This window comes from Lygodium microphyllum, chromosome 20 (genome assembly GCF_053477565.2).
Source record: "Lygodium microphyllum isolate KBCC chromosome 20, Lygodium_microphyllum_v1.1.10, whole genome shotgun sequence".
Taxonomy (NCBI): domain Eukaryota; kingdom Viridiplantae; phylum Streptophyta; class Polypodiopsida; order Schizaeales; family Lygodiaceae; genus Lygodium; species Lygodium microphyllum.
This window is the reverse complement of record NC_141154.1, coordinates 136,265,297-136,409,475: the sequence shown is the minus strand read 5'-3', so window position 1 is coordinate 136,409,475 and position 144,179 is coordinate 136,265,297. Positions and strand designations below refer to the sequence as shown.

General features: G+C 41.1%; 2 protein-coding genes and 2 pseudogenes across 2 annotated transcripts; 1 reads left to right on the top strand and 3 right to left on the bottom strand.

Annotated features, from left to right (window-relative positions):
- Positions 1 to 25,955: 25,955 nt before the first annotated feature.
- Positions 25,956 to 26,438, bottom strand: LOC148019449 (phosphoenolpyruvate carboxylase pseudogene; annotated as a pseudogene).
- A 19,670-nt stretch (positions 26,439 to 46,108) lies between these two features.
- On the bottom strand, positions 46,109 to 103,768 carry DET1 (light-mediated development protein 1 / deetiolated1 (DET1)). The gene is made up of 11 exons (XM_087661081.1): positions 102,759 to 103,768; positions 77,375 to 77,805; positions 76,954 to 77,182; positions 75,319 to 76,560; positions 74,681 to 74,746; positions 74,512 to 74,568; positions 74,279 to 74,365; positions 73,992 to 74,171; positions 72,649 to 72,744; positions 72,026 to 72,125; positions 46,109 to 46,462 (listed from the first exon to the last, which is right to left on the bottom strand). The coding sequence occupies exons 1-11, from the start codon at positions 102,831 to 102,833 to the stop codon at positions 46,326 to 46,328; spliced, it is 2,700 nt and encodes an 899-aa protein (XP_087517207.1). The 5' UTR covers positions 102,834 to 103,768; the 3' UTR covers positions 46,109 to 46,325.
- On the bottom strand, positions 84,650 to 85,842 carry LOC148019448 (polyubiquitin pseudogene; annotated as a pseudogene).
- A 36,882-nt stretch (positions 103,769 to 140,650) lies between the features above and the next one.
- Positions 140,651 to 143,921, top strand: LOC148019446 (probably inactive receptor-like protein kinase At5g41680). Its single transcript, XM_087660626.1, has 3 exons — positions 140,651 to 141,106; positions 141,251 to 141,610; positions 143,010 to 143,921. The coding sequence occupies exons 1-3, from the start codon at positions 140,686 to 140,688 to the stop codon at positions 143,720 to 143,722; spliced, it is 1,494 nt and encodes a 497-aa protein (XP_087516752.1). The 5' UTR covers positions 140,651 to 140,685; the 3' UTR covers positions 143,723 to 143,921.
- The last annotated feature ends 258 nt before the right edge of the window (positions 143,922 to 144,179 follow it).

The window sequence follows — 144,179 nt, the reverse complement described above, 5'->3', positions numbered from 1 at the left end:
TGTCGATGCTGCAATTATTAGAAGAAAAAGGAAAGATGAAAATGGGTGTAGCCCCATTCCCCAGCCGACTGGAGAAGCCTGTGGATCCTATCAAAGATTATGACTCGGTCAAAGACCTAGACACCTTTAAACCAAACTTAACATTGCAACAGTTACTGATGCTGTCTCCCAGCTACCGAAAGAAGTTCAAAAGCATCTTGACAAGAAGACGTGGACTAAGGATTGTTTCTTCAACAGTGACCAAGACCAATAAGGCCCCGGAGCCTGTAAAGAAAGTAGATGTGGCTAACGCCTTCCTAGATCTTGGAACCCTAGAGATTAGTGTATCGATTGAAGGATGCTTTATTTCACATGCATTGATTGATGGAGGTTCATCAGTAAACATAATGATGGATGTGACAATGAAGGACTTAGGATTGCAAGGAATTCAACCTACACAGTGGCTTATCAGATTGGCAGATCAAAGCAAAATTAAACCGTTGGGCATCCTCCCATATGTAAAAACAACCCTTGCAAGAAGAGACTATTAGTTGACATATTTGTTGGTCAAACCAAATTCTTATGGGACCTCATACCCTCTGCTGTTGGGAAGACCTTGGCTTTTTGAAGTGAGAGCCAGGACAAATTGGTTCAAAGGAACCCTAACCCTAGGTAGAGGACCCAACAAAGTGGTATTGAAATTGTATGGATCGCAAAAAGGAAATGGATCCACATCCATTGAAGTCATAACTGACTCCTCCAACGAGGTAACAAATGGTACATCAAGAAATGAAGAGGCTGTTAAACAGATCTTTCCCAAGAAAACAGAGGCACAATCCCTAACAGTGGGCACTATAAGCCAACTACCAAGGGAAGCAAAGTCCTTATCCATGGGAGAATATCTCCTGCCTCAACTAGAATTAACTTCTGAAATCACCTCTGACAGTGAAATAGAAGCATGGATGTATTGTTCTCCCTATTACATGACAGTCACAGAGAGGACAGATACAGATACAAAGACAGTCTCACAGAAGCAGTAATAGAGACAGTCACAAATATAGTCCCAGATACAGAGACAACGCATATGCAGAACAGAGATAGAGCAGAAACAGAGACAGAAGCAAAAGTAGAAGCAGATGTAGAGGCATAAGATTTATTCTTCTCTTACAGAGCCTCTACAATAGCAGAGACATAGCCTCCAGAGGAAGAGGATGAAAATGATGAGGAACAAAATGAAGCAAGTTATGAAAGTGCAGATGAAGAATTTTCTCTGATAACGGATGATCTTGTTGATGTCCCTACAGAGACCTCAGAGGTCGAAGATCTCAGGGTGTTGGATGAAATGACCATGGTTCCATTTGGGTTGACCAATGGACCACAAAGTATGCAGAATCTGTATAAGCAATGGATTAAAAGCATAAAAATTAAGTTCACCACTGGCTCCTATCGCCCTAATCGTTCAGTCCAGAGAAAAGACGATGATGATGTCCCTTGCCAACAGAAGCCAGAGCTATCAAAGCCTCGGCTTCTAGAAGGTCCGTGCTATATGACATTCCTGGACGCATCCTCTGAAGATGAATACCTAATTCTAGAAGAAATTACCACTCACACAGAAGCAAACCAAGCTCTAATACTCTTCCAACAACCTCAACACACAAATGAGTCATCTATTCAGAAGGAGGACACTGGTTCTGGTGGAACATCAGATGAGGACACTGCTCTCTTGAAAGAGTCAAACCTTTATCCAGAAGCCATCCGTGGGACATTTATTCGCGAAGTGGAAGGTGAAAGACAAGTAACATTCTTGGATATTGACGGTACTGAATGTCACCTGAAAGTGGGTCTCAATCTTCCAGAAGGAGAACTAGTGGTCCTGTGAGACTTATTAAAGGAGAAATTAGACGTGTTTGCTTGATCATATAAAGACCTAAAGGGGATTGATCCCATAGTATGCCAACATCACATTGACCTAGAGTCCGATGCCAAACCTGTAAGGCAAAGACAAAGGTGTATGAATCCTAATTATTCTACTCTGGTGAATGCTGAATTATTGAAACTTCTTGAAGCCGAGTTCATTTATCCTGTGGCTAACAGTGAATGGGTTTTGCCCATTGTGGTAGTACCCAAGAAGAATGGGAAACTTTGAATATGTGTAGACTTTCGAAAGCTCAATTAGCTCAATTCGAAGATGAAGAAGGATCATTTCCCTATCCTTTTTATGGATCAACTGTTGGACGCAGTGGTAGGCCATGAGTTGTATTCTCTCTTGGATGGATTCAGCGGATATAACCAAGTCCAAATCGCAAAAGCTGACCAATCCAAAACAACCTTCACCACAGAATGGCGAACCTATGTGATACCCTTTGGGCTTTGTAATACTCCTGCCACCTTCCAACGGGTAATGATGGATGCCTTCCAGAATCATTTGCATGATTTCATTGAGGTGTATCTTGATGACTTTTGCGTCTATAGTTTGATCCGAGAGCAATGGGGACACCTAGAGCAATGTTTTGATAGATGCCGAGAGTATGGGATTTCTCTCAACCCTGACAAATGTGTCTTTGGCATCTCGTCAGGGGTTCTTCTAGGCCATATTGTCTCTGCACAAGGGATTGCAACAGACTCGGCAAAGATTGAGAAGATTGCCGCCTTAACAGCACCAACAAACCTCAAGCAATTGAGAGGATTTCTTGGCCATGTGGACTACTACAGAAGATTTATTGCACATTTTGCAACCAAGGCAGCCCCTCTGCACAAGCTCCTAAGAAAAGATTCGGATTTCCTTTGGACTGATGACTGTGATGAAGCCTTTAGTTCCCTAAAATAGTGCCTTATCCAAGCACCTATCTTGCAGCCTCCTGACTGGACAAAGGAGTTCCATGTGCACACAGATGCATCAGTTGAAGGGCTAGGTGTTGTCCTATGTCAAAAGGGCCCCTATAAATTAGATCAACGAATTTATTATGCAAGCTGGAAGGTCATTGATAGAGAATGGAACTATATAGTGACAGAGCTTGAGTGCTTTGCAATGGTGTTTGCACTGGAGAAGTTTCAACACTATTTATTGTCAACACATTTCAAGTTCTACATGGATCATGAAGCCCTGTCCTTCCTGATGAACGAAGCAGATGTTAAAGGACGATTGATGAGATGGTTGCTCCTATTCCAGGAGTTCGACTTCGAAGTGGTCACTAAGCTTGGCCTTTCCCATGTCCTAGCCAATCATCTATCACGGATCCCTAAAATAGAAGAAGAGGAACAGGATGATCCAGACCTTGCTGATGCTTCCTTGTTTCTAGTTGAAATAGTTACTCCCTAGTATGCAGACATAGCCAACCTCCTGGCATCTCAAGCCGTGAGAAGAAGAAGCTTATGTTAGAATCAGCCCCCTACACTTTGCTAGGCGGTGCATTGTACAAGAGAGGCAAAGATGAAGTATTGCGAAGATGTGTTGCAGGAATGAAATCGATATAGTATTAAAAGCATGCCATGACGAACCATGTGGTGAAAACTTCGCAGGAGAAGTGACATCCAGGAAGGCTCTATTAGCAGGATACTGGTGGCTGACCCTCCACAAGGATGCATATGACTACTATAAGAGATGTGATGCTTGTTAGCGAATGGGGAAACCCACCAAAACAAGTGCCATGCCACTGCAACCTATTCTTCCCCCAAAGCCATTCAAGAAGTGGGGGATTGATTTTGTGGGTCCCATTGATCCACCTACCAGATGGAAGCAAAACAGATACATCTTAGTATGTACTGATTATGTCACAAAGTGGTGTGAAGCTAAAGCCCTAAAGTGGGACGATGGTAACAGCATAGCCCTGTTCATGTACGAGAATATTATCACCCGTTTTGGCAATCCCCTCGAGCTGGTAAGTGATAGAGATACTCATTTTCTTAACAAAATCATGGAGGAGCTGACAGAGCTATATAAGATCCACCATCGTAAGTCCACTCCTTATTACCCCAAAGCCAACGGCCAAGTTGAAGTCACCAATCGCATCCTTTTCTCGATCCTGACAAGAACGATTGTCGCACATCATCGCGACTGGGATGATCAACTTACAGAGGCCCTCTGGGCATACAGAACCTCCCATAAGGTAGCTACATGATAGACCCCTTTCCAACTAGTGTATGGTACAGAAACCGTCTTCCCTGTTGAACTGGAATTGCCCTCTTTGTGAGTGGTAGTTAAAGAATGCTTGGGAGATGATGAGTCAATGCAATGATGTCTCTTGCACTTGGAATGCTTGGATGAGATACGGCGGATGGCCCTACAGTGCATGGAGACCACTCAAGCGCGACGCAAGGCCTATCATGACAGTTTCATCAAGCACAAGGAGTTCAAAGAAGGTGATCTTGTCCTAGCCTATGATTTGAGATTTGGCAAGTTTCCTGGCAAGCTTCAACAATGGTGGATAGGCCTATACAAGGTACTTGCTATCAATCCTAATGGCTCTGTTCAGGTGCAGACCATTGATGCCTTTGATGATCCCTTCTTGATTAATGGCTATCGTCTGCTGGAGACGTACTTCCCTCCCTGGGGATCTTGACAATCACAGTCAACCTACCCTTCCCCTTTTGGGTGTCACACTGTCCTTCTCATCATGCTTCTGATAGCCCATATGATTCTCCTCATGAGGCGGTCTTGTTTTGCTAGCCCCTCACAGATACCTTTTAACCCGACCTTGTTCTCTTCTCGTTTGATCCAACAACGATGGCGAGGTTGGTCCTGACACATGGTATTTCTACCATTCTCTTTCTTAATGGAAAAAAAAAAAGAAAAGAAAAGAAAAAAAAAAGAAATAGCAAAAAAAAACAAACAAAACTGTTATGGGAGAAAAGGAAGGAATTCCCTATCATAACAGGCCTCGTTCCAAGAAAAGGAGGAAACACCCTTGGGCGGGAAGGTGACTGTGGAAAAGGTGGTAACACCCTGCAGTTCAGGAAAGTTGACTCACCAGCAGAACCTTTTCAGCATGTCATTTGAAGCCACCTCCCTTGGTGCGATGTCTTTGCAATATCAGTCTGTCTGTCCTTCTTAATAGACGTCCCTTCTTACAAATCATTGAAGTATAAGATTTGTAGGCTGCCTCCCTAGGTACGCCTCATCTTCAAGATCCTGATGACAACAATAGCCGACATGATATTCATCACCAACCCCTTGAGTGATGTGAGCTTTCATCCTAACAGGATGGGGACGTGAGCATGGGCTACCCTCTGTATCTATCAGTGAGCATGCGATAGAGAGTGGGGTGAGTGACCAGTCTTTCCCTTCAAATCAAATGAGAGGTGAGATGTGATGGTCATTCTCTCTGTTTCTGCACTCTAGTTTATTCCCAAACAATTTTCCACCAAGATGCAAGTTTCTGCTGCTTCAACAGGAAGAGGAAATAGTCCACCACATAGAGCATGTGTCATGATGGCAATATGTTTCTGCCATTATGGAATGGAATTCTTGTGGAAAGTGTCTTTGATAATAAGAATCTCCAATTCTTCAGTGGAAGAAGGAACTTTGCAAGCATCCATTGAATTCTTCTTTTCTTGGCAATGTCATTTCCTTTATTTTCAACCTCTTCTAATGCTTGTTGATGGCAAGTTTCCCCGGTTATACACAAAAAACATGGAGTCCCAAGAGAGACACCAAGGAAAAGGGTTTCTACTGCAAGAAAATCTATCTTGTAACATCAAGAAGCTTTTGTTACATTCTTTAGAGAACCACAAGGAAAAGAACACCACTAGCAATAAATCTTCACACATAGTATCATAGAAACAATTCTCCCACTGTTTTAACTTTAACAAAATTCATTATTTTCTTCATATTCTTCATAGATTTCTTTGACCAACAAAGAGAACACAAGATAAACACCACTTTAAATGGAAAAATAAGATCACATAGTATTCATCTTCATTATCTTCTTAGTTTTCTCTCATGGTCTCTCATAGATAGATACATTGTTTGCATAGAATTGGCTATCTTTGACTCTCTCTTCCTCTCTCAATCAATAGTACATCATATCCTCACTACAATACTCAATAATCACTCATAATACTCCTTTTTTGGTTGTGAAAACCCCTTTCAAAAGGTGTGTTTGATATGAAAGGTCACCAGAGACACTAGTGACTCTTCATAGCTCATCACTGTCACTTCACTCCAATCTTCTCTTGAATTTTCAGTAGCTATTTCTTCCACTTTCTTGAGCTCTTTTGAACTTATATTCACATCTTTCCAAGGCTATAAAACTTTTCTAAAGTCTCACATACATTCCACAAAACACTTACATAAGCATATAGAAGGTTTATAGAAGCTCACAGAAGATCAACAAAAGATTTCACAGAAGGTTAATAGAAAGCATCAAAACCACATAACTCATACCAAACCCATTCCAAACCATCAAAAACTATTCAATGAGCTTTCAAAAGACCTCAACTTCCATCAATCATTAATCCATGCTTCATATAGAAGAAAAACATAACAAAACAGAAGCTAAACAGAACACAACAGAACCTATCAGAACATCACAGAACCTCATATTTCTACTAGGAATCATCATGAGCTTCCAAAACATAATCAATATCATCCAAAACACTTTCAAAACAACCATTCGTCATTCAAAATCCATTAAAAATCAACCATTCAGCCTCCAAAAGCAACAAAAATCAACCAAAAAATCTAGTCAATTCAGCATTCAACAAGGACAGCCATGTCCTCTTGCTTCTTGTGATGCCTACTCTCTACTGGTGACTTTTTCCTTCAAAAGGTAGCTCCTAGGGATCCTTGACTACTCCCCCAACCTTGCCTTGACCTTGCCCAGCCCTTCCACAAGCCCTAGATCAATTTGGGCTAGCTTGAAGACCTGCAAAAAAATTCGTTTTTTACTTCAGCCCTCCCTTGGCACTCATTGAAAACACTTCATTTGGCACTTGGGAACACCCCCTTGATGCTCGACATTGGTGGTTATCATTGGCATTGATTTGTGGATAGATTTATCTCAATCCAGGAATGTTATACACAGTTTACAGGCAACCCACAGCAGTGCTACATTAGCATTTTATGTCTGGACCACTTTGGCATTGACATTGGTTGCCTGGTTTGGTCCAGAATGCGCCTCGAATGCTAGGGGAATGTATACCTATTACGTGAGATGCTTTTGGGGCTGAATTCACTCAGTCATTAACTATTTTGCATAGTCCACAGGCAGCCCAAAATAGGGCAGCCCTCTATCATTACACTTTATGCTCATGCGACATAGTCATTTGATGCCCGATTAGGCCCGATTGGTGCCTATACATATGGGAAAGTATGCCTATGGTTTGTCTATGTTTTTGTGCTTGGATTGAGCCACTATTTTCTCAATGTTGAACGTTTATTTGTTGATGGGATATTCAAGGCTGAAGCTCTTTTGCTTATGTTTGGATATGCCTATTGGATTCGGACTACTCTTAGATGTGTACATTGATGTAGTGACTCTCGAGGATCGACATAGAGCTTGGATTTTCTCTCGAATCATTGGTTGAGATTGAGCTCTCTTTTCATAGCATTGGGATCTTCATCTCCAATATACTTATGGCATGTACTTTGCTTATGTCTGACCGGTCTTGACATGCTTGGCCTATGCTACTACTACATGCCAGTTACATTGTTTGGAGTTGGATGCTACTAAGCCTTGCTTTGGCTTGACATTTGATTTCCCGGAGCTTACTTTGGATATTTTTTGGCTTGCCAGAGTTAGAGTTTGGATGTACTTAATGGATGCTATGTATGAATGCTACATGGCCTATATGCTCATGAGGTCTTATTGATGCTTGATCTTGGATCTTCTAGCACTGGTGCTATCATATGCCCTTGTTGAGCTTCTTTGCTTGATATTTATGTCTTTTGTGCTAGTGGAAGCATCTTGATACACTTGACAGATATTGAGCGGGCGGTTTATGCTACTTGAGCATTCGGATACTTGAGACTGGGATCTTCACTTGGATGTTGCATGGTTGATATGCGGTGGTCCTCACAGATGTACTTGGGCTGATTTGGGCTTTGCACTCCCTGAGCATACACCTCTTTGTGTCAGGTCTTGCCAATGTTGTGTATACTTTGCCCTATTACACAGGGGGTGTGTCGGCTTACTGATGGATCCATTTGATATTCTTGGGTGTTTGCTCAATGTCCGTATGATGTCACATGCTGATTTGTGCCTGCTTGATGTTGGTTATGCTTTGACAGTCAGTGGTTGACTTGGTACATTCATTTTGCCTACAGTTTACTCTCATTGTACCTAGCTGTAATTTATTATAGCAAGCAATTATGCATGGGCTGACATGGAATTTTCATGATGAATCTTCCAGATTTTATGTACTTTTGATGGTACTTGGTGGGTGGCATCATTAACTATTAGTTTGTGGTCATTTTGCTTTGGTTTTTTGTGGTATCTTGGCTATTTACAGCAGAAAACAACAAGCAGTTTTGAATTGTTGTCTGCACCATTTTGGATTGCATTATGGGTTCTTCTTCCAATGAAGGTGCTATCTTCAACATCACTAAGCTTGATGGTATGAATTACACCTATTAGAAAAGTCAAGCTTGGCATGTATTGGTGCAAAAATCACAAATAAAGTCACTAAGGATGCATGGCAAGCAGCCTGAAACTATGACTGGTGATGAATGGGATGAGCTTGATAAGTTATGCAAGTCCACCCTGTTGAGATTCAGGAATCACACTCACTAAGAGCCTCTTTGTATGGAGCTTCAAGGCCAAGGACATGTAGGCTTACCTATCCCATATGCACAGTGGTGCCTACTACAGTTTCCTACTTTCCTATAAAGCATTGTACTTGCTTCCTTTTCTTAATGCAATGATAGTACTCTTTTCTTATCAGTAAAGTGTCATGTCATTGTCCACATACATAAGATTGTGTTTATGAGTCCAAGTCTCAATCTTGGAACCTAATTCACTTGTGTAACAAACGGTGTCTTTGTCTCCTCCATCATGAGTTTACTCTTCTCCTTCCATCCACCATAACTCATTGCCATGTCCTAGATCCCGCTCACACTAACATGATATTAGAGTGCAGTCGGGCATGGCCTAGCTCATTTCACTACTCTCTCAGCTCATCTCCACCTCACTCTAGCTCAATGTCAGCTCATGACTCCATTTTCAACTGGACCTTCATCTTGAACTGTTGTCTGCCATAGCCAAACCTGCACCCTACCTCCCTGGAGCTTCTTGATCTCCCTCCATAGTCAATATTTCAACACGCTTTCTTCTGGAGATATCTTGCCTAGGTCAGGGTGCAACCTCCTATTACATCACAGTTCAACATTGCGCACATCAGAAGGCAGCATTGCAAAAATTTGAGCTTGTTGTAATCTCTGCGCCCGTTTCCAGTCCGTACATCGATTCTCTCTCCATGCTGTGTGATTTACTCTGCGACCATAGGGCTTTGTAAGACCATGTCCTAAGCTACCTCCAGCTCGAGTTTGATGCCGGATGATTGTGTTTGCAGGCTGCTGTAGAGCAGAAAACTTAGTCAGGCTGAAAACCCTAACTGTGGGACACCATAGCCACAAGTTCAAAAGCTTCATCTTTTACTTCATTTTCACACTCATGACACTCAACCCAAGACTTTGCCACTCTGATCCAGTGTGTTACTGAAATTCCCAGCAAGATTCACCACTCAAATAATCAAGGAGGGGAAGCATAAAAGAATCATCATCAGCATCAACATCTAGTATCAATTATTCAAGATAGTATCTCTTGAGTGTTGATTAACACTACCTTCACTTGTGTCTTTTGACACATTAAGATTTCAACTCTGTGCTGGAAAGTTTCAGAAATTTTAAGCTGATTCCATCATGGAAATTCCAAGCATGAAGTCTCTTGGGTGGTTACCTGTCATAAAGAGTAACATTACTCTTGTTGCCCATTTACATTGCATATAAGACTTGTCTATCTTACTTGCAAAAAGACATGGAGCTGTCTACATCAAAGATTCAATCAATGAATCCATTGAAGATTTGAAGACTCAAGGAAGAAGATACAAACATAGCATCAATTGACACTCATCTAATGCTCTTAGCACTTGTATCTTGTGACACAACTGCAAACTGAGAATTTTGGAGCTAATTTGCTGCTGATCTTGCAACCTCAACATGGGAAAAGACTCTCCAAATGCTCGATTCAAAGGAGTCGGGTTTCACACATGGCAAACCCGCATCAAGCTCATCTTGATGAAAAAGGGTATCTGGGCCATCACAAATGGCAAAGAGAAGAAACCTCGGGATGCGGACCTTGCAACTACTTGGCAAAAGAATGATGACAGAGCCCAGGCCATTATCAAACTGGAGCTAGACGACAGCTATATCCACCATGTGGATAACTGTGAGACCTCACAGGATACATGGAAGACACTTGACACCTTGTTTGGTGCACAATCTAAATCATCAAAGTATGGTCTCCTGATTGAGTTCTTCAGGCTTGAAATGAAGTCCAGCACACCACTTGCCACATCTAAATTACATGGAAGGACTCCTAACCCAACTTGCAGGAATTAACATTAAAATGGACGAAGATGTTTGCATCAGTGTTCTACTTAAGAGTTTGCCTCTTGAATACAATAATGTATCAACAACTTTAATCAACATGCCAAATCCTGAACTTGTTGATATCCAGGCATCACTGTTAGAAGAGGAAAAGAAGCTAAAAACTAAGGAAGAACCAAGTACCTCTAGAGATGAGCATGCATTATATGTTGGCAACAGGTACAAAGGCAAGAAGGATCAGCTCTTCTGTGACTTTTGCAAAAGGACCGGACACACAGAGAAGTTCTGCCATACAAGAAAGAGGTCCCAAAAGGCCCATCTTGCTGTGAAAGAAGAAAAAGACCATGGACCAACAGATGAAGATGAAAATGAAGATGAAGACCACCAGGATCGGAAGGACAAGTCTCATCAGTCCTTCTACTCTCATTACTCTGATAGACTGTTTTAAAAGCCTTGTATTTCCTTGCCCTAATGCTTCCTGCCATAAGCTTTGTAAACTTCTCGTGTAACTTGGCATTATAGTCCCTATACACTTTGTGAGGCCCCTGTTACAGCCTCTGGATGTCCATCATGTTTTGATGCCCACACTTAGCCTTTTTCTGCGACAACCTCTGGTGTCTACCATGTTTGTGGTGTGCCCACACTTTGCAAGTGGTTCTCATTACAGCCTCTACACACTTTGTGCATTTCTAGTTGTGATTGAGGAGGGGTGTTGAGATTCAGCAATCACACTCACTAAAAGCCTCTTTGTATGGATCTTCAAGGCCAAGGACATGCAGGCTTACCTATCCCATATGCACAGTGGTGCCCATGGGATGTATTCCGCACTACCTTATGTGCTCTTACCACTATTTTGAACTTGCCTGATGTAAAGAGTGCTCTTTTGCAAGAAAATATCAACCATAAGAACTTGGATGCCTCTCGTGTGTTGCATGCTTTGACTGTCAGAGGCAGATATGGTAAATGATATATATATGACATCAAGAAAATGTAGCACCAAATCTACATTAAATATTTATCAAAGCCAATCAATCCATACATTATTAGAGACATTATTATAATCATAGGTATTAAAGCATTCTTAGAATAAATTAAAGTTATCTTAATAATATAGACACAAAACAAAAATTGCATAGTAGACAGTTTGAGATGGCAAACCAAACACAAAAAGGAAGGTCGTGTCCCTGGAACTTAGTAGTCCATCACAACAGTTGTCCCTTTTGCATGTAGTTTAACATCTTTGTTCTCCACTCTCATGAAATGACATGTATTAAGGCTCTTTAATATTAAGCCTAGAGGACACAGATTGCAAGTTTAGGCACAAGTGATATATACGTGAGGTCAAGTAAAAGTAGCACCGAATTTACAATCACTCAGATGAGTGTACAAAATGATCATTTTGGCACATCCAATCCACCTAGGGTAGGCAAAGGCTAATCCCAAGCTAGTCAAAACCCTAGTAGACCTCCAGACGTGTAGAACGGCTCATAGAGTTGATTGATTGAAGAATCGCAACCTAACGGTCCAGAAAAATGACTACAATCACAACAGCCCCGTGTCTCGATAGAGATCCGAACTAACTGACCAAACCTATTACCTCTCAAATCACACATCTCGAATGCCATAGAGACTAGAACAGACTAGCTGCTAGAGTGGCTATCACCCACATGAAAGGATCAGGACAAGAGTATGTTTCAATGTATTATTCCTGATGAATTTTCACAATGCATCAATTAAACATTTGATGCACACTAGAAAAGCTAAAAGCCTAATTTTTCATAGTGCACTTTGACGAGCACACCACTAGCATCTAAAGTACTTGTAACATTGAGGATTGTTTTTAAATAACAAGGAATTCACACAAGATAAGATAAGCTGAACAAACCCACTTGTAGAGGAGGTCTTGGACATCAATCAATCGTCAAGGACACCAATCACCGAGTATTGAGAGACTTGAATCATCGAGTTACTTTGGGAGCAACAGCAACAAGCACGATTAGGGACACATCTCTACCCGACTTAATCAATGTGATCAACACCCTAGTTGCTCAAGAAATTGACAACATGTTGTAGAGGCGAGCTCAAGCTCACCCGCCAAGGCCCAGGGACCGCTTATTCTTTCAAGTGTTTCAAGCTGATCACTAATGGCTACCTCTCACATAGCTGATGTGCTATCTCTCTCTACAAGTGTCTTGAGCTTACCTCCATGTCGGATCAAGTTGCCTCCTCTCCCAACGAGCACTCTGATAGCTCCCTGATCCAAGTGCAAGCTTCAAGCAAGCTCCATCCTCAAGCTCCACACTCCAAGCTCCATTGCCATGAGCAAGACAAAACAAGAGAAGAGAAGAAGAGAGGAGAGCTTCTTCTTCTTGATCCCTCATCCTCACACACTATCCCTCATATTCTCAGACTCTCACTCCCTCTCTCAAGCACAAGCTCAAGCAAGCAAGAAGAAGAAGAAGAAGAAGAAGAAGAAGAAGAAGAAGAAGAAGAAGAAGAAGAAGAAGAAGAAGAGAGCTACTTTTGGCCACATGCAAGAATGAGCTCTTCATTCACTTTTCAACAAATGGATCACTTGCCACAATAGAGGGTTGTCTTTTCCTTGGGTATTCGGCAAACATGTGAGTGATTCCATACTCTGGGCATCCAAGGCCTTTTCCCAATTAGCGGGCAGTGTGAGAAGATATGTCCTACATGTCTACAAGCCCAACGTGGGATTGGTTCTTGGGTCTGCCCTCCCAAGCATTTGTGTCTACCTCTACCTAACACCATCACCAGTATAGGTCAGTAATCCATAAGGATTTCATTGCTCCCTTCGTAATACAACATGTAGGGGGTGCACATAAGGCTCTTCGTCATTTGGCTCCTCCACATAGTGGTCTGGAGCATCACTCGGTGGGTGGGTCATATAGAGTAGTCTAAGTATGCCTGTGGGGTTTATCTCCATCCTTGGAATGGTTGGTTTGGCGTCATTAGGTGTTGGGAGAGCCAATGAAGCTCCCCTTCCAAAGAAGTTTTGCAGTCTATTCACTAGGTAAGGCTGTCTGTATGGTTGCAAGTGTGGGAGTCTCCTTGATATTTGGCAATGCATGAGATCGTGACTAAACCTACTGCAATTTGTGCAAGGTTGAGACCTCGGCTCCTATACTCAGTTAGCAAGTGCTTTCCACTAATACAAGCATTGGATGTGAGGGCATGTTGGTCATCTCATCATTTCTTGTAATTTGGCTAGCTCCATCTTCATCTCCACTAGCTCGTCCGTGCCCTTCCCTTTATCTTCAGTACTTGGGATCCTGATCTTTCACTTGACATTGAAACTCTCTTAGAGTTTCTAGCATTTTTCTCTGAGCTCTTGGAGCTTCTCTCTTTGAGCTAGTCGCTCACTCTAATTGCCTCATCAAAGACCCTAGCTAGCATGTCTCACTGCAAGCTTGAATTGCCTGCCAAGGCCTTGTAAAGTTCCTCACTGTGTATCCCATTGATGAAGACTATGGATACCGCTCTTTCAGTGGGTCGCTCACCAATTGGGACTCTCTTGAAAAGACTCCACACATGGGTGGCATAGTCTCTTATGTCCTCCTTGTCCTTCTATTTGGCATTCATCAGCTGCACTAGAAGGTTATCGAAGTACCCAGGCTTGAAGAATCTCTTAATGAAGAGACTCTTGAGGTTGTTGAAGTCAGAGTCTGATCAGCAACTTCTAGACTCATGTACCAAGTCCTACCCTTATCTCCTAAGGATAGACCAAAAGCTTGAGAGCGTTGAGTCATATCGGTGAGGCCATTGGCCTCGCAAACATGCTCGAAATGCTCTATGAAACTATATGGGTCATCATTTAGCTGGTATTTGTCTAACTACTTAGCCATGACAGGGATTCTTGATTGGCTCTCAGATCCTTAATTAACTCCTAAACCTGCAAGCAACAAGGTTTCCATTGTAGCAGCACTTTGCTCTGCTGACAAGTTGTCTAGCAATCACTTCATAATAAGCTCGCTCAACATAAGATCTGCTTCTAGTGCTCTCTCCCTCCTTGCATCAAGGCATGTCCTATTTCTGCTTGCTAGGGATAGCACTCACTGAATCTCGTACATTTTTATGCTTTGTTGTAAGCTTTTGGCTTGTTGTTTCTGATTGTATGTCACTATGCCCTACAAAGCTTCCCACGCTAGTCTCCTCTCCTCTTCGAGGTCTACTATGATATCCTCGAATGTCCTACCATGGTGGTCTGTCCGAGTCTCTAGATTGTAATTGGTGACTACCCACTAGATTTCTGTCGAAAAATCACCTAGGTCAAGCTCTTTGCTATGTCTGTGGTTAGTGCTTGACTCTGCCATATTCGCGGTCTCCTGCTCCACTAGGTTGTCGATGAAATTGATCAAGTCAGGTAGATCTACTCCTCCAATGGTGTCAATCCTTGCACCATTTGACTCCTGGGTCACATCTGTGCTTGGTCCAATACCTAGGGTTCTGGATCACCCGACTATGTTTTAAGGTCTTCTCCTACTAATGGGTTTGTTCTGATTGTTAGGTCTAAGTGAGTTCCTTATTGTTTACAAACAATCCTCAATTAAACTCACTCGGTGTGTTATGCATGCTCACTTCTGTGTACTGTGTGAAATCATGCTTTCAGCTTTCTTTAGTGTGCTTCAAGTGTTCATGTCAGAGTAGTGTGTGAATGCAAAGAAACAGTTATCGCATTCACTCCCCTCTCTTCGTCCTGACCTAGTTTGGCTCTAAGTACAATTACTGGCCACACTTGGGTCTGCTAGGATTTATGTTGTGTCATCCTACTCAGTTGGGCTATGGTCTATGCGTTGATTGGCACGTTTTTTTTTTTTGGGATATAGCCTTAACCAATTCTTAGTCGTCTGATTCTCGGAATTGGGTGGGCCGATTATCAACTTTGGCCTCGTCCTGATTCTGGCTTTGTTTGATTCTCAGAATCAGACTGACCGGTTCTCTTAGGCTGAAGGCCAATTTTTGGTGGGCCGATTATGGGTTGGTCTAATTTTTGTGTATCTGATTATGGGATGTCCGATTTTTGAAATCAAATAGGGTATGTTCGATCAGACAGGATGGGTTGTGGTCTAAGTCTTAAAATTGGACTATCCGATTCTGGGGAATCGGTCCGATTTGGACTCTCGTAATAATATCTGATTCTTGCAAATGAGTTTCCAGGGATGACGAAAATCAACTCAATTCTAATGATTTTGGTTATGAGGGGTCACACAAACTTCTAGAATGTAAGAATAGACCCTAATGAATAATTGTATATACCTGGAATAGCAAATAAACTCCAAAATACAAATCGATAAGCAAATCAAACCCTTTTGCCTTGTTATGATAGCAGAAACCCTAATACATGTTTTTCTTTTTCTTTTTTTTCCTACCCTAATGCATCCAAATCACAAAGCAAAAACCTACACTACTCCAACCTACTTTTCCAAATCCAAAAAACCAAAAGTTACTTGTTAGGAAAATCAAATACCTCTTCAAAGTCCCTCGCTTCCTATCTATCTAGCTCAAGCACCTATTTGGGAAAAACCCTACTTCAATGCTCAATTCGGAGTGTGCAAGCACTCAAGGCTTGAATCCATTGGTCTCGACAACAAAACCAAAATGTAGAGGCAAGCTCAAGCTTAATCGCTAAGACCCATGGACCCCTTATTCTTTCAAGCACTTCAAGCCGAGCACTAATGGCTACCTCTCACATAGCCGACATGCTATATCTCTCTACAAGTGTAGTGAGATTACCTCCATGCCCAATCAAGTTGCCTTCTCTCCTGAGCACTCCGCTAGCTCCACAATCCAAGTGCAAGCTTCAAGAAATCTCAATCCTCAAGCTCCATGTTTCAAGCTCCATTTCCGCAAGCAAGACAAGATAAGAGAAGAGAAGAGAATAAGAGAGGAGAAGTTGGAGAGCTTATTCTCCTTGATCCCTTACCCTCACACGCTCACTCCCTCACACTCTCATACTCCCCCTCTCAAGCACAAGCTCAAGCAAGCAAGCAAGAAGAAGAAGAAGAAGAAGAAGAAGAAGAAGAGAAGGAGGAGGAGGAGGAGGAGGAGAGCTACTTTTGGCTATACACAAGAATGAGCTCTTCATTTACTTTTCAACTTTATATACAAAACCCTAGATCCCTTTTGGGTGGTCATCTCCTTATTCCCTTTTTTACATGGCCAATCGTGGCCTCTAGGCCCTCTTTCCCATTGTCCTCCTATCTTCCTAGCTTTCTTTCTACCGCCCATCTACCTTTACAAATTGCATAGCAGGGAGTGTAGCACTCTTTTACAAAGAGTCTTAGGGGTGTCTTGCATTTAAAAATGCACTTTTTCCTTTGACTTAGCTTTTGAGACCGCCCTTGCGCTTTCGGCTGTTTCCCTTCCTACTTTTTCCGTTGTGTCTGATTTCCTTCTGAACTACCTCTTTTAACTCTCGACTTGCACTTTTTCACTTTTTTCACTTTTTCTTGTGCTGAGGTTTACCACATGTCAAGGGCCAGCACTAACCCTGAAAATAATAAGCTTGACTTGGGAGAATTCCATGTTGACATCCAACAAATGATAATTCGATATGACCTGCAAACCAAAATAGAGCATCAGGGTATACAAACTGAGGACATCATAGCTAATCTCGAGGAAGAGCGGAAGTTGGCAAGGAAAGCACTACAAGGCATGGATGCCTACAACCAAGAGCAACAAGCTCAAAAGCTGAGGCAAGACATAGAAATGTGCAAAGTCAAATGTGTCTTAGCACTCACCAACAGAAATAGGACAAGGCCAAAACACTAAGAGAGAGAGAGAGAAAGAGAATACTAGAGACCGAGCTTACACTGAGTGAGATGCTCACAAAGCAACTCTTAGACAACATAGTTGCAGAACAAAGTGGAGAAGCCCTAGCAACTTTGTTGCTATCAAGACTAAGAATCACCTTGAATTCTAAGAGCCAGATCAAGATACATGTAGTTACTAAGCAACATGACAAGTATCAACTTGACAATGACCCGTATAGCTTTATGGAGCAGTTTGAGCAAGTATGCAAGGCAAATGACCTCGTGGACCTCACTCAATATACACAAGCTTTCAACATTTGCCTAGAAGACAATGGACGAATGTGGTACACTAGTCTGCACAATGTCGAATGCAATAACTTCAATGACCTCAAGAGTCTCTGCATTAAGAAATTCTCTTAGCTAGGATACACTGACAACCTCATTGTCAGACTAATGAATGTCAGTCAAAAGGACAAGGAGGATATTCAAGACTACGTTGCCCATGTTTAGAGTCTCTTTAAGATAATCCCAACTATAGAGTGACCTAGCAAACAAGCAATCTCCACTGTGTTCATAAGGCCTTGGTGAGCAACTCAACCCTGCAAAGGGACGTGCTAGCTAAGTTCTTCAAAGAAGCCATACGAGTAGATGACCTACTCAAGGAGAGGATCTCAAGACCCACAAATTAAGACAACATTGCCTCTAGAACCTTAGAAAGATCCACGATCGTTAGTGAAAGATCTAGACAAAGCACCCAAGACAAGGGAAAGAGTATCGACTAGAGCTAGCAAGAGTTGGAAAACGTGAACCTATAGTTGGTCAAAGAACCTCACTTGAAATTGGTGTGTTTCATAGGAAACCACCTTTCAAACGAGTGCATGGATCCTAGATCTAGACCCTATGCCAATTGTGGTAGGTTTTACTATGATGCACTGCATTGCCAACTACACAGAGGCGATTGCCATACAATCAACCTTACTACCTAGGCAATAGACCACAACCTTTCAAAAGGGGGGCTCCACTAGCTCTCCCATCACCAACAATTCAAAACTAGCCATCGTGAGGATGGACATCAACCCCACAGGGATACCTAGACCACTTGGACCCATCGTGATCCATCCACCAAGCGAAGCTCCAATAAAGTACATAGAGGAGCCAAAGGAGAACAAATCATACATAAACCCTTACATCTTGTATGAGAAGAGAGAAATCCCATCTTGATAGACTTCAAACCAATGTTGATGATAGCATTGGGCAGGGGAAGAGGCAGAGGACTAGGATGACAGAACCAGGAACCCATCACATGATGCCCAGGACATATCTCATCTCAATGCCCCAAAAGAGAGCAAGCAAATCAAGACAAGGCCAACCAAAGATACCCTGAGTGTGGAATCACACACTAACATCGAGTGCCCTAGGCAAAAACCTTTTGCTGGTTCAACTATCATGCCATCCGTACCATTGGGGCCGTTTGGAGTTGAAACGCTTGATGGAAAAGCCACACCAATTTTGTTGAATGTCACAACCCAAGCATAGGAAAAGTAGGCCTATATTTCACTACCCAGACCTAGCAAACTCAACCCACCTTCAATAGGAAAGAAATGCCATAAAAGAAGAAAAAAGAGAGCTGAGACAAAGATTACGCTTAAGACGTATAGTGCCACCATGTTAACAAAGGGGAAGAAAGTCATGGATGTAGAAGAAAATACATCTGCTTCTAAGATAGCAGAAAAGGAAAGTACCAAGATTGGAGAATATCCCAATGTGAGGCACAAATTAGAAGTGGTTGATAAGGTCAAGGAGTGGGTGAGAGAATCCCAAGGGCACCTATAGGAATCAGAACCCATAATCAAAGATGAGATCGATGAGCTCTCTAGTGTGAGCACACTAGTCTTACCCACTCAATTCAAATTAAGAGACGCATCTCTAATCCACACATAGCACCACATAGACAGAGCCTAGATGCCACAAGTAGGTAGTTTGGCAAAAGAGAGAGCCCAATGAAAAGTAGGTGGTCTGCAACTTGCTCACGATGTTGGCATTGGTCCCCCCTGTGACTCTGCCTTTGGGGGAACTTCTCAGTGCTTAGGAAAAATCCAACCTTATGGCAAGTGCTAAAGCAGTGAGTGGAAAGACCAAATGAGCTTGGAGTGACTGACCTTCCTAACCATGATGCTGCCATAGAAATACATAGCTTAACCCTAAACTCAGTGTCTAAGTCCTTACATGTGAATGCTTTCTGGGAAGGCATGGAAATGCACACAGTCCTACCTATCATAGCATTAGGGGACATTACACGAAAGGGGATTATAGACACAAGAGCAGGAGTCAGTGTACTCAATCATGCACTCATGCAAGCTTAGGGTAACCCACCTATGGAGAATGCAAGGTTTAACATCACGCTGGCCAATAGAATGAAAGTTAGGCCATCTGGATTGCTAAAAGATTGGCCCTTGAAGATAATGGGAGTCTTAGTGAGCTTCATAGTCATGAAGGGAGTGGACTATGATATCAACGTAGGCTATCCCTGGGATGCAAAACACACCAGTGAGATAGAAGAATGGGGAAACGGTCTAATGTTCTTAGGCAATAGATCAAAAGCCCTTAGAGTCGAGATAGATGCTTGGAAGACCACTCTAATCAGTCTAGATCCATCTCTGTTATATTTAAAGGAGACTCATAAGTTATAAATTCCTATGGGGCACTAATAAAATGTATCCCTTGCCCCGAGGATGAGCGGGATTGGATGCATGTGCTAGCCACCATCAATCTATCATTCTCAAATGAAGAGAATGATTATAAGCATACTACTAGGGGGTATCCTATAAGTCCCACAAAGTCACACCATCTTAGCTACTACCAAAGAGTAGGGTCTCACCATCAGTACCATGCTGTATGATGGCCAAGAGCTCTAGCAATTGTGCAACACCAGTGCACCCACCACACAAGCCTCCAATGTTGATTCTACCTATAAACGTAAAAGTAGCCACCATCACTGAGATTGAGGATGAGGATGAGGAAGAAGTGGCACCTACATACCTACGCATATCGATCACTGGTCAAATGACATGTGCCTTTGATGCACTCATTGACAAGGAAGTTGACTGCAATATCCTTATGCACTATCATTGGAACCTCATTGGTCAACCCCAATTGCAACCTACTACTGATTGCTACTGGGAAAGTGTAAAATGGCAATCTCTATTGAGACTGAAAGCCCTCCCATGATCTTTTATGTGATACCTAACACCAAGGCCACTGGTAAGGAATCACTACTAGGGATGTGCATTCAAGAAACAAGCACACCACAATGTCAACTATGGCTCGTGGCACATTCACCTCACCATTGGCAATGTTTGTATAGTGACCACTTTCAACAAGGGTAGTGCAACTCCATCTAAGACTGCAGTGACACTGGTAGAGGAACCTAGTGCAAGGTCTAAGGAGGGGATCATGACTTGCCCCACCTTGCCAAGTCAAACTGCCCGCAACAAAGAAAACACATCCAAGACCACTGAGAAGCAGCCCAAATGGGTGCGCAAATGGCAATCGTAGCTGCCTAGAAGCCAAACCGCACGAACCCATAACCAAGATCCTCACATCATAGGGTAGGAGGCAAAGATGGCGCTATCAAAGCAGAAAAATGGTCATGCTATGATGGATGTCCAAACATCTATTGGATACTAAAGGTTGCTACAAAGGTAATAATTGGATTTTGTTGCCCAAGACTACAAGCGGCACCATGTGTGCCCCTCAATCTAGGTCCTCTAGCCCATCACCACAAAATGATAAGCCAGCCAGGAATGGAAAACCAATTGACTCAAAAAGCACCAAATCTATAGAATTTCAACGAGTCTATCAACCAAAACCAAAACTAGCTGCCCCTAGACCAACTCAACCTGACACTTCCAATGTTCCAACTACTCCATGAGTAGAAGGCAATGCATCATCTGAGCCCCAAGACCAACCCATCGCACAAGTGGCCACTAAATACCCTATTGACCAACTCATGATGCAGGAATCAATTCCTAAGTTATCCAGTCCAACCTCCCACCACAAGCCTCAAACCCTCCCATTAGCGTAGATCTATCCTTGCCTTGGTCTCAAACCTCACTATGAACATGGGGGACAACCTAGCCACCTGCATCAAATGCTTGGATGCCACCTTCACCATTCTAGCTAGGAGCTATATATGAATGGTTGGATTCAAGCTTCTTTGACGAGACGTTAGCAACAAAAGTGCACTCATTGCTATGCACTTGGGAGAAATATAAGTTCATGTTCATCAAGATTCTCTAGGTGGCCAAAGCCTTGATTTAAAGCAATATTTCTCTAGAGCAAGCTCTCAAATAGAGGTTGCTCACATCCTATAGTAGGAGCAAAGTCTCTACAACAAGCCAGGAGCTAGAATAGCTGGAGTGGTTAGCCGACTCTAACTCTTTCTTTCTGTGAAAATGGCATGCTCTGCATCTCCAATGGGAAAATAGGGCTACCAAATTATAACCAATGCTGACAAGCAGATATGTGCACTAAAAACCGTTGAGTACGACCATACCTATGTGGCCCCTACCTTATTTAGAGTCTTGGCCATCACATGCAAACGACCTTTAGAGGAACATATCATGGCCCATCCCTATTTGGATTGACTCCTAACTGAGGAAGAACTATACGTTGCCAACAACAAAATAAAGTTTGGAGACTTCCTAACTGATGTCCTAACCTACATTATGCAAATAGATATTAGGCCTCAAAACATGGACAATCACATCCACTTACAGTATAACCCACAGTTCTATGCTTGGCTCATGAAAAAATAAAGCACCACAAGCACGTGCTTCATGCCTTTAACCCTTCATCCTCCAATCCTAGAAAGGATTTTCATCATTCTTGAGGGGGAAAAAAAGAAAACATGACTTGAACTTTAGAACTTCAAACCAAATTTCAAAAGCAAAAAAGGACGAATAAAGGGAACTTGCACTTGAAGAAAATCTTTTATGGAATTTGTACTTGGAATGTGTAGATTGCTTGAAGTATAAAAAGTTTCCATTCCCTACTAGAATGATTGTAATTGAGATGGCAGGCCAACTCCCATTCTCAAAGGAAGAGCACAACAAGTACCAATGGGCCACAAAAATGCAAGTCTACAACCAGCTGAAGTATCACATCGTCAGTAATTTGGAAGAGCTTATGAACAAGGAAGGCATGGTGAGGCAAATAGTCAACCAATGCAATCTCCACAAATACATAAAGAAGGTTGGCCAGAAGACCATGGCAGGTGCATAGATTTCTTGAGGACTTTCAACATCTAAAGGACTAGTGGCATGGTGACCATCAAGCAAGGCAAAACCTCTAGAAAGGTGAAAGTTTCCCTTAATCTAGAAATTATGGAGAAAGCACTAGGATTAGTAGAGAAGTTGGAGAAGAGGCCAAAGAGGGATGTGTATGGGATGCTAGGGATGGACCAAAAGAAGGTTTACACTAATGATGGAATCATCCTAGTTGATATTCTAGACCCCATCATTTGCCTACATGCTAAAATAGTCCACACCCTTTTCTAAAGCCACGGATGTAATGCTCTCATGAACAAAATAGCCATACCATTGCTAGAGAGACTTGGAGCCAACACCTTGGATGAGGTAAATTGGAATGCCTACATCCAAAAGACAATATAAGCATCAGCAAAGGTACTAGCCATAGCAGCAAGGGTGGCAGAAGGGGATTTTGTGACTACCACAGCGGGGTCCAAGAGGAAACAACTTGCCTCTAAGGCTTCGACTGTAGGCTTTGGAGGAATGTTAACTGCCATCATTCAGGAACCTCTAAGGGAGGCAAAAATAGTAGTAGAGGAGACCTCTGAGATGTCACCGATATAAAAGGAGCATCGCTTTCCTACCCCAACAAGCCCAACCATCTCACTTTTAACAGGAGAATAGGTGGAATACAAAGTCCACAAGGAACAACATGACAATACAGAGAGAGTTACTAATGAAAAGGAGAATGATCAACCATCTCAATAGCAAGAATCTTCAAGCGAGAGGATAGTCAGTGAGCAGCAAGGCTTAGAATTGTGGAGCCAAGGGGAGAGGAAAAATATCACTCTCAAAATCCCCATAAGAAGAACTCAATCCACCTCGAAGGAAAAAAGAGAGCTGCAAAGGGTGGAGGAGAAATCGAAGAGACTAGAAGAAGAGCAAAGGAAAAGGCAAGAAGAGGAGGAAGAATGACTAAGGCAACAAGAGGAGGAGGAGGAGATCGCCTTGACCATTCAGAGATCTGTGGAACAGCCCTCCTGGTCTCAAGAATTAGCAATGATGAGCCTAGCATAGAAGGATGTGCCAGGAACGAGCACAATAGTTGAAGAAGTGGGACCAAGACTAGTATGGAAAGGCAAGGGTAAAGCCTCGCTCCACCTAATCCCACCTGTCATGGCTGCACCAACAATCACCCCAACACATGGAACTATAGAAGGGGTGGTCAATGAAAGCATGGCCTGGGTGCAATATTTAGTTAGGAAAGCCCAAGAGATTGCATCTACACCCAGTGAAGGAGCCCCCATGTAGGAGGCCAAAGTTGATGCACAATCCTGCCAAAATCCAAAGATACCCCCCTTAAGTGTCAACCACTTTGGTACGTTCGGCCATGCACAACAATGAAGATCAATATGAATTAGTAAAGAAGCTGCAAAGCCAACTCAACAAGGCAACAAAGGAGAAAAAATCCACACTTGCAGAGCTCGAGGAAGAAAAGATTGCATTCATAGCCTATAGAGTGGTGCAAGCAAGAGTGATGACCATCATAAATAGGGAAGTAATCACACTAAAAGAGACCTTAAAGGCCAGAGAGGGAGAAGAGGGTCTAAAGGAGTTGTATGATAAAGAAAGAGAGAAGTACACCTCCTTAGAAAATATGTGTACCTTCAACTCTCGAAAAAACAGGCATCTAGAGCTAGAAATAAAGGAGTTGAAAAGGCAAAGAGAAGAGGCAAGGACAGAGCTACAAATAATAAGGATATGAAGAGATGAGGAGGCCACAAAGAAGCTAATGGAACTACACAACCAGTTATAATCAGCCCTCCATGAGCAGCCATATTAAAAGAGCAACTGGAACATAAAAACCAAGAGTAAGAACAAATGCACACACTGTAGCGAGAGCAGAAGAGTAAGTAATTGCCACACTAGCCCGATACCAAAATCAAGGGCTAGAGCAGATGAAGAAGAAAGTAGGAGAGTAAGTGATTTCCACACTAGCCCAATACCAAAATCAAGGGCTAGAGAAGATGAAGGAGAAAGTAGAGAAATGGGAAGCCAAGAACAAAAACAGAATCAATGACTTAGACTACAAGCTGGCCCATTCTAAGAGTGAACGCCTCTTGACAAAAACTAAAGCCGAAGTTGTTGAGACAGGAATGCTAGAGCAACAATGTGCATTCTTGAGCACAGTATTGAATGTCTTGTAGCAGCAGGGAAAAGAATAGACATTGGAACAACTCAAAAGAAAGCTAGAGCTAACAAGGAGGGTGTTGCAACATGGACTCCATGCCAAGGCACCCAAGCCTAACACCAGCTTGGGAGTAGAGGAGCAACGCTCACCTAATCTCAACTGGCTTAACCACACAGGAACTCTGCTAGGGCTTAGATATCTAGAACAGCAAATGCAGCCACCTAAACAGGAGCCATCGGAACCGGTCTAGGAAGAAGGGCCTGATTTTGAATCAAATCAACAAGAGAAAGGACAAGTATAGGAACCAAGCCCCCCTCTATAGCCACAAGTACACTCAAAAGAGCAAAGGGCTATATGCAGCCATGCATTCATTAGCAAATCTGTTAGGCCCCCTCGAAATGTAACTACTGAAGAGTATGAAGATGATGTCTAGCATGCTAGAAAAAAAAGGAAAAGAGAATACAAAGAAAAGGCCCACACGAAGCAAAAGGAAAGGAACAAAGAGCTTTCCCATGTAATATTAGCGTGCCACAAACACTGCACCTAGGGGTTCTCAAGTTGGGTGCATCCGATGGCCTCGGTTCCCAGTCCTAACCCCCTAGCCCTCCCTATCCCCCCACTTCACACTTAGGGCACATGAAGGGCATGACATACCTAGGGGGATTTTGCGCTCGACTATGGTTAGCCTACAGTTAGAGGTGTCTCCCTAAGTCATGCCCAACACCTCCCCTGTACACAAAATGGGTAGTCAAGTGCGGGACAACACCACATGCTTCCCTAAGGTTCAACCCAACTCCTAGTTTCACTGACATGGCCAACCCACATTGCACAGTGAGGTAGGTATACCATCCAAGTAGTGCACTTTCTTTTCCTTTTTAGGTACATTCAACAATCCACGATCGACAACCTACTTTGAAGGCCCCCATCACCCACTTAATCTACCCTTAGCTTCCACATGTTGATAAATATGACATATCCTAAGTCATATCCTATGGTTGTATGTATCTAAAGTAGAAGCATATGTAAAGTGTCCTTAAGTTTAGGGTATCTATCACTTTGAGGATACCACTTGTAGTAGACTGTGAGAATGGAAGAATGAAGAAAAATAAGGAGATGAACATGAAAAATGGTTGAGCCTCCATATCCCATGCCATCCACTCTCCGTTGCACATCTCTCCCCCCCTCTTTTCAGTTGGTATCAGAGTGTCTTCAAGAATCTACTATTGTTGCTCGTCTTCTTCAGCATCCTTACCTAAATTTGAATAGCCAATCATTACTTCTTGCTTGCCATCTATGCAATTTCTGTACCAATGGATGGAAAACAGGCGTGACAATGCAGCAAGTGCTGACTGCAGGTCATCAAGCTTCTCAAATAAGGGAACAACTCTTAATGGGTGAGCAAATTTGCATTCTCGCTGAAGTAGCTCTACTGCTAAAACATCAGACAGAGTCATAGCCATGGAAATAATGTATACACCAAAGGAGTCTGGTGGCAACTTTGATATAACGTGAAATGTCTCCAAAACATCACACACCTCATCATTTTTTGGCAGATCAGTGCCAAATAGAGGGCGTTTCCCCCTCAATTCTTTATATGAACCCATGTGTAGGTATGTGGTGATGGCATCAATCACATCTGTGTGCTTGTCAAACTCTTGAAAAATATCTAGCTTCATCAAACCAAAGCGTGAAACCTGACGCATGAAATCAAGAAGAATACCATCTACAATTGACTTATCACTGGTTGAACAAAGTGACCCATAGCATAGCTCCAAAGGCTCAAGAATTTAGCCAACTAACGTAAAAGTATCTTCCTTTGCTATCTCCGACTTTCCAGATGACAGTAATTCACGCATGCATTCCCTTGTATTGTATAGTTTATCCAATACATTCCCTAAGACAACTCGAAAATGTTCGTTGGGTGGAATGGGCTTCCAAAATTCCATGTAGTGCTTTGCATCTTCCTACATAAAAATTGCATGAAAAATGGTATATTTTAGACCCATTTTTTAAGCATTTTGGGTCATACGGACATCGTTTGGAATCCGATTAGGATGTTTCTTGTTGGGAACTAAATGTATGACATGTTGGCATCATGGATGGATGCATATGATAGTTTTTGGATACATGTATGACAATCATATTGTTGGAAGCTATTTTTACATGCATTTTGGGGCTATTTTTTATGCTTTTTGTTCTCGGATTGGACCATTGATGTTCTGGATTGGGAAATGATGCTAAATACCATTTGTGGACAGTTTGTATTGCTAGTTTTTTTGAATTTGCAGCATCCATAATATCTAACACATCACAAATCACTCAAATTGTGGGAGACAAATTGACCAAAGACAATTATAGTGTTTGGTCTTATAGGATGGAGAATTTTTTGATGGGTAGAGATCTATGGGACCTCATAATAGGTGATGATCAATGTCCAAAAGTTCCTGAACATACAATTGAAGAGCAAAAGAAAGCGTACAAGGATTGGACAGGGAAGAACATGAAGGTTTTACATTAGATCTCCATATGTATTTCAAAAACATTGATTCCTCATATAAAAAAGGAAAGTACTTGTAAGGAGGCATGGGAAATCATAGAAAAAATGTATGGAACATGTATAGAGGCTCATAAGATACAACTCAAGTAGAGATTACATGGTGCATGGAGAGGCAATCGCACTATCAGTGACTATGTGGCAGAAATCAATCAAATTGCATAAGACCTTGCATCCATTAATGCATATGTTGATGATGATGATTTAGTGTCAATGACACTAAATGGACTTGGACCAGCTTTCAAATCTTTGGATACCTCTATTTCAATTAGAGGAGACTCTATGCCTGACTTTGAGGAGCTTATTGGATTGCTACTTACAGAAGAAATCAAGTTCGGATTGAATGCATCTAGCAGTGGCAAAAATGCAAATGGAGACAATGTTTTCTATCACCAGAGAGGTCATGGCAGCTCATCTAGAGCAAGAGGCTCTTCACTTGGTTGTGGTAATGATGGTTTTTCTCGTGGAAGAGGTAACTTTGGTTGTGGTGACTTCATGCGTGGAGGCAGGGGGAGATCTTTTCCTAGAGGTAGAGGACGGTCTAGTCCTTCACAGAGAGATGGCACTTGTCATTATTGTGGGGAGTTTGGTCATTTTGAGAGGGATTGTTATCACAAACAGAATGCCATGTCTAGGGTCATGGAAGGACCCAATATGGCCCCTATGCAGGCACTTATGGTGGTACAAGTTATGAACCTAGAGGTGGATCGCCTAGAGATCACCTATTTGTTAGAAAACAGAGTTGCAGCATTGGAATGTGTGCACAAGAGGGAGAAAGAGGCTCAAGTACAAGAACAAGTTCTTGTTTAATAAGTTGCTCAAGGTACAACTTGGGTACACTCTATCTCTCACTTGATAGTGACCCATAGGCTATTTATATAGCCTCTGCCAGGCAAGGGTTAGGGTTTCCCTTGCCCTACGGCTATTCACACCCATCTACCCTCATACTCCCTTGCTTATAGTGAGTTCATATGCCTATCTTCTAACACCCCCCCTCAATGCCAAGGTGGCATTGGATTACAAGGCATGTAAGATGTCCCCCCCCTTTCTTGGGATGCCTTTATAAATCAAGCTTACAAGAGTGTTTTAGGTAGATGATTTAAAGAGTCATAGCAGTCGATCTTCAGATGGATTGGAGGCATAGTTGGCCACCAATTCTTTGTGTACATCAGGAGTCTTGGGACATTTACTAGTGATATGCCATGTCTTCTTGCATTTGTTACATTTCATTTTCTCAGGATACTTCTTCCAACAGTTGTTTACAAGATGTCATTTTTTCTTACAGAAAGAACATTTAGTGAGAGCTGTATGTACCGATACTTGATCACGGGAAGTTGAAGATGCCTAACGGTTGCTGCTTCTTTGTGGTTCCTCTTTTCTTCATCCAAACAGGATTGAATGGTACTTTCCAATGTAGGATCTAGAATGTTGGTGAGAGTGGTTACAAGAGTAGGAAACACCTGTTTTATAGCTTTTAGGAGAATAGCAATAGCATCTTCTTCATGTATTGGAGCTTGTACAGAGACAAGCTGTGCCATAAGTCCCTTCATGTGAGAGATGAATTTTCCCAAATCTTCTCCTAATTTATATTCTAAGCTAAAGAATTCAATTTTAAGGAAGATTTTAGTATTTTTACCAGTGGCTCCATAGAGCTTTTCAAGCCCATCCCATTTTTCTTTAGCAGTATTTAGTTGATCAACATGATGAATCAAGGACTCATCTAAGTGTAACATTATGATTGCTTGAGCACCTTGGTCATCCTCTATATCAACCAGATTTGTAGAGTTTACAACTCTACTGCTTTGAATGAGAGGCCAATACCCTCTGTCCATCATTTTGTATTTTATAAGTACCTGCCATGGGTGGAAATATTTGCCATCAAACTTTCAAATTTGAGGACGGACATCAACATATGTTGTGGCCATTGGGAAGGTCTTACCACTTGTTAGGACAAGGGCAGTGTTTAGTCCCTTCACAAGAGGGAGAAAGAGGCTCAAGTACAAGAATAAGTTCTTGTTTAATAAGTTGCTCAAGGTACAACTTGGGTACACTTTATCTCTCACTTGAAAGTGACCCATAGGCTGTTTATATAGCCTCTGCCAGGCAAGGGTTAGGGTTTCCCTTGCCCCTAGGGCTATTCACACCCATCTGCCCTCATACTCCCTTGCTTATAGTGAGTTCCTATCCCTATCTTCTAACGCTATTTGCTATGGAGCATGTGCTTGGGAGCATGACTCACCCTCCTCGTGGCAATTGACATGCAAGTACACACCTCAGCAAAATGGTGTGGCTGAAAGGAATAATTGGATCATTGCAGAGGTTGCAAGAGCAATGATGAACCAAATGAACATGCCATTGTCATATTGGGTAGAAGCAGTGCATACTACAGTTCACATTATGAATAGAACACCTACATCCTTGACTCATAATATGTCACCATATGAGAAAATGTATGGCAAGACACCCATTATTGCATACTTTAGAGTTTTTAGAAGTGTTTTTTATGTTCATGTTCCCGATGATTTAAGAAAGAAGATGGAACCAAAGGCTGTAAAATGCATTTTCCTTGGATATCCTGATGAGAAGAAGGGATACAAATGCTATGATCCAGTGAGTAAGGAAGTATACATAAGCAGGGATGTCAGATTCAGTGAATATGAATCATGGCACAAGCCCAAAATTGTAGTGGATGTTGATTCCTATGAAAGCAGTGATGATGATGGCTAGATCGGTTGTTGAGACACATGGTAGTGCACCTCAATTGAGAACACAGAAAGGATAAGGTATCCAGTTGATAGATTGACTTATAATGGGTTCATGAAGATGCATTATGCATACATGGTTTCTTATGTACAACATATGGAGCCTACTTGCTTTGAAGAAGCAGTAGAGAGCAAAGAGTGGAGACAAGCAATGGATGAAGAGATGGATGCACTAAGGAAAAACAAGACTTAGGATTTGGTGAAATTACCTCATGGCAAGAAATCCATTGGATGTAAATGGGTTTATAAGGTCAAATGTAAGTTGGATGGTTCTCTTGAGAGGTATAAAGCAAGGTTGGTTGCAAAAGGATATGCATAAACTTATGGTTTGGACTATGAAGAAACATTCAGCCCAGTAGTTAAAATGATGACAGTGAGATTGGTGATTGCCTTGGCTTCTATCTATGGTTGTAAGCTTTATCAAATGGATGTGAAAAATGCATTTTTGAAAGGAAACTTAGACGAGGAAGTGTACATGGATTAGCCAAATGGCTATATAGATCCAAAATACCCACATTATGTATGCAGGTTGAAGAAGGCTTTATATGGACTGAAGCAAGCACCAAAAGCATGGTGTGATAGAATCAGTAAATTCTTATGTAGTATGGGATTTCAGTAGAGCAAAGCTGATTATTCGCTTTATGTGAGGCATACAGAAGATGGTATGGTTGTTGTTTTCATCTATGTTGATGATCTCATTATTATAGGTACATTTGAGAAGGAGATTGCTGAAGTCAAGCATGGGTTACATAAAAAGTTTGACATAAAGGACCTTGGTTTGTTGAGATACTTCTTGGGTATTGAGGTTATTGACACACCTCATGGTATATGGCTGATATAAAGGTAGTATTCATTGGAGATGTTGGAAAAATATGGCATGATAGGATGCAAACCAATTGATACACCATTGGATCAAAATATTAAGTTGATGGATGATGGACCTTATGTTGAGGATGTCACTATGTTCAGAAATATGGTTGGTAGTCTTATCTACTTGATCATTACAAGACCAAACTTCAGTTATCTACTTGACCATTATAAGACCAGACTTGAGTTATGATGTTGGATTGATAAGTCAGTTTATGCAAAAACCATGAAAATCACATTTGGATGTAGTAAGAAGAGTTATTAGGTATGTGAAGAAGATAGTTGGCTATGGCTTGTTTTATGAAAAAAGAATTAAGCCTACATTGCTTGGATACTCAGATGCAGACTGGGTAGGTAGCTCTATGGATAGAAGATCTACTAGTGGCTATGCATTCTCATTTGGTTCAGCCATGGTAAGTTGGAGTGGTAAGAAGCAACCTACAGTTGCTCTATCAAGCACTGAAGCAGAGTATAGAGGCATTGCATTGGCAGCATGTGAGCAGACATGGCTGAGATTGATCTTATATGACATGGGGATAGAGATTGATGGTGGAGTCATTATGTATTGTGACAATGTTAGTAGCATTATGTTGGCAAAGAACCTAGTCTACCATGCAAGGACAAAACACATAGAAGTGCACTATCACTTCATTAGAGAAAAAGTCATTGATGGAGAGATTGACTTCGTCCATGTGAAAACAAATGACCAAGTTGCTCATATCTTTACTAAAGCATTAGGTAAAGATAAGTTTGAGTACTTCAGGAGTGCACTTGGATTCTTATGTGTGCAAGATCATTCCGAGCTTGAGGGGGAGTACTGATAAATATGACATATCCTAAGTCATATCCTATGGTTGTATGTATCTAAAGTAGAAACATATGTAAAGTGTCCTTAAGTTGAGGGTGTCTATCACTTTGAGGAAACCACTTGTAGTAGACTATGAGAATGGAAGAATGAAGAAAAAGAAGAAGATGAACATGAAAAATGGTTGAGCCTCCATATCCCATGCCGTCCACTCTCCGTTGCGCATCTCTCCCCCTCTCTTTTCACCACAATCTCATATCCATTTTTTGATGCTTCTTCACCACGGCCAATCTCTACGAAGCCCCATCATTGACCCACATGGCAACCCTTCAATTACCCAAGCCCTCATCAACAAGTGCTAGCAAGTGCTATCAGACTAGCACTCGGCTAGGAGAGGGATAATATTAACCCCAGTGCAAAGAAAGCAAAAATAAAATTAAAAAGATGTAGGGTAAAGCAGAAAAAGGCAACCTGAGTAAAGAAATAGGAGGAAAAAATGTCAAAAGTGCAAGGGTGACCTTAAAAGTTCAAGACAAGTGCAAAAGAGAAAAGGTGCATTTTAAATATAAAAGAACACTCTAAGTCTTTATAAAAGAGTGCCAAGCTCCCTCTTATGCAATTTGTAACTATAGATGAGCATGGGTGAAGGAACAATGTAAATAGGAAGGGAATAAAGAAAGAGAACCTAGGCTAAAATGGCTGGTAATGTAAAAAGGGGATGGGCACCCAAGGGGATTAGGGTATGTATAAAAAGGAAAAAGTGAATGAAGAAGCTCATTCTTATGTGTGGTCAAAACTCTCTCTCCTCTTCTTCTCCTTCTTCTTATTCTTGCTTGCTTGAGCTTGTGCTTGAGAGAGTGTGAGGGAGTGAGGGTGTAAGTGTATGAGCGTGAGGGACCATGGTGGAGAAGCTCTTCATCTTCTCCTCTCTTCTTCTTCTCTTCTCTTCTCTTGGTTTGGGTGCGGCAATGGAGCATGGAGCTTGGAGCTTGAGGATCAAGCTCACACCTTAGATCATGTAGCTACCGAAGTGCTCGAGCGAGGAGGCAACTTGATTGAGCATGGAGGTAAGCTCACTACACTCGTAGGTGTGAGAGGTAGCCATTGTACTTGGCTTGAAATGCATGAAGCAATAAGAAGTTTGCGGGTCTTGGCAGTTAAGCGAGAGCTCCCACATGATAAAATCAATAAAGCATACTAGAGAATATTCATATAGTGAATTGAGTGTGTTGAGGGAAAGTGCAAAGCTAGAAAAAATTTCCATGGATTATTGAGCAAGGTCACTAAATTGTTTGGAAGCAAGGAATTCTTTTTTATCTATTGAGATAGTCTCTACCAAACAAACAAAGTACTGGTTGCAGCTTCTCATTTGATAATACTAGTAATCCTCTGACTTATATTTGATCTATTGAGAGATTCGCTAACAAAAAAAAAGATTGGCTATAGCTTCTCATCTGATAGTTCTAGAAATCCCCTAACTTATATGTGTCACACACCTATTCCCAATCTAGATTTTTCCTTATTAAATCCAAAAATAATGCCATTATTGCATTTTTTAGTACCGATTTGTCTTCAACTACCAAGCCATCTCCTCCATATCCATTCTTTGAAGAGTGTGCTTTTCCTTCTTAAAGCAAGATTTCCTTGTTGAGGAGTGCTACTTGCAATTCTAAAACTTCACTCTTGTCAAGGCTTGAAATGAATCTAAACAATGTGGCCCCTAACATTACTATTCCCAGTGCTTGTTGAATCCACCCACCCTGTTTGGATTCTTGAACTTCCATTGGGACTTTTTAGTTGAGTTTCTCATTTTGTATTTGGAAGTTAGCCTCATTCATATAGCCTCATGATGTTTACCAAATTTTTCCATACGTCATTCTCACATGAAAGCAAATGCAAATCGTCTCTAGCAAATCTCTTTTTGCAATGTGTGCTCTATAGTCTTCACAAAGGCGTGTTGATTTGAAAAGTACAAAATCACTTACAAATATAGATTGGTTTAAGAGTAGCTAGCATTCGTCACTGTAGGGTCTCAAATTGGAGATCTCATGTTACTCAATATGAAGTGGTATGATAAACGTGTGTCTATGGTTTTTATGATCAATTGTTAGTACTGCACTAGGATATGGAAGTGAGGCTCAAACTTAAGTTTGAGCTTCACTAGCTAATATTGTAACATCATATAGGAATGAGCGTTGATGCTTTGGAAGGTGCATGCATCATCCCGAATGTTGGAGTAATTCAACATGAAGCATTGGAGCATTGAAGCCAATATGCAAACAACCAACTTCAACAACCATGCTAAATCTAATCACATGCATAATAATCCCACCAATGCTATGTTCATGCCATCGTTTTAGCCATACTACGATGGAGGCATACCTTCAAAGAAAATGGAGACATATCTATTAGCCAACGATTAGTTGTCGTGTAATTAGCTAGGCTTGGATTAGTTGTCCATGAAGTACCCATAATAATGTGAAAAACATGGAACTAGTGCGATAAGAGCAACTAGCCATGATAGAAATAGGGGAATTATGTAAAACCATCATGAAGGTGCATTCAACACAATTTGAGTGGCATATGACTAGGAAATAGCACTACAGTTGTATTGGATCATTTAGTTTATTATGTTGAACTTAATTCTCTTGCTTCCTATTCCATGCATACTTATGTTATGTAGGAGCAAAACAATGGAATTTTAGGGACTAGAAACTCATGAATGTTGTGGAATACTATCTGTGGATAATTGCATTACGAATACCTTGATTTTGATACAAACGTGAGCATTACGAGAGAAGGTAGTGTAAGACATAGGACGCCCTAGCATGTAAAAAAGGTGTAGCCCCATCAAGGCATTTAGTAGGACATTATGGCACAACGTAACTAGTGTCTATATGTGGGTGTGGGTGTGTGCAACCTCCATTCTCCTTACAAAATTATTTTTGAAAAAGAAAAAAAAATAAGATTGTGATACAATCTTATTATAAGTTTTTTTATAAATATATATTTTCATCATCTTGTAATTGTGATTATGAAATCTTCTACATTAATGATATAGTGTCTCAGTCACTTTATATCAATGATATATTTGAGATTATATGATAATGACAATTGAATCTGAATTCAAATTACCAAAAAGTTTAGTATTCATCTTTTTTTCCTCCCTTGTTTTGTTCTTCTCGTCTCTTTTCTTTCTTGCTGGGTGATAACTTGTTTCTCTCTCTTCTCTCTAATTGCAACCATGGATAGAGAAATTTGACCTTCAATAAGGCCTCTTAGCTCTAAAATCACATCCATATATGTGTTTAATTCATTCTAAATAGACAAAAAATAGATTCCTATCATTATTAGCATAGATAATTGGATTACCAGGAAAAGATGAATATATGAGAGCTCTTTTATCTCTACTTGGAAGGGTAGGATCAAATGTTTTGGACTTGGAGCAAACAAAAATAGCATATAAGAGTTTTTAGTAGTATGTTATGTATTTATGCATAGAAAGTTACATTTTGAACTTGGAGCTTCAAATCTTCTATTTTGAGATCGAATTGTAAATATTCTATTCTCAATGCTATTTTAATTAAACTTGGTATTAAGTTTTATTCTAAAATTTTTATTTTTATTTGTGAATATCTATCCTTCTAATCTTGATGAATAACGAGTCAAGTCTATTATTGATGTTATACATGGTTTGATTGGAAAAGAAATGTATGAAGGTAGGTGAAAAATATAGCTCGTAGAGAATGGAACTTTTTTTAATAACCATTCTTATATTATCCCTATGCAGTGTGGCCAATGGGGAGCAATATCCCTTCTTCCCTTATTTATTTTTACAAGCCTTAAGTGGCCTTTCCCAATAGCCATTAGTGAGAGGTACATATGTAAAATGTCTTTTTGAGATACTGAGAGTACTAAAACCTTCATGTATTTTAATGTATTTGTCTAATACTTTTCCAATGTTGAGATAAGAAGATCAAAGACCATGCTGTTAGAGGATGGCATATGATCATGTCTTACTAGGATAGAAGACAAGGCCCGACTAAAGAGATGTTCAATATATTCCCAAGAGAAAGGGAAAGGACTCAATTGCATTTTAGAATTTTCATTGCTTTTGTTTTGTTTGTTTGTTTTTTTTTGGTTGGATCTCTAGCATAACATTGGTTTGAGAGGGCAACCTACCCTTTTCAGTCATGATCTACTTCTCCCTTCACTTCACACAAGATGTGGCCACCAAATTTGACCTCCCCAGAATCACCTTCTAGACCCCTTCTGCAAGCACCCTCACCTCCATGATGGTTGTCAAGGAATGCTTCCACCCCCCTCACGGCCTTTTGGACGCCCCTCTACGAGCACCCTTGCCTCCATGATGGCCGTCAAGCAAGGCTTTCACCCCCCTCGCGGTAAAGTAACTAGAGTGTAATTCGATTTCCTTTTTTAAAAAGCTTTTCCTTTTAAAAACAAGAGTGAAGCTTTTCCTCTTAAAAAAAGAGTAGTTGAAGGAAAAAAGGAGAAAATAGATGAAGAAAATATTATCTTAAGTTGAACATGTAATACATTTATATTTGCTTTCTTCATGATCTACATACATGAGGTCTTACAAGACAATATACAAAAACAATTTTTTTTGTGAGAAACATCACTTTTAGGAGTTCTTTCACCTTTCTTTAATGCTTTGGTTGTCTTAAGTGTTGAGGGTATCTATTTCTCCTTCTACTTCTGTACTCTCCATTGCATCCTTGTCTACTCTCTTTGTCTCAATTTTTTTTCTTGTATGCAATTGACAATTATGTACTTGAAAAGCTTTACTCATACATACCAAACATGCCTACTATTGTATCGATCCTTTGAAAATTATCACCCATTTGAAAGAAAATAGTTATTTTGCAATGGACTATCATTTGAGTGAAACACTATCTTAAAGTCAAACATCTTCAGTGTTACCTTTATAAGTTTGTCATCATTAAGATAAATATACTTAACCATCTCAACATTTACAATTATCCTTCAACCACATGAATGACTATCGTCTTGATGAGGACTCTACAAGCAATGACACAAAGCAAAATTATGCAACTTATTTATGATGATTTATAAAATTAACTATCCTGATGATAAAGTTTGATTAAAAACTTACCACGACTTGTTTATACTTCATTTGTGCAAGTAGATCGAAAGATATATGAGACTTTTTTTAATAGCACTTTAATCAATCTTTTTACATTTGTGTATCAAAAATAATAAATTTTGAGTACTTACAACAAATAAAAGTTCAAAATGATCAAGGAGTCTTAGACTTATAATCTTAGCATTTCCATAGATTCCTTTCAAAGAATTGATTTAAAAGCATTGCTTATCAATGCAGTCTATGGCAATGAGGCTTCAATGAGATCTAGAAATAATCATAGATCAATAACTTAATATAATAAACTCTTTTGAGAATAAACAAAATACCAAGCTACTTATTTTTCATGGTATGGAATCAAAATAAGCTCTAAACTATCAAAATCAATTCAATTGAGCCAATGGTCAATTCTGTTTGCTTCAAACTTACTTAGACACATGTAAGGGGAGATTAAAGGATCAAGAATCTCAATTTTTGGTTGTATATTGAAAGGGAGCTCATGTATCATACACCTAGTAAAATTAATAAGGTGGTGAACATATAGGAAGAATTTACTACTAGAAAAATATCATTCTTAAGCATAAACAAAGTCAGATATATTATACCTTAATCCAGCAAGAAAAATAGAGTAATTTACTTCTCTCCTTTTATTCTTGAGGATTTGAACACATTTTGAGTCCAAAGTACTAACATCATTTCTCTTGTTTATGTCACCGAGTAAGAAGCAATACAAATTGAAACCTACTTGATTAACCTCCTCAAGAATGTCAAAAAACTCATCCTCTAGTCCTCCTAGTTGCTCTGCTTCTTTTCCTTCTACTTTCTTCCTCTTGTCCTCCCTCCATTTCTCTACTTGTTCCTTTATAGCCTTTTCCTCCTCATGCAAACTTGTATCTCTCTCATGTGTGGTATTCTCCACTTCAAGATCTTTGTCCTCCTTGTTCTTCTTGTATGGTGGCACATTTAGAATATTGTATGTCTTCTTATCTATAAGAGGAAGTGGATCTAAAACCTTGGAGAATCTATATCTCAATCTTCTTAAGATAATCATATCCTTATCTATAACTGTCACCCTATGTGCATGGGTAGCACACATGTATACATCTTGAAAAAACTCAATCGAGAAATCCTTCATAGCCTCTTGGATGCAATGGAGGGTACTCCTTGTCCACTTGAAATTATTGAGACCATGTCTATCACATATTTTCCTGATCAACCTTTGGAATGGAAGCATTGGAACTGCATTATCAAGAGCCCTCACAGTCTTTATGAACTCTTTAAGACATCTCACAGCCTGTGAAAGCCTCCTATTGTGCTTTTTTTGTGGCTTGGTTGGCTTGGAGGATAGATGAATCTTTTGAGAAATTCCTCATCAATAACATAAAACTTAGTAATCAAAGTTGCATGGGAGCATTGGTTGCTTGGATTACATCATTAAAATAAGCATGATCATCAATTGTGAGACTCTATGTATGTCCAAGATAATATTCCATGTACACATCAAGTTTCTCTTCAAGATCTCCCAAGAGCTCTTGCAAATCAAAAGGAACATTCAACATGTCCCTGATGTACATAAACTTGGATGAGTTTTCTGTCTTTTGCAAAAAATCAAAGAGTCTGTTATCACAATTGTCCTCCAATTTCTCTTGCTCCATTCTCTTAAGGCATATATTCACTTTTGACATTCTAACCTTGCAAAAACTAACAAAGGAAAAAAAAAACTCAAATGAGATAGAAAATTAGAAAATTTCAATGTAAGATTAAATTATAGTTCATGATGTATGAAATGCGAAATAGCAAACAAGCAAGAGAAAAGAGCAGTATGAAACTTACATTTCATATTATAGCATTCAAAAAAATTTATTCACCAACAATTCATATAAAGCACGAGAACACATTAGACAAACACAATAATGGCTTAAAAATCGCATTTCACAAGACAATCAAACAAGAAATGAGTTAGATCGATCACTTACATGGCTTGATTTGGTGATGAATGCTATGCTTGTCCATGTAATAGGACACATAAGGACTTTGCTTAAGTTTGATGGAGATATGAGAAGATTCTATCTAGAAATGAATGCCTTATGTGAGATCCTACTCTTAGATGAATTTTTAAAAAAGCATTTAATAATAGAGCTATTGTTCTTGGAATTGGTGTCGAAAATGATGTTTTTAAACCTAAACACAAAGCTCTTATATTTTTGCTTTTTTTTTAAGGGATCTAAGATAAACTTCAACATTTTAATCTAGCCTTTCTAGTAAAAACTCATTTTAATCTACCCCTTCCAATAGAAGCACATTTCAAATTCAACAAGCTCTCCATTTCCAACACAACTATCTTAGGAAGTCTCAACTCTCCAAGGCTAACACTTCATCAATCACAATGTATGGGCCAAAAAACCAAATCTTCTTGATGCTTTAAAGAAAACTTGTCACATGGAATACAATTTGACTGTTTTGTCTCATTTCTTGGCCAGCATGTTGTGTTTCATACATTGATAGAGGATGTTTGCACCTTTGTCATATGAAACACGAGTTTATTTGGTTGTGTTTCTACATAGAGTCTTATCTTCGCATTTCATACATTTTGGGAGAAACTTTGGAAGTTGATCATGTGAAACACAAAATTATTGCTTGCAATTGCTTTAAGTGTCCATTTTTTGTGTTTCACACATTTTGGGATCCAATATTAGATTGATATTATGTGAAATACAATTCTGTTAGATGTCTACCTGCTATAGGGTATTGTTTTTGTGGTTCATATGCCAATGTGGATATGAAGGGTTATTGGCTGCATTGCCACAACTTTTTTTTTTGCAATTGGTGAGTTAAGATATGGCTAGAATAAAAGTTACCGCAAGGAAGTGGAAGGTTGAAGGAAGTAGAGATGTTTCAAGAGGATGTTGAGAACCAACTAGTACAAGGTTTTGATCTTAGTGTATTTAAGAGTTGGAATATCACCAAGTTAGAAGAAAAAGAGATAGTATTGAGTATAAAGATAGAAGAAGGCGATCTATATTATATCCCTACATTTCCTACCTATTTCAATGATTTTTAAAGCTTACATTTATGCCAATTTGTTAATAGTACCATTGAAATGCCTCTAATAAACTGTTTGATTTGACTCTTCCTCCTCCATGTCTTATGTGTTTAAAGTACTTTGTTGTTATCTAAAAATGTGATTTTTCTATGCCTTAGGTACCATATACGTAGGCTTCCATATTGTTTGATGAAATATGAAGCATGGTTATAAAATATGCTACAAATATTTAAAAAAGAGAGTAAGTTAAAAATATTGTATAAGTTAGGTTATGAAGAAACACATAAATGCCTACTTCGTATCATATAGTGAATGAAATGTTGATTACCTGAAGCTTCTATCATTGCCTTTTTAAAAATGTTAAATTGGTCATTAAAGTCATTGAGATCATCATCTTTTCAATCAATTTTATTATAGTTTTAAAAACTTTTATTAGTATTTTCCCAACTTTTGCTTTTATGTTCTCAACCTTTCCATTATCAGCATTGTCCTTAAAGAACTACATTATGTAGGGATTTTCATCAATTGTGTTTAATGATCGAACCACCATTTCTAGTGTTTATCTTACTAAGTTTTCTATGAAAGCCTAGGAACCTTCTAGCCTTTACCCCACCAATAGATGGCTTTTTTGGGACACAATTTCTATCCTTGGACTTTTGAGGATCTAGTTCAATAACAACATTACATCCATGTAAACCAATTGCAGATAAAACTTTCTCGATCTTTATTATAGCATCTTGTTTAGCTGATAAGGGTTTTAGCTTCCAAGCAAACCCACCCTATGTAAAGATGAATGAGCATTTCATTTATTCTTCAAAGTGTATAATGTGTACATGTATGAGCGTTAGCCCACATGAATATCTAAAGTCAGCTTGAAGTGTGGGTCTTTGATATACCTAGAGGGGACTCTATTCCAGTTGCTTGAGCTCAACTATGTAGTTGGAGACATGCAATATAGGTAGGGAGATCTAGAGTTTTCTCCTTTACATACATTATACATACAGTTGGGTGTCTTCAAGTCGCTAGTGATGTGCCAGTCAAAATAGTTTCCAAATCCCTTGAGAAATAGCTCTTCTCTGGCTTATTGACTCTTCACATCACATATTAAAGTTTGATGGAAAGCCCAATACAATATATCATATTCCTATGTGTCTACTTTGAAAGCTCTTAGCCACCAAATAATGTGTTCAAATTGAACACTAAATGGCATTGAATCACTACAATGACTTAATAAAAGTGTTCTACTCATCAAGATAATGGACATCCTTTCTAATTTGGTACACTTTAAAAACTCACTATCATTAAGTTTAACCACAAACCTGGCTATTTCTTGTGCCTCTTCTAAAATAAATCATAGAATCAAATCGTTAAGTGGTGTAGGGTAGGCAGATTAAGAAATATATTGTTAAATACATTTTTTAAAACCTCTTCCTTCTTGCTCTTGAAGCTTACCTTGATATAGAAAGGCTCACCCAAAACTTCCATCACTTTACCATTAACTCTTTGTATAATAGTCTTCACAATAAATGGCCTTGAAAGTAAAAAATTGAGTAATTGACATTGTTTCATATTTGATTGCATTAGCTGAAAATTTTATATATATGTATCTCAACAAATACCAATACTATCCAAAGTCTTTTGCACTAGCTCAAAATCCAAAGAGCAATGCTTAATGAAAAAATGCAATCATTGTCTCTTTACTTTTTTTAATTTCTTCTTCTCAAGAATATCCTTTGGAACTGTTGAGGGTAAAAGGTGATAATAAAACTGAGATGCATTCGAAGCATCTTCTCACTTGCATCTGGTTGAAGAAGAGACTTTTAAAGTTTGAGCATTGTTAATGACATCCATTGGTTCCCTTTTTAAAGATCATGTCATATCCTACATTTAATGGTTTTCTTTTCTCATAACAAAAGCCGCTAATGTTCATGGAGTGATATTGTATGCTATAAGGATGTATTATTCATCCCCATGAAGGACTTTCATCCAAATTTTCATCAACAAGGGGAAGCCTTATAACTTTTTTAATGGGTACCTTTTCCTTGTTTATTAATCTTACCCTTATGATCTTGTGGTGGTGTTTGATGATTCTCTTGGTCTTTTTAATGGAGAGATTCTTGCTCTTATTAACGCTTTGATTAGTGCTATCATTGCTACATATAGCATGTCTGATTGCTTCAATGCAATATAAGCTAGTTGATCATAATGCCAAGAGTTCTCATTCCTTGCTATAAAAATCTTTGTGTTTTGGGCAACTCCCAAGGTAATAATCCATATCCATAGAATGTTTCATTCTGCACAATTAGTCCCGTCCCATTCAACCTAGTATTGCCATTTACCCTCAACAAGGGGGCATTTAATAAATCCCAACTCTTGCATGCATGCAAAAGGGAGGCTTCCATCTTCTGTAATAGTTAAAAGGCATTTATATCTCTTAGATACCTAATGGTCTAAACAGCTCCCATGTTCTCCTCCCACCCTCTTAAGGGTCATGCTGCATAGATTATGACTAGACTCTTCCAATGTCAAAGAAGTAAAGTTCACCCTTTTATAACAAGTTTAAGGCTTAAAAAAGGCATCATATGTAACTCACTTTACATACTACACTTCCATAAAGTTTAGCAAGTAGTGCATGTAACATCACCCTAAGAGTCATGCCACATGAGATAACTTCAACTAGTAGGACCTTGAATCATGGGAGCTAACACACACACCTCCACCTACCCAACTCACTCCACAACAAAAGCTTATGTGCAACTAAATGCACAATCCACATTCCTATTTGATTGATGTTTATGATGGTGAATTTCCATGTTCCCATTTGTTGACTGGGTAAAGCAACACATATCCATGTAGTGATCGACTTGTAAAGTTAAGTACAAAGTGCCACACAAGTTGATCATCTCCTTGCTTGACTTGTTCCAGGCAAGGTCTAGCTGGTGACTGCATAACCCAACACTAAGTTCAAAACAATGAATTTTTTTATGAAAAAAATACATATATTAAATTCTCTTCATTTCAAGTTTTATCAAAGTTAAAACTACAATTTGGAAAAAAGAAATAGTGGATCACAGTATACTTTATTATAGAATCTATTTGTGAAACTCCTTTTCTTATTACATGAAAAATATTTTTTCAATTTGCAACTTAGAATATACATATTTGTGTTGAAACAAATGATAATGTAATTTTAAGTACAAAAAGGCAATTTCAATGCTTCTTTATTTATGCAAAAAATAGCATTCCAAGGAGGTACTTTTAATTTGAGACACAAAGTCATCGAGCAAAAAATTTAAAATGAGAAATTAAATAAATCCAAGTACATTGTACATTATTTAAAAATTCTATTTCTCGCATCTTGTTATCCTTTGTATTATTTTTGCTACTTAAATATTGTCATGTTGAGTGCTTTATGCAATAAAAATCAAATTTTTAAGGAGTGCAAAATATGCAACATTTTAAAGCCAAACAAATAGTATCAATGTTAGTAAACCTAAAATGTCTTATAATATTGATATACCATAACTTCATTTTTAACCTCATTTTTAAAAATCGTGTAATTCGATGGAGATTGATTCATTCATTTAGCTAAAAAGATGGGGGGTGTATGGACGTATGGCTGAATTTTCTCTCACCTAGCCAATTGGACAACATGACAAGCCATTGAAGGTTCGTGTAGTGACTGAAATGTTTTAGGAATCTCATGTATCAAGAACCAACAAAGTGTATGCCATCATCCATGTATTTGAGCATTATTAACTGCTAGTTTTTCTCTCCTGCTAAATTGATTTTGTGTGCGTGCGTGCATGCGAGCGTGTGTTCTCTAAAAAATAAAAATGAAAGAAAATATAAACATTCTAACCATTATTATAAGTTGCCCTTCTGGGAAATGCTCATAAACAAGGTAGACTCAAAGAAAATGTAGAACGGACATCAAATAAATCACATATATGTAAGAAACAAGGTAGCTCAAAGATTCTAAATATCTTGCAAAAGTCTTATGATGCATAAACTTGCAACAAAGTTACAATTCAAAAGAACTCAAGCGTTCATAACTTGTGGTATTCCATTTCATGTGTCATGAGATCCAATATTTTACGATGCACTTTTATGTACAAGTAACCAAGATTTCCTATAATAATTACAAGAAATTATGTATGCAATATTGAATAATTAGATCTAGTTAACAATCAAGTTCAAAGCATACAATTTTGGATCTCATGTCTACCTTTGGGTATGCAATTACATCTCAAGCCAAATTGTTAATTATGTATTGATCATATACCCATGTGGCAATGTATTCTTCAAAGTACCCTAGACATCCTTTATACCAAGAAAAATGTTGTGTATGTAAATAAAATATTCAAGTGTGAAATGGTTTGATTTGGGGAGCCCAAATATTGTGCCACTACCATTGTCTTTGAAATCATCTCAAACTCACTTGTGTTGAAATGGTAGTGACTTAGGTACCATGTGTTGGTTATACTCTGAATTGCTACCGACTTTCTTTGTTTAATGTGAAATTTGAACTCCATGTATCCAAGTTTACAAGATACAATTGCAATTATAAAGCCCCAAAAGGGAGCATCAATTTATAAATTCATTGACTCATCTACCCTCTCAATATAATTGATATCACTCCTGTCAAGGTCGTCAATTATCTAAATCGAACACTCGATATTTCTCCATGAATCATACGGGTTCCTCTCAATTTTGAAAAAGTTTGCAAAAAATTTGAGCGTTAGCTTATAATCTCACATGAAAATAACCAAAAGGCTTTTCAAAACGAATATTCAAGTCTAATTATTCCATCTAAAAGAAAAACGACAAGGTTTTTTATGTAATTGCATCTCCACAATTGGTTGTAAAAATGTGTTTAAAAGGTGCTTCAAATCTTCATCAAGTCAACAAGTCTAACATATAAGTAACTTGGCATGTTGAATTTGCATGTATAAGTCTTATTATTCAATTAAATAGTAAACATGTTCATTCAAACTTGAATGTACTAACCTAAACCCTCAAATTAGAAGTCTCTTTCCAAAGAATTTAGGAAGTGAACTCCCACATGTAAACCAAAGAATTGTCAATGGGCCCTCACATTTAATCAATTTCGCAAGTAAATCTTAAAATATTGTTTTTAAGCACGTATATCCAATAGAAAGACCAACACTATCTTAATACATACAAAGCCAAAGCTAGTGAGATTGATTGTAACTAAAACCTTAATGTTTCTCTTTGTCGCATATACTTTTGAGGCATCTAAAAGGGCATTAATAGCTCTCTCTCTCTCTCTCTCTCTCTCTCTCTCTCTCTCTCTCTCTCAAGATTGGACTTCGAGCACATAGGAAGCCTCCTTGACCACTGACATGAAGAAATACAAGAGAAACTAGATGATGAAGATCCCTTAACATATTCAAATCACAACAAAGGGCATAGATATTCTACGCTGAACCAAGACAAAAACATAATCAACCCACTTTCCAGGTGGGTTTATAATCTACATGAGCGATACAAGATTTCTTGAATGATAAGAATTAACTGATGTTGCAAGACCATGGTAAGTTTTACAATCTTTTGGACAAAGTGACTACCTAGGCAAGGATGAATAACGATGTTCTGAAAATGATACACCATTTCAAGTGCAAACACTTGTGTAACCATTTCTTATTGAAGGATCATCCCACTATTTGTGGTTGCAAGTTTAATCATTCTTTCAATTGGAGAGAATGCGCAATGTAGATGGCTGTAAAGAGCATGGAGTTCACTCCTCGTGTTTTGCACCTCATGAAAGAAGAATACATCTGACTTGACATCATGTTTGATACTTTTATCTTCCTAACATAATGCCCATCAGTTCCAAATTGATAACGTTCTATTGAAATGGACTGCAAAGTGGTCAGAATAGCTTTGCTTCAATGCCAATTTACTGTCATAAAGTGGAACTAGCATATTGATGTTTGAGATTGGGATGGAGGTTCAAAGTTAATGCTAACAATTAACAATAACAAGGTACTAACATATTGATGTTCAAGGTTGGGATGAAGGTTCAAACATAATCCTGACAATTCAGGAAAAACATTCAAAAACCTGCCCTCTTAAGCCAAATTTATTAGGAACTCCCTAACTACATACCTGCCCAAAATCCACACACACCACCACCCACCCCCCCCGCCCCCCCACAACCCACAATTTTTTTTTTAAACTTACGGGGAAAAAATTTTCCCAATAACCACCATTGACTGACTTCACCATAAAAAAATTGGCACAATGTACATCACAAATGATTTGGGATGTTGACAGTTTGTGGAATGTTATTACACGAGGAACAACAGGTGGACCATATACAGTATATTACAGCTGTCCACATTGTGGAAATTTCATCACTCTCCAAAAACTTTTCAAAGGTGTGGAGAGAATCTGTGGTACTCTCTGTGCTACCTTCGAAAGTGGAAATTTACTACTGACTGTTGCATAAATGCTTGCTGGACAGAAATAGCAAACGGATAAACAGGATGAAATATGAATGATACTACTTTTTTACCACAACCGTCACCAGCTCCAGACTCCAGGCCTGCATTAACATCAAATGACACGGAATCAACTGTCAGACAACTCATTGGGAAGAGTAGAAAACACATTGCTCTAAAGATCAGTTAATCAGTTATGTCTGCTTGTTTCTCCAAATGTGTTCCACGGTTTAAACGTCGTTCAATGGATCATCTTTGTCTTTTCTATGTGCTTATTCATTGAGCAGATCAAAGAGCAGTTTGTACACCTTACACTTCGTGTAGCAAGACACATTTTGTAAATCAATTGATTAATCAAACATGTCTGTACAGATATTCTTTATATACTAAACCTGTATGCTAACGAAACTACATGCTTGGAAAAATAGTCCAAAGCCAAAGCTAAGTCATCCCACACACGTTAGTAGATATGTCTGTTCATGGTTGAGTCTGTGTATGTGAGTGGGCTAGGCACCCTGACATTTCCTAAATATTTTAGGCATTTTTTATTTGTCATTTTGATGGTGTTTACGGCATTTATTGCTGACCGATCTGACATCATTTATGGTATTATTTTTGCCTATTTATTCAGGCTCCTCCAATCATTATGCATAATCTGTCATTCATCATCTAACAAGTTTTGGTGGAGGAAGAGGAGCAGGTGCCAATGCCTTCACAGCCATAGTTGTCAGGTACGAAAGGTATGGTACGATAAAATACGGTACTAAATGGTACCTTAAGATTTTATAAGGTACGGTACGATATTAGTACGACAAAAAAATAACTTCATTATTTTGGACAAAAGATAATAGAATAGATATTTCAAGTCTAAATAGCAATGCTATTGGAGTATATAAGATGAGTACTTGAGGGTAACATGCCAAGGCCCAAAACCTAATGCGGAAAGCGCAACATGCGCTCCTGCTACCTACAACTTATAACTACATAGATAGGAGTGGATACATCATACATGCATGATCATACAAATAAGAGAAGTGTGGGCTTGACAGAGAGAAGGTTGAGAGAAATTGTTTGAATCTCAAATAACCTAATCTCATGGGAGAATCATATTAATATAAGGAGCATTTAGCTCGTCCCAAAGTGCAGTTCGAATGGAAAAGATGCATCCATTAAGTTGGTACCTTATGGTACTAATGCGTAAGGTACGGTACCTAAAGTATGGTATAGTATCAAACCTTTCGTACGTGGTACTAGTGCAACTAGAGAGAGGAAGAGGCGAGAGAGAGAGAGAGAGAGAGAGAGAGAGAGAGAGAGAGAGACTTGGGGAAGAAATAAGAAAGAAAGAAGGAAAAAAAAAAAAGAAATGAGAAAGAAAAAGAGAAAGTTGTAGACTTAAAGTAGAGTGGCCAACAAGTGCCCATTTTTTCGTACTAAATCGTACGGATACGTACTGCACCGTACCGTACGGATCAATCCGTACTACGTACGGAGACAACCCTATTCACAGCTAGTGACTCACATTAGTTGTGTACGATATCATATCTTGATATATGGATTCCATTTCCCGAGTATCTCTTTGCTTCTGAGTTCTTCTTTTGAAGTGTTTCTCTTTCTCTTTCCTTTGTCTTTTGTGTTCAGCTGTGGCTATTACAACAGTTTTCCACACTTCCATCACTACATCTTTTGACATGGTATCAGATTGCAGGATCATTGTTCCTGCTGCTGTTTTACATTGCTTCGAGTCTGAGTTTTATTGATTTGACCTGTTTCTAACTGCTGCACCTGATTTGCAGCCTGGGCGACCATCTTCGGCTTATTTTCCGCCATTTTCTCAGCATTTTGCAGTCTACCATTTGCATTTACTATTTCCTAGGGCTGTTTCAGGGCTGGGGACCTAGTTTTGACCCTTCTACATCAGCGTTTTGATGCTCGCTGGCTAAGGCAACCTGTTTTCCTTTAGATTGGCTGCATTAACTGCAGCTATTATCTGTGTTTTCCTAATCAACATCTGCGTTTTGCTCTTTTGCTTCTATGCAGGCCTAGGCAGAAGGTTTCTGGTAATTTTTTGGCTATGTTTGTTCCATATTTTCCTTTTGTGATACATTGCTCAGCTTTAGAGAGGGTTCATGTGCATCCGGTTGCCATGTTCTCATCACTACACTCTAGTTACTATTGCTATTTTCTCTATGTGCTATCACTACACTCTGGTTATTGTTGCTCTTTTCTCTATGTGCTTTCTTTACTACTTTGAACTTGTGCAAATCCTTGTGAGTCTATATTTTTGGCATACTTTTCTCCCTAAAGATTCCTTTTCTTCATCTTCTCTATATCTCCCTCTCATCTCATCTTGATGGTCAACATGCCACCATTATTTCCTCATCTACAAGTGATATGTGTTGAGCTAAGAAATGCATACCAGGCTGATTAACCACTTAAACAGCCCCAAAACGAGCTTAATTTAATGAAACCCTAAAACGGGGAGCGGTTCGAGAGAGTTCAATGAAACCCTAATTTGGGAGGGGCCATCCTCATCTATAAATAGATAGGCTTCATTTAGTCTCAATCCGTTTTGTGAAGGTTTCTCACCCTTGAGTGCAGATTTCACCCATCAATCCACACACACATGGCTATCCACCTTTTGCGATTGCTACCACTCTCTCTCCATCAACCCTTGCAATGCCCAGGCGCCATCCTCCTAGCTATAGCCCACTGTTTGGCAACCTTCCCTCTGCTGCATTTGATCATATTCTTTATCCTCAACATCTCCACCATCATCTTTCTTCTGTGTTTGCACCTCTAGTGTACAGGCAATAAAGCTGACAGCCCATCTCCCTCATCCGGCGACCTATTGCTGCGTTTGGACCTCTCCATTACCTAGCGGCAGCTGGGGATATCACTCCTAGCAGCTCTCCTACTACTACGTTTTCAGCTTTTTGCTGTCACTTTCATCATCAAGCATCATCCTCGGCAGTCACCTACCTCCTAGTGATCAATGTTTGGTGTTCTTCCTCACTCCCACACTCTGAGGTCACAAACTTGGGATCCGTCTCCGATGGACATCACTCTCCTTCGTTGCTTTGCCCTTGGGCACATTGTACACTTTTACATTCATTTACAACATTCATTCACTTCAAAGTTGTATTCTTCCTCTCCCTTCTTCTGTTTGCGTTTGAGTTTTTGTGTTTGAGTTTTGAGTTTATCGTATAGGATTTGAGTTTTGCTTTTTGTGTCTTTGTTTGTCTCGTTCTGCTTCTATCGTGGTTGTACATTGTTTCCCTTAGTGCAAACCCTAGCAGTGCCTCCACACTCTTCTTCACATGGTATCAGAGCTAGTGCTCTTATAAAGAGTATCCTATGGATATTGTGGAGTGCTAGTCTTTGCACGAGGCACACAATATGACTCGTAACCAAATCACAATGTCATTGACACCTTCTCGTGACCCCATGTTGTCTTATCAAGCTTCTCCATTCCTAGAGACCCTAAGGAGGCATTATGGACTCGGTGGGAAAGAGGACACTCCACATTCACCCTCACCATTATCTTCTATGTTTACACCTATGCCAGATACTCTAGATTTCATTAACTTCACAGAGGAGGAGTTTGAGGAGTGCCTACGCAACAAATACAGACCCCAAAGACATCCCTTCTTCTAGTTTTACTACTACTTTCGGACCAATTGGTGAGACTGGCCACCTTTCTAATCATGGAGGCAATATGACATTTGGGACAACTCGCGATCCATCTTTATCATTATGGCCAAGCCCAATGTCAGGTTCATAGAACCCTTTTGAGTCGTTCGAATCAAAACCCTCTTGTTTTACTTTTTGGTGTGCAAAATCTTGATGGTCAAATGTATGTAAATCTTAATAGAGGGGGCTAAAGACACAAACATTCATCATCAACCATACCTACATCTTATGTTTCATTTCGAGTCAATTACTCTTTTTCTCTCCCTCCCATCCCACCCTCTTCTCTTGAAGCCATATCACACTTATTTCAAAACCTCGGCTTACATTCCACATCTGCTTGTACCACAATGGAAGTTGAACGTTCTGTCTTTGCTCCTAGCACATCCTCATTCTCTATTCCATATTCACATCACAGTGCCTTGTTAGGGGGCATTCCACCTCTTCACACTGTCACCTACTCTTTTTCACAAGCCATTCCGCACTATGGGACTTCGTTACAAGGAATGCCACCCTCAACATAGTTCCTCTACCTTTCCTCATGTAGGCACATCTTTTCCACCTGGGACAGTTGTGATGGGCATCCCCCTCACTACCCCCAACTACACACACACCATGACCTCTTCAATGCAGGGATTTCCATCCTCTACATATGGTGCACTGCCACACTTTCCATGGGTCACTCTATTAAGATTCATTTCTTGAACGCGGCCAAGTTAACAGTGCCACGTGGCAGCAATTGGACACGTCAACATCAGTCAGCTGCATTAAATTTCCATGGGTCACTCTATTAAGATTCATTTCCTAGACGCGGTCACGTCAACAATGCCATGTGGCAGCAATCGGACACGTTTGCATTAACCGGCTGCATTTAATGCAGCTGACCTAACCATTTATGGGCATTACTCTCAGCCTATAGATAGGCTGAGTTTCCAACAGTCTTCGTACATTTCCTAGACGCGGTCACGTCAACAATGCCATGTGGCAGCAATCGGACACGTTTGCATTAACCGGCTGCATTTAATGCAGCTGACCTAACCATTTATGGGCATTACTCTCAGCCTATAGATAGGCTGAGTTTCCAACAGTCTTCGTACATTGTCTCTGACAGATTTCAGCCTACATTGATGAGATAGCAGAGTTTATTCAACAGCGAGCCGGTGGAGGTATAGATCTCAGTGGAGCCACAGTTCATATCTTACTATATGCAGATGACATTGTGTTGGTCTCAGATTCAGCTCAGGGATTACAGCAGCATTTATTAGCATTGGATGATTTTTGCATACAGAGAGGCATGACAGTGAACCTTGGTAAAACCAAGGTTCTTATATTCCATACATCAGCTCAGATACGCAGACAGAGTATTTTCATGGCAGCAGGAGGGAGTATTGAGGTCACTGGATCATATGTATATTTGGGAGTCACCTTTACAGCAGCTTCAGGGACTTTCTCGATGACACAGGCAGCTCGTGACCGCCTCACTAGAGGATACTCAGCATTGGCTCTTATGGAGCAACAGTGTCATCAGGCACATTTCCAGGAGCCCCGCACCAAGGGGTGGCTCTTTGATACTCTAGTCACTCCAGCACTGATGTATGGAGCAGCTATATGGGGGCCAGGCCTTGCCGATTATGTATGGACATTGATGGAGAGACCTCAGGTGATCATGATATCTAGATTGATTCGCAGCAAGGCCTCAGTCCCACATGACATTGTGCGAGCAGAGCTTGCCACACCGCCCATGCTACTCAAGGCATTATTTCAGACAGTCTGCTTCCTACACAGATTTCAGGATATGGACAGAGATCGCATTGCATACAGAGCATATATGGCATCTCAGGAGATGGCTCGAGCGGGGGATACCACATCATGGTATGCACAGACTAGAGCTTGGTTTGACAGACATGGGCTGGACATTGATAGACTCCCACCTCTTCTATATGATACTCAGGCTCCCACTTACACCCTCTCTCTCTCTGAGAGGAACAGAGTCATCAGACAGGAGATATGGCATATTTATATACAGAGGACATGGGTCAGCCCTGCACAGCCACTGCCATCGAAGATGGCACATTATTATACACAGTTCTTGAGCATATCAGAGCAGGGATTCATAGAGATTCCGAGATATATGCAGATCTATATGCCACATCGATTGAGAGTTCTTATTGGACAGCTCAGGGTATCATCACATCAGCTTATGATTGAGAGTGGCAAAGACAGTGGCATCCCACGGGAGGAGAGGATATGCCCCCTTTGCAGATCAGAGGTGGAGAGTGAGGAGCATTTTATTCTCAGATGCCCGGCATACTCAGAGTTGAGATCTAGATACACATTGAGCAGCTCACTTCAGGGATGTATGACTGATATGGATCAGAGATCATTTGACCGTTTTCTGGGAGAGGCATGGCACATCAGAGAGCAGAGCACACAGAGGGTCCCAGTCAGAGGGGGGCCTCCTGCATCCAGGAGGGATCACCTGCTATTAGCGACTTCGACGACTGCTACTACATCCCAGGATAGTATATCTCCCTGCATCTGTTACATATACACATCGCACCACTTTATCACAGCCGATAGTTGTTCCCCTATCACAGCCGACATTTGTTCCCCTTTTATAGCCATTATCTGGAGTACCAGAGCTACATACGCACATACACATACACGACACTTATCACACTCACAGCACCGTATTTTCAGTTTCCAGTTTTTAGCTTTTCATTCAGCACTTTTATTTTGGATAGCTGGACCTCATCAGTTGTATCACAGTTTGTCTCATAGGCTAGTTTTGGTCTTTAGAAGACGTTAATATAACTCTCTCTCTTCTCTCTCTCTCTCTCTCTCTCTCTCTCTCTCTCTCTCTCTCTCTCTCTCTCTCTCTCTCTCTCTCTCTCTCTCTCTCTCTCTCTCTCTCTCTCTCTCTCTCTCTCTCTCTCTGTGTCATGGTCATTCGCTTCCGCATTACTTCACTCTGACATGGTATCAGAGCATTGAAGGACTGACCTAGGGTGGTCTGAAGAGGAGTTTTCAGCACGACACAAGGCTACATTTTCAACATTCAAGTGCGAGCAGGTGGGTTGTGCATCATAACAAGGCTGAGGCAAGCGTGGGCGTGCAAGAAAAGATTTGTTGAAGCTGCTGTTGTTTTTGCTATTAGAGAAGGAAGAAGGCTATGTTTTTGGCCTTGAAGTGCAGATTTCACCTTTTCATCATATTTTCACAATCAAAAGGGACTGCTTTTTGTGTTTTGTGCAGGCATTGTAGATGAAGATGTCTTCTGCGGCCAAGATAGAGTTTCAAGCGATCATAGACTAAAAGGTGTCTGTCCTACCGACTCTTTCTTCAGATCAAAAGCTCGATGGTGAGAACTATCGCATCTGGCGGATCATGATGCTTGCCATATTAGAGTCCTATGATTTGGCGGAGCTAGTTACGGAGGCTATCAATCGTCCTTCTTCGCAAGACGAGTCCAAACTCTCTTCCAGTGAGAAGGCGGAGTTGGCTAAGGCTCAGGCACATTGGGATAAGCTCAATGCTCACATTCGCTCGTTTTTATTTCTCTCATGTACTACAACTGTTATCTCTCATATAGAGCATTTTACGATGGCTAGAGAGATATGGCTGGAGTTGGCTCAAATGTATAATCGCATGACGGTCATGAAGCGAGTTTCTTTGGAAGTGCAAATGAGGACTATGAGTGTCAACAAGTCCTCATCCATGTGGGAGCATATCAACAAGCTAACGCAGCTTTAAATGCAAATTCAAAACGCAGGGAAGGCGATCACTTCTGAAAACATGGCGATAACTCTCCTTTCACAGTTACCGCCTCGCTTCAGTGGTTTTTATTCCACCTTGATTGCTTCAGGGCGGTCTGAGACTCTTCAATGGAAAGAGTTGGTTCCTATGGTCTTGGACCAAGAGGAGCAGCTAAAAGGAACCAATGCTTTGAAATCTAAAGCTGTGGTTGGTCAATCCTCTCGCAGGTGTTGCTCATTTGCAGCCTTCTCATGGTCAGATTCTTATTGAAGATAGTTTGTCTATTCCTATTCAGGGATGGGACAACATGCACCTTATTCCAGATGAGCGTGGTGGTGCCCATGCATCTAAGGTACTTTATGTGCCGGCTTTGGGGTATCATCTTCTCTCAATGCACAAGATTTGTGCCCTCGGCCTCTTGGTCGAATTTGATGTGGATTCTTTTCGGATTCTTGATCAGGAATCGAGAGCGGTTTTTTCTTCAAGTTATGAGGAGAATGGTGTCTACAAATTGCGATTTTCTTCTATCTTGACTTCTCTTTTTCTCACCTCTCAAACTCAGTCCAAGCTTTGGCATGCTTAGTTTGGTCACCTCAATTATGAATACCTTCGGAAGGCGTCCAGGGACCAGTTTATTCGAGGTTTACTAGATATTGTGGTGAGTCAACAGATTTGTGTATCTTGCATCCATGGGAAGCAGACTCGTGATGAATACCTTCGGAAGGCGTCCAAGGACCAGTTTGTTCGAGGTTTACTAGATATTGTGGTGAGTCAACAGCCTTGTGTATCTTGCATCCATGGGAAGCAGACTCGTGATGTGATTCCCAGCAAGACTTCGAGTCGGTCTTCAGCATCCTTGGAGCTTGTTTCCACTGATCTTTGTGGACCGATAGGACAGAATCCCTTCAAGGGAGTTTGTATTTCATGCTCATTGTAGATGATTACAACAAGATGACATGGACCTATTTCTTGACCTGAAGATGGAGGCTTTCTCCAACTTCAAGGATTGGTTGCTCTTTGAGGAGAACTGATTGGGGAAGCTAAGGACCTTACGATCGGGTAAGGGCGGAGAGTTTGTTTCTAATGAGTTTGCTCGGTTTTGTGCAAATCGTGGCATACACCAAGAGTTTGCCAATACAAACACCCCTCAAAAGAATGGCATTTTGGAGCGGCCACGAACCGAACGTCATGGCTCGTGTAGACATCGTGCTTAATAGGATCATACAATCGGTAGTCTTGAGATTGCGAACTATAGCCCACAGACGCATGTCTTCTGGAAGCTGCTTCAAATTTGTCACGTTGTGTCTTCGGGATGAAAACATAAGCATCACACCTAAAAACTCTAAAATAAGAAACATCGGGCTTTGATCCAAAGTACGCCTGAAAAGGAGTCATACCAACAACAACGAAAGTAGGGGAACAATTAAGAATGTGAATTGAAGCAGCCACAGACTCTGCCCATAAACACTGAGGTGTCTGACGATGCTCCATCACATATTACACACACTAGGACAAAATCTTGTAGCCTCATGAAGAGGAAGGATCGGACTCTAGAGTTGAGCCGATCCCATATGGACCTAGGGTTGCAAGATCCATTATCAATCCCACTTGCAGATCCTCGACTAGGCAAGGAATAGAGTGGCTAACAAACTCCCAAAGATCAAAGTTGTCAAGATTACACTCCACACAACGGGCACCAACACTGGTAGTGCCATTATAGGTATTATGGGGGCACTAGACTCTGCTAAGAGACTAGACTAGATGCAAGATTTGTTACAAGAATTCTGATTACAAGATAATCCCACGTAGGGGAACAAGGTACAATGATAACTTAACAAGATATAGAAAATCCCACAACCCGGGACCATAGATATAGACAACAAGACTCAATAGGATATAAAGGATCCCACAACCTGGAACCGTAGATATGGATACAAGTTATCAAAATTACAAGATATCCCTTGACGGGAATGAACAAGATACAAGACAATACTAGACAAGATCTCGTACTATTACAAGGTGACAAGACAACAGTATAATGGAAGACAAGACAAGACAAGACTAGATACTATGACTAGACAACAACTAGAACTGAAACTCGAAGTTACTTACCTGGAGGTCTCGACTCCTTGAGTTCCCAAGACTGGCATTGGCAAGGCTGAGGAGCTCTATGGCAAGCCTCTCCTTTTATAGGTGTTGGAGAGCAGCTAAAGATATTCTAGAATGTTCCATGATGACATCATCAATGATATGAGCGATAACATGGCATGCCTTCTGGAAGGTTCTATAATGACATGGCAAGGGTGGGTTCACATGACTAGCTTGAGGATATCCTATTAAGGGTGCATTCGTATGGGATATGGATTGATATCGCATGAGCAAGAATTAATCCATGCACTTAATCATGGCATGTTCGTGGCATCGCCCCCTCCTCTAGCAATGAGTTCCGCGAGGAGCGGCTTGGTGGTTTGATCAAAGTTTGGTTCAAAGTTTTGTTGGACTCCTCTTGTGAAATTCTTTAACTTTGAGATGTATTCTTTGAAGATATTTTGCAGGTTCCCAAGTGCAATCATTGATGTCATATTTTTTCCAATGAACAATGTATTCCAATCGACCTCAAGAGATCCTCGAGTCTAAGACATGCTCAACCTCAAATTCTTCATGATCTTCAAACTGGACAAGTGATGGGGAATTAGATCTCTCCCCTCTCAATGGTGGTGAGCTATAGTATGACTCGAGCAAGGAAACATGGAAGACTGGGTGGATCTTCATGGTGCTAGGGACTTAAATTCGATAAGCAATTGGGTCGATCTGGGCTACAATAGTGAAGGGCCCAAATCTTTGATGGCCTAGCTTGGCGGAGGGCCTTGTTGTTCGGAGATTATGCCTAAGTAATCATACTTTATTGCCGAATTTGTATGCTGGATATTGGAGACGATGCTGGTCCGCATAGTGCTTGTTCTGATTCTAAGTCTTTTGGATTTATTGCTTGAGTTCTTAGTGTATATTTGCTAGGTGTTGAACTTTATCTTGGGTGGCAGGGTTCTTTACTTAATTGGAGAGATGTATATCCATCCTTGGATGCTCGCCATAGTTTGCAAAGAAAGGAGTTTGCTTGGTAGATACACGAATACTATTATTATAAGCAAACTCTGCAAAGGGCAAGAGCTCAAACCAATCATTCTGATGAGAGTTGATGGTGCAACAGAGATATTATTCCAAGACTTGATTTACCCATTCTGTTTGACCATCATTCTGTGGATGATTGGCTGTGGATAACTTAACTAGAACTCCAAGGAGATTGCGAAGACTCTTCCAAAAACTAGATATAAATTGGGGACTCCAATCACTGATAATGCCTAGGAGTCTATGTAATCTGAAAATGTATCTAAGAAAGAGTCTAGCAGTAGCTACGCTTATGATGGTTTTGGTGGTAGAGATGAAATGTGTCATTTTTGTGAACCTATTTGCCACAACAAGAATAGAATCATATTTGTCTAATTTGGAAAGATCTGTATGAAATCCATGGACAAAGAAGACCAGGGTTGCACTCAAATGGGCAAGGTTGCAAGAGGCCATGTGGTTTGTAACGAGATACCTTGACCCTATTGCAAGTATCGCATGATTTTATATATTTCGTAACCTTTTTTCCACATCTGGGGCCATCAAAAATCTCTTGAAATAAGCTCTAAGGTCTTATTAACTCTAAAGTGTTATGCTGCTAGGGTATCATGGCATTGTTGGAGTACCTTGAGTCTCGACTTTCCTAGAGGGATATAAAGTAGATCCTTTTAGTATAACAATCCATTAGTTTCCTAAACTCTCAAACTTCATTTCCTTTTCCCTCTTCAATTTTTCTCTTGACATTGTTGGCCAAATCATCATGCGTTAGGACTTCATGGATTAACAGGATCAAGGTAGGGTCGTCTTGGTGACAACTGGAGATAGCTACTAGCTAGAGGTGCTTTGGCTTAAGTAGTATTATTCATTGTTGATCAAAAGCTTCTTCTCCCTTTTTAGGTATCAGGTAGGATCTTCTTAATAAAGCATCTAATTAGCATTATTGGCATCCTAGACGATAGGTGATGACAAAGTCAAACCTAGATAAGACGTTACTCCAACGGGATTGTCTTCGATTGAGGATGCGGGTTATCATAACATATTCTAGATTTTTGTAATCTGTATAGACGGTAACTTTATGGGCTACACCCTCTAGATGATGACGACAAGTATCAAAGGCATCTACAATGGTAAGGAGTTCATTGTCATGGATCTCATAATTTATCTCTAGAGGACAGAACTTCCTTGAGTGAAATGCAACTAGATGTATATGACCATCATCTCCATGCAAATGGCTCCTAAGGCATAGTCCGATGCATCGATCTCCAAGAAAAATGGCTTGGTAGGATCTAGGTGGACTAGGATTAGGGTAGTGGTGAAAGCCATCTTCAAGGTCTGGAAGGCCTTCTTGGCTTCTGGGATCCATGAGAACTTTGAGTTTCTCATGAGTCTGGTGAGTGGTGTGACTATCTTTGAGTAATCTTTGATAAATATCCTATAGAAGTTGACAAAGCTAAGGAAACATTGGACATCGCATACACATGTGGGTGTCTGCCAGTCAAGAATAGTCTCGATCTTCTTGGGATCCATGAAGATTCCTCTTTGGAAGACATTGTGCCCCAAGAATTCCACTTCTGTTTGATGAAAAAAACGCTTCTCAAGTTTTGCATATAGTTGTTTTTCTCTAAGATTTTCCAAAACTATTTTACATGGTGCTTGAAACCACCCTTCCTTCCGTGGATGGGTGGTAAATCCCTGATCACAACTTAATTACAGCAGCAAACAATAAATACAAATCTGAAAATACTGATCTTGAATAAAGCACACCCGATTGGCCCCAAAATTAGCACCCCTTCGCAATCCAAACTCCCCGTTCTGTCCAAAGTGACCAGCAAGTCTTCAATCTGATTTGCCCCTTAATTCGAGCACTTAACTGGCCTTCATCCACTTCATAGACAATGGAAATGCCCCAAATTCAATAGATGGCTAGGTCTCCACCTGAATTTAGCTGAAATTCACCTTGAACCCTAAAAAGTCCAAGTCTTGGAGCTTCCAATTTCTAGCATGCTTCCTGAGACTACTGCTAAATCCTAATTTCTATTGTAAATTAGGATTTACAGCAAATAAATTTACAATTTCTCAGCCTCCAAGGGTCCAAATGTTGAGATATTCGGAGCAAGGCTATAAAATGGCTGGGAGGAGATAAGAAAGAAAGCTGTAGAGAGAGAAAATTCAGAGTTTTGTCGTGAAGAATGACTGAAAATCAATCAAATGCAGCTGTTGCCCTGCTACAACAGCATGTAGATGCAAAGAATTGAAGAAAATTAGTCATTTACTGCTGTTACCCTATCTCAACAACCTGTAGATGCTGTCACCTGCTGTTGATTGGCCTTCTCCTACCCCTAGCTGCCTCAGAAGGTCCTCCAATGGCTGCAAAACAGACCAATAGCATCTTCTTCCTCTCTCTTGCAAGCTGAATACACTAAAAATGCCTCTCTCCAGTCTCTAAAGACGTTTTTCAAACTTGCACAGGCATTTTTGACAAGTGGCAGTCTTTTCAAATGGTTTTTCCAGTATTAACCATAATTAAAAATTAATTAATTTTCAATCTTTAAATACTGAAAATTAATCTCACAATTATTTCGGTGCCCTGAAAATTTGTTGGACCAAGAGAAGCATAGCTGAGAGAGATGGAGGTCGAGCAGGAGTGAGCGTGAAAGTGTGACAACTAGAGAGAGTGTGAGTAGAGTGAAAGTACGAATCGATAAGAGTGTACCAACAATGTGTTGGTACACAAAGAATAAAATGTATTTATACTTAGGGCTCGTAAAGGGTGCGTTCACATGTACAATGTGCGTGTACTATATACGGAGGTTACCGGGCCTTTATCCCAATAACCTCCCACTTAAAGGTCCGATATGAACCTCTAGCTAGTCAACTCCCACTAGTCAAATGCAATGCTCGTGCTAAGCTTTTGCTTAGACTTTTAGTGAGAACATCTGCAAGGTTATCTTGTGTTTTAATCTTGGTCAATGTGATTTGACCATCTTCCAAAATCTGTCTGATGAAGTGACATCGCACATCTATATGCTTTGTGCGTGAATGATACGTGGCATTCTTAGCCAAATACACAGAACTCTGGCTATCACATCCTGAAACTGCAGTACCCATAGACATGCCAAGATCATTTGCAAGTCTGCTCAACCATATAGCTTCCTTAGAAGCCTCAGTAGCTGATATATATTCCGCTTCATTGGTACTCAATGCAACAATGTTCTACAACCTGGAACACCAAGAAATAGCCCCACCAGCAACTGTAAAGACATACCCGTTGGTGGACCTACGAGTGTCCAAGTCACCTGCCATGTCTGCATCACAATAACCCTGCAAACTAAGTGCACCCTACCCATAGCAAATACTTTTTCTTTGTGTACCCTTAAGGTATTGAAGAATACACTTGACAGTCTCCCAATGTGCTTTGCTAGGATTTGACATTAACCTGCTAACAACTCCCACTGCATGAGCAATGTCTAAACAAGTAGCAACCATAGCATATATAAGAGAGCCACAAGCTAATGCATAAGGAACTCCCGTCATAGCATTTGCTTCCACGTCATCTTTCGGGGTGTTGGCTTTGCTAAGCTTGAGATAAGGAGGTAAGGGTACCCCAAAAGGCTTGGCTTCAGCCATGTTAAATCTGTCCAGTACCTTTCCAATGTACTTTCTTGAGATAAAAACAGCAATTTCTGCATTCTATCTCTACGGATCCTCATGCCCAAAATATGCTCTACATTCCCCAAATCTTTATTTTCCAAGCTAGTCTTTCTTTTCCTAGCTAGCAACATATCATCCACATACAAAACAAGTATGATGGGGCTGCCATCTATATCCTTTTTCATGTACAAGAAATGATCTTCATGGCTGCATGTAAACTCATGAGATAGCATAAAAGTGTCAAACTTTTTGTACCACTTCCGTGGTGCTTGCTTCAGCCCATACAGGCTGCGTTTTAACTTACACACCATTTGCTCGTTTCCAGGAACTACAAAGCCCTCGAGCTGTCTCATGTAGATTTCCTCATCAATGTCACCATGCAAGAAAGCTGTTTTTACACCCATTTGATACAGCTCTAAATCCAAAACACTAGTAAGAGCAAAAAGCACACGTAAAGTGGTCATCTTCACAACAGGTGAGAAGACCTCTTGGAAGTCAATCCCTTCCTTTTGTGCATACCCTTTGGCAACTAGCCTTGCCTTGTACTTGGGTTTTTCATCAACTGTCTTGACTTTGTACACCCATTTGTTTGGAAGTGGCTTCATTCCCTTGGGCAATGACACAAGATCCCAAGTATCATTTACATATAGAGATTTAATCTCTTCCTGCATAGCTAGCTCCCACTTACTACTGAACTCACATGACTTGGCCTCTTTGTATATAAGAGGCTCACCCTCATCTATAAGCATCACATAATGCAAGGAGGGGTCAAACCTATGTGGTTGCCTTCTTACGCGTGTAGACCTGCGTACCCAATGATCAACATTTTCAGGAATTGGGTCTACATCTGGAGGCATATTATTTTCAGCATTTATTGGCTGTTGTAAACCATTTTCAGCATACTGTTCACGCTGTACAGCACCTTCATTTTCATTTCCAGCACCTGCATTTTCATAATCAACAAGCCTATCTTGCTGTCCATGACCTCCTTGTGCTTCTATTTGCTGTCCATCACCATCTGGCTCAAAAATAACCGGCTGATCATCAGTTCCAGTCTGTGGTACAGCACCTTGAGGCTCATTTTCTGAAGTAATAGGTGGCTGCAAACTCTGAAACTTCACCTTTTTCAGATCTTCATTAGAGGCTAAAGTGACTTTCAGCAATTTTGCCTCATTGAACACAACATTACGGCTACGAATAATTTTCTTGGACTGAGGTAACCACACTCTGTAGCCAAATCCACCCTCATCACCATAGCCCATGAAAGTGCCTTTGGTGGATTTTGGGTCAAGATTATTCCTCAACTCATCCCTAACATGCACAAAAGCATCACAGCCAAATATACATAAATGGTCATATGAGGCCGATTTGCCAGACCAAACCTCCTCACGGATGCCATTATTTAAGGACCTGTTTGGAGAGCAATTACAAATGTGAACCGCAGTATTGAGTGCCCCTCCCCACAATGCATGAGGGAGATTAGCAGTGGACAGCATGCACCGCACTTTTTCACATAAAGTCCTATTATATCTTTCAGCCACCCCATTTGAAGAAGGGCTGTAAGGGGTTATAAGCTCCCTCCTAATACCATGCAAGTCACAAAAGGACTTGAATTCAGTCGATGTGAACTCACCCCCATTATCAGTTCTTAAGCATTTCAGCTTTCTACCTGTCTGACTGGTCACAAATGCATGAAAAGTTTTAAAAACAACAAACACTTTACCTTTCTTTTTCAACAAATACACCCAAATCTTCTTGGAACGGTCATCTATAAAGGAGACAAAATATGCAACACCACCCAACGATTTCACGAGCATACTACATACATCAGAATGCACTAAGTCCAAGACATTGGACTTACGAGAGACACCAGAGTAAAATGAATTTTTTATTTGCTTTCCAACTGACAAGTCCTTTTTGGCTCATATGGCCTAATCTCTTATGTTATAACTCCAAGTGGCTGCAAATTCCAACAACTACAAGAAACTTGCCAACTACAAGAAACTTGCCATTTAAGGCTTTGCAGTGTAAACAATACAAAGTGCCCTTCTTGATTTCTTTTGCAATCAGCATGGAACCCTTTTTCACTTTCCACAAACCACCACCAAACAGTATGGTGTAGCCATGCAAGTGAAGCTGACCAACAGATAGTAAACTCTTTTTAATGCCAGGCACATATCTGACATCTTTTAACACAAGCTCTTGACCATTGTCTAAAGACAAGTATATTGTCTCAATCCCATCAATGCTGCAAGCATGGTTATTTCCAAGATACACCTTTCCATAACTGCCTGCATTAAACATAGCAAAACATTTCAAGCAAGGAGTCACATGGAAAGAGGCACCAGAGTCTACAATCCAAATCTGAGTGACACCATCATCAACTGACAAGAGTGCATCAATCACATCAACCTTGGTGATTTGCATATCTTGCATATGACATACAAGGGCATCATAATCAACTGCACGTAATACATCAGCCTCTATATCTGAAAGCTCCTCTATGACCACACTAGAGGCCACATTGGTCTTTTCTTTGCCTTTGGTTGTCTCCGATCCATCTATCTTATCTTCCTTCTTTTTATCTCCTGCATTCTTCTTTCTCTCTTGTTCCTTCTTGTAATACCTACAATCAGGTTTCTTGTGGCCCTTCCAACCACAGTGATAGCAAGTAATGTCACTATTTTCCTTTCCTTTGCTCTTGCTCTTGTTTCTTTGCCCTACATTTGCATTTTTCTTTTCAGCCCTGCCTCTTACATTATAAGCATACGTCTAATTTCTTCATTCAAGATAGAACCCCTCACCCCATCATATGAGAGATTGGGGTTATTGCTGAGTGAAACCACCAAGATCTCCCAAGAGTCAGGCAGTGTCATGATCAAAAAGATCGCCCTCAACTTATCATCAAAGTCCAAATTTGCATCTTTGAGCTAATTTAAAATCCCTATAAATGCACACAAGTGCTCAACTGCAGGCTTTGACTCATCCAGTCGCATATTCACCAACTTGCGCATTAAATGCACCTGATTAACGGATGTGGTGATCTCATAAGTAGTTTTCAGATTCTCCCATATTGCATAACCTGTATCTAAACCCTTAATGTCTATAAGAATGTCATCAGTGACACCCATCTTTATGTAAGCCACAGCCTTTTTATTCACTCTGGCCCAATCTGCATCAAACATTAGTGCGGGTTTATCTTCCTGCAAAGCATCCTCACAATCCTTTAGGAACAAGATGCAATGCATACAATCTTTCCAAAGGTCAAAGCCATGACCATCAAACCATTTGATCTCCATCAAACTCTTGATGTCTGAACTGGAAGAAGTTGCAGTCATTTTATCACGAACACAGAAGCAAATGCACTAATCTGCGGGAGCACAAGCTGAACCAGCAAAATACACTGTTGTTCTTCCTCAACCAGAAGTAAATTTCTGCTGTTTGTACATGAACCAGCCACCACACGGATAAAAATGCAGAAATTTACCAAATTCTGTGCAAATCCCCAAAATTGCATAAATGTCAACCAATCTAACCCAGCTGAGCAAAACTTTGCCAATACATGAAATGCCCCAAATTTCTAGGATCCAATGTCAGGAAATTTTGCTCTAAGGGGCAAAATTTTGACTAATTTGGCAAAATCCCCAAATTAATTTGGGTCACCGCTCGCAATGTCTACAATTTCTAACTCGAAGGCCTAGATGAGATCAAATCTGGGAAAAGCCCCAAATTTTCTGGCTAAAAGTTACACAAAATTGATAACTCCCATCAGGAAAAGTAATGAGAAAAATTAAAGAAGAAATTTCTGACTAAAAGATTGACAAGCGGGTGTGCGTGTTCCAAGATGGTTGATTATGGATCCTTGTGAGCCCGGAACTCTTCCGTGGCGTGATCCGGCGACTCCAAGCGCCATGTTACCCTTGTGCGAGTTAAACAAACACATTACGTGTGCTACGAGCGAGCCGCGATGTAGGAGGGACATCAAGGGCGTAACGGCCCGTGACGCGACGCGACATGACGGGGTCATGCTGTGACATGACGGCATGTTGCCTTGACATGTCTTGCGAGTTGGCTTCTGCTACGTGTTCAGGATGCGACGCGGTGCTGCGTGCCCGCCGCGGGCCATGTTGCTTGTGCGGGTTTCGCGTGCGGACCTGTGGGACCAAGTATGCACCGTCACACTTGGTATCAATGGGGGGGCATCCGTTGACCCGTTGGCTTGTCGCGTCAAGTCGCTTCTGTCCAATCGCATGCTTCAGCCTGTGCTATCTATGTCGTCCTGCCCAACACGCTTCAGCCCGCGTTGTCCCGTCTTGCCCGACACACTCCAACCTGCACCTAACTACCTTGTCGCCCATCACACGACCACTGTGCCTGCCCGCTGCTGGACCTATCGCATCAGCTGTCCGACACACTGGTTGCCACGGGCTTGAACTGTTTGAAGGTCGTGTTCGAGTTGGGAAGCATGCACAAAACCCTTTGCTCTAATACCAGTTGTTGGACCAAGAGGGGCACAGCTGAGAGAGATGGAGGTCGGGCAAGAGTGAGCGTGAGAGTGTGACCGCTGGAGAGAGTGTGAGCAAAGAGAAAGTACGAATCAATGAGAGTGTACCAACAATGTGTTGGTACACAAAGAATAAAATGTATTTATACTGGGGCATGTAAAGGATACATTCACATGTACAATGTGCATGTACTATATACACAGGTTACCGGGCCTTTATCCCAACAAAAATAATCTGACTGGCCAATAATTAAATTGGCTAGGGAACTTTCATTCCCGAGTGTCTCTGTGCCATCTTTAACCATCAAATTGGCGTTAGGTACCATTAAACGCCACTTCTCAAGTGTCACCGACAGACACTTATGACCAAATGAATGACCTAGGCCAACAACTCGCACCAGATACCACCAAGTACCTGTGCGGTATAACTTATAGCAAATTTTGTCTTTGACATCTCAAGATTTCCTCAAGTCTCGAGCTTGTAAATTTACTCTTACCCCAATTACAGCTCACATGTGCAACATTTACTTAACCATGTGATTAAAAATTAATCCACATATTAAGTGAGATTTCAAAATACATATCCTCATGACAATGGTCATATACTCATTTGGATCTTTTGAGAATACCAAGATATCATCCAAGTATCATCCAAGTATATAACTACAAAATCATCTAGACACTCTTAAAAGATATCATTCATTATATGTTGAAACATTGTAGGAGCATTGGTAAGACCGAATGGCATAACAATATACTCGAAATGACCATACCTTGTGCGGAAGGTTAACTTCCATTTGTCTCATTCTCTGATATATACAAGATTGTAAGCTCCTTGTAAATCAATCTTTGTGAAGATCTTGGCTTTTCCAAGGTGTTCCAAGAGCTTCGGTATCAACGGGAAAGGGTATCAATTCTTGAGTGTTATCTTGTTGAGTTCTCAATAATCCACACACATTCGAAGTGACCCGTCTTTCTTCTTCACAAACAAAATTGGAGCCCCAACACGAGTCTTCGAGTGCCTAATGAATCCCTTGGCTAAGTTCTCATCAATGTTCTTGCATAGTTCAACTAGTTCATCAGGGGATAGCTTGTAGATGGATCCAAAAGGTAATTGAGTCCCCTCATGGAGTTCTATAGCACAATCATATGGTCTGTGTTCGTGCAAGAGATCTCCATTCTTTTTTTCAAAGACATCTTGAAATTCTTAATATTGGATTCATAGCTTAATTGTCTCATTCTTACTAGATTCTTGAGATGGTATATGATATATCACATAGATCGGTTCCTATCCTGCTGTGTGCATAAAGGCTTTGGCTCCTAGATATACCGATTTTCCTTGGTTTTCAAGACGAGTGATCTTTTGCTTAACCCGATCAATTTCAAGGTTGTATTTCTTTAGCTAAGGCATCCCAAGGGTGCTTGGATTTGTGGGACTGGATATGACATTAAAGCATACACAAGATTTGTGATCACCAAGAGTTACCATGAGTGGTCAGGCGTCCTCTGTAATATCTCCAAGTGCCAAAGGTCTTCCATCCACAACTTCAACTGTTGCAGCATTGGTATTTTGGAGTACTAGAATCTAGTATCTATTCATAAAGGCATCATCAATGAAGCATGCGAAGGCCTCAGAGTCAACAAGGGCTTTGAGGAAAAGGGTCTTTCTCAACAAGACCATCTAGACTGTGACAAGGAAAATTTCCATGGATGTGGCTAGGATCAAGAGACCCTTTCTTATATCAAGGTTCAGTTGTATGGTCTCATTTTCAACCGAACATCCTCATTTTCCGGCTCGAGGATGGTTGCAGCAACTCTTGGGGTTCTTGCCCTCTTATTTGGGCAATTTAGGGCAATGTGTCTAGGGTTTCCACAATATAGGCATAGATGATTCTCTCTTTGTCTTTGCTTTTCTTGTGGGATCAAGGGCTAGAATTTGGTATTATCTATTTGCATCAATTCCGGCTTAGTTTCTTCTCTAGCTGGGTCTCTCATTGGGGTTGGGTCCCATTGGTGAGGCCTTAATTCTTCTCACTTTTCTTGCTTCCTCTCCAACAATCTATTATCACACTGGATGGCTTGCATGATATAATCATTGAGTGTTTTTGCCTCAAGCATAGTGAATATGAGGTCCTGGATGTCATCTCGAAGACCCCATTTGAATTGGCTGATAAAATATTCCTCATGCCAAGTGAGATCATAGATAAATTGCCTAAATTTAGATGCATAAGCAAAGGCAGGGTAGTTAACTTATCGTAGCTTCCAAAGTTTTGTTTATGCTACTCCACCACAGCATTTACATCTCCAAATGTGAAAGTGAGCTCACAAAGAAATGCCTCATAATTATGAAGTACTGGCATATTCTTTTCCAAGGTTGGGGCGAACCATGATAAAGCTTAACCACAAAGCAAAGTCCCAATGAATCCCACCTTGGAAGCATCATCTGGATACCTATCCGGTTGCATGCGGATATAGAGTCTTACTTGTTGCATCAATCCCCTGAACTTCGAACAGTCACCATTGAACTTCTCTGGCATGCTAATCTTGGGTTCTCTTGTTGGGGTTTGATAAACATGCGGAATCGTCTTATCACTTCCTTTGTTGTTCTACAAGTCTTGGATCTGGTCTTTCCCTCTTGAAGCGCAAGGCCTAGATGCATAGGGTGTTCTATTTGAAGTGGCGCTTGTCGTTCATTCAAGTCTTGAATTTGTTTAGAGGTTTTGAAGGGAGGCCACGATTCTTTCAAGGGTCACCTCCATGGTGCTCAATAGAGCTAGAAAGTAGTCTTGCCAAATTGTTATGGAAGCACTAGACTGTGCTCGAGAGACTAGACTAGATGCAAGATTTGTTACAAGATTTTTTATTATAAGATAATCCCATATAGAGACACAAGATACAATGATAACAAGATAAAGAAAATCCCAAAACCCGGGACTATAGGTATAGACAACAAGACTCAATAGGATATGAAGGATCCCACATCTCGAGACTGTACTTATTAATACAAAATATCAGAATTACAAAATCTCCCTCAACGAGGATTAACAAGATACAAGACAGTACTAGACCAGATCTCATACTACGAGATTACAAGGTGACGAGACAACAAGAGTATAATGGACGACAAGACAAGACCACATACCATGACTAGATAAGAACTAAAACTCGAACTCAAAGTTACTTACTTGGAGATCTCGACTCCTTGAGCTCCCAAGACTGGTATTGGCAAGATTAAGGAGCTCTATGGTGAGCCCCTCCTTTTACCGATATTGGAGATCGGCTAAAGATCTCCTAGAATGTTTCATGATGACATCATCGATGATGCAAGCGATGACATGGCATACCTTCTAAAAGGTTCTATGATAACATGGCAAGGGTAGGTTTGCATGGTTGGCTTGAGGATGTCCTATTAAGGGTGTGTTCTCATGGGATGTGGATTCATTTTGTAATTTGCTTTTGATATTGATTATGACTAGCAAGCTACTTATGTCCGCGACAATATGTATTCTATGGCCAAAAGGATGGACCCTATGGGAGACGTGAAGAGAGGGGAGGGGGGAAGAGGGAGGAGATGGCTGCTCTGATTTGTATGAGAGGGTTCATGTTCAGAATAGGGCTCTAATCTCCAATCTTCGTGATGATCATACCACCTATCAGAGAAAATATGAACAAACTTCTTATCTGAGTCATCAAAACCTTGGAATTGGTGACACTTCGTACATCTAGGCATGTGAACACACTAAATCTGCAATGTTTGGCTGATGTTTGGCTATAGAAGAGCCTGAACGGAGACGATAATTGCTACACTTGCAAGGAAACAGTTATAGATGTCCCACCTTTGTCAAAAGCACATGTACAATGCAAAAAACATGTGTTCTCTACAGCAAACAACAAGCTTTAATTTTTTTGTTTTCAGCAATAGAGTAGCCTTCTCTACAAGAAACCTCAGTGTCCTCACTTGGGTGATGATACCATCTAGGAATGCGTAACGGAAGAGAAATACAACAACAATGAGGAAAGGAGAAGAGAAAAGACAGCAAGAATGAAAGAGAAATCTGCACTGAATTTGGAAAAAATGCTAAATACAATGATGGACCAATTAGTCCCTGCATGCAGCCTAGAGCATCAACGTTAGCACTAGATCAAGCTAGAAAATGACACCACCACCGAAGACGGTGACAATGACGTAGATGGGGTGTGCAGCCAGCAGCCCCTGCAAATGACAAAGAAGAATGCCAAACTCCAAGTATGCACCTGCAGAAGAGGAAGAAGAATTATCTGCCCCAAAGTGGCCACTAGCTATAAATAGCCAAAAAGAGCCAAAACTGACCAACTGCTGCATTAGGGCCTAAATCTGGCAATCAGCCAACCAAAAAAGAAAATGCTGACCAGCATCATCTGGTCACAAAAATGCTGACATAGTAGGCAATAAATGTTGACAGGCGTAGACAGGGCAAATCGCAGTCTGCAAGGGCTACATAACCTGCAATATGCTCTAAATAGAGCTGCCTCCTCTGTCAAAGCACATGACAAACATGTCAAAGCTCCTAATGTCCCCATCTAATTCAGATTGAGGCTCACACAAGCAGGAGATGATAGTGCATAACAAATACAACTACTGACAGTTTGGCACTACCACCCTCCCTACTAGAGAGTCTCGTTGTGCTCCACTGTAATAGATTTTGCCTTATGCTGAGTAGGGGTGCCAACTACTGCTCTGAAGAAAATATCAATGCCTACATGGCAACCTTAAGTATCTCACTAAAGTGCCACAAGGACCCAAGTGAAATCCTCATGTGGCTTCCAATCTAGCTGTTGAGTGTCACAAACCCGAAATCCATAGGATTTGTGCTAATTAATAAGAGCTCCCAAAGCTCTACAAAAGATCTCCATCACAAAAATAAAGATCCTAAAATTCCCCTCATCTCCATCTAGCTACACAACTATGTCATCTTCAAAATCCACATCCAGTGACTCCTCAAACTTTGGGATGGGAAGTTTGATGCCTCAAATACCTATAGCTCTATCCCTCAAAAAAGAGCTCATGGCCTCTACAACAAATAAGAAAATAACAATAAGTAGAGAGCCAATACACCTCTAATCCACTGCTCTGGAAAACCTGTCCTCAACATAGCACCCTCTGTAATCTCCCAATCAACTTTGTCATAGGCCTTCTCAAAATCGAGAAGCAAAAGAATGAGGTTCTATCCCCTAGATTTTGCAAGAGTTGTGGACTCCCAAAAGACGAAAACATTGTGCACAATGCTATGCTCTCAAACAAAACCAATCTAGTTAGGGTGAATGAGGTCTGGCATCAAGAGAGTGAATCTAAGACTAATCATTTTGGCTAGAATTTTATACATTGTTCCAAGCAAAGTGATCAATCTCCAATGAGTGAACTCCAATCTGTCTCTGTTGCCTTTTGGGATGAGGTGAATCAATCCCTCAAACTACCTCTCTGACATATCTCCAAATGCCATAATCTCCAGAGATGTTGCTAAAGGTCTTGTGTTGATCGCATCCCAATAGCTCAAGAAGAAAGCCTTGTCCAATCGATCATCCCCTCAGCACTTTCCTCATGGTAATGCCAACAAGGCCTTCACAATCTCCTTTGAAACTGGGGCTATCAAGTGTCTCCTTATGATCTCTATGACCACTCTCGGAGTACTCTAGGACACAATCTCCCAAACCTTCTCCAAGCCTAGAGGCCTGATCGTCGAACCCAACAAGGCAGTGTAGTAATCCATGGCTATTCGGCATACCTCCTACGGCCTGTGGGCAACCAATCCATTTTCTCTCTTGAGACTTCTAACACCCTATCTAGAGTCTCTGGGACCTATGGTATGAAAAAAGTATTTATTCACCCTATCCCCCTACTTGTGTGCAAAAAGATGCCCTCACATGGTACTTATACTCTGACCTAGCCTCCTCCATAGCATTTATTTTTTCTTTGTCTACATGCATCCTCTCGGCCACCCACATCAACACCCTGACTGTCTTTCCTCCATCCTTTGAAGTGCTGCCAATGAGGCTCTAGCAATCCTCTCTCTCAAGGAGACCTTTTCTGATGCTCCTAGCCTTCTCCTTAAGAAAGGAGCTGCAGATTCTCATCCAAGTCTCTAGCTACCTGTCAGCTGAATAGGTATTGCCTATCCAAATCCTAACAATATCCCCCTCAAACCCTCATCGTAATACAAATGCACAGGAATTCTGATGCTGGTATCAGTTCTTGTGGCTCCCTCCATAAGAACCAACTGTACCAGTGGGTGGTCTAATAAAGTAGTTCCCAGAACAATACCGACTAGACCTCCTCTATCGCAGGCCCAGTCATCTATATAAAATCTGTCCAAGTGGGAGAAGATCCTAGCCCAACTGTCCTAATCTCGTCTAGAAAACTGCAGAGAACATATAGATTTCCCAAACTTGGCCACGAACAAAGGGTCCCATCCCTAGTGCAGAAAACAAAATCCTCCCAGGCTGCCTACTCTCCTCCTCTGATAATGTCAATACATCTGCCCCTTCTGTCCTCCAGTGACTCAACCATGTCAAAAACCCCTTCTAATTTTACATCTCAAAGAAAAGAGCGTATCAATGGAAATGTTTTCCAAAATTACAATGAGCTGAAATATAAAGGATATTGTTCTAAATTAATTTGATCTGCTTACAACAAGCATTTAGGAATTGTGGCTGCAAAACTTTTAAGCATGGAAGTGTGCATTCATTGAAGCACCAAAAATTTATGGGCACTCCACATGATTCATAAAGCCCAAAAGCTCAATCATCCATAAAGCTAAACATGAAATAAATCCTAGTGCCATGACACCTAAAACATCATTGCTGCCACACAATCAATAGTCTAACACATGCACACATGCATAGAGTGAAAAGTCCATACATTGAGCAAGGCAAGTAAGCAGTATGAACTCCCCATCTCTAGGTATCATACCTGGATTTATCTTAAACTTCAGTATGTTGGGCCTACGCCGTGAAATGAACTTGATTGGATGTTCCATGCAACGCTTATATTGGTCAGTCGCTGATATGAGCTAACAAAACAAAGAGCAACCAACTGTATTAGCATTTCTTTGAAGTCAAAGCCACATTTAGTCTTTGTTAAATTCCACACATGATTGTTATGCTTCCCCTTCCTTTTTGAAGAGAGGACTTAAAGCCCTTTGTGTCTCAGATGATGATGGAACACGAACAACTGTAATAAGGACCTCAGCTTAACTACATCAGCCTTTCAGAACCATATTATCAAAACAACCAATCAACTTCTCAGAAAACTGACAAAACCATCCTTAACATGCCACTTTATTTGATGGGCAAGAATTTTCATAAGCATAACTGTCCCTTGAGGACCCACAAAACTTTTCTTTCAAAACCCTCACTGCCATAGTCTCTCAAGGCCATACAGAGAGAACTAAACATTTCCCTAGTAAAATCAGCACCAGAATTCCATGAGTGCTTTGAAACCATCCAACAGAGATAATCAGTATCTCCACACAAGTAATTGAAGGCTAAACCAAAAAATGCATTTGAAAACTGAAGCAGGTAATGTTGGCAAACCTTTTCATCAAAATGAAATAAGGACTGGTCAAAATATGCCGAAGGACTATGAGATTGTGAGTTGCATGGTAGAGAAGCCAACATCCTTTTTATATTCTGTCAAAAAACGTTTCAAGTTATCAACAATTGCACAAGTCTAATCTTAACCCATAGAGACAACAGAGTATGTCATAGGCACTATCAAAAGCAAGTCTAAAAGTTATGTATTTAAGTATGAGCAAGCTATTTTTTGCATTAAGTTAAAAACAAAGGCAATTTAGTCTTAAGAAGTTTAGGCTTGAGACACTTAATTCTCAGGCTTCCAATCTTTATAGCTTCAGTAAAACAGTTGATGCATCCAAGCATTAATTTCATTTTTTCATTTCACATGCTTAATTGGAGTTATCATTTTCTTTAAATTCAAGCAGACATGTGTCAATGCTGCTGTATAATTTGTGTTCCTTAATTATTGGTTTCTTTGATTACTGGACCACTGCTTGTCAATAGTAATTCTTGAGTTTAGACATTGCACAATATTGCCATGAAAGTTTGCTCATCAATATGAAGACGTTTAATTTAAGATGATAATTGATTGGACCCTTGTTAGGCACTATGGTCACTTTATTTCTCAGACTCCACAGTTTTCAATAAGCCCGATAAGGATCTGTTCGATCCATTGTCAATCTAGAAGATGACATCAGTAAGAAGCAGCATCTCACAAAAGAAGAAAGGCATGAGATCCATCCTTTTCATGCAAACACCTAGACAATCAATGACTACAATCCCCCCCCCCCCCCTTTCCTCCCCATGAGGCTCACACACCCAAAAAGGGGGCACCTCTCCTCCAAATATTAGCCATGGAAACATAGGCACCTCCTACAGACACCGAGGATAATCCGCAAGCCAAGTGAACAATGGAGCTTGATTGCACAGGGATCCTCCTCCTCAAGCCACCTACCAAGGAGAAGGGTTCACCCGAGTGTTCAAGGGAAGAGTCTTGAGCGCACGAACACTCCATGTGAACATAGGTGCCGCTACGCATGATACACCTTGTTGGGCTTGAACCTGCTACCTCTAGGTTAGGAAGCACAAGCTTTGACCACTAGGCCATCACTTTGAGGAACATCAATGACTACAAGCTTGTTCATAAGGATTATTTCATTGTATGCACCTATTCCCAATTATCGAATTAGTCTAGTCATACTAGTGAACCTTCAATGTGATTCAAACACACCAAGGAATTCACGGTGTAGGAAATGCATATGGGAGCCAGAAATCAAAGAGGTTATCAGAATGACCATATGGATCCATGTGCCCACAAATCCCAGGAAATTATAGGAAAGAACCAAAATGCATATAAACACCTGCGCATAATTGCTTGACTTGGTATTGTTACAGGCTGCCTTCTGCTTCATCAGTTGATCTCTTGCAGATTTGTTATTTGAACAAGAAGAAATAAACCGCATGTATGACGGATAACGAGCTGCAACTCGAAAATGATCATAGTACTTCTCAAATAACTGCAAGAGCTCCTCAGATGAGTTCTGCACAGATATGAGAAAGTTATATGTCTGTTTGAGATGGTGGACCATCTTCTGGACCGTATTTATTCAGACTCAAACATGTCGATCAAAATTTGGGGTAAGTATACCTGGTAAAAGCCAAGTATCTCTGTTGATTCGATGTTGTAAACCACAAAGAAAGCGGTTTGGTGAGATGTATCAGCGCTGGAAGAGACCTACAAAAAGTGCACCCAGTATGCTCATTGACGTAAGTAAATTAGAAAATGTAGCTATGGCCAGAAAGAAACATAAGCTATCCACCAGGCATAATACAGAGGTATGAGATAAAGACATGACTTATCTACAGGGATTGAGAGCCTACCACACCATCCACACTGCCAAACTTGATGAGAAGGTGATACCTGTCCAGAAACTGCACCTGTCAGTAAGCGAACAACAATTATGAAACAATAAGTTATTGTGCAAGATGAGCAGCAGTATGAAGGAAAGACCATCTGAGAGTAAACAGAAATGAGAGATTTATGAATCACCTTCCACATCACCAAATCTGCATAATGTTGAAAGTGATAATAAAACCTTTTCAAACGCTGGGCTTTCTGCAAGTCAGGATGGATGTAAGTTCATTTTGTTATCAAAAACTGCAATACAAAACATGTACAAAAATGAAGTGGCATCATGATGACTAGAGAGGAACAGTGTTGAGGACAGTATTGACATTCTGGCAATAGAATAAATCTCACAGAAACACCCCCCAAAAAAGGAAAGAGAAATCAAACATAGAATTTATGGAGGAGACAGTAATGAGATAAATAAAATGTACTTCGAAATATATTAATTCAATTTTGAGGTAGACTGAAAGATGAAAACATCATGATGACTAGAGAGGAACAGTGTTGAAGAAGGTATCGATGTTCTGGCAATAGAACCAATCTCACAGAGAGGACCCACAGAGAGAGAGAGAACATAGATTGTACAGAGACAGCGATGAGATAGAAAAAGTATTTATAGTCTTGACAACATTTTGAGGTAGACTAAGAGATGAAAAAGATAAGAGAATAGGTTGTGCTTGTGAATATCTTACTTCAATTTTGAGGTAGATTAATATGCAATGGACTTGTCAAAAATGTTTTAAATAAAACAAGAAAGATGCAACAGGATTTGTACTTACAGCACTAGGATCCAGTTCTTGACTCTCTATGGTTCGGAAAATGAAAGACAGCAATCGCTGTTTCACACCTCCCAACATTGGATTTCTTTCCACATTGGTATGAGCTTCACTAGATACGTTTGCATCAGAGCTTGTGGTTTCCTGGCTCAGCCTTTCAGGTGAAGTAGCTCTATAAGTTGATCCAAGAACTGTCTCTCTTGCACCTGTCAAACTTCCATTAAAAGCCCTTGCTGAAAAGCTGGTTTGGACCATGGAAGGACCTGCATTATGAACTTCCTCACTCATGATACTCCTAGAATGTCCCTGTGAGAATCTTGAGCCTGCATGACCACTGGTAATAGTATGACTGGGAGTGGATGATGTGAGGTATATATTCTCTATACCAGAACCATCAAAAATATCCAGATGGCCTCTGGAGACTTCAGAGTGCTGCAGATTTCTTGACCTAGATCCTTCACCATGTAGCACCTGCCTACTAGATTCATCTGATGCCATCTCCCTTCTGCTCACTATATATTCAACAGATCCCTCTGATGTGTGATGTGAACCTGCCCCATGATCTGCATGCACTAGACTACCTCCTGAAATGCTCACGTCACTGTAGCATCCACTGCTTACAATATCACTAGAGCTATTTTGATTCAAGGACTGGCTTCTGCTTCTCTTAATCTGATTATCACTGCTAGTGCTGTATGATATGGAAGGTCTTGAAAGAGTATGCACACCACCATGTCCACTCATTGTGCGTGCTTGTGACCATTGTTCTCTCCCCTGAGTAAGATGACTAGGCATTCTAGCATAGTAGCCAGCAGATGTCACTACTTCAGTACCACCACCTAAGGTGGATCCATTCAGAGCTACACGAGGTCTTTCAGTTATCCTGTTAAAAGTATTTTGTGACTCAGTAAAGGATACTCCTGTACCATGAAGCGCCCTTGAATAATTCTGTTGTCGTCCTCCCCAGACAGCAATAGGTGAAATATCATATGAATCCTGTGAAATTCTGAATGCTCTTGTGGGCCCAGTCCCACTAGCACTACCACTTCGACTATTGACATAATTTGGCTGACTCTCAAATATTTCATGGGCAGGATTCTCTCTCCTGAAAGTGTGTTCATGGGAATGTAGTTCGAAGGAAGCATTGTAACCAGTATCAATTGCCTCTGGGAACAACTTTTCATCTTCTGAAGATCCTTTTGTTTTGTGGGAATTCTTGTGCTCATTTTGGAATGAAGTCTCCATCTGCAAAAGTTCACTACCCAGCTACAGCTATAGCTTATGATTATTTTAAGTAGAGAGAACTTCCACTTTCACTGAAATATTTGCCTATTAATTTCCACATTACTCGTTTGCAAAAGTTCATGACTTCAGCTACAGCTGCAGCTTACTGTTTGTTCTTGGCTAATACATTACCCCATTACTCAACTGGAGCTTAAAATTTGCTCTTCTAATGTGATTCCACATCCACAATAAACAGTGATCTATGGAATTTCAAGGACGATTTTTGAATATTTTGATTGTAAGCTTAGAATTTGAAAGTCACAAGTGACCAAAGAAAAATCTTCTCTACTAGCTGTTACAAACCTGCATTTTGATCTCTAACTCATCAAAAAGAAAAAAATATTGTACACCTACTTGAATTTGGGAGCTGAGAATAAGTTCGTCATCTTCCCTGCAGAAAGGCCCAATCGTTCGGACATCTACAAATGTGCCTGCCTCCCGTACTTGCAATATATGCACAGCCTGATAGCGTAATGAAAGTATGGAGAGTAGATCATCGTACATGAAAATGCCAACATTTTGAACCAAATGGATGAAATCGTCATGAAATTTCCTTTCATCCAAAATGGTGCCATCTGCTAGCCTGGAAATGGGCACAGTACAGAAACAAATTTCAGTAAGTATTCACTGCACAAGAAACTTGTCAGCTGGAGTATGCTGTGTCATAAATGCCCGGAACCTCCTAATTGCCAAGCACTCATATGACAGCTACAGATGAACAAACAACGCAACCAATAGGGAATTATGCAAATGTATCTTGGCCTATTAACCACACCTGATAAGATATATTGTGATCTTTTCAATTGAGGGAACACCAGGGACAGCTCCTGGCACAGCTGGAGCATCTGGATCTGGAGACGTAGCAGTTGCGAATACACCATAACAGTTGCAGTCTGTTGCTAAAAAGAAGTCTTTGCAAATCAGCTCATTCCCAGAGGCAAGGTTTAAGGAATACAGTTGCGAAAAGTAGCTCTCAAACTTTTTTGCTTTTAGGGGTAACTCTTCCTGTGTATCAAAACTTTCTCCTTTACAGCAATAATTTAGCCAATTGTGCCGATATACAATCAAGTCTTGATCATTGCGACTAAAGCAGATCAAATATTGCCCATCATTTGAGAACTTTCGGAAGGAATAATCAGGGCACTCCACATCATACACTGTAAAGCTAGGAACTATATTCTCATACAACATTCTGGCTCTGTTTACCTGCAAAAATAGCAAAACCAAGCACAAATTTATTAGCAAGAAAAGTGCACAGAGAAATTGTCAACTTCCTAGTTCCAGGAGAGTTACATTCGGGTTGGGCAAGAGACCTAAAACCTGGCATTTCCATGGAGACTATCTCTACACCTTAGGCACGGCACACATATCTTAGGCTAGCCATAAGCAAAAGATGGTGGCGGCTTCCACAGCAAAGGTAGAGCATCAGGCTCTCTTCAATGGTACTACAGAGACCATCTATCTGCGAAACTTATTAGCCGCACTATAGTTTCCTTGCAAGCCGCCTACATGTGTCTGCTGTGACAACCAAGTGCCATTGCCCTTGCAAACAATCCTATCATCACCCCTCCAATACAGCACAAGGCGGTTCATTTCCATTTCACCAAAGAGCAAGTTGGGCTAGGCACCGTACGCCTAGAGTTTGTGCCGTCTAGTGACAATTTTATAGATATTTTGACCAATGCGGTCAATCGGCCGGTTCTCCAATATCTTCTACCACGGATCCACTTAGGTACACCCTCTACTTCAAATTGACAAGAAGAGGGTACTTCCCTCTTACTTCTTTCAATTTGAGAGAAGGTAGTTTCCTTCTCTTGATAGTGACAATATTAATGCTTACAGTTTTTCACCTTCAGACATTTATTTATTTTGTATTGTATATTCTCAACATTTGTAACTGCATACACATTGTCAAGACGATATGATTGTAAACGAACAGTTAAGTAAATGAACAATTCCCTTGCGAGGGCATTGTCCAAGTGGCACAGTTACATCACATTCAGCATGAGCATGAAAACTTGCATCTTCCTTTGCATTAACCCATGCATTGACATTCTGATCATGTAAACATGCATCTATGCGCATTTATCCCCTTTCAGTCACCCTTGGAGCGGTCAACTCCGGATCCACCATACTTATGGCATTGCACATGGCAGTCTCCAAAGGCAATTTTCCCCTATGCTTGTATGTTGGCTTTGCTTGTCTTGCTTGCTTCCGTTATTTTGCATCTCTCCATATATTCTCCATAAGATTGGGGTGTGCGCACACCACCTCTCCCCTTAAGAATCCATAGGCAATTATCCTAGTAGTGTGTGGGATTGTTTTAATTGTTTGATGAAGATCGTAGGGCTATCCATCCTGTATATTGGGGCACAGTGACTCAATGAGCAAACGCTAATTTCAAACCCTTATTTAATGCTAAATCTTGTGATCCACCAAAACAAAGCTCTCAAAAAAAAACACCAAAAAAAAAAATCCATTATTGATTCTATCTTTCTTTGCAGGACTTGATAGGTCCCTGGGTAATCGATAAGCACCCTTGGTCCAATGCCCTAGCCTCTCTAGGGTGATCACTTGGGCTCCCTTAGCAATATAACCCTCGTCTCTATAGTCTTGGTAGGTCACTGGGCAACCGATGTGCACCCTTTGCCCGATGCCCTGGCTACTTTGGGGCGGAACACCTTGGGATACAATTAAAAAATCAATATCAAGGGTTTATTTCTAGCAGCTCAATTTTAGGCCTGAGAGACAACATTGCATTAAAAATACATTAGTCTAATTTAAACAGCCCCAAAACACACTTAATTAATTAAAAAACCTTATTTATTTTTTTAATGCAATCCTAGAGAGTTATTGTGTCCCACATGCAAAACCCTAATTTGGGTGTCCCAAACTTTCTATAAATAAGCATGCAACCCACCACTCTCCCTCAATCTCGTTTTTACAATTTTCAATAGTCATATCTCTGATGCCCACACCCCATTCGCGGAGACCATCATGGTCAAAGCTTTCCCTAGCCATCTGCTACCATCTAGCACCTAATTCCAACATTATCTTTGTATGTTTCAGCACAATCCAACATTCAAGGATTTTCTACATCTTCTGGTGCTAACTTCCATCATCAACTTGATCCATTGCCCTCACTGACACCTTGGACTACACTGCAGGGATTGATTGGACCTCTTTGTATATGGCATTCTTTTGAAGTTCAACGCAGATTTTATTCTTATATTCTCTTCTTTCATTGCAATCTTTCTCTTCCCTTCTCTCTCCATGTTCGTGTTACTCTCACACGATCTCCAATAAATGGATATAAGCCTTGGGTACTCAAAAATGGAAAGAGGAAGCAACCAAAGATGAGTGTCTACCAAAAATGACAAGGGTCACCAAGGGGGTTATAGCTCAAGTGGTTTTAAGTGTGTGGATATTGAAGGAATCGATTAGACACGGAGATAGAGGTAAATAGACCTTATGCTCAGTAAGAGAGACAAAGAGAGTGCGAGCGAGCAGAGAGAGAGTGAACACGTTTTTCGGTACAATGACGAGTGTACCACTTTAGGTTTTAGATAGATATATGTATAAAAGTACAATGTGCTAAGGGTGTGTTCACAACCATGCACATATAAAAGGCACGATGGCCTCCCACCTAAAGGCAATGTGCCTTAAGAGGAGAAAAGAATCAGCTAAGTCTAAGTATGTACAAAGCTGAAATAAATATATCTATCCAACTCCCATCATCTATCGGCAATGAGCTAACCGCTATGCTGGAAGACCCTTTATAGAAAGGTCTGCAGGATTATCATCTGTATGCACTTTGACAAGCTCAATGCTCTTGCTGTCAAGTACATCTCTAATGAAGTGATACTTCACATATATGTGCTTTGTCTTTGCATGAAAGACAGGATTTCGTGCTAGCATGATAGCACTCTGACTATCACAATGGAGAACAGATAACTCTGTGATGCCAAGCTCTCCCACCAGACGTGAAAGCCATAAAGCCTCCTTGCATGCCTCAGTGGCAACTACATACTTTACATACTTTGACTCTGTAGTAGACAATGCAACACACTTTTGTAGCACACTTTTGCAACACACTTTTGCAGTAGACAATGAAGAACAGATAACTCTGTGATGCCAAGCTCTCCCACCAGACGTGAAAGCCATAAAGCCTCCTTGCATCCCTCAGTGGCAGCTACATACTCTGCCTCTGTAGTAGACAATGCAACACACTTTTGTAGCCTGGAGATCCAAGAGACCGCTCCTCCTGTGAAAGTAAACACATACCCAGAAGTGGACATCCTGTAGTCCGCATGACCAGCATAGTCTGCATCCGTAAAGCCAACAACAGATGCCTTCTGCTTTCCAAAGCAAACGCACAACTTCTTTGTGCCTTTGAGGTATCTCATAATACCTTTCACTGCATTCCAATGCTTCTTGCCAGGGGTTGCCATGTATCTGCTAACCACTCCCACTGCAAAAGCAATGTCAGGACATGTAGCAACCATAGCATACATCAAACTGCCAACAGCTGAAGCATATGGTATCTTGGCCATTTCAGCCTTCTCATCATCAGATGTAGGGCTGTCCTCTGCACTGAGTTTCACATATGGAGGCAATGGAACCCCAATTGTTTTCCCCCCCTCCATATTGAAACGCTGCAAAACTTTGAAGATATACTCCTGCTAAGATAGATAGGATAAACCTTTAGATCTATCTCTGAGTATTCGCATGCCAAGAATGTGATTTGCATCACCCAGATCTTTCATGTCAAAGCTGCCATGAAGACTTTGCTTCAATGAATCCAAGGCATGAGTATCCTTGCCAGCAATCAGCATGTCATCAACATACAAAACCAAGATAATTAGGCTGCCATCTGCTGCCTTCTTGGTGTACAAGCAGTGATCCACTTGACTTCTATGAAAGCCTTGGGACTGCATGAATGTATCAAACTTATGATACCATTCTCTTGGTGCTTGTTTCAGCCCATACAAACTCCTTTTGAGTTAACATACCATTTGTTCTTTCCCTTGTTCAACAAATCCTTCAGGCTGCTGCATATATATGTCTTCATGCAGATCACCATGTAAAAACGCAGTCTTTACATCCATATGTATGAGCTCCATATCCTCAACTGCAACCAAGCCCAAAATGGTTCTCAATGTAGTCATCTTGACTACAGGAGAGAAAATCTCATCAAAATCAATTCCATGCTCCTGCTTGTACCCCTTTGCAACCAATCTTGCTTTGAACTTTGGTGAGGAACCAGAAGTGACCTTCATTTTGTAACCCCACTTGCATGGAAGGGTTTTCTGCCCTTTAGGCAACTGCACCAAGTCCCAAGTGCCATTTTTGTCAAGAGATTCCATTTTTGACAACATGGCTTTATACCACTTCTTGCTGTCCTATCTGTCCATTGCTTCCTTGAAGCAAGACGGTTCACCATAGTCTGTCAACATGACATACTCAGCCACATTAATTGCACCAGGAACAAATCTGTCAAGTTGTCTAGTAGTCCTAGACGATCTCCTAACCCAATGGTCATTGTTTACTGGCTATTCCTGCAAATTTCCATTTTCGGCATGCTGTCCTAGCATTTCAGCCTGCAAATCAGCATTAACAGCTTGTTGTCCTGGCTATTCCTGCACATGTAATGGCTCATTTTCATGGGCAATAGCTGATTGATCATTTCCAGCATCATTTCCTGCATTTACAGGTTCATTTACAGCAGGTATTTGCTGCTGTACAGCGGGCACATTTTGCTGTCCAAAATGTATTTCTTCTCGGAATACAACCCTACGGACCTCCTCAGTCTTTTCGGGTTGTTTGTGCATGCGATCTTCCCGAAAGATAACGTCATTGCAGCGTACTATTTTCCTTTTCTCGAGATCCCACAATTTTTACCTTCACCCTCATCACCATATCCTAGGAAAATGCATTTACAGGACTTTGGCTCAAGTTTGCTATGTTTTTCTTTACGAATGTGCACAAAAGCCTCGCAGCCAAACACTTTTAGATGAGCATATGAAGGTGGCTTGCCCAACCACGCTTCTTGGGAAACTCCCCCCCCCCCCCCCCCCCAAAAAGACCTGTTTGGTGACTGATTAATCAAGTGAACGGCTGTCATAACAGCCTCTGCCCAAAAACCATGGGGTAATGCACCATGAGACAGCATCGTACGGACCTTATCCTGTATGGTCCGATTCATACGCTCTATAACTCCATTTTTGGGTGGATTATGAGGGGTAGTGAGCTCCCTCTTTATCCCTTTGCTGTCACAAAATGCCTGAAAGACTTTGGACACATATTTCCCACCATTGTCAGAGCAAAGACACTTAAGTGTCTTATCTGTCTCATTTTCAGCCAATGCCAAGAATTTTTTAAACTTGTCAAGCACTTCATCCTTGCTACGAATAGGGTAAACCCATACTTTTCGTGTAGCATCATCGACAAAGGTGACAAAATATTTCTTTCCCTCTAAAGATAATCCTGGCATTTGAACATACATCTGAATGTACTAACTCTAGAAAGAAGATTTCAAAGAAATAGACATTTTGTGAGAAGTCTGTGCATGTTTGCCATAAATACAATGATCACAGTGCTCAAAATCAGCATAACGAAGATAAGGCAAGTAACCCAAACGAGAAAGCACTTTCATTCCTATTTGACTCATGTGTCCCAACCGGCCATGCCACAAAGAAACACTTGGCTGTTCGGTCATTGCAACAACATGGTCACGCACACTAGATACATGAAGTGGATACAACGTATCACTCTTGCAACCTCTGGCAATAACCCTAGATCCCTTATAGATCTTCCATTTTCCATCACCAAAGGTGGTATGAAAACCATCATCATCTAGCTGCCCTATGCTGATCAAGCTCTTCTTGAGCTGAGGTACATGCCGTACATGCTGAAGTGTAAAGACAGAGCCATGCTGAAACTATAATTGTGCACTGCCAATACCTGCAATCTCACATGCATAGTTGTCCCCAAGATGGACAACACCATGTCAACCCCCTGTATATGCGGAAAACCACTCACAATGAGGGGTGACATGAAAGGAAGCACCTGAATCAAGAATCCAAGTATGCATGTCATCACATGTATCTGTAAGTAGAGCATGTGCACCAAAATGTAAAGAGACAAAGAGTACATCACTCCCACTGTCACTGTCATGAGTGACTACATTCACCTCTTCAATTTTTACATTGTTTTCTTAGGCTGACTGTCCTTCTTCTTGTAATGGAGGGGAAATACTTAGGTCAAGTTGACCTAAGTATAAAAGGTGTAAGGGATACTGCATGGGCACCATTTGATGAATACACATTTGTCCTTTCACCTTCTTCCCTGTCCTTCCATGGCTGCTAGACATTTCTCTCTCCTCTTCTTGCCTTTCTCTCTCTACTTTTAGTATTTCTCTCTCCTTGTCACCCTCTTTCTCTCTCTTCTTCTTACCTTTCTCTCTCCTCTCCCTCCTCTTCTGCAGTCCTTCTCTCTCTCTTTCCCCTTAGTTAGGACAGTTAGGTCTCCTTCATTACAATTGGTATCAGAGCTTAGTTTTTAGATCCTTCCTTTCTCTCTCCTTTGCATTTAGTTTCTTGTCAGTTTCAGGAAACCTTACTGTGCACAGGTACAGTATTGAAGAACCACAGCAGTCAAGAAGTACTAGACATGGAAGCTTTCTTGGACTCCACACAAGCTATGCCAGGAGGTTTGATCAAATTTGAAGGCATGAAGACAAAATGGCAGCTCGTTTTTCAACATTGAGGTAAAAATTCTAGGGTTTTAGTGGAGGACACTACAGTACTTAGAGGGAGCACTGGAGTGACCAGTGGGCATTCCCAAGAACAAGACAGGCAGCATAGATCCTTCCGTTCTCTCTCCTCCTTCCTCAACCCTTGCATTAGTTTTGTTGGGACTGAGTCAAAGTAATGGCTCACATATGTGAGTGATATCTTTAAAGAGTCGAGATTCTAAAATGTAGCCACAGGTTGTTGTCGTACCCCTGTCTCTATCTCTCTCTCTCTTCCTCTTGAGTTCTGTGCAGGCGTGATGGTGGCTGCATCTCCTCCTGATCTTGCAGAGATTTCTCTCCCCCGAAGGCACGCCATACCCCGACTGTCAGAACCAGTGCCACAGTGATTGCCCCATGGTGGGCTTCTTTTTGTTTGAATTCTGTGAGGAAGGTCAGGGTGAGGTACATGGGCATGCTGTCATGACTCAGGATATTATAGAGAGAGAGAGAGAGAGAGAGAGAACAGTCTCCCGAGTGCCGAGAGCTTAGAATAGTTTCCTTGAGTCTTGCAGCAGGCAAGTAGTTCGTCGCTCTCGTGTCCTCCCTTCACCGAGCATCAGGAGCAGCTATAGCTTTCGGCCGTCGTCCCCACAACCCCCTACACATCCTGTCTCTGTGGTTCAAGCACCAGCCGGTGAAGATCAAGTCCTTCCTCGCAGTGCTCGTGGCAAGTTTGAGAATAAAAGAGGACGAAGCATGAGAGCCAAATTTTGCATCTGACGAGCAGAAGGATAAATCACAAAGGGAGTAAAGCAAAATCTAGGCTGCTCTCTTTGTCCTGAATCTTGGCTTTGACATTATCAATAGTGTCAAAGCTCTCAACTTCAAGGGTGATGGTCTTACCAGTTAGGGTTTTGACGAGGAACTGCATGCCACCACGGAGCCTCAGGACGAGGTGGACAGTAATCTCCTTCTGAATGTTATAGTCAGCCAGGGTGCGGCCATCCTCAAGCTGCTTGCCAGCGAAGATCAGCCTCTGCTGATCAGGAGGGATGCCCTCCTTGTCCTGGATCTTGGCTTTAACATTATCGATGGTGTCGGAGCTCTCAACCTCGAGGGTGATGGTCTTGCCGGTGAGGGTCTTCACGAAGATCTGCATCTTGCACGATGGATTGGTGGAAGGATTGATGAGGGAAGAAGAGGCTGGGGGTAGACAGACGGCGCAGACAAGGGTTACGAGTTGAGGATCTGTGACACAAGACCTTCAGGCGGCTGGCAACTAGTCTCATCCTTGTCCATCTTCCAACTTTCCTGAGCCGTGGAAGCTCACTCCAGAAGAGCAGTGAGGGTAACGAGAAGGTGCAGGACCTGCTACTACTGGATGTCACGCATGCGAAAGGATCGTAAATGGCGCCGCTTCCACTCCTTCTGCCGAAAAATGGGCTCAGTGCCATATCTATGAGCTAGCGGCCTGCTGCTGCTGCTGCAGATGCTAATCTCACTAAATCACAAAGGGAGTAAAGCAAAATCAGACGTGTATAAAAGTGTGCTGGGTTATTTTCTGCCAAAGCATAAATAACTTCAGTTGAACCACTATTTGAGACTTTTGGTGTGTTGAATTGTGCAAGTTCTGTAATGAACAAAAATACTGATACACATTCAGTTCTCTTCCAAGTAGACAACAAAGAGATTCCCAAAGCTCTGCTCAAGAACCTTACATGTAGGTACTGCTGACTAGAAGATTGCACCAAGTTGTACATTTTGGTAGTACAGAGGAGAGTGTTTGTCATAGAAGCACGGAATGGATTGAACGACTCGTCTCATGCCCCTTGTAAACAAGAGTCATGTAAGTCTAGAGAATGTTTGAAACTAGATGCCTTGTAACAGCTTGGTTGATTTATGCCTGACGCAAAGCCTCTGAGCCAAATACGAGGGTCCTGACTTCAACTGTAGGGCAGTGAATGAGATCGCTGCAACTCAGCTTCAAGGCTTCAACCTGTTTTGTAGTCCTGGGAACATAGGAGCCCACAACCACAAGTCCTCCATTTAGGTCCATGCATACACCAAGTGCCCAGTCTGGGTACTGAGCTCATATTGGAATCCCTGCCACACATTGCCACTCCAAGATGATGAGTTTGTATGTCACTAACATCAGCAACTTGGTAGAAGCTTTCTGTTGAACATATGTATCAGAATCGTATTAGGAGTTGGAATAGGTACTGCAGCTCACACCAGCTAGTGATAAGGCCTTTGACACAATAATTAGGGGTAACATCAAGTAAGAGCCTGAATGCTTAGCTTCATCAAATAGCAAGCTGATGCTGGTAACCCTACCTATGCACTCAAGCAAGAGTAGATTTCTACAGTAGCATTGGTCAGATCTGGGGGCAGAGGGTTTACTACTGTCTGGTGCTTCAGGGACATAACTTTTACAACTTCTGATACTTCAGGTACAGATGGTCACCAAGTCAAAGTCTTAATGACCCCGGAAGGGACTGAAGGTGAGATTGAGGCAAATGCACCTATCTTGGCAGGCAAGCAGCTCAAGTGATCAGCAGTGGGCCTCTTATGTGTCCATGAGTTGTCCAGCACATTGCAGTTTGAAGGCCTAGGCTCATGAATAAATGGAGGAGGACCTAGTATTCTCACCCTTTGCATTTATTGTGACAAGTCCACTGTTGATCTTGATGCTGAACTTGACGCGTATACCCTGAAAGTACTCTAGCATCAGTGGTGAATATGTTTGTGAGCCCTGAATAGTGAGCAACAGTTGCTTAAGTGGTCTGAAATCTGCAGCAGCAGTGAGCAGCAGTTCTGAGGCTTAAAGCAATAGTGGGCAACAGTTGCTTAAGTGGTCTGAAGTTTAAAGCAACAGTGAGCAACATTAGTAGGCAGCATGTATGCATATACTCAATCACATTGTCCCTATGGACAACAACATGGTTCCTATCAGCAGCATGCATATGGAGATTCCTACGCCACGCAACCATATGGGCAGCTGCCTCATGGAGACCCTGATGCAATGCAGGAGTGGCAAGCAAGTAATTCTGACTGACATCATGCCGATACCTATGCTCATGGACTTGCCAATCATCATACTTATGGTCAGCCTAGGATACAAGGACACCATTGTAGTCATGTTGGACAGTCATCATGCAATCTTGGGCAGCATGTTTATGGGCAACAATATGACCAAAGTTTTGGTTGCATTCTCATAGAGATTATGGACAGCATGACCAATGCTGTGGGATCAATGATCAAAGGCCGCATGCTTATGACGGTTATGCGTGTGATGTGCAGCAGGGCTATTATCACCACATGCAGTATGGACAGCATGAGTATCATTATGAGCAGCAGCCACATTGCTATGACCATCCATATGGACAGCATGAGCGTCATGGTCATGAGCATGGACAGCCATCTGTTGTATATGAGCAGTATGCTTATATATGTGAGCAGCAAACATCAGTGGAAGCAAATGCATATGCTCAACCAAATTGTCCCTCTGATGCACAGCACGGCTATTATCACCATATGCAGTATGGACAACATGAATACCATTATGAGCAGCAGCCACATTGGTATGACCATCCATATGGACAGCATGAGCATTATGGTCATGAGCATGGACAGCCATCTGTTGTACATGAGCAGCAAGATGACTATGAGCAGCATGTCAGAACTATTACTGAGCTGACCAATGGTGATAAGCAGGTGTGTAAATTGCTATCTAAGGCTAAACGCATTAGACATCTTACTAGTGATACGATACGGGAATTGCATGCTGCGGGCTTATGCTATCGATGTGCTAAGCCGATATCTTGTAATCATCAAGCCACATGCAAGGCAAAGACTGCCAAAATACTCTTGGTATTAGATTATTATGATGCAAAGGATGGAGAAGATCTTGTTGAAGACCATTTTGGTATGGGTCCACAACAAGAACCTCAGTTTAAGAAAGAAGACCATGGGCAGCATGTGGATTTGGATGATCATGACCCCATGCGGGAGCCCCTTCAGTCCACAGACCTGCAGTTTAAATGCTTGGACATCACTAAGAATGCAGGGTCCATGAATATGCAGCACTTAGGGGTTGATGCAGTCCATGCAATGGTGACTTCAACCTCATATGCTTCAGTCATACAGAGCATGGTGATGCCTGAGAGGCTTATGGAAGAGCTAGAGAATACCACCATGCTGATCATGCTTCCAGCTGTACTTGACTTTGACCTTATGAAAGCTGATCCAATGCATGGCAGCGATACCACTTTCCCTTTTGACCCAGGTGGCTACAGGCTGACCTTGACCCTCTGCATAGACTAGTACTACTCTTGAATATTAGGCAATCTTTTACTGGGTCTATGCCAAGAACCCCCCCTTCCCCCTCCCAACTACCTTTTGCTACTTGTAATGCTGTACAAAGTAGTACTCTGCAGCCCACTACTTGGCTATACCAATAAGTCCGATCTTTGTTTTTGAGGACAAAAACTTCATTTTGTGTGGGGATGGATTGTAATGGAGGGAAAATACTTAGGTCAAGTTGACCTAAGTATAAAAGGTGTAAGGGACACTGCATGGGCACCATTTGATGAATACACATTTGTCCTTTCACCTTCTTCACCTTCTTCCTTGTCCTTCCATGGCTGCTAGCCATTTCTCTCTCCTCTTCTTGCCTTTCTCTCTCTACTTTTAGTCTTTCTCTCTCCTCGTCACCCTCTTTCTCTCTCTTCTTCTTACCTTTCTCTCTCCTCTCCCTCCTCTTCTGCAATCCTTCTCTCTCTCTTTCCCCTTAGTTAGGACAGTTAGGTCTCCTTCATTACACTTCTCTTCCTTGCAATCATCTGTCTTCTTGCCTTTTTCTTTCTCTTTCTTCCATTTGTAGCAGTCACGTTTAAAGTGACCCTTCTTGCCACAATGATGGCATTCAACATCTTTGCCACGTGATTTGTTACGTCCCTTGCCATCATATTTGCCCTTTTGCTGTGATCTGCCCCTAGTATGCAAAGCACTGGAAGACTTACTAGATGCATTGTTCTGCCGATTCATCTTTTTCATAAGTAGAGTACTCTCTACACCAGCATACAAAAGGATCACATTAGAATTGCTCATAGCAGTCCTGAATGTATCCCAACTCTCTGGTAGAGTGCAAAGCAAGAAAGTAGCCTTAAATTCCTCATCAATCATGAACTTCAAGGCAACCAGCTGGCTGAAAATGGAGTTAAACTCACTCAAGTGAGTAGACATTGTTGTACCTTCTTTCATACACAAATCCATAAGCTTTTTCAACCAATACACTTTACTTGCAGCGCTCTTTTGTGCATACAGTTCTTCCAATCTAGTCCATATAGCATATGCAGAATCCAAACCTTCAATGTTGAAGAGCAAGGCATCAGAAATCGATAGCTCTATGGTTGAGCGTGCAAGCTCATTCAACTCATCCCAATCGTCCTGATCCATATCCGCAGGCTTTACCCCTTTAGTTTTGATCGGCTTTGCCTACTTCTTTTGTAACAGAATATTGTAGCACTGTTTTTGCCACACTGCAAAATTATGTGCGCCTTCAAGCTTCTTTATATGCATCAAATTACTGCTGTCATTGCTGTTAGCCATGGTTTTCAGCTCAAAAGTGACCAAAAAAAACCAGTAAATGCAGGCCCAAATTGTCACCCAAGTGACCAAGGTACAAACAAGTACCAATCAGCAATAAATGACCACGCAGAAGTACAGATTTCAGATCTGTATTTCAGTTTTCAGAAGTACCAAACCAAGTGCTACAGCATTATCCAACTGATTACAGCTGTTCCAAAGGGCATATGCATCACATTACATGAGAAATCCCAAAATTTCAGCTGCAATTTCTGTTGTACGTGTACCCACGGGCATAAAATTTGACACAAACGGTCAAAAGCCCCAAAATTTTGTGCTCAAAAGCGTCAAACACACATCTGCATTTCCTCTGTCATGCATAGGGCTGTCCAATTTTGCCAAAATAAAGCAATTTCAGCAAAACCCTCAAATTTCACCAAGTATTGATGTCCAAATTGCACGGAATTCAACCTGCATGTACATAAAATGACCAAATGCTGCACAAATTTTGCCCAAATTGCAAAATCCCCAAATTGCACGGGGTCCAATGTGTCTCAATGTCGAGAAATTGGGTTAATTTCAGCCCAATTTGTGCATGTACATGAAAAGCCCCAAATGTCGTGGACAAAATGTCACAAATTCCTGCAATTTCTGAGACAAATTTGCTTGTATTGCATCAAATTTCCCAAATCTGGGAAAAGCCCCAACTTTCTGGGCTAAATGTTGAGAAATTTCACTCAGATGAGTAAAATTTCAACAATTTTGGCGAAATCCCCAATTCAAATGCGCACAATGTTTGCAATTCCAACACAGATGCCTCAATTTTTCACGAACAGTGCTCAGTCTGGCAAAGCCCCAACTTTCTGGGCCAAAATTGCACAAATTTGATGTTTTGTGCTTGCACGCACGAACCCTGATTAGGGGAAGAAGTTTGAGAAAAAGATTTTTTTGAAAAAAAAATGTTTCAAATGATGGGTCTGTTGACCCGTCAGGCCTCCCCGTCACGCGCTTGTCAGACCTGTCCTTGCCCGCTGGCGTCACACACCCCGTCAGGCCCGTCCTTGCCCGCTGGCATCACGCGCCCTGTCAGGCCCGTCCTGCTGGCCCCGTCACACTCGCTCGATGACGAGTGGCCTCACTGCCACCTCAAGGCAACGCATCTACCATTCCGCCACACTGCAATACTGCAGACTTGCTCGACTAGTTGTTGCCCGTCACTCCACACTGGGGGCCACATGGCTATAGTTCCCGCCGCTCCACGTTGGGGGCCAGGTGCACACTCTCCACGGCCTGTCCGCTTTCTGCAGCTCACGACTGCCTCAGCCTGACTGACGATCGTGCTCAGCACGCTCAACACCTTACGCTTTGATACTAGTTTGAAGAAATCGATTAGGCACAGAGATAGAGGTAGACAGACCTTATGCTCAATGAGAGAGACAGAGAGAGTGCGAATGAGCAAAGTAGAGAGTGAACACGTTTTTCGGTACAATGACGAGTGTACCACTTTAGGTTTTAGATAGATATATGTATAAAAGTGCAATGTGCTAAGGGTGTGTTCACACCCGTGCACATATAAAAGGCACGATGGCCCTTTATTCCCAACAGATACCTAAGTTCAAACTTTGTTTACACATCCAATGTATCTTTCAAATTTCATGCCTTTTTTTTTAATGACAAGTGCTAAAAAAAATGATAAATGTAGGGACACTTGGTATAGCTACTCAAAACAAAATTGTTCCTTGCAAAATACCAAAGCTTTTGACACAAACAAAATTTCCACTGGAGTAACTTCCAAAAATAGTACCCTCCTAAAATTTAGGCATCGCCAAACTTGGATTCAAGAGAGCTTCATTGTAAAGATTCTCCAATTCATGGTTTGTTTCTTTGATCATAAGCATTTGGTTTTATCTTTAAACCCGTTCATTATGTGGGCTTCCAACCAATGTGGCCATTGAGTAAAAAAATCTTAGTCATATGGACTTTTTGGTCAATCTAACCACCCAGCTAAACTTTTAGTCCTAGGCATCTCATTTGCGACAACCCAATTGTAATAGAAGGCATTCTAGCCATTGGCCACCCTCAAACAAAGAGATGGGTACTGAATTGTATTTTAAATACTTAACAATTCTACAAATCATGTATCAAGCTGTATGAGCACAAAACTAAAGTGAATGATTGAGCTGACACAGCTTGATAATAGTTGATATATAAAATACCGGTTATAAAAGGACCTGCCAAACACAAGAAAATATGTTGTCAATGATGCAAGCAACCTATAAAATTATGACATCAGCTTGCAAAGGGTTCTCATCGAGCTGCTGTACAGCAAATTTTCATAATATCAGCAATGAGATGGAAGAGGAGGGGTAGACTATCAAAAAGTAGAGTTTGGGAAGGTGCAAGGCTGCAAAATACAAAGTTTAAGGAGAATTGGAGCAGACAGGGATTGGAGCAAAAAACTCAGCTCTTTTAGGGCTGGTTCTGATCAACACAGCACATGAATAACTTGTCTAATGGAAGTGTAGCTTGGATACCACACTGATGATGTTGTCCAGCAAGCTGATGATGTCACACAGCAAGCTAAAGATCAAAAAGACACTCAACTTAAATCACTTCTAGATTCCACCTTGGCGAATGATACCATGTGAGAATGCACATTGGAAAAGAACAAGAACACGGAGTGAATAAAGAAGATGGAGACAAAGATACAATGGAGCCAAAAGAATTTCAAGACTGACTAAACCAAAGGTCCGCATTACTGAGTACACCATACAAAGGCAAGAGAATGATGAGAAGGGCTAGTGATGATGAGCAAACAGTGGAGTGTGGAGAGACGGCAATAAATAGCCCCACACCCCCACCGCATAGAGGGCAACCATCAAGGTGGTTCTTGCTCTAGCCAGCTGTAAGCAATGGCCAATCTATCAAGTTGATGTGAAGTTTGTGTTTCGCAATAGAGATTTGAATGAGAGGATCCATGTGTTAAGCTAAAAATGATGCATTACACATTAGATCTTCATTCGCTCATTGAAACAGCCCCAAAACTCAAATTTTACCAAAGTTTCTATTTCACATAAGCAAACATCCAAAAAAATTTGGGAGGATAAACATCTAGAAATAGGAGGTTAGCATAGAGATTTGAATGAGAGGATCCATGTGTTAAGCTAAAAACGATGCATTACACATTAAATCTTCATTCGCTCATTGAAACAGCCCCAAAACTCAAATTTTACCAGAGTTTCTATTTCACATAAGCAAACATCCAAAAAAAATTGGGAGGATAAACATCTAGAAATAGGAGGTTAGCTGGCTGCATTTTGCCCCAACTTGCTTGTGCCATCATCATCTGCAACAACTCATTTTTGCATTTTCAGCATTTTTCTTTGTGAGTCTTTGCTAAGATAGTGGTTAGAGTACTTAGGATCTATCTCCAATGGACAACTAATGTCTTCCTCAACCTACTCCCACAAGCGCCACCGGAGCCACTGGCTGTTGGACTGCTCTCCTTTGAGCATCTTCTACACTATTTCATTCATTTACAAAATCCATTCATTCACTTCAAAGTTCTCTTTCTTCTCTATTTGTATTCTTGTGTTTTGCATTTTGTATTTTGTGTTTACGAGTGTATTTTGAGTTCCTTTTGTTTGAATTGTAGTCATACACTTAGCGATTTATTCGGTAAAACCTAGCATATCTCCACACAATATTGAGCAACCTCCCAATTTCGTAAGGTTGGATGCCAAGGGACATGTTTACAGGCTAAAAAAGGGTCTTTACAGCTTGAAACAAGTTCCACATGCATGAAATAAAAATATTAGCACCATAGGAAAGGGCTAAGATATCTAAGATAACACTCTAATCCCAATCTCTATGTCCACAATTCAAGTGGCTAGATCCTAATCTCTATGTTCGAATCTAAAAGTGGCCAGACAATTGTGTTCACACTCTACATGGACCGCCTCATTTTGACGAGATCACACTCGGATGGTGCAAAAAACCAAGGATTCCCTCACCAAAAGTTTGAGATGACCAACATGGGGATGTTACATTTCTTTCTCAACCAGAAGATGTAGCAGCGTGAGAGAAAGAGTTTCCTTTCTCAAAACAAATATATTTAGAAGTTACTTATAGCTTTTGGGATGATAGCCTCCATCAATTTCTTCTATGGTAGGTCCAAATTAAAAGGTAATAACTTATGGACATTTAGAGATTATCAATGCTTTTTGTTAATGACAACTTGTGGGTTCTTTGATTTGGCTACTTAACATGAGGCTCAATCTATGCTTTCCGGTTGGCATCCTTGCAAGGTTTCTTAAGAACACATCCAATCATGGTTTGTTATTTTCTACAAGTACATGCCATCTAGACATTGTATAATGCAAATGAGCCAAATTCTAATTAAGCAAAAGATGTCAACCATTAGAGGCCGACTACGGACTATTGTTTCTAGTTGGGTTTAGGCGCTCTTACATGAAGTAGCAAGAAGCAACTCCATGTTGGCCCTTTCTTCCACAAAAGTAAAGTATTGAGCAACCTCTACCACATGTAAGGCCGTGTTGAAAGGAAAGTAGAACCAGGAGAAAGAAGCTTGGCGGTAAGAGCTATGGCGGATGGAGAGCAAGAGCAAGAGAGAGAGAGAGAGAAGCTCAAAATGGGAACTCCAACAGGCGTAACCAGATAGCCTCCTTGCAAGCCTCTGTGGCTGCAATATACTTGGCCTCTATAGTAGAAAGAGCCGTACACTTCTACGCCCTGGACATCCAAGAGAGAGCCCCTCCAACATGAGTAAACACATAGCCAGAAGTGGACTTCCTACAATCTCCATGTCCTACATAATCAGAGTCAGTGTACCCCACAACTCCTGTATCCTGGCTGCCATAGCCAATACACATATCTACTGTGTCTTTCAGGTATCTCATGATACCCTTCACGGCATCCCAATGTTTCTTACCATGTGTAGCCATATAACGTGCCACAACCCCAACTGCAAAAGCAATATCTGGACGGGTGGCTATCATGGTATACATAAGACTGCCCACGGCTGATGCATAGGGAATCTTAGCCATCTCGGCCCTCCGCTCATCTATCTGCGGACATTCGGCCTGTGAAACCTTCACATGAAAAGGTAATGGATATCCAATAGGCTTAACATTCTACATACGGAAGCGCTCAAGGACTTTATGAATGTACTCCCTCTGTGACAGATAGAGTAGTCCCTAAGATCTATCACGCATAATACGCATACCAAGTATATAAGAGGCTTGTCCCAGATCTTTCATCTCAAAGCTCTTCTTGAGCTGAGCCTTAAGAGTATCTAGCTCCTCGTGAGCTATCCCTGCTAAACGCATGTCATCCACATAGAGTACCAAAATCAGTAAAGAACCATCACGGGCTTTCTTCGTATACAAGCACGGATCCATAGCACTGCAACTGTAGCCCTATGACTGCATGAATGCATCAAACTTACGGTACCATTCCCTAGGTGCCTCCTTCAAGCCATATAGACTCTTCTTTAGCTTGCACACTAGGTGTTCCCTGCCAGGGTCTGCAAAGCCCTTAAGCTGCTCCATGTAAATCTCATCATGCAAGTCCCCATGTAAAAAAGCCGTCTTGACATCCATCTGGTACAAGTCCAGGTCAAGCTGTGCAACAAAGGCCAAGACTAAGCGTAGGGTGGTCATCTTAACTACAGAAGAAAAGACTTCATCAAAGTCAACACCATGCTCCTGCTTAAAGCCTTTAGCAACCAATCCAGCCTTGTATGCCGGCTTGGGATGTCCAGGGGTACACACCCACTTGCATGGCAAAGCCTTCTTACCCTGAGGCAAGGAAACCAAATCCCAAGTCTGATTCTTATGCAGTGAGTTAAACTCATACTGCATAGCCCTCTCCCAAGAGTGACAATCACCCCGTGCATAGCCTCTTCATAAATGAGAGGCTCTCCTGCGTCTGTAACCAGTACATAATCCATAGAGGGCGCAAAACGGTCAGGAGGTCGTCTATCTCTCGTAGAACGCCTCAACCCAGGCTCTGTTGCCTGACCAACATCCTGTCTAACATCAGCATGTCTAACATTTGGACCATGAGCATCAGGTGATGTTGCACGCTGTCTAGCTGGCCATGGAGCGGACTGTACGGGAGCAGGTGGCTCCTGCTGAAAGATAACTCTGTGTACGTCAACCACTTTCTCAGGTTGCATATACATTTTGTCCTCATGAAAGATGACATCATGGTTGCGGATCACTTTCCGCGCCTGCGGATCCCATAGACGCTAACCCATCTCTCCTGTATCTCCATAGCCAATGAAAATGCATTTGACACTTTTAGGATCCAGCTTATTGTGTTTGTCCTTGGGCACATGGCAGAATGCCTCACATCCAAAGACACGCAAATGATCATAAGAGGAGGGCTTGTCTGTCCATATTTCCTCTGCAACTTGAAAGTCAATGCCACTACTAGGCAACCTATTAATGAGATGCACTGCAGTAGTAACTGCCTCGGCCCAAAAGTGCTACAATAAGCCAGCCTGGCTAAGCATGCTACGGACCCTTTCATGAATGGTCCTATTCATACGTTCAGCTATACAATTCTGGGGAGGGATGTAAGGGGCGGTCAACTGACGCTTAATACCCCGCTCATCACAAAACTGCTCAAAAGCACGTGATGCATACTCACCCCCATTATCTGACCTTAGGCATTTTAGCCTTTTCCCAGACTGGTTCTCTATTAATGCAAGCCAACGCTGAAATGTATCTAAGACATCGGATTTTCTCTTTATGGGATAGGCCCAAACCTTACGTGAGTAATCATCTATGAAAGTAACAAAATACTTTGCCCCACCGAGTGACTGACAGGGCATGGGCCTACATACATCTGAGTGCACAAGAGCCAAGGGTTCACCCATGCGTTTCTTACCAGACTTTTTGTGTATTTCTAGTTTGCCTGCCATACAAACAATGATCACAAGAATCAAAATGCAAAGAGTCAAAACGCGGAAGATACTGCAAAGCACAGAGCATTTTCATTCCTTTAAGGGACATATGCCCCAAACGAGCATGTCAAAGGGATACATGGGGGATAGAACCCACAGACAAAACATGATTCAATGTAGCTCTAGATACAAGTAAGAAATAGAGACTGCCAGACTTAGCACCTCTTGCAAGCACAAGCCTGCCACGAGTAATCTTCCATGCAAAGTCTCCAAAAGACACAAAATACCCTGCATCATCAAGCTGTCCAGCTAACATAAGGCTGTGAGTCAACATAGGTACATGGCATACGTCATGCAAAACAAAAGAACTGCCAGAAGGAAACTGCAGTCTAACATCTCCAATGCCCATGATGTCAAGAGACCTGTCATCACCAAGATGCACAGAACCAGAGATGGTACTATAGGCATAGTGACAGGAAACGGCCGGAACGGCCCCCCGACACATGGAATCGCCGTCCCCGGAATGTATCCGTCATGGACCGCGTTTCCAAATGATGGAACGTTCCCTGTCTCGTTTCAGACAAGCGTTCCCTGTCCCGTTTGTTCCCTGCTGCGTTCCCTGTCTGAAACGGGACAGGGAACGCCACATGGCAAAACTTACCTGCGCCCGGTCGCGTCCTGCTCCCGCCTGCATCCTGCCCCCAGCCACCTTCATTCTCTTCCTTCTTCTTCTTTCTTCTCTTCCTTCTCTTCCCTCTCTTCCTTCTTCTTCTTTTTCTTCTTTCTCCTCCCACCTCCAACCTCTTCCTTCTCTTCCTTCTTCTTCTTTCTCTTCTTTCTCTTTCTTCTCTTCCTTCTCTAGGTTTGGCGTTCTCATTCCTACTTACTTCATGAATTTTGATTTTTTAAATGCCGTTCCCGTTCCCACGTCCCCGTTCCCTAGGTTTGGCGTTCCCGTCCCCGTCCCTGTCCCCGTTCCCCGTTTCATGTTTCTATGACGATAGGTGTGAAACCAATCTCTACAAGGTGTCACATGCAATGACGCACCCGAATCCAAATGCCAACACTGCGCATACATAGAATGTGTCTTAGAAGCATGTAAGGCATCACATGAAGAAGCTGTGAGTATATAATCCTCATCTGAATCAGTGGCCTGCATGACATTAACCTCTTCTATCTTCACACTAAACTTTGCAGGTACAATACTGCACTCAGAAGACTTTTCTTGCACTTTCTCTTTTCCCTTTTCCTATCATCGCACATCTTATGGCACTGCGGCCTAATATGTCCTACTTTTACACAATAATGACAGGTGAAATCAGACTTCCGTCCTCGGGACTTACTGCAGCCACGTGACTTTGACCTGGACTTCTAAGAGTCCTTGCCCTTATGATCATTATTATACATGTCATGTCTGCCACCTCTGACGGTCTATGCATGTGAAGAGCGGGAAGCATCACTGTTTCTCCTATTGATTTCCTCAGTCAATAAAGCACTCTCAACATCTTTGATTTTCACCCATCAAGCTTGTTTGTGAATATGGCAGTACGGAAGACATCCCATGATTCAGGCAAGGTGCCAAGCAGAAACAACGGGTGCAAATTGTCTTTGAACTCAATACCCTGTGACAACAGATTCTTCATGATAGCATGAAACTGGCTAAAATGAGATGATAGGGATGTCCCCTCCATGCGAAGGTCCATTAACTGCTTCAGCCAATACATCTGTAACGTAGGACTCTGCTGCGCATAAAGCTCCTAAATCTTCTTCCATAAATCCCATGCACTTTGATTATCATCTTTAACAACATTATGATGGACCTCTTCTGAGAGTGACAAGATAATGGTAGACTTGCATAGCTCATCAACTTCCATCCAAGCATCAGCATCCATATCCTCGAGTTTAGCACCCTTGAAACGCAATGGTTTAATCTGCAACTTCTGCACCAAAACCTACCATATCTGGGACTTCCAATACCCATCGTTGGTACCATCCAACTTGGCAATATTAAGGAGAGCTGTGTCTTTCAGATGACCAGCCATACTGTCCCAAATCAAAGCAAAAATGCAAAATTGCAGGTTGCTATAATTAGCAAAAAATGCACTAAAACCACTGCTAAAACTGGCTGAAAGAGTGGATATCACCAAGAGAACCACCTATCCACCAAATATGACCAAGAGAATATCAAACAGTAAGCATTACCCTCATACAAGTGCTTGAAATCTGCAGATTTTAACTTACTGGAATAAATGACAATAGTATGTAAAACTGTCCCAAAGTGAAGCAATTACTGATACATATGTCACTACAACTGCTAGGTAGCAAGATACATCCAACAATGAGTGTCAAAGGGCAAGAAAGTACCAAGGACTGTCAAACCAATAACCTGTCAGTCAAGAGACATCTCATAGGTCTAGAAGTCATGCATGTAATGGGTCTCGGGGTAAGAGAAGAGACCAAGCACAAGCACAACTAACAGAGCAAGGACCTCAATGCATAATCATCCAAGATGCATACAAAACTACAAACCTACAGAGATAGATGCTTGCCCAATAGGCGTATTAAATTTGCCCACTACAAACTAATTGCAAACATAAAGCTCTCAAGAGAGCAAATGCATGTAACTATCCCACAAGCTCAAGCTCAAGTGTAAGTAAAACTCTGCATACATCCGAATATGCCAAGAGGCTCCCACTGAAAGTAAAGTCAGATGCAAATAGAGCAAGCAATGCTCAAATACATCTAGTACATAGCATCAGACATTCCAAATCCTAGTAGGATACATCCGGAACATAAATCTCAAGCTATCTCAGACCCGTAAAACATAAGCCCGAAAGCAGTCAAATAGCATGTAACTGACAACCAAATGTAATGCCCAGTAAGTCCAAAATGCTCATACATCCAAAGACGAAGCTCCAAGTACTTGTCAAGTATGGGCAAACCAAGGGACATCCATATCTGACCAAAGCATAAATGCAAGAAACCTAAATGTCAAACAGTGACAATAGGCATAAACCGGTCCAAAGCATGCCAACTAAAGCCAAATGCCAGTGAATGATGACCAAGTCGAAGCCTAATTCAAGCCCAAAAGCATTCCGGAAGCAAAAAGAAGCATTTAACAATCTCCAAATACATCAGTATGATCATTCAAATCTCCGGTAAGCACCCCGTATTCAAGAGCCAATTCATACACCAAGTAAATGAGCTTCAGCCCACTGTATTACAGCAGCATATTCACTGTCAAATGAAGCTCAATCGGTGCCCAAATCAGCTTCAAATCAGTCCCAAAGCATAGACATAGCATCCCATAACATCTCGGCATCACCGGATATCAATAGGCATCAAACGGACAATGCCAAGAAGCATCAAACATTAAATGTCAAGTACTGCCCTGTTTGTGACAATCCTGGAAGTGTGCATACAGCAATGGCTGAATATGGAAACACTCATATCGATTGCCGGGATCCAAGATCCAATGTCTCAAGGAGTCCGAAGATGATTGGAAAGGTTGCAAACAGTGCCAAGAAGCCGAGGAAGGAGCTGGAAATGCCAGGAGGAGATCAGTCCAGCCCCCTAAAAATGCACCGCATTTTGCACTGGCTGCTCCTGGGGGCTTGGGGGTTTTCAGCAGAGCTACTGAGCACTTGGCAAGGATTAGGGGACTCCGATGCAGCCCTACAAGGTGCCGAATGAAGGCCGGAAGATCAGGGAGGAGGCGGGAGATCAAAACATACATGTAAATGAAGGTGCCATGGCTGCCATTGAAGCTCGAGTTGAAGCTCTTCAAATCCGGGCTGAAGAGAATGCCGGGCAAGCTCCAATACCTTTGCTTTGATACCGGTTGAAAGGGAAGTAGAACCCAAGAGAAAGAAGCTTAGCAGTGAGAGCTATGGCGGATGGAGAGCAAGAGCAAGAGAGAGACCCGAGAGAGAAGCTCAAAGTGGGAACTCCAACAACCACAATGTGTGGCCGAGCCTTCCTTTATTCAAACTATCACAAAAAGAATAAAGAATAAGTGACTATGACGGGCACCCGCCACCTGCAGTGTGCAGTGGCGGGTACTAACAGTGTAGTAATACACGGGCGGCTAGGCGGAGGCGCCTTTACCCCCAACACGTGTAGCCTCACAGAAGACTATTAGGTAAGCTTTGCTGCCCTCACAGCCATGCTTCTAGGATTCTATGCAATAACCAAAGTTGCATAGCTATTGCTCAAAGACCAGTGTTTCACATCCAAACCAATCATATAAGGATCCAATATCATTATATCCAAGAGAAAATAATGGATAATACGGTGCTGGCCATGGACAGACAGGCAGCAGTCTGACAGCTTTGTCACAAAGTCAGTCATGCACAGCAGCATTTATTGCATTCCGGGCAGCAGATTTGCCAGTTTTTAAGGCCAACCTAGCTGTATTTATTGCCTATTTATGGGCTGCCATGTGCAGTCATCACTATTTAGACTGTTTGTGAGAGATTGAAACATTTGCACAGAGTGATACATTCACATGCTATCTTGTGCATATTCTACTCTCAGTTTTGAGTATTCAGCATTCACCTTCTTCCGAGTTTCTCTCTCTTCCTTCCTCCCTCTCCTGCATTTCATCTTCTATCTCAAGCCAGTGCATCTGCTTCCATATCTCTGCCCTCTGACACTATGTGCATCAAGCTCTACTACCCATTCAACTTGTAAACTGCCCGTAGGAACAATGAGACCATGGCTTTTACCCACTCTATTGGCTAATATTTAGACAGCAAGGGGGTGTTCCCGGGTATGTGCTTGCATATGCGTGTGTGTGTGTGGGTGAGGAAGGCCCTTTAAAATCTGAACCAAACCCCTTGCGTATCATATCATCAAATCAATTCCTCCTTGTCAGATGGATTCATCCACAGTCAGCTGGACATAAACCTCTATTTGTGCTTACTAACCTGCAATAGATACTGGCAGCACAGTTGGACGAGACCTGCTTTAGTCAGTGCATATTGTTGAAAACAGCCTGCCATACGTGCACTGCTAGACCTTCAAAAGGTAAAAAGCCAACTTACATGTAAATTGACCAAAACAAGTTTATCGGATGCTTAGTCAAGAAAAGTAAAGCAGTTGGTCAAACTGATCAACACAAGGTTGCATTTAACACACATGAATACAAAATGGACCAGGATGATTGGCTCAGTAAAGATATGAAATCTAGTTCCCTTATTTCTCATCCTGCATCATACAAAGCTGGTCACAGTTAAGTCCAAACATGCTTATACTGCTGCTATTGTACTTGTGCAAACCTTATAAACTGTAATGCCGCATGAGAAAGTATGTAAAGCTGGTCACAGATAAGTCCAAACTTGCTTAAACTGCTGCTATTGTACTTGTGCAAACCTTATAAACTGTAATGCTGCATGAGAAAGCATGTTGCCTGCCAGAAGTGTATTTAAGGTTGCAGTATAAAAGGGCTATGTAGCAGAACCATAACTGCTATGTACAATGCAAAATGCAACAGGTCAAAATCAAAACAAAGAACTACAATTGAAGTCATTCAAGCATTCAATGCAAAAGAAGGTTGAAACACAATTACATGTGAGTTGTATGTCGACAATGAAAGAAGCATGTGAATGGTGTGTAAAAGAAGAAAAAGGTCAAGCAGTAAAATGTGTCACTGCTAATCCAAACACTCATCCATCAGGACTAGCATAAAATTAAAAGCCTCTGAAGGCAACACAGACACATGAGAACCAACATTATAGCTTCTGGAACACTCAACTCAATCATCATTTGTGCAAAGGTAAAATAAGAAATCAATTTGATATTTTGAAATGCATTGACCTTAATGCATGTGCACAACAATAACTGAAGCAGAAGCATTGCAATAAACTTTAATTGGAGCTCATAAAATGGTGTATATCAACCACATACATGAGCATTTGGAGCAGCTGCAGAAATTTCGCGATCGAAAAGGCGGTGTAGTATGTTGTCGCTTTTTCTCAACATCCGTGCCTTCTTCCTCCTCCTGCTGATATGATCTACCACTAGATTTAATTGAGATTGATGTGAGGAATGTTGATGGGCATTTGAAGAGGGTGCCCAACAGCACCCTCTTGTTGTCTACCATACCAGGTACAACACTCCAGCTCAGCAGTCTTCCCTCGGAACATCTACATTCACTGTAAGCGTACCAGTAAACACTTTATAGAATTGCTATTATTGGTCGGGGAACCGCGTGTACTGATCTGTTTGTATTTCCTTTGGAAAACCAGTAGCATTGATCTCAGTGCCACAGAGAAGGGTGGTAAGTAGGTTGTGGAAAGCAGCCACATTCCTACCCTGAACTGTAGTGCAGGAGGCCCCTAGTTCAAAAATTGGCACTGCGAGAGTAACCTACAAGAGAATGTTTCATGCATGGGTGCTACGCAATTCTGGAAAGTGCCAGCAGCCATGGACGCACCATGCGGGAGCTCGATTTTCTGTCCCCAATTTCACCACGCAGGTGAACGATTTCAACGTATTTGTCGATGTCCTTGCTGCGAGACCTCAAGCCACAACTGCTGTAAAGCAAGCTAGACGTCCGGACACCTGCTGTTCGCTGGTAGGCTGCAGAGCTCAAGCCAAAACCGCTGTAAGACAAGCTAACCTGCTGTTTGCCGGTAAGGCTAGGGTTTGGCACATCTCCTTGATTCGAGGAAAAAACCATAACTACGCACCGGCGCAATCCTGTAAGTTCAGCCCGGGGACTGCAAATTCCTGTGTTGTAGCTGTTGTTGCTTTGCCGAGTATCCCATGGTTCTTTCACAATCACATCCAAAAGTGCAGAGAGAGAGAGAGAGAGAGAGAGAGAGAGAGAGCCGATCGCAAATCACGAACGACGAAGGAACAGCAACAGAGAAAAGTGAGAGGAGAGAAAGGAACCACGAGAGCCAATTCGCTTTATAAATGAGCGCGAGAGCGCACGCACAATAAATTTCTTTTCTGACGTGCTGCTTTGTGTAGACACACTCTTTTGAGAGACCGTGTGTAAGAACAAGGGCCACCCGTTTGCCTTCCCTTCTTAAGTTCTTTAAGAGGGCACACCACGCCAAGGTACAACCATAGTGCAGATGCATCCATGTTTGGAGAACCTATGCAGCCGGTTGCCTTTAAGATTGCCACCACTCCCTCCCGGTCCCCCCTTTTCCCACAAGGATGTCACTATGGCAAACAATAGCATATTTGTAGGCTGCATTTGGCCATAATTACCTACGTGCTTGCCTTCATAAATCACAATACTTGTTACATGGTCACCATCAATGCTCCTCTCACTTACTTTTGTTGTCTCCATATCTCTCCTTCTCTTTGTCTCTCGCTATCCTTCTTGGTCAAACTCAGCAACTCTCTCTCTCTCTCTCTCTCTCTCTCTCTCTCTCTCTCTCTCTCCAACACTTCTATATCAGGTCCCCATATGGGTATCGACCCTCTATCATACAAGGAAAGCCTCATAGGATCAGCCACCACTACCTAGGGGGGAGGAGATATATGGGGGATGGGAGCAGATGGCGAGACCCCTAGTACTGATGATTTCACAGATGATCCAAAGTAAGCTCTCTATATCACATGGGATCATCAAAGCAGAGATGGGAGCACTTCCCATAGTAGCAGAGGCCCTTTCTCAAACCTGACTTTCCTGCATAGGCTCTAGAGCTTGCCAAGACAGAGATACCCTTGGCTTGCACTAGGGTTGTTTAGATAGCTAGCATTACAGGGGGGATATTGAGTATTGTTATGCTCGAACAGAGGCATGGTTACGACTACATGGATTACACATGGATCACTACCCAAGCCTACATCACAACTTAGATTGTCCTCACTTGGAGCTCAATTAAGAGGAGCTGAACCGCATCATCATCTTGGACATTACTCAACCAGCACCTACTAAGGATCTAAAGATGACGATGATGGCTTTCTACTAGAAACATCTTCTGCACACATCTCCCAATGGATTTGTTACTTGTCCGAGATACATGGATCCACACTTACCTCATGGTCTATGATGTGCCATTGGATAACTCCAAACATCCTCACACCGGCTATAAATTGAGGCAGGTAGGTACATCACAAACTCCCTCCTCCTAGTGGAGGGCAAGATCTTCTAGCTCTATCAGCCATGGACAGAGGAGCACTACATGTGTAGATGTCCAATGTCTTATGAGATCAAAGGATGATTCCATTGCCTATTTAGAGAGGGTTCATGCCATTATTGAGGGTGATGGATTTTCCAAATCGGAGATGCCTTGATCTTGTCTTACTAGAGCTATGTTGACATAGAGCACCTCTTACAAACTCAAGAGCAAGCACATGGAGCCACACACTAGTTTACACTCACATAGTTCTATAGAGCAACAACCACTCCCTCTACCACAAAGCCCCCATCAAACCTACTAGTGGCCCTACCCAGAGGAGTCATCCTCGACATGGCCACCATTGAGAGATGCAAAGCTTGTCATCCATGCCCAGTCTATCCATGCCCCCACTAGAGACATTATTTGCAAATAGAGAGGGCTAGAATGGTTCCACATAGTGTTTGGTTATTACATTATTTTGTATTCATCAGCTATGTATTGTCTATTCTCCCCTTAGTTAGTCGCAACATTAGATGTCAACTATTTTGGGACTTTAGAAAATTCCTTGACTTTTAGTTGCTACATTTTAGTCTCCTAAGCCGATTTGGCCTTTTGCAAATGTTAGTATAACTTTCTTTCTTTCTCTTATTCCATAAAACTCTTTCCCATTCGTCAATAATTCTAACCTTGCTCTATTTGCATAGGTTGAGCACACAATGTTCCTTCCAAAATCATCACAGGGATAGTCAGTTTTCCTTCTCTCTAAACTTCGACAACTCTTCAAGTGCCATTGGAAGCCAAAAAACCGATTTGGCATCATTTGCATGCATGAACGATACAAAACAATTCCACTAGTCAATTGGGTATGCACATCTACACTTAGTATGTCAGTGGCCATTATGATCCTCACATGGCCAGTAACTTATCACTTATTATATTTAGTTTGTTACACCTGATGTTAGGAGGCATATTCTACGGTGGATTCCATGAGACCATGGTGGATTCCGTGAGTTTTTTATTCCACGGTGGATTCCGTAAAACTATATTTATTTGCCAGGGCTCGTACACAAGGTGGATTCCTTGTGCGAGAAGTTGACGAGGACACTTGTCCTTTTTGGGCGTCATGTTAATTTAATGTGCGCGTCGGTGATTCCACAAAATACATATTTAAATTAATTGACATTTATGAGTTTAGAATGCACTTGTATTAAATTAAGGTTAGGACAGAGTTCCAACCTATTTATTTATTTTGTAGATGAATGTGGCTAGGTATTCACTTTTGTTAGTTTAATTTTATTATTTTCTAACAATTGTGAATGCTTCAGTTGATGTGTAGAGCAGGCGACAATGGCGTTAAGAAGCACTGGGTGATATCGTGTATTCAAATTACTTAGAAGAAATTATCATTTTTTATGCGCGCGTGTCTTATCATTAAAGATATGGCGCTAATATTTATTTAGCCGCTAATATTTATTGAAGCGCTTGACAAATATTTATTATTTTTGTATGCGCATGGATACACTGTTTAAATATTTCATTATTGGACATTGCATTTGGGCACAATCCACGACTTTTGGGCCACCCAACTGCTTTATTCTTTATTTGGACAAAAGCAAACACAAAAGCTAAAGCATGCTAATTGTAAAATTGGACTATTTTTTAGCTTTGAGATGAATAAATTTATAAATATATGCCTTGTGAAACACTCACACAAGGCACGGGGGAGCTACCATCTCGTGCAAAGATGAAGCTCCTAGAATAAACGGGGTCTACAGTCAGTCTCGCGACCCATCACTACCAATGTGTTCCTAGCGGTAAAGAACCCCCTGTTGTGATAGTGAATCGTAAAGGACCACTCTTCTCTGACGACGAAGAACCACCCGGGAAGTTTCTTTATCAAGTCCTTTTTTTTTCCTCACAGATCAGAAACTTTCATTAGTCAATTGGACTATAAAGCTTAACCCCTCAAACTTCACCATTGACGGCGGGAGGATGTGCTCCACGACATCGCATCATCCAGGACATGTCGTCGTCCTGTCGTCAAAAAAATTCGATTCCTTTAAGCTTTTCAACTAAAGCTTAAGTTTCTTTTTAAGCTTTTCAAATTCCGTACTTTTAATGGACTACGTGACGGAAACACTATTCTCGCTTGTATCAGTTAGTTTGATAGTTATTTCCATGAAGAACAATATGTCGAAAAAGACAAACTCAAGCGTGTCACTAACCATTTAGTGGACAGAGCATCGTTATGGTGGACTGTTGTCCGCAAAAGTATTGATTGTCTTACTACTTGGGAAGCTTTTCAAAATAAATTTTTGCAGAATTTTCATCCACCTCAATTCCATGAAAAAACAATCAAACAGTGGGATCTTTTGCAACAAAGAGATCGTGAGCCTATTTCGCAATACACTGAGTGTTTCTTGGAACGCCTTATTGCAACTTTAAATGGTTGAAGACGTAATTGAGGTGATTCACAAGCGCAAGTATATGTATGGTCTGCTTGGTCACTTCTATGCGAAAGTGAACATGTTCAAGCCAACGACTCTCGAGGATGCGATTTCTTTAGCCCATGCATGATGCTAAAGACAAAATTCGAGGACGAGAGAAGTGACCACAACAATTTTCAACTAATGGTAACTTTGGTACAAAGCAATTCAATTCTAACTTTCAAAGATTTAATCAAAATCGCTTTGTTCCTTCTTCTTTCCGTAAATCCTGGACACAACCCCCTGCTTTACCATCAAAACACAAATTCAAATCCTAAGCCATATTTCCAACCAAATCCCAACATACCTAATCTCCCAGCCATTACCAATAATGTTTCCAAAGCCAAACATATAGTCTGCAAGTGCCACCAACCTGGACACCTAGCGGTGAATTGTCAATCCAAAAAGCTGATTATTTACATCAACTACTTGGGAGCAATTGAAGATGAAGACCATGAAGAAATGCCAGACTTCATGGAAGACAATGATGATATCGATACTACTTCAAATACTTTACCAGGCACAAGGATTGATTTCTCATCTGCATTTTATCATGAAACTAATGGGCAAACAGAAGCTACTAACAGTACAATATTAGATCTTTTGCATGCATACACAATTTCAAAACCACAAACATGGGATATACACTTGCATTTACTTCAGTTTGCATACAATTATACACCACATACAGCTACATAGAAAGCACCTTTTGAAATCATTTATGGACATAGATTACCTACACTTGTTATAGCATTGTCAAACAAAGTTAAAGCTGCTGATGATATTGCCAATATGCATGCTATTATTTTTGTTGAAGTCAAAGACATGATTGCGAAAGCCCAACAATCAAACACTAAACAAGCTAATAAGAAAAGAAAGCTATGAGTTTCAAAGTTGATGATTATGTCTGGTTACGCATTGAAAAGAGAAGATTACAAAGTGTTGAGAAACACCCTCTTGTTAAGTTAGCCCTTAGATTTTATGGACCTTTCAAGATCATTCACAAAATCAATGACAATGCTTTTAAATTAAAACTACCCTAACACTAGAAAATCCACAATACTTTTCATATCAGTTTGTTACAACCTTTTAGAGGCCAATTACCTGTTCACCCTGTCTATGAAAACCCTCCTTTATTAGAAGAATAAACTGAAATCCTTGAATCTGAAACTATTCTAGACACTGACTTTATGACCACTAGAACTGGCCGTCGATACTCTAAATATTTGGTTAAGTTTAAAAATCATCCTGTTGAAGAGGCCCAATGGATGCATGCCCGCGACATAAATGCTTACCCTTTACTGCTCGCTCCATATTGAGCGAATAACAATTGAGGACAATTGCTATCCCACCCCAGGGGTATGATGCTAGGAGGCATATTCCATGGTGGATTCCTTGAGATCACGGTGGATTCCTTGTGTGAGAAGTTGACGGGGACACCTATCCTTTTCGGGTGTCACATTAATTTAATGTGCATGTGGGTGATTCCATGGCGAGTGATTCTGCAAAATACATATTTAAATTAATGGACATTTATGAGTTTAGAGTGCACTCGTATTAAATTAATGTTAGGATAGAGTTCCAACCTATTTATTTATTTTATAGCTGAAGACTGCTAGGTATTCACTTTTGCCGGTTTAATTTTATTATTTTCTAACAATTGTGAATGGTTTAATTGATGTGTAAAGTAGGCGGTGGTGGCGTTGGGAAGCACTGGGCGATAGTGTGTATTCAAGTTACTTGGAAGATATTATCATTTTTTATGGACACGTGCCTTATCATTAAAGGTGTGGCACTAATATTTATTTAGGCATGTTTATTTATTGAAGCACTTGACAAATATTTATTATTTTTGTATATGCATACGCACACGATTTAAATATTTCATTATTGGACATTGTATTTGGGCACAACTGGACTTTTGGACTGCCCAACCGCTTTACTCTTTATTTGGACAAAAGCAAACACAAAAGCTAAAGCATGCTAATTGTAAAATTGGGCTATTTTTTAGCTTTGAGATGAATAAATTTATAAATACATGCCTTGTGAAGCGCTCACACAAGGCATGGGGGGAGATTGTATCCAATTTATCCTTTTGCTTCATGTCGTGCAAATCTTCTTTCTTACTTTTTAAGCTTAAGTATAGTTCTTTGTTCTTGGGGACCTTCTGGCGCTCACTATGTACGCATCCAGCATTTGCTTTGCGCACTAGCACCTATATGCAATTGGAATAGTTATAGTGCTAGTCAATTAGTATAGGGTATGCATTGTTGACTTAGTAGGCCACTTTTCTTTATGTTTTATCTTATCTATACTTTGTGTACATTGTATTGTGTGAGCAAGAAAAAGGAGAAGCTGGTAAAAAAAGGTTTTTGGCCTCCAACTCTCTTCTTGTGTTTTTGAGTGAGCTTCCTCTTGTGCATATGATATGTGTTTGGTGTAGCAACTCAAGAAAGTTCCCCCACCATGAAATTCTTGATATGGTATTAAAGCAGGGCCATTGAGAGAGGTTGATTTTTAAGTTCTTTTCAGTTATCAATGCCGATGCAACTTCTGCAATATGCCTATTTTTTCTTTCTATAACTCCATTTTGATGTGGATTATACCTGCAAAAGCAAACTGTCTCTTTATCCCATGAGACCTCAAGAAGCCACAAAACTCATTAGAGAGATACTCTCCCCCTCCATCTGATATCAAATACTTAACTTTCAAGCTTATTTTTGTTTCAATAGTAACCTTGAAAGATTTGAAGTGCTCAAATGCATCACTCTTTTCTTTCATGACATATATCTATAGCTTCCTTCAACAATCATCAATAAACGTGACAAAGTATTGGCTACCACCAAGAGATACGTTTTGTGTAGGCCCCTAAACTTCTATATGCACAATATCAAGTATATTTTTGCTCACATCTCTGTCTTGCAAAAAAGGTTGTCTTGCATGCTTACCAAAGTGACATGCTTCACACACTTTACGAAATTCTGTAACTCTAAAAGCAAGCAACCCTATAGCCAACAATCCTTTGGACTACATTAATTTTAGCCGTTGCACATTTGCATGTCCAATACGTCTATGGCATATTTCAATGTCTATGACCACTCCTTTTTCTTTAGCATACATAGCAGCATTCATAGTAGAAATTCTAGTATCTAAAATGAACATGCATCCAACTCTACTTTCTTTTGCGACTAATCTTCACTTATCATTAAAGTCTTCTACAAAATAACCTTATGCATTAAATTAAACATGCGACCCTTGCTCTACCATTTGGCCAATAGATACTAAATTCTTTGTGATTGATGGCATATGTAATACATCTAACAGACTCTTTATCTGGCCATCGTGCAAGGACAAGGAAACCTTTCCAATGTGTGAATTTAGATGGCATAAATCATCACTCATCTACGCATAACCTAGAGTTTGTAAATTCTACATCTCTTTCAATAATTCAACATGATTAGTCATATAATTAGATGCACCTGAATCAACATACCATGCATCATGTGTCATCTTTTCTGTAACAGCATTCATCATATGATGGATAACAAACATACACTGATTTTTATCTTCATTCTATCGTGAAGATTATGCATAGTTTCCTTGATGCAATTTACCACTGCAGATATCATTCTTCTTAGCATAGCAATGGGTTGCAATACGACATGTTTTGCCACAATAATGGCAAACAATAGTAGAATTTCCAAAACCTTTATGTTGGGGGTAAAGGCGCCTTTGCCTAGCCGCCTGTGTATTACTACATTGACAGTAACCGCCACTGCACACTGCAGGTGGTGGGCGCCCATCATTGTCACTTTATTCTTTATTCTTTTAGTGACAGTTTGAATAAAGGAAGGCCCGATCACACATTGTGACTATTGGAGTTCCCATTCGGTCTCTCTCTCTCTCTTTCTTGCTCTTGCTCTCCCGCCATAGCTCTTCCAAGCAAGCTTTGATTCTTTTCACCTTTCAACTGGTATCAAGACATGGTTACTTGAGCATTCTGACTTGGTTCGTGACTCCTTTAGCTTCCTATCGATTACCTACACTCATTTGGTCTTCTTCCCGGTAGCCATAGCTGACTCTTCCAAGCTCCTATCACTCCTCGGCTTCCTGAGCACCTACCCAGCCCATTTGGGCACCCTCAGGGCATTCCTTTCAGAGATATTGGAGCTCTCTTTTGTTATTTTACTTCAGTCCACAGGTTTTGTGAAGCAGGGCAGCCATGTCCTCTTGCTTCTTGTGATGCCTACTCTCTACCGGTGACTTTGCCCTTCAAAAGGGAGCTCCTAGGGGTCCTTGACTACTCCCCCAATCTTGCCTTGACCTTGCCCATCCCTTCCACATGCCCCAGATCAGTTTGGGCCAGCTTGAAGATCTGCAAAAAATTCATTTTTTACTTCAGCCCTCCCTTGGCACTCATTGACAGCTTGAAAACACTTTATTTGGCACTTGGGAACACCCCCTTTATGCTCAACATTGGTGGTTATCATTGGCATTGATTTGTGGACTGATTTACCTTAGTTCAGGACTATTATACATAGTTTACAGATAGCCCATAGTAGTGCTACATTAGCATTTCATGCCTGGACCACTTTGGCATTGACATTGGTTGCCTAATTGGTCCTAAATGTGCCCCGGAAGCTGGGGGAAAGTACACCTATGATGTGAGATGCTTTTGGGACTGAATTTACTCAGTCATTGACTGCTTTACATAGTCCACATGCATCACACAATAGGGCAGCCCTCTGTCATTACACTTTATGCTCATGCTACATAGTCATTTGATGCCCGATTATGCCCGATTGGTGCCTATACATATGGGAAAGTATGCCTAAGGTTTGTCTATAGTTTTGAGATTGGATTGTTTGCTCAGTTTTGGACATTTATTTGCTGCTGGAATATTTAGGGTTGAAGCTCTTTTTCTTATGTTTGGATATGCCTATTGCATTCGGGCTATGTCTTGGATGTATACATTGATGTAGTGACTCTCGCGAATCGACATAGAGCTTGGCTTTGCTCTCGAATCATTCGTTGAGCTTGAGCTCGCTTTGCATAGCATTTGGATCTTCATCTTTGATGTACTTATGGCATGTACTTTGCTTATGTCTGACCAGTCTTGACATGCTTGGTCTATGCCCCTACTACATGCCAGTTACATTGTTTGGAGTTGGATGCTACTAAGCCTTGCTTTGGCTTGACATTTGATTGCCCGGAGCTTACTTTGGCTATTTCTTGGCTTGCCAGAGTTATAGTTTGGATGTACTTGATGTCTATGGATGCTATGTACGGATGCTACATGGCCTATATGCTCATGAGATCTTATTGATGCTTGATCTTGGATCTTTTGGCACTGGTGCTATCATATGCCCTTGTTGAGATTCTTTGCTTGATATTTATGACTTTTGTGCCAGTGGGAGCGTCTTGATATACTTGACAGACATTGAGTAGGCGATTTATGCTACTTGAGCATTCGGATACTTGAGACATGGATCTTCACTTGGATGTTGCATGGTTGATATGCAATGGCCCTCACAAATGTACTTGGGCTGATTTGGGCTTTGCACTCCCTGAGCATACACCTCTTTGTGTCAGGTCTTGGTAGTGTTGTGTACACTTTGACCTATTACACAGGGGGTGTGCTGGCTCACCTATAGATTCATTAAATATGCTTGAGTGTTTGCTTGATGTCTGTATGACTATCACTTACTGATTTATACTCACTTGATGTAGGTTATGCTTTGACATTCAATGGTTGACTTGGTGCATTCATTTTGCCTACAGTTTGCTCTCATTGTACCGAGCTATAATTTATTATAGCAAGCACTTATGCATAGACTGATGTGGAATTTTCATGATGAATCATCCTGATTTTATGTACTTTTGATGGTACTTGGTGGACAGTATCATTAGCTATCAATTCGTGGTCATTTTGCCTTGGTTTTGGTGGTATTTTGGTTGTTTACAACAAAAAATAGCAAGCAGTTTTGAACCGTCTGTACCATTTTGGACTGCAGTATGGCATCTTCTTCCATTGACAGTGCTATCTTCAACATCACTAAGCTTGATGGTATGAATTATGCCTATTGAAAGAGCCAAGTTTAGCAGGTACTGGTGCAAAAATCACAAATAAAGCCATTAAGGATGCATGGCAAGCAACCTGAAACTATGATTGATGATGAATGGGATGAGCTTGATGAGTTATGCAAGTCCACCCTTATCTTGTCTCTCACTGAACACGTGCATTACAATGTGGTTGAGGAAGCACAGAGTGCTTGGCAGCTTTGGGATAAAATTAAGAATCTCTATGACAAGAAAAGTCTAGCAAGTTAGATGTATTGTCTGAAGTAGCTTATGGACCTGCGCATAAAGGAGAATATCACAATGTCTGCTCATTTGAGCTAGTTTCATGCTATTCTCAAGAACTTGACTTCTTAGGGCATTACCTTCAATGATGAGGTTACTCCACTGTTTTTGCTTGGGACTATGAGTGAGTCATGGGATGTATTCTGTACTGGCTTATGTACTCCTACTACTATTTTGAACTTGCATGATGTAGAGAGTGCTCTTCTACAGGAAGAGATCAACTGTAAGACTTGGATGTCTCTCGTGTGTCACATGCTTTGATTGTTAGAGGCAGAGATGGTAATGGAAAGAATGACCGTGGGTATGGACATGGTAGAGACTCGCAGAAGTCTAGGTCTAAGTCGCGCAGCAAGTCTCGTGGAAGAAATGCTAATGTGACATATCATCATTGTGGCAAGAAGGGTCACATACGCCCACAGTGTCATGAGTTGCACAAAGAGAAGGGGAAAGACAAAGTACAGGAAAAGTCCTCTGATCACAGTATTATGCATGTGAAATCCAGTGTGAAAATTGAGGAGATAAATATCATGTACCTACGCTTACATGCAGTCTTATGTCTATAGGGGCCAGCTTGATGATATTGGGTTTCATGTTTCATTTGGGGATTCTACTTGGAAGATCACCCGTGGTAGACTTGTGCTTACTAGAGGTGCCAAGGCTAGCAGCCTCTATCCTCTTGTAGTTGATGGGCCCTCTGTTGACCATGTTTTGTCAGCGGGTTCCATCCTACATGTATTTCTTTAGCATGACCATTTGGGCCATATGTCCTTGAAGTGAATGAAAATGCTTTCTGATTTGTAGTACTTACCGCCCCTTGTGACTATGCATGTTTTGATTCATGTGAGCATTGTCTTTATGGCAGACAGACTAAGAATATGCATAAGAAGTCTGGTAGGACACACATGAGTGAGCCATTGACATTGGTACATTCGGATGTCTATGGGTCTATGCCTTGTCAGTCTATGGGTGGTGCTGCCACTAAATCGGTTGCTTATTAAGCATTCTCTATTTAATAAATTCATGTCAATAAATTAATGACTCACTTTTCTTTTAGTGTTGATGATGATCTAGCATGGCCATGAAACCATTTAGAGACCAATATTCATAGTGCATCACTTAATGGGGTGATCAGAGCACTGTGACGAGGATATCTGGTACAGGTAGTACAAGTTATGAAGGGGGAAAGAAGTGTTTGCCAAGTGTAAGAGTGTACACAAGAACCAATGAGTTACATATAAATAAAGATGGATTAAGTTTTAAGAAGCGAAAGTGCATTAGCATTGTGTATATGTATTTATGTGTGCATCTGGGGATGCATGGGAACATTTACTTGTGTGTAATGAGCATTGCATTCATTTGGGGTCATCCTCTCCCTTACAAGTCAAGGTTTAAGGTCTTTTCTTTCATTAAGAAAGACAAGAGAGGTAATTGTCTCACTAAGAAAGACAAGAGACATGATCCTCTGGAAGTGAGGAGAGAAGTGATTTTCTCTTTCTAAGGTCTAAAAAGATACAAGCTTTTGTGTGGAAGTCAATCTTAAGGTTGAAGCCCAAGGCAATTTAATGAACTCTCCTTAAGGTAGTTGCATGGACCACAAGTTAAGAGTACAGTTTGAGAAGCTGTTCTTTTTAAAAAAAGACATGGTGAATCCATTTTTAAAATATCTCGCGATAGAAAGACGATCTCTGAAAATGGGCCGCGATGATTATCGCAAACAACGAGATCTCTAGGACCATGTTGCCTTTGGTGAATAGTATGGCCTTCCTCTTTTTGTTGGCTTGCTCAGTCATGGTGATTTCTCATTGTTTTAGGCTCTGCTTGGCCGTCGCATCCCGATCTCTCCATTTCTTCAAGAATTCCTCTACATCTTTATCTTCGGCTTTGGCCGCTCTCGATGCTAAGGCAAGTGGGGTGATGACTTCTTTTCGTGTGGCCAATTCAAAGGGCGTGTAACCCGTGGCTGAGTGGATGGAGTTGTTGTAGTGGAAATCCAATACATCAAGGTATAAGGCCCAATCTTTTTGATCCATGTGGGCATAACTCCTAAGGTAATCTTCAATGCCTTGCTTGGCTCGTTCTATTTGTCCATCTGTTTCAGGGTGGAAGGATGAGAAGAATCTCAATTGTGTTTCCAGAGTCTTGAAGAGTTCCTTCCACATGTCACTCATGAATCTTCCATCTCTATCTGACACTATAGCTAAGGGTAAGCCATGTAGTTTGAACACATGTTTGAAGAAGAGGCGGGCCACCTCCTTAGCGTTCAATGGTGGTTTGGCAAGGATAAAGTGTGCTCCACCACTACAAAGATGATTGTGTAACCATAGGATTCAGGGAGCTCCGCAATGAAATCCATACTGATTACATCCCATGGGTGGCTTGGTATGAGCAATGGTTGAAGTAATCCTGCTAGCTTTGAGCATGGTGCTTTTACCGGTTGGCAAGTGGGGCACGTTTTGATGTAGTCAATGACTTCTTCCTTCATGTTGGGCCAAAAGAACTGCTTCCTGAGTGTCTCAAGGGTTTTGCTTTGTCCTTTGTGTCCTCCTAGTTTTCCATCGTGTATTTCATGGAGGATGAGTTTCTTCAGCTCTACATTGTTGGGGATATACAATCTCTTTCCTATGAATAGAATACCGTCCTCGAGGGTGTACATTCCATGAGGGGTTTTGCCAGCTTCCACATCTTGGATAATTTTGTGCATGTCTTGGTCCTGTTCCAAGGCCTCCTTGACTAACTCCATGAAGTTGCTAGTGACCACATTGATGGCTTTCAAGTCAGCTTTATGGCTCAAGGCATCGGCTATAGGCTTGTGTTTTATCTCCAAGTCAAATTCTGCTATACAGTCTACCCAGCGAGCTTGCTTTGCCAATAACTTGGGTTGTGATTGGAAGTATTTGAGGGAAATATTGTCGGTGAAGACTACTGTGTGCTTGTCTTGAACATAATGCTTCCATTTTCTGAGGTAATGGATGACTGCAAGCATTTCCTTCTCATGTGTACTCCACTTGATTTCAACATCTGTGAACTTCTTGGATTCATAAGCTATGGGGTGGCCTTCTTGCACCAATACATCCCTGATGCCATAATCGGATGCATCTATGGAGATCTAAAAGGGTTTGGTGAAATTCGGTACCTTCAAGACAGGGGTTTGAATCATGCATTTCTTCATCTGCTCAAAAGCTTCTTGTTGCGCACTTCCCCATGTAAAAGTGTTATCTTCTTTGGTGAGGTGGGAGAGGGGGGTGGTGATGAGGCTATAATCCTTGATGAACCTTCGGCAAAATACTGTGAAGGCGTCCCGCACTTCTCTTACAGTTTTCAATATAGGCCATTTTTGGACAACTTCCACTTTCTTAGGGTCCACTTTGATACCAGCTGCTCCTGCAATGAAACCTAAAAATTCCAACTCCTTTACTGCAAACTCACATTTTTTAGGTTTGGCATATAGCTTATGTTGCTGCAACTTCTCAAAGACTAAGCGTAAATGTTGCTTGTGTTCTTCTAAGGTTTTGCTATAGACTAGTAGATCATCAATGTAGATAATGATAAAGACATCTATTTTGGGTCTAAAGACTCCATCCATGAGGCTGCAAAATGTGCCTGGTCCATTATTTAGGTCGAATCCTAAGACTAACCATTCAAAACTACCATATTGGGTGCGAAAAGCTATCTTAGGGATATCTTCTTCTGCTATGCGGATCTGATGGTAACTTGACCTAAGGTCTATGCAGCTAAAGTACTTAACTTGACGTAAGGTCTATGCAGCTAAAGTACTTGGCTCCATGTAGTCTATCTAAGAGATCCTCCACTAGGGGCATAGGGTATTTGTTTTTTATGGTGATTTTGTTAAGAGCCCTATAATATACACACAATCTAAGTCCCCCATCCTTCTTCTTGACAAATAACACTGGGACACCAACATATATGTTGATATTCCTTATACGCTAAAGCTAAGTATATTTTTAAGTGGGGAGAAGAGAAACATTGACCACACACCTCAATTCTGATTCAAGAGTTGCATTGAGATGATCACCATAGGATATTGGGACGAAACATAGAAGAAAAGAGTTAAAGCATATGCAACTAAAACAAATACAGAGAACATCTTCAAGTATCCAACCGTCACAAAAAAGCTAAAGCATGTGGATAGCAGAAATTTTATGGTGAACTCATATCAAAAGCCACAAAGGTTAATCAATAGATTACTTAACTTTTTTTCAACACAAGATGATTGGGTGCTTAATTTATTTTCAAGGACAGGTGTGTGTATATAGTTATTCTATTAAGAAAAAATATCTAAAAAACATAACATAACATATATATATATATATATATATATATATATATATATATATATTACATGGTAATTAGATAATATATTTAAATTTTATATAATTAATAGAAACAATAATTGCGTAAGGAAGACATTGTATTGCTGTGGAGAAGGATGACCTTCAAGTGGGATTTATTAAGATGTGAATTCAAGCGGTCCTTGAGTTGCCATATGAGGATCAAGAAGTAGGTGCAAAGGTTATAGCAAACATTGAGAAGGTCAAGCATACATCTAAGGAGCCCATGTCTCCTCTATCTAATGAACCAAGAGAACTTACAGAGCTTGCTAGTATTGAAATTATTGAAGCAATTGAGGAGAATGAAAAAGAAGAAGATGATAATAATAATAATAGTGATGATGGGAAAAAGTCCAAAGGGCAAGAGCAAAACCTTGAAGATGAATAAGCTATGGATGTATAAGACAAGCTATTTATGTATTAGATCACTACAAGTTTTGTAGATGAAAATAATTTTCACTTTTCTCGAAGTGAGGTCTCTTAATCTATCATATAATGTTTTTTATATTTCAGTTAAGAATTTACCAAAATATACTAGCTCATACTAGTATATTCAATAGTTTATATTTGGATATTATAGTTTCTATATATATTTTTAAATATATATTATTATGAAAAATATAAATCTCTCTTTAATTATGTAGTATGCTAAATAGTACTTATAGATTTACCAGCTCATACTAGGATTTGAAAAGTTTAGTTTTTATATTTTTTCATACGAGATTATTGTGTAGATATTAATGTTTATTTGAGAATCTAAAGCTTCACTTATACAAAAGCAAGTTGATAGTATATTTTTACAATGATAACATGTTAATTATCTTTTTTAAAAATCAAAGATATGCATTAATTAATTATTATACACTTTGATATGTAACTATAAATAAATCTCTCTTGTCAATTAAGAATTAAAGTTTTGCTAATTAAATTTTTTATTTTCAAGATAATTATCATATTGTAGTGTAGCCAAAACATGAACCAGAATACAGGAATCGAGATCCACCAAAAAGCCCCCTTCCTTTCTCTTTCTTTCTCATCTTATACATCATGAGTCATCTCAAGAAAGTACAGACTGAGCCGTTGAAATGGCTTTTGTTGCCACATTGGCAATCCGTTGGACCTGATGACTACCAATCTCCTTTTGCCACATCATCATATATGACACCTCCCCCCAAAAAGCAGGATAAGACATGTGTGGGGGAAAAAAAGGGAATCCAAAGCTTTTTAGTATTTGCTTTTTTTGTACTGTGTGTGGACTTTTTGTCGTGGCGGGAGTCATGTTCAGATGCCTGTTGGAGTGTCAAGTCCTTTCTTTCTAGATGAGGTTCTAGAGGGGGCTGCTATGGCTTTTGTTTCTCTGATGTTGAAGGGTAACTTGTTGATTCGATGGATGAAGGTGTCGGTTGCCCTGCTCCAAGCATAAGTCCTCTATTGTGCTTCCGTCGCTCGATCTTGTCCTGCGCACCTGTTGTTTTGGTGCAATGTTATTCTCTGATTATCGTTGCTTGATGTATTGGGATTGCATGGCTATTTGTGTAATGATTTTCTGGCCTAGTTTCATTTTGTGTAGGCTGATGTTGGGCTTGGAGGATTGTTGGTTTGATAGAGATTGTTGTTGTTTGCTGTTGTATACTATCTTTGGTTTGATCCTTTGGACATGTGCCGATGTAGTGGTTCCCCTTTCTATATTTTTCAACCAATATGTATATTGCCTCAATCTTTCTTGTACTTCAATGGGGCCTATCCATCTATGAATAAAATATTTAGATAATCCTTTTCTCCTTGTTGGGAAGTAGACACTTACAAGATGTCCTTGTTTGTACTCTTGATGATCATGTTGGGAATCATAAATCTTCTTTTGTTTTTGTTGGGCTTGTTGCGAATTCGTTTGAACTGCGGACCTTAGCATAGGCTGATATGTTGACATGTAGGCATACCAATTGATTGCATCCTTATGCTTTGGTTGGATTTGCATGGTTGTTAGATCAAGAGGAAATATTGGATCACAACCATATAGAGCTCTGAATGGGCTGATTTTAGTTGATGACTACACTGATGTCCTGCATGCTTGTGTTACAAATGGTAAAATGTCATCCCAGTTTTGGTGTAGTGGGTCGATGTACATGGCTAGCATTTGTTTGATGGTCATGTTTAGCCTTTCTATGAGGCCATTAGTTTGTGGGTGGTATGGGGAGGTATAAACCTACTTAATGCCCATGCTTTGTGAAAGAACTTTCATTATTTCACTTTTAAATTGTTTTCCCTAATCTAACAGTATTTTTTGTGGGCAAGAATGTTGTAGAATGATCTTCTTCAGCATGAATTCTGCAATGATGGCTGTTGTATTATCTGGTAATGCTTGTGTTTCACACCACCATGTTAAATAATTTATTACTACTACTATGTATTTGTTTCTAGCTTTGGATTGTGGAAAAGGGCCAATGATGTCCCAGCCTATGAGTTTAAATGGGGTTGAGGCTATGATTGGTTGTAGTTTGCCATGTTTCATTTAAGGCAACTTATATGATTGACAAATGTGGCATGATTTTACATACTCGGAGACAATGTGTCTCATTGATGGCCTGTAGTACTTGGCTCTCAAATTTGTTAGTACTTTGTGAAATCCCAAATGTCCAAACATGGGATTGGTGTGATAATACTCCATATATGCATGTATTAAAGTAGGTGGTACATAGAATCTTGGTGTTATGTCTTGGATGTAATACAACAAATTATCCTATAACTAGAATGAGTTTGTTACTTTTTTGTTGGGTCCCTTTTTAATGTCAAGATGATTGCTTCTATCTTGGGGTCTGATTGTTGCATTAGTGCTAATGTGTTCTTATTGGTGGGAATATGACATACCTGGGTATTTTGTATTTCTCGAATTCCTTATAAAATATCTACAATGATGTTGTTTTGACCCTTGGTGTATTTTGTTAAAATATGTGAGATCTAGAGCATGGCAAATGCGGAAGCTATGGAGGTTGGAAGAGAAAGAGCGAGTTCATGAGGCATTGACATGACTGACTATTACACAAGTGAATTAGGTTCTAAGATGGAAGCTTGGACTCATAACCGCAATCTTGTGTATCAATTGACAGTGACACAAAGACTTTATTGAAGGACACAAATAATATGACATTGCATTAGAAAAGAGAGCAAGTACAATGCTTTATAGGAAATTGGATGGTAGCACTTCTTATCCTGTGCATATGGGATTCTAGTATTGAGCCCACACTGCTCCATACAAAGAGGCTAAATAGGTGTGATTGTAGAAATCTCAATACCCCTCCCCAATCACAACCATAAGTACAAAGTGTGTAGAGGCTTTAGTGAGAGCAACTTCTGCAAAGTGTGGACACACCATAAACATGGAAAAACACCAAAGGCTGCCAGAGAAAAGGCTAAGTGTGGGTATCACAAACATAGTGGACATCCAAAGGCTATAACATGGGCCTTGCAAAGTGTACAAATGCTGTAGTACAAGGCTACATGAGGAGTTTACAAGTTTATATCCAAAGCATTAGGGCTAGAAAATACAAGGCTAAAAAAGTCTATCCGAATAGAAGGACTGATGAGGTTTGTCATTCTCTTGGTGGTCTTCTCCTTCTTCTTCTTCTTTTGCTCCATGTTCTTCTTCTTCTTTAACAACAACTAGATAGGCCTTTTGGGATCTCTTTCTGGCATGGCAAAACTTCTCGGTGTGTCCGGTCCTTTTGCAAAAGTCACAGAAAAGCTGATCCTTCTTGCCTTTATACATGTTGCCAACATATAATGCTTGTTCATCTCTAGATATGCTTGGTTCTTTCTTAGTTTTTAGCTTCTTTTCCTCCTCTAACAGTGATGCCTAGATATCAACAAGCTCAAGGTTTGGCATATTGATTAGAGTTGTTGATACATTATTATATTTAGGAGGCAAACTTAAGTAGAACACCAATGCAAACATCTTCTTCCATTTTAATGTTAATTCTTGCAAGTTGGGTTAGAAGTCCTTCCATGTAATTTAGATGTGTGGCAAGTGATGTGCTAGACTTCATTTCAAGCCTAAAAAATTCAATCAAGAGACCATACTTTGAGGATTTAGACTGTGCACCAAACAAAGTGTCAAGTCCCTTCCATGTATCATGTGAAGTATCACAATTATCCACATGGTGGATACAACTATCATCTAGCTCCATTTTGATAATGGCCTAAGCCTTATCATCATTATTTTGCCAAGTGATTGCAAGGTCCACATCATGAGGCTTCTTCTCTTTTCCAGTGGTAATGGCCCATAGGCCTTTCTTTATCATGATGAGTTTGATGCGGGTTTTCCAAGTGTGAAACCTGACTTCTTTGAAGCGAGCTATTGGAGAGTCTTTTCCCATGTTGGATTTGCAAGAACAACAGCAAATCAACTTCAGAATTCTCAGATTTTATTAGTGGAAGAGTAAATTACAGTGTGTCAAGAGACACAAGTAATGATAGTGTGAAAACACACTATGTAAAGACTATGTCTGAGTTGATCTCGAACTTGAATCTTCTTGGTTTGGGGTCGTTGATCCTTCTTCAATATTTCCAAGTCCTTCCCCTCCTTGATTTGATGATGGGACAGTAGATCAGAGTGGCAATGGGTTGCTCCAGGTGGCATGAGAGAGAAAATGATACGATTTTTTAGCTTAGGTGAAAATGGTTATGGAGTCACAATTAGGGTTTCTTGGGGCAACCTAGTTTTTTTGACATTGTAGGAGCTATACTTGATCATTTTTAAAACTTTTTATATGGAAATGAAGCTAACTTGATGGGCTATCAATGCCCTATGGTGGTCATCAACATCATGGATTGTAGGCGCAATGTCAATAGTACGATTGACAATAGGGGCATGTGGGCAGCGAATCATTGCAGACACAATGCCAGGCTCTACAACAAGCAATGTCAACCTTTGATGGGCTAGGGAGGAGGGCCTTGATCTGGGAATGATCTTTTAGAAGAAAGCAAGAGGAGATATTGCTTGGATGGAGAGATCCAACTCCTCCAAGTGAGCAGGGTCCTGTCTGGCTATGGCAGTCATTGAAGCTTCACTAAAGGTAGAGTGAAAATTGGAACCATGGGTTGACCTGAGGCTAGGAGAAGCTGGAAGAGCATAGAGAAGAGCTGGGTTGAGCTAAGGCCATGCTCAATTGAGCTCTGATACCATGTTAAAATATGTGGGATCTAGAGCATGGCAGATGCGGAAGCTATGGAGGTTAGAAAAGAAAGAGTGAGTTCATGAAGACACTGACATGACTAACTGTTACACAAGTGAATTAGGTTCCAAGATGAAAGCTTGGACTCATAAACACAATCTTGTGTATTGATTGACAATGACACAGAGACTTTACTGAAGGAAAAAAGTACTATGACATTGCATTAGAAAAGAAAGCAAGTACAATGCTTTATAGGAAACTAGATGGTAGCACTTCTCCTACTATGCATATGGGATTCTAGTCCCTGAGCCCACACTGCTCCATACAAAGAGGCTAAGTAGGTGTGATTGCAGAAATCTCAACATATTTGATGATAAAGTTTTATTCTTGTAAAGCTAATATCCAATGTAATAGCCTTCCTGACAGGTGTGTTTTCTGCATCATTGGTATCAATGGCTGATGATCTATCTCAATGAGAAAATTTTTACCATGTAGATAGGGATGTAATTTGTTTGTGGCCCACACAATGGCTAACACCTCTTTTTATGTTGTACTATAGTTAAATTCTGACTTTGTTATTGCATGGCTAATGTATGAGATAGGTTGCCATTTCCCATCCTGAGATTGCTATAATAGTATTGCCCCTAAACCAGCATTTGATGCATCTGTCTGGAGTTTGAAGTCTTTGTTGAAATTTGGATAGTTGAGTTGTAAAGAATGTTGTATTTCTTTCTTTAGAGTTTGAAAACTTTCTTCAGATTGTTTTGTCCATTCATATTTCTGCCCTTTTTTCAACAAATTTCTTAGGGGTAATGTCTTACCTGCTAGATTGGGTATAAATCTTGTTGAAAATGTGATCAAACTAAGGAATCTTTGAAGTTTCTTTATGGTTTGGGGTTGTGGTAATTGTTGTATTCTATTGATCTTGATTGGGTCGATGCGGATACCCTCTGCTGAAATGATGAATCCCAAAAAACTTAGGCTTGTGGCTCCCCATTTGCATTTGCATGGTTGAAGTTGCAAGCTGTACTTTTGGATGCTTTGTGATACTTCCTATAGGACCCTTTTATGCTCTTCCCAGGTTTTTGTATGGATCAAAATGTCATCCAAGTAGATCACTAATACCCTTTTGTCTATCAAATCTGCAGAAATCTGATTGCCCATGTGTCGAGATGTGCTACATGCGTCACTCAATCCAAATGGCATTCGAGTGAATTGATGTAATCCATTTGTTGTTCGAAAGGCTATTTCGTGGGCGTCCTTTGGTGCTAGAGGAATCTGCCAATACCCATATGCTAAGTCAAGTGAGGTGAAGTATCTTGAGTGCCCCAATGTATCCAATAAGTCATATAGCCTTCGGAGCAGGTAGACATCATGCTATGTGATCTTGTTGAGAGGGCAAAAATCGATGCAAAACCTATAGTTCCCATCTTCCTTCTTGAGAGATGTAGTTCAGAGGTCCAATCACTGGAAGATGGTATGATGACTCCCTTTGCAAGCAACTCCTTTACTGCATCATTTATATATTGATTTTCGATTGGTGACCTTCTTTGCATTGCCATCTTGATTGGCTTGGCTATTCCTGTTCTAATCTCATGGAAAATTGGTAGTCTGATAGTGTTAGTAGTTGTCTTTGTTGTAAGCAGGGCTTGATATTTTTGGAGTATGTCTTTGATGTCTTGTGTTCTAATGTTTGTGTTACTAATGGTGATTCGGTTATCAAGTGCATGCATGCTATAGTTTCTCTATTTTCTATGGCTATAAGTGGAATATTTATGTTGTGTTCTAGTTTTAGTTCTTTTGCCTTGAAATCGATGATAGCTTGTCTTGCAAACAACCAATCTAATCCTAAAATGACTTTGAATACCTGTGTTGGTAGTATATACAATGCATGTTTGTGTGTGGATTGTCCTAATGTGATATTTAAAGTTGTAATATGGTTTGTGTTATACAAGTTTTTGTTATTTCCAAATAAAACTATGATTTGCAGAAATTGCAGCAAAGAAAAGAGTGCCTAACTGATGTCAAGGTTGACACGAACTATAAAACAGTTGATAAGAAGGTTAAGCCGGTTGCAGGCCGCTTCCTCCTGATAGTGATGAGCAGATAGAAAAAGCTATGAAGCAGCCTATGTTGAGAAATCCTGCAAATATTGTACATAAATTTACAGCTGAAACTCTTGCAGAATTGAAGATTGGAAATGATGATTTCTTGCTTCCAGTGGAGAAAGAATGTTTTAGAGAGATGCTTGGACGTCATGGTAAGGCATTTGCTTTCTTTCCTCATGAAATTGGCTGCATTAGTCCCGAATTGGTTGCGCCTATGGTCATCTTCACTGTCCCTCATGTGCCATGGAATATACGTCCTATACCTGTGCCTAGAGCACACTTGCCAAAGCTGATAGAGTTGCTGAATGAGAAGATTAAGATGGGGATTTTGGAACCCTCTTTTGCGCCCTATTCTAACAGGTGGTTTACTGTACCAAAGAAGAATAGTACCTTGAGATTTATTCAGGATATGCAGCCCGTGAACAAAGTGACAATCAGGAATGTGGGAACAGTTCTAGTTGTGGATGAGTTTGCCGAGGCTTTTGCAGGACGAGCCATCTATTCTCTAGGTGACTTGTATTCTGGTTATGATCAGTTTCAGCTTGCCTTGGAAAGCAGGGATATTACTACTATGCGGACACCTATTGGTCTTGTGAGGATGTGTACCTTGCCTCAAGGTGCCACCAACTCAGTTGCTCATATGATGAATGCTATGCATAGAGTTCTACGAGACTATATTCCGCAGTATACCATGCCTTTCCTAGATGATGTGCCTATTAAGGGTTGTGCTGAAGAAGAAAAGAATGAGAGTCTTGATTTGCGAGGATGTAGACATTTTGTGGCTGAACACTTGGTTGCTTGTGAGCAAATATTGACACGATTAGAGGAGGTGAATTTGACTCTTTCAGGGCTGAAATCTGTATTTGGTGTTAATGAAGTCATCATAGTTGGGCATATGGTTGGTTATTATGGTAGGAAGCCTTCACCTGCTGCTGCAAAGGTGGATGCCATAAGCAGGATTGCAGAGTATTGCTCGACTACTTCAGAGCTGCGGAGATTTGTGGGAGCTTGTGTATTTTACATGATTTGGATTCCTCGTTTTGCTCACATAGCAGATGTTCTCTATCAGCTGCTTCAAAAGGGGCAGAAATTTCATTGGGATGAGAAGCATTCGAAAGCCATGTGTAAACTCAAGAAGCTGTTGCAGTCAGCTCCTACTCTTCGCAAGGTGGATTATCAGTGTGGACGGTGCCAATCATGTTGATAGTTGATACTAGCCCTATTGGCATAGGTTGGGCAATGGGACAGGATGATGCTGATGGAAACAGATATGCAATCCGCTTTGGAGCTAAAGTTCTTAATGAGCGGCAGAGGAGATATCCGCAGATTAAAAGAGAGTTATGGGGAGTAGTCACTGCACTGAAGTGTGATAAAGGGTATTTTATTGGTGTTTCAGTTGTTGTGGAAACAGATTGCTTGCCTTTTCTTGGCATGTTTACTAACTGTTCGACTCCAGATATAGCAATGCTTCGATGGATTGCCTATATCAAATCATTGAATCCAAAATTTCGACACATAGCAGGAAAAGATAATCCAGTTGCTGACATGCTGTCTAGAGCGAGATATGAGGATGAGGAGTCAATGCTTGCAGAAGATGATGAGACAGAGTTAGCAGCTTCTGTCCTTGTTCATGATTGTCATGTATCAACTGTTGAAGCCTTTATTGAAGAACTCTATGTTGACGAGTGGCTGCAAATTGGACAGTATCTAAGTTCATTGACTCGAAGAGCTGATTGGACAGATGATGAATTCAAGAAAATCAGAAGAAAGGCTTATGGGTATTTCTTGAAAGATGGTTTTCTTTGGAAGCATCCAAAGAAGAGAGGCGGCCTACCCTTGAGAGTAGTTTGTGAGGTAGCGATGCAGATACAGATTATGCGAGAGTTTCATGAGAGTTCTTGGGCTGGTCATAAAGGTGTGTGGGCTACCTATGAGAAAATCAAAGAAAGATACTGGTGGAAAGGGATGTATAAAGATGTTTCCCACTTTGTGGAGACTTGCAGGGACTGTCAGCTTTACTCTTTAGTGCGTCATCGTGATGAGTTGCATCCGACCTATCCACTATGTATGCATTATAAGTGGGTGGTAGACTTGGTTACTTTGCCAGTGGGACTTTGGTAGATGAGATATCTTGTCTTGGCTAGGGAGGATCTTACAAACTATGTTGAAGGCAGATCTTTGCGGACGAAGACCACCACTACAGTATGTAAATTCTTGTTGGAAGAAATATTTTGCAGGTATGGATGTATAGGCAAGATTACTGCTGATCGTGGAGAGCTAGATGCAGACGAAGCTAGAGAATTTTTCTCACGGCTTGGGATTAAGTTGGCTCTTACTACTGCTTATAATCCAGAGGGAAATGGCAAGAGCAAAAGAGGACATCCGCCGATAGTTAAGGCATTGGCAAAAGCTTGTAGAGGTCGGATTGGAGATTGGCCGAGATTACTACCTTTTGCATTGTGGGCAGACCGCTCTACACATAGCGTGACTACTGGATATATGCCTGCAGAGTTGATGTATGGGCAAAAACCTATCATGCCTACAGAAATCTGTGCTCTCACGTGGAGTGCTCTTCCATGGCATGAGAATTTATCAAGGGAGGAGCTACTAGCTCTTCTGATTCGTCAACTAGAGAGAAGGACAGAAGATGTGCAACTAGCAGTTGATCGTTTGAAGGCAGGCCGACTCAGAAACAAGGACAGGTTTGATTTGAGGCATCGCTTGCGGCCTAGAGCCATAAAAGAGGGAGATTGGGTTCTAGTCTACGACAGTAGCCTAGAGAATCAACATAGTAGCATGAGAAAAATGGTTCAAAGATGGTTTGGACCATATGAGGTGAAACAGGTTTTTGACAATGCTACCTATGAGTTGGCTGAATTAGACGGGACGGTATTGAGGGTGCCCATTGTTGGAAAACGAGTCAAGATAGCAGAGAATATGGATGATGAAGCTGATGGAGAAACAGGTCTACCAGAAACTGATGAAGGACTGGACCTGTTTGTGGACTTGGATGATCCTGGATAGTTGGCTCATTCGGAGGATGCGCAGGTTTAGAGGGGGTGGATATCGTGCTGCTGCGCATCCAAGCCGTAAACACCTCCATTTTTGTTGTGCATCTGTGATATCTTTTCGCGTGTATTTCATTGTGTGTGATTGATGCATTAAGATAATCCATCCTTTTCAGTACCTACATCCAATGTATATATTCCACTAGTGTGTGTGTGTGTTTGTGTGTGTTTCTGTTTGTATGCATGTTGTGTGTGTGTCAGAAAAATATGAAAAACTGATGCCAAAGGACATTATCAAGCTGTTAATTTCAATGATGATCTCCAAGAAAAGCACAGGAAATCGTGGAATCAAAGGAGGCGGAGCAGAAGCTGACATTTAAGCTATGAAGATAAAGGTTGCATGTGAACAAGGTCAACGTAATATGCGGGATAAAGCAGTTTACTATCTACCATAGAGGAGAAGGGTTCATATGCCTTTGCCGAAGACTTTTTGAATGGAGGAATAAAGATTGATTCTTCCCTCCTGAATATGCTAGAATTCGCCATGCCAATGAAGTCAAGACTGCAAAGAAAGGAGGGGAACGTCAATTCAATGGACTCATGGATGTCTACAAGAAGACTCTTAGAAAGTTTTTTATAAATTTGGGTTTGTGATGGTATTGACACCCACAGAGAATCTTTAGATTATCGACTTAAAGGTGCCCGACCGGATGGATCTAAAAGAAAAGCCTATAGAGCTTACTGTTTTGTGAGAAGGCTTTCCGTTTCGAAAATTGGAGAGAAAGATAAAAAGATTTGCATCCTCAAAATAGCTTTATTAATGCTAAATTGAGATGGGGGCACTCAAAATTCAAAAGGGGCGCATTGCTATGAATTTAGGGGGGGAAAAAGCTAAGAAAGGGGGGATTTTGAAGGCGCTATCAATGGCGGGCTTCCATTCAAGATGGTGCAGGGCAACCAAAACACCGATTCTAGTATAGCTTTGGCAGCTTATCGAAATCATTCAACATCGACAAAGTTTGTTGACTCCAAAATCAATGATCAGAAGAAGAAGTGGCGGAATCTTCTACTGGCCTTCCTCCTCGAAGCAATATGAAAGGGGGGAATCAGAGGGATCAGAAAAACTCTGACGCGAAGGAGATGGAGAGGGTAATCAAAGGCTCTGTCTGCAATTGATAAGCGAGCTTCAGATTGAAGAAAAGAGAGCGTCGAGCAACAGCAACCTCCGCAAGGCTTGAAGGTCGAGTGCAGTATCATCGCATGTAGCAGTGATTGAAAGGAGCCTTGTCTTCATCAACGACTTGGCCGTGAATATCTCTCTCTCTGGAAATACGGCCGCTGGTGCAGGGATCACTTCGACGACGAGACAAGTCTTAGGCTGGCATTGCGCTCCAAGGATGGCAGATCAAGGAGCCGTTGTCGCAGGGAAGACAGAGCAGACACAACTGGTTCAGAAGATGATCATGAACGGGTATTCTCCCCTTTGAGTGAAGGTGCTACAAGCGCCTATAGTGAAGAAGAGATTCATGTTCACCGAGGTGTCCGCCATGTCAGCAGGCCTCGAGGGAGTAGTGTTGATAGTCGAGATGATGAGATGGACATTTAGTTTAGATAGCTCTGGCAGAAACTGAGTTTAAAAGAGGAAATCCTAGAAGACACTGCAAAAAGGTATCAACGTATGGTGTACCTCATTAGGAGAGACCTGTGGATGGTGTACAAATTTGTAACTGGACAGCATGTATTGCCAACCTGGTTTCAACAATGCAGGTGTGTCACTCAAGAAGGGTAACTCATCCTATTGTCTCCTGGATTTGGGCAGAATGCAGTAAAGATGAACAAAGAACAGAGACGTAAAAGCTCTGTTTCACATGATAAGCTTCTATTATCTTGCTCAGTATGGGATTGTGTTGCTAAGCTTAAAGAATCGAGTGGATTTGGAATGTGTCAGACGTTTCAGGATAGCGAACACCATACAAACAAGGAAAATGGATACCAGTTTTGATGCAGTGGATACAAGAGTGTGCCCTATATGCCATTATGGACTGTATCTCTCTGCAATAGGTTTCAGCTGTGCTGCTGACCTGAGCAGTATACATGTCTGGATTCTATGCATGCATTTATCAGATGATTTATCCGTTGGACCTGGAGTTTGAATAAGTTGTTTATGACTAAGTCCTGAATCTGAATGAATTATTTGGTGTCCTGAAAACCAAGCTCATACGCTTATTGTAAAGCAGTGGACAGATTGACATGCTTTGTCATTTATTTTGACTCTTCTTTTGTACTGTACTTGACATGCAATATAATGATCTTGGCATCGAATATTGAGTTATTGAGATCTTCTTGTTAGTCTCTTTCCTTGCTGTTCCTTGAACCCCGTGTTCTGCAGCTCTTGCACAATCTCTACGACAACCATCTCCTATTTATCACATTTGTTGGAGCAACTATTGCATACAGTTATCTTCTTTGTGCCATCTAAGCATTTTGCATATGTCCATTGGAACAAGTTGATCAAATTGTTGCTTTGACAATGGTGTTGTTTGTCTGATGCTGAGAGTGTCAAATGGATATTTAACCTCTATTCTTTGCACTATTTGTATGGCCTGATGAAAAGTTGTTGGACCTTGATCACGAACTCTATGGGATACATCATGAATCAATCATGGCCATAAGAAAAACAGATTCATGTCTTCGAGCATTGTGGGATCAACTCACACTAGAAGTTGGTTAAGCTTCATTGCAAACTAAGCGACAGGTTCATTTTGTTTTTTCTTGAGTGCGTCAAGTTGTTGGAGAGCTATTTGGGTAATGTTTTGTTGATCAAAATCCCTAATTAATGCTTCTTTTTACAAGGACCAGTGTGCTTTTGTTTGTAGAGGTTATTGGATATACCAAGTTGCTGCAATTCCTTCTAGCAGTGTCCTTATCTCCAAAGCTTTTGTCTCCTCACTCCATGAATGATAATTGGACACATTCTCAAAGTGATCGATTCAGCTGAGGACATCCTCTGTTGGAAGACCATTGAATGGTTTGGGTCTTACCTTCAAGTCGGTGCGGTGCTGAGGTTGATTATTCGCTAGCAAATTTGCCAATGTCTGATTTGTGTGGTTGATCTGCAACATTAGAGATGACACTACCTGAAACATTTGCTCCATTGGTGTCTTCTCGAATTGTTCAAACTCAACATTCATATTTGCATCCTGGAACTGAGGTGAGTTTGGGTGAGAATGTGGGGATGTTGGCCTACTCATCATTGTGGCCTTTATTATTGGAATTGGTGGACTATAATACTGGGTTGACATGAGCCTTCATTGAGGTTTTACATGAGCTTTTTTTTACCGTAATACTAGCTCGATGTTATCTTGGAGTAAAGAGGACCTCATGAGAGTTGGAGTGATGCCAAGGAATGTGGTACAAGGGAGGCGAGCACAATTGTGAGAGCTTTGGATTAGGTTGTGAAAAGAAAGTCTAGAGTGAAGATCTTTAGCGTGTAGTAGTGATTACTGGGATGGCTATTTGAGAAGAAGAGTAGGATGTGATCTGTGCAGCATGAAGTAGATGCTTTGCTAGTCGTCTCCACCAATGTGGTGTAGCTAAAACATCAACCAGAATACAGGAATTGAGATCCACCAAAAAGCCCCCTTCATTTCTCTTTCTTTCTCATCTTATAATATATTAATTAACCATTAAATTTTAGAAAAAAAATTATGATGTGTAAACTTTATGATATCAAGATACTCGCTTTTCTATTTAAAAATCCTTTAGAATGAGCCAATTTTTTTTAAAAAATCATCTCATCATTACAGTTTTTATTTAAAAATACATAAAATTAAAATTTTTAGAAATGTATATATTATTTTTTACCCAATTTTTCAAGATAGTATTTTTTTACTTTTTTGAGAGAATCCATGGGAATCTCCTTAAGAGAAACATGTAACTTACCCAAAAGCTTTGCAACCATGTTAAACATGCACACAACAACATTCTTGATGTTGTCCATATAGATTTTTGGAGGCCTACACAAAATATATCTCTCGATGGCAACAAAGTACTTTATTACATTTATTGATAGTCATTCTAAAAAGTAGTAGGTATATTTTATGAAGAAAAATTAGAGTGAAGTGTTTGAGCACTTCAAAACTTTTATAGTTGTTGTCGAAATAGAAATAGACTTCAAAATTAAGTCTCCGAGATTAGATGAAGGGAGAGAATGAGTTCAGTAAATTTCTGAGCATAAAATGGTAGTTTACTTGTAAATACATACCACAAAAAATAGGATTGTAGGAAAAATATATGTATTGCAAAAATTCTACAATCTTTGATGGGGTTGAAAAGAATATACTGAAGTATTTGTGGTTTCAACATGTTTATACTATTGTATATATTATGAGTACAACTACCATAATTCCAATTCATGGTATAACCCCTGAAGAATTCTTTACAGGCAGGAAGCCCAATCTATCATATTTGGAAGTATTTGGATGTATTGTATTTATCAATGATGGGTTGAGAAAGAAACTAGATCCAACGGCTTTACAAAAATCTTCATTGGATACTCTAGTGAGAGCAAAAATGGTATCATCATTACAACCATATCACTCGTGAGTTTAGAGTTAGGAGAGATATCCCTTTTTATGAGATAAGTAGCTAGCATGCATCTCATGGTGATCTTTATATAAGTCATAGTTATCTAGGCATATGCAAAAGTAAGCTAACCATAGCTCACATTACAGAGTCACATACTATAGTCTATTGTGCTCATCTCAAATCCAACACAAAGGTCTTCAAAATCCATTGCTATCTTTATAGCCCTAGATCTTAAGGATCAACCTTGTATAGATACATTCAAGAGGATCCACAATGGTGGCCATAGCCAACGATGTAGCAGTCTGATTTTCTTCAAATTGTTGAAGCTACAATGCATCATTTTGGGAGCATGATGGCTCAATTTGAAAATACTAATTTCTTCATATCTAGATAGGGAAACAAGCTTGTCACTTGGGCCATCTCTAGTTGGAAGGGAGCCCATTGATTTGCATCATATGGAGAGAATCAAGAGACAGAGTTTAGATTGAACCACATATTCAGGAATTTGGGAATTCCTAATGTGATTAATATTTGGACACATGGTCAAATCTTATGCCCTTACTTGAAGGTGAAATTTTCCCTAGATACTATATAAGCAATCCCCCCAAGTCCCAAATATAGGGTTAAGATTTAGCCACTTGGTCAAATCTTTACTCCTTATTTGAAAGTGGAGCTTAAAAGATTCCCAAATTCTCTAATATGGCATTATTGTAAAGAAAGCTATATCCACCAAGCTTTATATTAAGTTGCTAATTACTAATATATTATATAGTGATACATGTTATTTAATAGAATGACTAATAATACTATTTAAAATATTAATATTCCTATGCAAGTACATTAATATTGGGTTTTTAATAAATCGACAATGTATGAATAGTAACAAGTATTATAAGATATTTACTATTAACTCGTAGATATTGATTCAAATAAGGGTGACTAGGGAGGATGAAGCATTGAAGCCAGTGGATATATTTCTAATTACAAGGATAGTTGATGAACGGATGTGTTAATGTTTCCTTGTCTTTATGACATCTGGAACATAACACATTTCCTAGTCCTATTGCCTCTGCTTGTACATGTGTCTAGACTACCTTGTGCAAGATCAGCGAGAGTAGTACTAATATTTTAGGGGGGGTGAAACAAGCCCAAACCTATTGAAATCGATATTTCCATTGATACTAATTCAAGTTATGCAGCCATCTACAGATCAAGCTAGCAATAACATAGGTATTGTCTTTCAGGAGAGTAGGCAACGGGGGTGGGGGAGGGTTTGTTTTCCCACCCATAGTCTTAGTACTGGACCTATCCATCAAGTTGAATCATAAGAGGATTAGTGTTAGGCCATACATTTTTCCTTTCCTGAATTAACCTTAAATCAGTTTGAGTGAGTCTAAAGGTTGTTTTCAATTGTCAGAGTCTTTCCACTCCTTCCTAGTCCTATTTGCAAGTCTACCCATACTTGGATTCTCTTCTAGTTGAGTTTGGTTGCGGTTTCAAATTGGGTCTTATCAATGGGGGGGAGGGGACTCCTTAGTCATATTGTCTTTGCTATGCCAACACAAGGCACATTTAGGATTGTGGAGGGCAACCCCACGGAATTCAATATATGTATACCCTCTATATCACGTGCGTTCAAGGCCTATTTATAAATATCCTTATTTGTGAATTTTTCCTTAATAAAATATAATCCTTTTCTATTCAATCTGTAAGTAATCCCTTTATATGGGACCCTACTGTATGTAAACATTATATTTTAAAAATCCCTTATGTTGAACCCATGTGATATGTACATATATTTATGACTAAGCTCCACAGGAGGGCAACAAGGGGTTTATATTATTGCCAAGATTCCCATACCCTCTTTAGGATCAATGAGGCTTGTTTTGGTTTAAACTTGGTAAATGGCTCGTAAATGAGAGAATTATGGTGTGAATGGGGAGATTTCCAAAGTGTGAGTGTCCTTCCACTTTGAATGACCTAATCTATGTAAGGATGAGGATGGCCCACTCTTCTTCCTCATTCAACAAGCACTTAATGATCCATTTTGTGACAAGCTTGTCTGCCATAGTGCTCAAATTGATAATCCCTAGCCACCTTTATCTTTAGGGAGTGTGCAAGTTGATCAGGCTAACTTGGGGGATTTAAATTTGTTGTCGTGCCCTCCCCGTAGGAAGTTCCTATACAAGGCTTCAAGTTGTTTGAGAGCCCCTTTGGGTGGTCTCCATCATGTAAGGAAGTAGATGCACATAGGGATGAGAATGTGCTTTAGTACCACCCATCGAGTCACCATACCTTGTTGGAATCCCTTCCATCTTTCCAGGTTGCTTTGGAAGCTTTCAATTATCTAGCTCCATCTCTCTTAAAGGGTAACCCTGAAGCCCATTGGTATCCCAAGTAGCTTGAAGACCTTACCCTCCGAGATGACTTTATAACCTTCATAAAAAATCCATTGGGGTGGAACCTGGACCAAGATTCTAATGCCCATTTTTGCATTGTTGATCTAGGAGCCAAATGCTAGTAGACAAAAGGTTTTAAGGCATTCCCAAAAGGATACTAAGGACTTATTGTCATAATTAATTGTGGCATTAGTGTCATTTGCAAAGAGGTTAAGAACCATGTCCCTAGCATTGGGGAGCCTTATGCCTCTGATTTTGCCCTACTAGATTTGGTCTAGCTAGCCCAATCCATCCATCGTAATTGCAAAAATGAGGGGGGCCAACAGGAAAAAACTTGCCTAATGGATCTCCTCACTCCAAAGGGGGCAATGAGATCCCCATTGACCACAATCAAGGTGGTGGCATTTCCAAAGAGAACGGATACAAATTTGACAAATCTTCAACCCCATATCAATTAGTGACTGTAAAATAAAGTCTCATTCTAGTATGTCATTTTCTTTTTTGAAGTCAATCTTCAGGAATACAAAGTCATGGTTGTGTCTCTCAGCATACTCAAAGCCTTCCCATAGGCTTATGATTGCATCCAATATATATCTACCTTTGATGAATCCTTTCTATTCCCTTCCACGAGTGGAGATGGTGAGTTATTCTAGGGGCTAGGGCTTTGGAGAATATTTTGTAGGCCAAGTTGAGATAGGTGATTAGTCACCAGTTTTATAGAGAAGATCTCTATCACCTTTTTTGTGAATCTATTTAACTGCACCCTCATTTGTGGAGATGGGGAGGTCCCCATTGTGGATTGAGATGGAAGAATTTGTTCAGGAGGCCATCCAGCACATTTGTGGAGATGGGAGGCCATCCAACACCAAGTTGAGATGGGACACATATGATCTCCCCATCTCATGGATCATGCAGTGTTTGAACTGATGAAAGAATTTGTTTGAGAGGCCATCCAACCCAGGGGATTTGCCTTTGGCTAGGGAGTCAATTATGTATCGGATTTCCACTAGAGAGAGGTCCATCTCCATAGGTGATACTAGCTTTGGAGGGACTAATCTATTTCTACATCTTGAAACTCTAGCCTTAGTTGATGGCTCTCCTTCAAATGTTGGTCTAATGTTCTCAAAAATGCTAAAGAAGTGATCGCGAGTGATATGCAGATTCTCCTCCTAGTTGGTTGTTGGGTCCCATCTGCCTACCTAATGAGGGGGACTTTATCTTTAGCCTGCTTGGCTTTGAGGGCTCTCAAGTTTTCTATGGGATCCTTTGCTCGACCACCAAGACCCACAAACTGCCTATTGCTTCAAGCATTTCAAGCTAAATGCTATGGCCACCTCTCACATAGTCGTACACGCTCTCGATCCGACGAGTGTAGTGAAGTCACCTTGATGCCCGATTGAGTAGCCTCCTCTCTCAAGCACTCTGATAGCTCCACAATCTGAGATGCGAGCTCAAGCAAGTTCAATCCTCTACCTCCAAGTTCATCCTCCATAGCTGCGCGTGCTTCTCTACCACGGTTCCTCACCCTTACTCACTCTCCCTCACACTCCCTCTCTCAGACTCAAGCACAAGCACAAGCAACGAGAATAGAAGAAGAGAGGAAGAGAGCCACTTTAGCCACACACCAAGAATGAGCTTCTCCATTCACTTTTTGACTTTTATACATACCCTCATCCCTTTGGACACCTATCCCCTTTTTTACATGACTCGCCGTCTTAGCCAAGGTCTTCTTTCCTCATGTCTTTCCTCTTTCCATAGTTCTTTTGCACTTGCACTTCTACATTTACAATTTTCACAAAGGGAGCCTAGTGCTCTTTTCTAAAATGAATTACATTGTACCTTGCACTTTCCTTGCTAGAATCTTTGGTGCTCTCCTACATTTTTTTTGAGCTTGCCTTTTCTTCCACTTTTCTCACTTGGGCAAAAATGAGCTTCTCTATTGACTTTTGGACTTGGGCTTCCTTGGTCTTCCTCTACTTCTTTTTGGGTTGTATGGTCTGTAACATTTTCTTTGGCAGAATGGCCTGATTTGTCTGTTCACCAATCTTAGTAGTAGATGTGGAGACTATGGGCTTCGATCTCCTCTTCCTTTCTTAGAGAGACTTTTTTGGCAAGCAGTATACTTTGAAGTTGAGAGTCTCCCTTATTGATCCCATCTTCCAATAGGGTGATATCCTGGTATAAATGGGCTCTACGCTCCTACCTAACTCTGGTCAGGGTTTGTTTTGCCTTATCGAGAAACTTTTGGTCTCCTTGATGGCAATAATCCACAGGGCTATCCCTCGTAGGGAAGTGCATGTCCCATATGTTTGTAATTCTTTGTTGAACATAGTGGAATTTAAACAATTATGAATTGACATGGAACCAACCTACTCTAGAAGAGGTCAGGAGTTCTTGTGAGAGGGTGGTCATCAAGGGTTTGTGGTCTCACATGATTAGAATGTGGAAAATCTTTTGATGATAGTTGATAAGGGAAGCTAGAAGACTTGACGAGGCGTAGCAATTGTCTAGTCTAGCTTTCATGATGTGGGGGGGGGGTTTTGGACCAAGTAAAGTAGGATTGTTGGCCTATGTCAACTAGCCAATGGAAACTACAAGGATCTCCCATTCCTTGCTCTCTAAACCCCTTAAAATGGACCCTCCAGTCTCCAACCTATCTGAGATTGTTTCTACCATATTGAAATCCCCTGTTAGTATTAGTGGGTAGGGGATAGATTTAAGTGACCTCCAAGTGTCTACCCTAGTTGAGGCTTGCCCATACCTCTTGGTCTTCTAGAGTTACAGTGACCTAGTTATTGCTTGGGTCAATACTCACCTTATGGATGAGGGAGGAAAGGTTGGCGCTTGTACCAATTGTAGCTCCCCCACTACCTCCATAGTGTTTTGTGGAGTACCATAGAACTTGTTTGATATGCGATTCAAGTTCTTCTGAAGGGGAGATCTAGCGACTTTGATTTCTTGCATATAGATTATGTCTGATCTGATTGATTCTTGAGTTAGCTAGTTCTTGATTATTTTGGTCATGTTAAGGTCAGTGAGACCCTTGCATTTATAGCTTAAAGCATTGATCTTATTAATAATTATTTCTTGCTCCTTTTGGGATTATCCCCTTTGAACTTGGATCCCTTACCACTACAGGAAGAGGGCTTGTCCGAACCAATTTTAGAGAGTTGACATTTGTTATTGGCCGTATTGTTCGCAATAGAGAAATGAGGGAAGGGGAGAAGAGTACCTAAGGTCACCTACGTCAGTTGCAATCCTGAAGGGAGAACTCCTCCTTTGCATGTGACTTACCATTTTCAAACATAGCTTCCATGTTGTCTTCCTCAAGATGCCTTCCATCCACTTCATTGATTTCCTTCTCGAAGTCATCTACTTGCATCTACAATTCTTAGAAAAACTAGGTGCTATCTACAAAATTATTATGAGAGTCACATTCAAATATTGAAGCTTCTCCTTTCGCCTAGCTTGTGGACACAACATTCGTGCAATTAACCAAGAGAGTTGCATATTTGTTACTGAAATTTAATTTGTTATTGGCTGGTTTTCTAGTTGAGTTATTTTTTTGCATATCATTTTTTGTTTCTATTTTGGACCTTTTGAAACTTTGATTGTCAACAGGGGGATTAGGATTAGACTCATCGTTTTTTTGATCCTTCTCCCACTTGGGGCAGTTTTTAATGAAGTGGCATGCCTCATGCATTTGAAGCAAGTGTTTGGCAAGTTCATGCAGACCACAGGCTGAGTCCTAATTGGATGACCTTTAGAGTTCTTGATCATCATAATTTCCTTCAATTTCTTACTTATATCAATCTCTTTAAAATCTGTGTGTGCCATCTGGGGTGAAAGTCAACGTCTGGCCTCTAGCCCACTGCATTTATATTGAACTTGTTATGATTAATAGGTGTGTGTGTGTGTGTGTAATATCTATTTAGTCAACATATATTAGTTATGAAACACTACTAATGACTTAAATGACCAAACAAAAATCAAGGTTTGCAATTTAGCCAGATCTCGCCTTTGCTCCCTCATGCTCACCCTCAACAACCCTACATATTCTTGGCCACCTTATACACCCCGTTTCCACCCTGTTGACCTTAGCTGCTCACTATTTGCACCCCATTTCTACCATGTCCACTCTGTTTCTACATGCTTCCCTCTGTTGCCTCGACTACAACTCCCACTAACCCTCCAAGCTAGTCCTAGCCACCTTGTTTGCCCCATTTTCACGTGTTGTCTTGTTTCCACTTGTTGCCCTCAGTCAGTTCAACTTTTCTCGCACGCCCTCTGAGCTTGCTACCTGGCTACACCCATCCACCAAGCACGATTAATATGTGAGAGAGAGAGAGAGAGAGAGAGAGAGAGAGAGAGAGAGAGAGAGAGAGAGAGAGAGAGAGAGAGAGAGAGAGAGAGAGAGAGAGAGAGAGAGAGAGAGAGAGAGAGAGAGAGAGAGGAAGAGGTTTACTATTATGGCATATCTTTTCCATCGTTTCAACTAATCTAGTCCTCCTTGATGTGGTTGCTCCTTGGCTGGATATTGTCCGCTCTACTTCTATTATGCCACTATGTGACGTTTGTGTGCTAGGTCTTGGTAGGCTTTTGGCTTGACATGTAATTTGTTAGGAATTTCAAGCTCGCCAGCTTGCTTCATGTGAGTTGTTACCATTCTGTTTGGTTGGCTTGAAGACTTGATGTAAATGTTTCCATACATTAATACACACTTATTCATGAAAGAAAGAGAGAGGGTTTGGTCTCATAGTCCAATTTTGTCCTTAACTTATGTTCATAGTATATCATTAATCACCTTTTAGCACATCAGACTTTCATGGCTGGTGATGATGAGTATTATAGAGGGTTTGGTCTCATAGTCCAATTTTGTCCTCACAAGACATTAATCTCTCTCTCTCTCTCTCTCTCTCTCTCTCTCTCTCTCTCTCTCGGTATAGGAAGATCAACTCATAGTCATTGCTTCACGTGAATAGGAACTAAGGAGCAGTCAGCCCGGGTCCTTGTGGATATTTTCACTGTTAAATAATGGGCAAAGATGACAATTGTCCATGTGGAAGGTCATGGAAAACACCGGATAAGAAGGCTTGGTCCTTCAAGAAAGGTCGGCTAGTTCGATTCGTTCGAGGCTGTGCAGAAACTTACAAATTAAGACATTGGAGGACGAGGTGATCGTTCTCCCACACGCACACGCACACGCTCAAACACACAGAGAGAGAGAGAGAGAGAGAGAGAGAGAGAGCGCCTGCGCAATGCGAAAAAACATGAGGTGAATTATGATGGAGAGGGCCATTGTTATAGGCGCTGGGATCAGCCCAGATGAGAGGGTAGAGGCTGACGAGAGGCTTCTGGGGCCGACTCCCGATCAAACTCAGACGACGAGCGGCGGCGAGCACAGCGATCACACTCAGTTCACTATATGGATGGTGGCGATAGTGGCCAGCTTGGTCCTGCTCGCTCTCGTATTATACTTTCGGGCCCGAAAGCTGGCGGCCTTGAGAAGGTCCGGACGGCTGCCACAGGGCGGGAAGGACGCCACGTCACGCAGCGCCGCAGCGAATGAGGAGGCGACAGGTGGCGAGGTAAACATCATGCTGGCGCAACAGGGGGTGGTAGGGAAGGCATCGAAGGCGCGGGGCAGCTTCACGCCGGAGTCGGGCGCGAGCGCCGGGTCGGAGGAGTCGGCGGGTGGTGCAGGTCAGTGTTCACGGGAAAACATTCTCGAGAGCCCACAGCTACCAACTCCATCTCTCTCTCTCTCTCTCTCTGTCTGTCTCTTTACCTTTGAATTGAACAATTCACTTGACTCTAAATCTGTATTTTCCATGAACGTTGGTTGAGGCGCAAGGGCAGGGTCGTCGAGAATGTTGGTGGTGGTGCAGCAGGGTTGGCCCGTCTTCGACATGGATGAGCTCCTGCGCTCATCTGCCGAGCCCCTCGGGCAAGCAGGTGTGTTCGGGGCCACCTACAAGGTCCGACAAGTTGGCCACCCGCCCGTCGACGTCGTCATCAAGCACCTCCGCGGCGTCAACCTCCCTCGCCGTGAGTTCCAGAAGCGTATCACTGAACTGGCTAAGCTTAGCCATGCCAACGTCCTCCCTCTCGTCGCTTACTTCTTCTCTGAGTCTGAGAAGCTCCTCCTCTATGAGTACCTGAGCTCCGGCAATCTCTCGCACCATCTCCATCCCCAGACCCATGCAGGTTAGTTACACTGAGGAGGCCTTGATAATCCTTTTGCTCTCCTAATTAGACCCCCAACATTTGTGCTGTTTGGATCGTGGTGGCTACTATTCCTAGTATAACTCTTGGCTCCATCCTAGCATTTTGTGTTGTGTGTGTAACTACATGGTAGCTTAATCGATTTGATATTAGGCCAACTCAAAAACTGTTGTGCGCACGAGGGTTCAAATATAATATCTTGTTGTAGTATAGCTCTTAAAAAGTTTGATGTTTGCATTTGACATCACTTCTACAAATTGATCCATTTTGTTGTGAGCTAGGCTCAATAATTTAAGTTTGCCCGAGAGAAGTGAAATTAGTTATGCCAATGATGCAACAACTTAGGTAGATAGCATCAATATTATGATGTCAAACATATCTGCAAACAACAGTGTAAATACCATCACAGTAGTCAAGTCCAATCATGGCTTATTATGGCATTAGTTTAAAGAAAAGTTAGGCTACTATGGTTACACTAGTTTAGTTGCAAAATAAAGGTAGATTACTATTGAGTAGAGATCTTGTTATGTGGCTTGAAGTTTTAAAAGCAAAGGTAATTCTAAGTTTTCAAAGTCTTGTTCATATTGCCATGATGCCTCTGTCGACGTGGGTAAACCATGTTAAACCATGCACTTGAACATCCAAATCTCCAAAGTATAGTCAAGAGACATCATGCACAAAGCACTAGTTAAAGACATGGAAAGGTAAGAAAATCTCCAAAGTATGGTCAAGATACATTAGAGCACAATGCCGTTATTGAAGACATAGAGTCTAAAAAGACAAGGAAATTGTATATAGTTGTGGCCTTATGAACCTAAGGGTCTTGCAAAGTTGTAAGTCAATAGAATCGCATGGAGTAGCTAGTACTTTGATACAATTCCATGAAGTAAGTAGTAGTAATCCAATATAGTCTATAATAATTAACAATTATCAACCTATTTATGATAAGGAAACTGGTAATGCATGTTGTATGACAATGGAATTGGCAATGTGTGTCCTATCACTAGAACTTTTATACATTTTTCCATGTGGAAAGAGTGGCTACGTTCCCTTGTTTCTCTCTATGGTAATTGACATCATGAGGTGTTCTCAAGCTAGACACCACATACCTAGCTAGGTGCAGTTAGTGGAATGGGGCTAACAACGCCCACACCCTTTGCTCTCGACAACCCCCTCGTCCCAATTGCATCTAGCTAGCTATGGGGTCCCTCACTCGTAGAAGCTCACGATGTGGTCATGGTAATCCATACTGCATGGTGTGGGAATTATAGAGGAAATTGCTCTTCTTGTATAATATGTCATGTGACCTCAGCATTATAACCCAACTGATTAACCATCTATTTGTGTGGCTTAGAAGAAGGGGCCGGAGCAGCAGCAGAAGCGGGGGGTAAGGTCTACGCATTGGACTGGCCGCGGCGGGCGCAGATAGTGATGGACGTGGCGAGGGGGTTGGCGTACATCCACGGGAAGGGGAGGAACAAGGGGCTGGTGCATGGCAACATAAAGGCGTCGAATGTGCTGTTGAGGGAAGACGGCAGGGCGTGCGTATCGGACTACGGCCTGCTGCAGCTCCTCAAGGCGAAGCCCACGATCAACCTTAACATAATGATGACTGGTGCTGCAGCGTCGGCGGCCGCCAACTGCATTAACGGCAAGGCCGAGGCCGAGATGCTGGCTCGGGCCAACGTGGGCTACCGCGCCCCCGAGACCGGCCCGGACTGCCGCCACTTCACCCCCAAGTCCGACGTCTACAGCTTCGGCGTCCTCATGCTGGAGCTCCTCACCGGCAAGCAGCCCTGGTCCGCCGTCACGCGTCAGGCCCTCAACCTGCCCCGCCTCGTCCACTCGTCCATCCACGAGGAGTGGACGGCCGAGATCTTCGACCCGGCCCTCTCCCACACCCACGAGGACGAGATGGTCCACATGCTCAAGATCGCCATGGCCTGCGTCTCCGAGGCGCCCCAGCAGCGGCCCTCCATGGCCCGGGTCGTCCACATGCTCACCATGGTGCGCGAGCTCGATGAGCCCTCCGGCTCCTGCGGCTACACCGATGTCTCCACCACCCCTAGCGAGATGTACATGGACTCAGTCTAACATATAGCGTACAACGAACATTAGGCCGCTTCGCGAGACAACTTTGCACAATAGATGACCTTTAGAATCAACCAGAGTTTGTACGGCTCTTGTTAAGGGCCTCACATTAGAGTCAAGCATCCTAGAGCGCTATTATCTCACGTTAGAGGGGTATATTCAAGAGCACTATCACCTTCTATAGAAATCCTATCACCTTACATTATCAAGGAGTCTTATCTCATAGTAGAGCATTTCATTCTTATAGGCTTGCATCTAACACCTTCTAGAGGAGTACTTTCACCTCATATTTATCAAGAGTCTTATCCCACAACATTAGACCATTTCATTTTGATAAGCTTGAATCCCCATGTACATTTTCTCCACACTTCATGCCATTGATGTAAATTTTTTTGCACCAAAGAGAGTGAGCTTTCTTGTTCATCCCTTAGAAGGACTAGTATGGCTGAAGGGAATCCTT

What these genes read in the sequence shown, in the direction of transcription:
- LOC148019446 (XM_087660626.1), top strand. Translation starts at nt 140,686, where the DNA reads ATGATGGAGAGGGCCATTGTTATAGGCGCTGGGATCAGCCCAGATGAG. An exon ending in GGAGTCGGCGGGTGGTGCAG is followed by an intron (nt 141,107 to 141,250) that starts GTCAGTGTTCAC and finishes ACGTTGGTTGAG; the next exon opens with GCGCAAGGGCAGGGTCGTCG. An exon ending in CCATCCCCAGACCCATGCAG is followed by an intron (nt 141,611 to 143,009) that starts GTTAGTTACACT and finishes CAGCAGCAGAAG; the next exon opens with CGGGGGGTAAGGTCTACGCA.
- DET1 (XM_087661081.1), bottom strand. Translation starts at nt 102,833, where the DNA reads ATGTTGAGAAAAAGCGACAACATACTACACCGCCTTTTCGATCGCGAA. An exon ending in AAGAACTGGATCCTAGTGCT is followed by an intron (nt 74,747 to 75,318) that starts GTAAGTACAAAT and finishes CCTGACTTGCAG; the next exon opens with AAAGCCCAGCGTTTGAAAAG. An exon ending in AGTCAAGCAATTATGCGCAG is followed by an intron (nt 72,745 to 73,991) that starts GTGTTTATATGC and finishes GTTTTTTGACAG; the next exon opens with AATATAAAAAGGATGTTGGC.